This window comes from Asterias rubens, chromosome 16 (genome assembly GCF_902459465.1).
Source record: "Asterias rubens chromosome 16, eAstRub1.3, whole genome shotgun sequence".
Lineage (NCBI taxonomy): Eukaryota > Metazoa > Echinodermata > Asteroidea > Forcipulatida > Asteriidae > Asterias > Asterias rubens.
Window position 1 is genome coordinate 12477676 of NC_047077.1, and position 119460 is coordinate 12597135.

General features: G+C 39.4%; 8 protein-coding genes and 1 long non-coding RNA gene across 11 annotated transcripts; 7 read left to right on the plus strand and 2 right to left on the minus strand.

Moving 5' to 3' along the window:
* Positions 1-17900: 17900 nt before the first annotated feature.
* LOC117300948 lies at positions 17901-19471 on the plus strand. Its single transcript, XR_004520247.1, has 3 exons — positions 17901-17941; positions 18706-18805; positions 19445-19471. It is a non-coding gene; the product is annotated as an uncharacterized LOC117300948 (long non-coding RNA).
* Positions 19472-19617: 146 nt separating this feature from the next.
* LOC117301121 lies at positions 19618-23060 on the plus strand. The gene is made up of 4 exons (XM_033785010.1): positions 19618-19647; positions 21062-21279; positions 21845-22004; positions 22858-23060. Exons 2-4 carry the CDS (start codon positions 21103-21105, stop codon positions 23058-23060), a joined length of 540 nt encoding a protein of 179 aa, XP_033640901.1. The 5' UTR covers positions 19618-19647; positions 21062-21102.
* Positions 23061-25028: 1968 nt separating this feature from the next.
* On the plus strand, positions 25029-25840 carry LOC117301122 (tectonin beta-propeller repeat-containing protein 1-like). The gene is made up of 2 exons (XM_033785011.1): positions 25029-25398; positions 25575-25840. The coding sequence occupies exons 1-2, from the start codon at positions 25029-25031 to the stop codon at positions 25838-25840; spliced, it is 636 nt and encodes a 211-aa protein (XP_033640902.1).
* A 5071-nt stretch (positions 25841-30911) lies between these two features.
* LOC117300794 (proteoglycan 4-like) lies at positions 30912-46897 on the plus strand. Of its 2 annotated transcripts, XM_033784601.1 has the most exons (6): positions 30912-31263; positions 32512-32856; positions 33601-33630; positions 34585-34644; positions 37084-37996; positions 43691-46897. In XM_033784601.1, the coding sequence occupies exons 1-6, from the start codon at positions 31171-31173 to the stop codon at positions 44419-44421; spliced, it is 2172 nt and encodes a 723-aa protein (XP_033640492.1). In that variant the 5' UTR covers positions 30912-31170; the 3' UTR covers positions 44422-46897. The 2 variants fall into 2 exon arrangements, with proteins under 2 accessions (XP_033640492.1, XP_033640493.1); XM_033784602.1 differs by lacking the exon at positions 34585-34644.
* A 4510-nt stretch (positions 46898-51407) lies between these two features.
* On the plus strand, positions 51408-64582 carry LOC117301146 (tetratricopeptide repeat protein 39C-like). Of its 2 annotated transcripts, none has more exons than XM_033785041.1 (11): positions 51408-51733; positions 54121-54169; positions 56516-57189; positions 58393-58561; positions 59321-59469; positions 60178-60230; positions 61474-61589; positions 61820-61943; positions 63023-63120; positions 63415-63519; positions 63951-64582. In XM_033785041.1, exons 1-11 carry the CDS (start codon positions 51570-51572, stop codon positions 64071-64073), a joined length of 1824 nt encoding a protein of 607 aa, XP_033640932.1. In that variant the 5' UTR covers positions 51408-51569; the 3' UTR covers positions 64074-64582. The 2 variants fall into 2 exon arrangements, with proteins under 2 accessions (XP_033640932.1, XP_033640933.1); XM_033785042.1 differs by lacking the exon at positions 51408-51733 and adding an exon at positions 53184-53206.
* Positions 64583-70547: 5965 nt separating this feature from the next.
* Positions 70548-82186, plus strand: LOC117300881 (glycine amidinotransferase, mitochondrial-like). Its single transcript, XM_033784737.1, has 7 exons — positions 70548-70625; positions 73407-73616; positions 75304-75499; positions 77439-77629; positions 78445-78582; positions 79601-79829; positions 80940-82186. Exons 1-7 carry the CDS (start codon positions 70560-70562, stop codon positions 81164-81166), a joined length of 1257 nt encoding a protein of 418 aa, XP_033640628.1. The 5' UTR covers positions 70548-70559; the 3' UTR covers positions 81167-82186.
* A 966-nt stretch (positions 82187-83152) lies between these two features.
* Positions 83153-91481, minus strand: LOC117300993. Its single transcript, XM_033784866.1, has 4 exons — positions 91015-91481; positions 88681-88913; positions 85185-87575; positions 83153-84699 (listed from the first exon to the last, which is right to left on the minus strand). Exons 1-4 carry the CDS (start codon positions 91172-91174, stop codon positions 84409-84411), a joined length of 3075 nt encoding a protein of 1024 aa, XP_033640757.1. The 5' UTR covers positions 91175-91481; the 3' UTR covers positions 83153-84408.
* Positions 91482-94077: 2596 nt separating this feature from the next.
* Positions 94078-116002, plus strand: LOC117301123. The gene is made up of 8 exons (XM_033785012.1): positions 94078-95088; positions 101895-102094; positions 102544-104850; positions 105192-105469; positions 105690-105784; positions 109756-112244; positions 113800-113970; positions 115916-116002. The coding sequence occupies exons 1-8, from the start codon at positions 94887-94889 to the stop codon at positions 116000-116002; spliced, it is 5829 nt and encodes a 1942-aa protein (XP_033640903.1). The 5' UTR covers positions 94078-94886.
* Positions 114810-119241, minus strand: LOC117300982 (cytochrome b-c1 complex subunit 7-like). Its single transcript, XM_033784856.1, has 4 exons — positions 119184-119241; positions 118018-118074; positions 116747-116913; positions 114810-116086 (listed from the first exon to the last, which is right to left on the minus strand). Exons 1-4 carry the CDS (start codon positions 119200-119202, stop codon positions 116009-116011), a joined length of 321 nt encoding a protein of 106 aa, XP_033640747.1. The 5' UTR covers positions 119203-119241; the 3' UTR covers positions 114810-116008.
* Between the last annotated feature and the right edge of the window lie 219 nt (positions 119242-119460).

The window sequence follows — 119460 nt, forward strand, 5'->3', positions numbered from 1 at the left end:
ATATAAAACAGTTTAAGTTTTGTTCAGCGGCTCCGTCAATACAAAATCAATATTACGCGTGTGCGCCGTCTATTATTAAACAAACTATTTTTTTCAGAACCAAAAAGATCGATATTGTTTCTAATTTCTTCTCTAGAGGGACCCCCATTACGGAAACGCTAATTGATTTCATTAGTGATTTGAAGAAATTAAAGGCAGTGGACACTATTGGTAATTACTCAAAATAATTATTAGCATAAAACCTTTCTTGGTGACGAGTAATGGGGAGAGGTTTACGGTACAAAACATTGTGAGAAACGGCTCCCTCTGAAATACCATAGTTTTCGAGAAAGAAGTAATTTTCAACGAATTTGATTTCGAGACCTCAGATTTAGAACTTGAGGTCTCGAAATCAACCATCTAAACGCACACAACTTCGTGTGACAAGGGTGTTTTTCCTTTCATTATTATATCGCAAGTTCGATGACCGATTGAGCTCAAATCTTCACAGGTTTGTTATTTTATGCATATGTTGAGATACACCAACTGTGAAGGCTAGTCTTTGACAATTACCAATAGTGTCCACTGCCTTTAAGGCAGAGCTGTTCTCGTTTATCAAACAATGTGGATAACTTACAGAGTTCAAGTGCCTCATCATACTGTGTGTACTGATTGCTAAGGATAATCTTACAACTTTACAAGCCCTTCTCTAAACTCGTTCCAGTGCAGCGCTCTCCTTGGTATAGTAAGACCAGGATGCCATACTCAGGGGCAACATACAAGGGACGTACGAAACCAAGAGAAGATTATGATAAGATTATCCACAATTTGAAGCGCTTGAGAAGTTTCATGAGATACAATTTGCAAGCTGGTTTTGTAGCTGCAGTCCTTTTTGGCAATAAAAATGTAGAAAAACCTTTATTGCGCCAAAACTGGTTTTGTAGCTGCACACAATTTTGGGCAAAATGGTATAAACATGCTTTCTGGGCAATATTTCTTTTTAGCGGCACACCATTTTGACAAATAAATCCTTCCTGGGCCAGTACTGGATTATAGCAGCACACAATATTCGGCAAAGATGTAGAAAACCTCTATTGTGCCAATAATGGTTATGTACTGCACACCATTTTGGCAAACCTTTTCTGGCTGTACACTCTGGAAACTCCCGGGTCAAAATTTACCCAGATTGATCCGGATTTGGGTACAAGGGGGCAAGACCTATTTCTGGGTCTGTTTGACCCGGAATCCGTGTCAATGTGACCCGGAATACGTGTCGTTGTGACCAGAAATTTGGTTAAAGCCATTGGACACTTGTGGTAAACAGTATTGTCCAAGGCCCACACTTCGTGTATCACAACATATATAATATATAAATTGATTAGGCTCAATCGGTCAACGGAGTCGGGAGAAAATAACTTGTAATACCTTGTTTCCGCACTTTTCGCCGTGTCATAACATGTATTTAAAATAAATCCGTAATTCTCGTTGGGGAGAATTGATAATTGTTTTAATGTTTTCTCAAAAAGTAACGCATTTCATGGAATAATAATATTTCAAGAGAAGTGTTTCACCACTACCTTCTGTAAACCCTGTAAGTTATTTGTAAATCTGTGAAAAAAATTCGGTTCCGAAGGTGTCTAATGGCTTTAAAAGCGGGGATTTTGACTCGGATTCACATTGACACGGATTCCGGGTCAAACCTACCACGAAATGCGTCTGGCTCCCTGGGACCCAAATCAAATTCTGACCCGGGAGTATTTAGATAGTATAAGGCTGTTTGTAATGTGTGCATATGTAGTAGTATAATCACGTGTAATGTGTATAGTCACCTGGAAATAGAATTTGTTTTCTTTCAAACATAAGAGTATATGCTTACGAACAATAAAACAATTTTTTTAGTAAATTGTTCGTCACGATTTATATGTTTAAAAAATATATATAGTTGTTTGGGGGCTGACTCCGCCTACCCCTTTTGTGACGTCATTCAAGGCAGACTTTGCCTGCAATGCGTATAGTAAACACACGTGCAAAGTACATGTACGTCCAAGTCGTGAGTTGGTACATTTCAAAAAGTGTTTTTCTGCATTCAGCAGCAATACACCTGGTCGGCATTGCCGGAAAAAAACAAAAACATTTTTTTTTGAAACGTACAAACTCACGACTTGGTTCGTACATGTACTTTGCAATTGTGTTTACTCTACGCATTACAGACAAAGTCTGCCTCGATTGACGTCACGAACAGCGCCTTCTCGGGTCGGGGTCTACTCTTAAATTTGTAAATAACATAAGAACTGATTTTTTAAAATCTTAGTTAACTGTTTATTCACATTCAACTCATCAAAACACATATATTAGTGACAAAAGCTTTATTTTGAAAAAATACCACTTCCAGGTGAATTCAAGGGTCCAATTAGTTATAGATTTAATATTTTGGAGGATACAAACCAAAACGAATATTCCTTATCCCCGATGCATATTAATTTTACCATCTATCAGATATAATTATGTAATGTACTAATTACACATGTCACTGAACAATCTGGCCAGTAACGGGCCAATTCTGGGCCAATAGTGGCATAGGCCCTACTGTGTTGGCCGAATACAAAAGTGTCAGCACCATTGAACGTTACTGGGCCTGTAATGTGTGAGTTATGACAACTGTTGCCGATGTGCAAAAAGTATGTTGGCCAACCTTCTGCCAGCTGTAGGGCTTTTGGCCAGTAGCTGGCCAATTTATTCTGTGCCAAAAAGTGGCAAGCTATAGTGGTCCAATACAGAAGTGCCAGCATCGGCACGAGCAATATTCATGGGCCTGTACTGGGTGCTTAATGTAAACGTTACTGGGCCAATTAAATGCCAATGTGCAAAGAGTATTGCATGCTGGGCCAACCAATTCTGCCAGCAGTGGACCATATCTGGCCAATAACAGGCCAATTCTGGACCAATGGTGATGTAATGTTGGCTGTATACAGAAGTGCCAGCATCGGCATAAACGTTATTGGGACTGTACCTGGGTGAGTTATGGCAATGGACCCTTCCCATGAAATATGCTAATCACATTCACGCATGCGTACATACACTGTTGGTTGGCAAATGCCATAGAGTTGTGCACTAAGCAGACGCGCATTTTGCGTCTGCACGCACCCATTAGCCGTGTACAAAACAGCGCGATGTTACCTCATTTTAAATGAACCAACCTTCGATCAGTAACAGCCAATACAAAACACAGTACTATTACGGTACCCGCCATGTATCGGGCCAATACAGTATGTTTGCCGGGTGTCACTGCCTGCAACTATTTGTTAGCAAAGAAAACAAAAACAATTTTGTATAATTCTTTTAACTTGTTTGATGGGGAGTGTCGCCATCGTATCGGGATAAAACAAATAGGTTACTACAATAACAATTTAAAACACATATAAAATAAATTAAACTTATCTGAAATTACTCTGCAATAATAAAGTACATTACATTTAAGTGTAGTTGTCCATAATATAAAAACAGCAAATAGATGAAGAATACAGTGGTTAATTAAAACAACAATTTTAGAGTGCTATATGTAAAACCAATCAAATAATAAAGGAGGTATACATTTTAGCACCAAATAAAAGTAAATTAGTTCTATTCGGTTGCTCAAAATGCCGGTACCGTCAAAGTCAATACCTTGCATGTAATTCCTTTTTAAACATCAAGTCGGCTTAGTAATGTTCTTCGTTTCTCCTTATTTATTTAACCTCAAAAGCATTTTTTGTTTTTATATATTGTGCGAAACTGCAACTATCGTAAATCAGGTGTTATTTTAAGCATATTTTGAGTTACACCAACTGTGAAGACTAGTCTTTGACAATATTACCACTAGTGTCCAGATTTGTGGGTTTTTTTTTTGAGTAAATACCGACAGCCTGCCTTTAATGTCAACTATATTGGGACTATTAAATGCCAATGTGCAAAGAGTATTGAGCCAACCTGCCAGCAGTGGGCCATACCTGGCCAGATAACGGGCTAATTCTGGGCCAAAGTGACATACTGTAATGGCCCAAAACAGAAGTGCCAGCATCAGCATAAACGTTATTGGGCCTGTAGGCCTACTGGGTGAGTGGCAACTGTAATGGACTGACTAAATGCCAAAGTGCAAATGTAAGTGAGCCAACCTTCGATCAGTAACAGCCAATACAAAACACAGTACTATTACGGTACTCGCCATGTATCGGGCCAATACAGTATGTTTGATGGGTAATACTGCCAGCAACTGTTTGTTAGCCAAGAAAACAAAACAATTCTGTATAATTTTTTTAACTTGTGCGATAGGGAGTGTTGCCAACGTATCGGAATAAAAAACGAATACGTTAATACAATAAAAATGCAAAACATATATAAAATAAATTAAACTTATCTGAAATTACTTTGCAATAAAAAAACTACATTACAATTAAGTTTAGTTGTCCGTGATAACAAAAAACAAGAAATAAATGAGGAATACAGCAGTCATGAAAACATTAATTGAAACAAAATCATTAAAATGCTAAGTAAAACCAATCAAATAATAATGGAGGTATACATTCTCACTTGGTGTATCTCAATATTTGCATAACAAACCTGTCCAAATTTGACCTCAATTCGTCGTCGAAGTTTCGATATAATATTGAAAGAAAAACACCCTTGCCATACTTCAGATGCTTGATTTCGAGACCTTAAAATCTAATTCTTAGGTCCCGAAATCAAACTCGTGGAAAATACATTCTTTCTCGAAAACTATGTTACTTCAGAGGGAGTTGTTTCTCACAATGTTTTATGCTATCAACAGGTCTCCGATACTCTTTACCGCGTGAGGTTTTATGCTACTGAAGGCAGTGGACACTATCGGTAATTACTCAAAATAATTATGAGCATAAAACTTTTCTTGATTACGAGTAATGGGGAGAGGTTGATAGTATAACAAATTGTGAGAAACTGCTCCCTCTGAACGGACGTAAATTTCGAGAAAGAATTTTCCACGAATTTGATTTCGATACCTCAGATTTACAATTTGAGGTCTCGAAATCAAGCATCTTAAAGTGCACAACTTCGTTTTTTTTCTTTCTTTCCTTCGACGACCGATTGAGCTCAAATTTTCACAGGTTTGTTATTTAAAGCATATTTTGAGTTACACCAACTGAGAGACTAGTCTTACAATTACCATTAGTGTCCAGTGTTTTAAACAGAAGTGCCAGCATCAGCATTAACTTTATTGGGCCTGTAGGCCTACTGGGTGAGTGGCAGCTGTAATGGACTGACTAAAATGCCAAAGTGCAAATGTAAATGAGCCAACCTTCGATCAGTAACAGCCAATACAAAACACAGTACTATTACGGTATACTCGCCATGTATCGGGCCAATACAGTATGTTTGATGGGTAATACTGCCAGCAACTGTTTGTTAGCAAATAAAACAAAACAATTCTGTATCATTCTTTTAACTTGTGCGATAGGGAGTGTTGCCATCGTATCGGAAAGAAATGCAATAAAAATGCAAAACATAAATAATATATCAAATAAGTTAAACTTATCTGAAATTACTAAGTAAAAATAACAGTTGTCCATACAAAAAACAAGAAATAAATGAAGAATACAGCAGCAATGAAAATATTAATTGAAACAAAATCATTAAAAAGCTAAGTAAAACCAATCAAATAATTAATGGACGTATACATTTTAGCACCAAATAAAAATAAGTTAATACTATTCGGTTTCTCAAAATTGCCGGTACCGTCAAATTCAATAGTGTAATTCCTTTTTAAATATTTATTTATTTATTTCTTCTTTACCCTGGGGAAACCTCTCAGAAGACTTTTGAGGTGGCGAGGTCTAATGGCAGTGATCCTTTGTCTATATAATCACACCTTGGCAAATCCTGCGGGGATGGGTCCTGCCCTCCCTTGTTTGTCGCCCCTAAGCTTGACAAAGTTTGTTATTTCATCAGGAAAAATGAGTTGGTGGATGGGTTTTGTTGTTTTGTCCATTTACTTGCTTAATCGGACGATTTCCTACCGCAGGCCCTTGGCCAATAAACCCAAGCCGTTCTACGGGAGGCCGTTCTACGGATGTGAGATTTCAGCAGACGGTCAAAGGCCAGAGAGGACGTATGGGAAGCAGGGGTCTTCCTCGAGCTCGACATCAGATGTTACTGAGCGTAGAGCTCAAACCTCAGAACCAAAAGGCTTTTACAAAGTTGGCTATCTAGCTGCGTTGACGGTTGACGTAGCAGTTTGACCAAATTGCGTCGGGTGTTCCAACCCTTGGGCCGTTTGGGTGAGAAATGGGGAGTTTTGGTAAGAAATGGGGGGGGGGGCTTGAGGCGGAGTGGGGGTTTAGTGAGAAATGGGAGCTTTAGGGTCCCTTGCTTTGACGGCGTGAGAAAGCAGGCTACAGGATTAGAAGCGAACAATCGTTTACACCCATATCTAAACCTAAATGTAGAGTCTTGAGCCCGCGAGTGAGCAGTGGTGCAAATATGATACATTCCCCACATTGATTATGTAACAGTTTCAATTAAATTGATTCATCAAAAACAGTAAGAACACTGATTAATATTAGTCTTTCTAATTATTTTCGTGTATTGGCAAACGATGGTTTATCCATTATTTTATAACTAAACACATCAACAAAAGTAAGTCCCCCCCGTCAACAATTCGAAACATTTTTACCAATACAACCAATTAAGAAATAATTCTATGACTTGTTCCCTAAGTGTTGTTTGAAAATGAAAAATGTCCATGAGTTCATGGCTGAATGAGCTCAAATGGAAGACGAGAACTGCACGTCTTTCATTTTTAAACAACACTTAGGAAACATGTCATAGAATTTTTTCTTAATTAGTTGTAATGGTAAAATGTTTTACCTTACGATGTTATGGCGAATTGTTTAGGGGGGGACTTATTTTTGTTGATGTGTTTATTTTTGCAAAATATAGGCATTATGCTTTATAGTGATTGTAACGAATCGACTGCGTATAGGTGTATATTCATTCGTTACGAATCTACAGTTGAGTGTAGACATGACATGAGCTAATCGAATGCCAACCCCCCCCCCCCCCAGCTTTACATACAAAGCGGTGTGGGCGACAGAATCACCAGGGGACAGAATTTTCGCCCACAATTAATGCAAAAACACAATAATGGGTGCGTTCGTTTATAAAAGCCCCTGATAAAAACTAAACGAACGACCACTCACCGCTAGCTCTCGTAGTGACTTCGTTTACCTGGGGCCATCCCCCAAGTGACCCACTCCACAAGCAGGGCACTGGAGGCTGACCTGGGTGAGGCCTTGGAATGACGTCAAAAGCTATTCGGACACCCGGGGCAGACCGGGGATGACCCAGGGAAGCTAAACGAACGCACCCTATAATATGTTGATTGTAAGAGCACCCTCATAGTGGGCTTTCAAATGGCAAATAACGTTTGACGCTGAACTTCAATCTCTATAGACTGGTACCCTGTCTATATCCGTAAGGATACAGACAGGTATGCCTACTTGCTTTTCAGAACCAGTGAATTAATTGGATATAATGATTTCATTGGATAAACGTGCAGTGACATGAGCTTTCCATTTCTGTGTTTTGATTGGTCCGAGGTGATTTGTGTGCAGCTATGACAAACATCATCTCGCTCAGATCAATCGTTCAGGGCCAGAGGGCCAATCAAAGTGGTCCATGCAAGTATACGTATGCATAAAGTTGTCGACGTCATACCAAATATTGTGCGTGATTGGCTGAAATCGGTTGGTGTGGATTCATGCAAACATTATAAACGACTGAGAGAGATGTGTTTATATAAAGCTTTCTTGCACAGTGGATCGGCATTCTGACTTGAGCTACCATTCTAGCTAACACCATAGAGCTAGGCCTACGAGTAGTTAGAATCTGCTGATGTAAAAACGTCCGACCATTGTCAATATCGGTGAGTATAGTTTATTATCCAAATTAGTTTATGGTAACAACATCAATATTATGAAAAACTCTTTTTGAGCAGTGTTGGTTCTGGAAAGAACCGGTGGTTAACGACTCAGTCGAAGAGTCGTTTAATATCTTGACAAATGCATTATTTAAAAACTCTGTGAATATTTGGACTCAATTGGTCATCGAAACTGCAAACGAACAAAGAAAGAAATTAACAAAAACACCCTTATAATGGATGTTAAATTTGCATCGGGATAAAGAATATTAATTTTGTTTTTTTTGTTTTATACCCATACACCGATGTGTGTTAGCACTGTATACTCAGTACTTTCCCGAGTCCTGTGAAAAATCCTGTTTATATCGTTGCGGTACCCGCTGCCAAAACATAGGATTCGAACTGCCGGGCAACCTCGGTAGTCTATTTGGTAAGACATTGCTCTAGAATTGCAAGGGTCGTGGGTTCGAATCCCACCCGAGTAAAAACACCCTTGTTGCACAAAATAACTTTTTTGTGCTTTAGATGCATAATAAAAGGCTGCAGGCCTGAAGTACTTTATTATTTGAGTGAGAACCTACCTCTTTCTCAACTACGTTACTTAAGACACTGGAAACTGTTTGTAATTCTCAAAGACTACTCTTCACAGTAAGTGTAACTCAATGTATGCATAAAATAACAAACCTGTGAAAATTTTAGCTCAATTGGTCGTCGAAGTTGCGAGATAACAATGTAAGAAAATCACCCTTGTCGCACCCTTGTCACACAAGTTGTGTGCTTTCAGAGACTTGATTTCGAGACCTCTAAAAACTCTAAATCTGAGGTCTCTAAATCAAATTCGTGGAAAATTACTTCTTTCTCGAAAACTACGTCACTTCAGAGGGAGCCGTTTCTCACAATGCTTTATACTGTAATGGTTCTTATGAATTTTAACCAAGCCGCCACTTTGGAACCTGAAGCCAAAGGGGAAGGATGAAACATAATATTGGGGGATTGTCCTTAAACTCTACTGATGAGGCACATTGAAATAAATCAACTGTTTCAAACAGAGGGTTGACATTAACCGTTTAAGGAACTACACAGTGTGTATTTTATTCAATCATGTTCAATCACAAAATGTACATAACGCCCTCTCTTGATTTAAACGGTATTAACTTAAGGTATTCTGCAATCAATCAGTCCGCTGGTTCATCATTCGCACGCACCCCTACATGGTAGCGTGGCTGCTCGTGTTGTAGTAATTATCTAATGAGAATCGCCAATGAATAAAGTGAGTAGCATCATTTTGCGTGTGTGTGTGTTTCTTGAATGGTCTTGAGTTCTTGAGGTCTTGAATGGTCTTGAGTTCTTGAGGTCTTGAGGTCTTGAGGTCTTGAGGTCTTGAGGTCTTGAGTGGCGATCTCGCAGCGACTGAGCCTCGAGCTCTGGTTTTCGTCTCCTTTTATGGCCTAGCAGAAGTACGCGCTGCACTAAGCCAGATAACTGATTGGTTAATTATATGCGTTAAGAAAACAAATGTAAACACCTTTGGTAGCGTGCGCGCTAGCAGTTTGTAAGCGTGCGCGTAAAGCGCACGCGAACGCACAGCCCAATACGCACAACCAAAATGTGTGAACACTATACTAATAGCTGAAGTTAAACTTACAATAATGGTGAATTAGCAAGACAATATAAATAAAGAGATAGAATTAAATTGTCTCTTAAATTGTCTCTATATTTAATCGTACACGCAAGGCAGTTTTCGCCACAATACTATCAACCTCTCCCCATAACTCGTTACCAAGTAAGTTTTTTATGCTAATAATTGTTTCAAGTAATATTACCAATAGTGTCCACTGCCTTTAAAGATAACACTTTGCAGGGTAAATACAGCCGTTGCAGGGTAATGCAGAGAGACCATTTCAAGAACTGACTCCGCGGTAGTACAGTTAATTACGATCCTATAAGCTAAAGTAGTAGTCCAAGCCTATTTCTATACCATCCGCCCGGGTAAAAGTTAATAAGCAGGACAGTTCTTTTTAGAACTGAGAAGTCTCCCGAACACCCGAACAATCTACTCCGCGTTCGTAAAATAAAGCAAGAAAGTTCTCTAAAAACAAACTCTACCTGGCAAGTAGATACACACATGGTGTTACCGCAAACCAAATAATTATATTGAGAGCTTTCTTTCAATTAAATACATAAAATTGTGTGTTGTAAAATTGGTAATTTGTAAATAAAAGTAAAATTATAGTGGATAAATAATGAATTATGTTATGTAAAGGATTGTTTGTACATAATTGCGTTAAATACTAAGTTTACACTTGGCGCCTCATACGACATAACGTGCAGACAACATGCAGCTTTAGTTTTCGCATCCAAGACGTCGACTGGCATGGCACGCGACTACGTCTTGAAGAGGCTTTGCGCATGCGTCAAGTCGTCACCAATGTTGTCTGCACAAGTCGAAGACCCCAAACCCATGGTTCAGACGTTCGTTCGAAAAAATCACAACCGACTGGTCGACGTGAAAGTAGCCTTTACAAGGCGCACGCGGCCAACATGTCACTAAAGAAAAAAAGACAAGCGTTATAACCTGAGCGAAGTCCGCTGGTACAAAAATGACAAGCGTTATAACGTGAGCGAAGCCCGCGTTCATCCAAATCTAAAGGTCCCTAAATGCATGCAATGTGCACAGGGCAGATTGTCTGTCATTCAGTAAAGCCACTGAATTGAGTTTAGGGCCAGTTACTTTGCAAGGCAACTTCAGTGCAGCTCACGTTAACGTCATGTTCGCTTAGGTATCGTTTTATGCTAGATACCTTTCACATGGAGAAAATATTATTGACACGCGAAATGAATATAGGTGAAAGGTAGTTATGAATGGGGATGGATTGACGAAAGCTCAATCTCTGGGGTACTACATTCACGATCCCCGAAGTGTGACGTCAGATCATTCAGGCTATTTTAACTTCGCAAAACCTCGGAACACAATCATTGATGTACGATATTAAAGTACCTTTTAACGTATTCTACCAGTGCATTTCAACCCATACATTCATGTTAGGCTATAAAATAATGAAATATAATATATTATTTTTCCGGAACTCTTGTTTTTTATTTCACACAGGTGTACTCAGACTAAACAACAGGACCCCGTCACTTTGGTCATTAATTCCCTTTGAACCGTGCAGTCTACGTCGCTCAACTATGGCACGATTGCTAAGTTGGTAAGTTTTATTTTATTGGGAACCATAAAAAGAAAGCCAGCATTGGACGGTAATCACGTAGACTGGTCCCCTGTCTCTCAGACACTGGTCTACCACGTCAAAAGATGTCATTGGATAAACGTACAATGACGTAAGCTTTCCAGAAGTGTTGATTGGTCCAAAGTGATGTAGCGTCAGCTTGCACTTCCAACCGTCTGCAGTGAAGCACGTGTGTTGTGCACAATAATAATATGTAGCGTTTTATTTACATGTTAAGTGTGTACTACCGCACATAAGTCTGAAATGTATGGAACGCCAAAGAGGCATTTAATCATCGGTGATGGTCGTTTGAACCGGTGATCAAATTTGTCATCGGTGGTGGTCCTATGCGATCGGTGATCAGCAATCGGTCATGCATATTCACGACCGGTGATGGATTTTTGCAATCGGTCAACTTTAGGGCTCGGTGATGGCTTTTTGCAATCGGTCAACTTTAGTGATCGGTGATGGCTTTTTGCAATCGGTCAACTTTAGTGATCGGTGATGGCTTTTTGCAATCGGTCAACTTTAGGGATCGATGGTGGAATTTTGGGATATCCGAATTTTGCGTCCGGTCGGTGCAGGCCTACTTCAAAACCTATGATTGTGTAGATTGTGGATATTAATTGTTGTTATTTTCTAGTTCACACCACCATGGAGGAATAAATTACACTCACCAGCGGGTTGACTGACTTGCCAAACATTTTTAGAAGAGTACCATTTTCTAACTATGTAAGGGGGAACGCAACAACCATCAAATTAATTAGCTCTTTCTAAAAAAAAAAAAAATAATAATAACAAATCGGTAGGAGAGGGTGTGGGTTAGGGTATCTTTAGGCCTTTTCACACGAGGAAATTAAGGGGGAGGGGCTCTTTGATATGCTAGTATGCAGCTCATGAATATGTATATCTTTCGTCAGACATCAGACAACACAGGATGTGAAGTAAATGAATTATTCATTTTGACGTCCAATCACGCACTTCTCTTATCACAACCTTTGGACCCTATCATGCTCACTGAGCGTCCGTGGTGGTGGTGTGATGTAAACATGTCTCGTCTTTCGCGGGCAATATGGTAATGAGTTGACCGTGGGAACTCATCGCATATTATAGTAATGAGGTCAGTGACACATTTTACGCCAAGTATCACCGATGATTATTTGCCTCTTTGGCGTTGGCGCCACGCCAAAGAGGCAAATAATAATCGGTGATGGTATTTTGCGTCCGGTGCAAGCCTATTTCAAAACCTTTGTTTGCAGATACGCCACTCACCAGTTTCTTTGACTGACTTGCTATACATTCATAGAAGAGTCCCATTGTATAACTATGTCTGGGGGACGCAACAAACATCAAACTAGCTAGCTCTTTCTAAAATGTAAAATAACAACGGGGTAGGAGAAGGGGATCCATGTCCCAATTGGTTGTCGTCCTCCATAAATGGTGTGGGAATACAAATATTTTAAAATGTTTTTTTGAACGACTAACACGAGTCTGTACCGATAATTTTTCTGAATTTCATGATTGCTCTATGAAATTGTGACAAAATTCTCTCCTTTTGTTTGACAAGTGACCCTACTCGGATTTCTCACATAAAACATTCGCTTTTGTTTCGCCATGGTTGGTGTGTCTTTGTGTGCATATAGTTCAGGGAATGAAATGTTGCCCCTTTGTTCAAAGGAGAAGTTAGCTTTATTCATAGGAGAAGTTTAAACTTTAGATACGGTAGATTTACAGATTGAGTTTGGAAAAGGAAATCAAGGAATAGTTTTTGTATGAGTATTTGAACTGGAGATTTCCAAATTCTAGAAGATATAGATATACAGATGATCAATGAAGTGAGACCAGTCACTCAAGTTGTCCCCCCGCCTTTGGGTATTGTGAATTTATTGTTTCCCATAGCCACTGCACTAAAGCTTGGTTCTTATTAAAACGTGGTACGGTTTAACAATTTTATAATGATATGCAGCCAGGTGGTTAAAGATACCTATACTACAGTACAGTACATGGACACAGGAAGACTCCTGCTGGGGACGTCCAGAGATGGGTGTTGATCGGGACATTCCTCCATGATTGGGAGATAAACTATGAGATAAACTGGTCAAGTGAATGTTTTATTTTTATTTTTTTATATATGATTATGTCATCAATGACTCCAACAGTGAGAGACCACACCAATAACATGTTTTCCTTTTCCAAACACCTCCACCCTCCCTGACACTGGATTTGGTTGAGAATTTCTCGCTCCTGTATTATTTCCGCTTTAGTACTTTATAACACCTGTTTCGCCTTGCGCCCCCCCCCCCCCCTAAATTAAGAACTTTATACAGTACGTTTTTCGCTTTGGATTCAATTAATACATGCCTCTCCGTTTAAAAGGAAATATTTGTATAATACTTTACCTAGCCTTTTATAAAACGTGTTGAGTACGTCCCGGTTTTACTATATCTGTGCTTGTCCTAAAAAAAAACATTCATATGATGCCCATAAAAATTATATTTTTTCGATCAAAAACGGTTTTTGTGTGGTCATAATGTTCTCACCTCCGGCTCTGTTTACACGGGGCTACTTGTATAGGATTTCAGATTTCACCTAACACACAAAACTATCAGTTAAAAGACTCTTGTTCAAAAACATTTACCTTCACTGAATGTAACTATTTGTATTTCCCCGGCATACACCATTTCCGGAAGACGACAACCAATTGTCACACCCTCTCATATACCCCTTTGTTATTATTATTATTATTTTTTAGAAAGAGCTAATTAATTTGATGTTTGTTGCGTTCCCCCTTACATAGTTAGAAAATGGTACTCTTCTAAAAAATGTTTGGCACGTCAGTCAACCCGCTGGTGAGTGTAATTTATTCCTCCACGGTGGTGTGAACTAGAAAATAACAACAATTAATATCCACAATCTACACAATCATAGGTTTTGAAGTAGGCCTGCACCGACCGGACGCAAAATTCGGATATCCCAAAATCCCATCACCGGTTGCAAAAGTTGACCGATTGCAAAAAGCCACCACCGATCCCTAAAGTTGACTGATTGCAAAAAGCCACCTCCGATCACTAAAGTTGACCGATTGCAAAAAGCCATCACCGATCACTAAAGTTGACCGATTGCAAAAAGCCATCACCGATCCCTAAAGTTGACCGATTGCAAAAAGCCATCACCGGTCGTGAATATGCATGACCGGTCGCTAAAATGGACCACCGATCGTGTTTTATCACCGCTCGCTAAAGTTGATCACCGATCGCATAGGACCACCACCGATGAAAAATTTGATCACCGGTTGCAAACGACCATCACCGATGATTAAATGCCTCTTTGGCGTTCCATAGTGTACTGTGTGGCATATGGGATGGTCGTTTTTTGTACATACAATTACAACGCAGGCCTCAAGCTTACGCATTTTCCTGGTCGAGTCTACATTCACGTTAAAAGTCTGAAAAGGTACGTTCTGTGAACATTTAAAATAAGTGAATCTTGAAACCATGTTCATTTTCATAACCACTAAATAAAATTAAATTGGGGCTTTTCGAACTATTCCAAAACCGAAAACGAGTGGCCTACCACTTGGCAAGACTTGGTTTAGTACTCAAAAATGTACTCTGAACAGCGTAACATAAAAAAGGAAGGCTATTATTGGCCGTCACATAATCCATAAAATTCCTTCTAGGTTTTAAACTGTTTACATGCAAGTGTTTGTTTTGCTGTAGGCCTAAACAAAAATGTGTCCACAAATCTGATTTAGTAAGTTGCCGAATTTCCTTACCATTTTTTCAAACGTGACGGATTGTTTTATTGTTGCTTATTTCTGTCTACCATTAGACTTGTTGCGGCCCAGTTACAGTGCTTAAAATAATGTACAGCACATCTAATTAATACTGAGTTATTTTGTTAATTGAGTCCTTGGCAAGGCATCATCAGGAAACGTACCAAGCAACGTTACACTTAACCCTAGGCATTGGCCATGTTGGTTTAGTAAAGCCCTGAGAATTCTTGGGCATCAGTGAATTATAAATAAACTGGGCAAATTTTGGTATTGTACAGGGTGTAAAAACACTCAATGTTGATATTCATTCCCCCCCCCCCCACAATAATAATAATAATAAACTAATTAGCCTAATTAATTAATAAATTGATAAATAAACAAACAAACACAACCAAAAAACAAAAATAAATGAATACATTTATGTTAATTAACATTAACACAACAGGAAAAAAACTCACAATGATAAGGGCATCATATTGGACAAAAAGGCGAAAACTAAAGGGAAGAATTGCAGAACACATACAAGACATAATTGATGACACTGAGTTTATTTCTTGTCACTCAGAAGCTCAGTATGATTCAGATATTTTGGACTCTTCTACACTTACTCAAGTTACTGCATCAAGAAATGAATCAGAAATTTTGTCACAGGTCACTGATGATGCGAATTCAGTGGAGCCATCAACTCACTCTGAAGTCCACATTGAAAGTAACGTGATTGATTTTGATTTGCATTCATCAAGTGATAATAGTGCAGGAGAAAGTGACTATGAGCTTGACGATGTAGCAGGAAAACAGATAATCAGTGACATTGCTGAGTGGGCAAAGACATTTCAAATTCCAATGTCGGCTATGAGCTCATTGCAAAATGTCCTTATCCCTTACTTTCCTTCAATGCCGAAAGATCCAAGAACTCTTCTGCAAACCCAGCATTCATACACGGTAAAACATATGGCAGGTGGGCAGTATCATTACTTTGGTATTGAGGAGAATATCAAAAACAGATTCAGTTCGCATCCTGAATTCACTTCAGTCACAGAAACTCCTTTGAAGCTGCAAATCAATATTGACGGTCTCCCCCTTTTTAGAAGCAGTAGTACGCAGTTCTGGCCAATTTTAGGTTGCTTGCAGAGCTGTAGAGAGCCTTTTATCATTGCATTATTTGTTGGGCAAACCAAACCCTCCAACCTTGCCCAGTACCTACATGATTTCAAAGAAGAAGTTATTAAATTAAAGAATGATGGTTTTCATTTTGATGGAAGGCATTTCTTTGTTGAAGTTTCTTCATTCATTTGTGATGCTCCAGCAAGAGCATATGTGAAATGTGTTAAATTATGCACTGGTTACCATGGTTGCGATAAGTGTTGGATAGAGGGTGAATGGCTGAAAAAAGTCATATCCCAAGTTTGATGTCAGGCTGAGAACAGATGCAGAGTTTGTTGACATGGTAGATGAGGATCATCGCCATAGACGTTGTCCATTACAGGAGACTGGTTTATGATTGGTGTCTGCCTTTCCATTGGATTATATGCATTTGGTGTGTTTGGGGGTGACCAAACGATTACTTCGCCTGTTAATTAAAGGTCCCTTGAGATGCAGAATGCAGAGCTGTACAATAAATGGAATTTCAGATGCTTTGATTGCTGTCAGAAATAACATTCCTAAAGAATTTGCGAGACGTCCAAGGTCACTTAAGGAAATTGACCGATGGAAGGCAACCGAGTTTCGCCAATTCTTGCTTTATACTGGAATACTGGTCTTGAAAGAGCATGTTAAAACTGAAGTGTACAGGCATTTCCTTATTCTTTCTGTAGCCATGCACATTTTGTTGAATCCTGCTCTGTGTCAACTATACTGTGATTATGCACAACAGCTTCTTCTTACATTTGTCAAACAGGTTGAATGCATATATGGCAGAGATCAACTGGTATATAATGTGCATGGTCTACTCCATTTGGCACATGAGGCGAACAAATTTGGCTCACTTGATAACATTTCAAGTTTCCCATACGAGAATTTTCTTCATCGGTTAAAACGACTCATCAGAAAACCATCCTCACCCCTTCAACAGGTAATTCGACGTCTCTCAGAGGAAAAGTCGTCCCCAAGACAAACATGTTCATGTGGGCAGAAAACAACCAAAGCTGACTGCAAGAAAGAGCACATGAATGGTCCTTTGCCACCTAACACTAACCACTGTCGGCAGTATACCGAACTGCGTCTTGATTCATACAGTATTTCATCATCACCCAGTGATAGCTGCATAAAAGTGAAAGACAGTCTAGGTGTTGTTCGAAATATTTTGTTGAATGACAAAGTCACTGTTGTGTACGAGGTGTTCAAATCTGTAGACAATTTTTTTGACTATCCCCTACCCTCTGGATGCCTAGGAATACACAGAGTTGCTAAGCTTGATGGTGTGCTCCATACATGCTCAGTATCAGAAATTAAGTGTAAATTCACCATGTTGCCATGTAAAGGAGGGTACTTGGTTATAGCTCTGACTCATCAAGTTTGGTAAAAACAAAAGTCTTGATGGTTGACAGCTTGACACTCGGATCTTAGTTGCATGAAATTCATTTTGTCTACTAAGCAACGAAAGTTAACAAATGAAAAATTTTCTCTAAAATGATATTTGTGGCAACCTAGAGTATCTAAATATAGAAAAGTAAAACTAATAGCACAAGTCTATTGTATCAAAAGGGACTTAACCTTATTTTTTTGTTTTTCATTGTCTAAAAGAACATGGTTTCAAGAATTTCTGTTTCACTGAAAGCGACCCCCATTTTTCACAGAAAAAACACTTGCTTTTTTAACCAAAGTTGATTTCCAGGGAAATGTACGCAGTTATTGAGTTCAAGATTGGGGGCACTGTGGCCCTAGTTGCTGAGAGCTGGCTGACGGACGAAGACAACATTGTCAAGTGGCCTGCAAAATTCAAGACACAAGGCAGAATTGACAGAGCTGTACAGAGGTGCGAGCCACCAAGCAGTGATTATGAGCGGTTCCCCTGTCGTGTGCTGTATAAAACAGGTGTGTTGTTTGAAACTTAACAAAATTTGCCAAACCATATGTAGCTAACTTGAGTTGATGGCAATTAAAACTAGATTTCTGAAAACATACTCTTGTTCCTAATGTCTAAATATGATTTATGTCGTTTGTTGATGTTGACAATAACATGATAAAGGCTTGTGGTGTAAGTGCCCGCTGTCAACATTTTAGAGTCACCTGATAGCTACCGGGTTGGTAACTGGCCACTGTTAACGGACCGAGCTTGGGGCGCGGTCCATTAACCAAGGTTATAAACCATGTAGTGAAGACTTCCATTAATATATACCTTTTTGTGAAACAATTTGTTAAAACGGTCAACATTTGACAATTTTGCTTTGCCTTTTTGTTGTACTTATGTTCAAGGGATGCAATCAACTGTGAGCTCTGCTGATTGTAAACAACACCATATCTGGAAATGTAGGTTTATACGCGCACAAATTACATTTTCAGCACGTATGCGTGTGTGTGCAGTAAACATGGTAAACTACTAGTTGTACACAATGTACGCAGGTTTGGGGCCCATTTGTTCTCTAGTGTCCAGAGCCAGTCTTTATATCACCTGTTTACATACCCCCATGTGATCAGGTTTGACCAATCAGAATCTATAATTCTGTCCAAGATATTTATTAATATAATACATTTAGTTCACAGAAAAACTGCACAGAGACTTTACAAAGCTGGTTACTATACAATAACATTTTCACAAATTTTCAGGCTTAATTTTCCGAAATTTTTTCATTTTCCAGCCTCTTATGAGAAAGGCATGGCTAAAGTGCGCCAGGCACAAGACACATCAGACATTGGAACTGATATGGAAACGGAAGTGCCACCCAAGAGAATTATGAGGTTTGTAGTGATCGATATCATGTTCAACCGCCCATTGTAAAATCCATAGAATCAGTTCTGCATAGAATAAGGGAACTTAAAGGCATGTCCAGAATTTTTTTTTATTTTTATTTTTTTTTATTATTATTTTTAATCACAATTATATTATATATTTATTGACCAAACCAACAGCGGACGAGCCGCCAATTACAGGAAAGGATAACAAAAAAATAATAATAATTATTAAATAATTAACAAAGTCAGTTCTTTCCTTTAGAAAACTTAGGGGTTCCAGGTCTCGGCCTTAATATTTTAAAAAACTGCGATGCACGAACCCCTAATAATTTGCTGTATATACATGTATTTCATTAGCTGATATTGCACAAGGTAGTTCGCAGTGTAACTCATGAACCAAGGAAACATTGCAAAAGCAGAATCTTTAAAAAAAATAAAAAAATTGTCACTCTGAAATTTGCTTGCTAACAAGACTTGGTGTCTCAACTGACGGGGTTTCCCCTTCATCTTGGGAATCCCATAATGTTAGAAAGCCTTCACTCTTTATCTTGCTGAATATGACAAAGTTTTGTATTCTGAATTTCTGAGCTTGATGAAGTGCTTATTGTTTCCTTTTTTCACCACACAAAAAACAAACATCATCAGGCCAAACCCACGCTATCAGCAGGATGCACCATCAGATGAAGAAATTGTTACTGCAATTCAGCCACGTCGCAGTGTGAATTCCACATCTAACAACAGCCCATCAGAATTGCCATGTCCACCACAAAGCCTCATCCTTTCGGGATCACCCTCGGGGTCTTCGGGGTCTTCGGGGGGTTTGAGTCGGTCCTCATCAGCTTGCACAGGTATTTTGAATAAGTACTTCACTCTTTGTGACTGGCAGGGTGGTGTTATTTCTACTATTACTAAAAGGGGAAAAACATATTGTATTGTATGTGTACTCATACAGGATGGTTTTAAAAAGCTTGTAACCTGTGTTGTGTGTTAACCATGGTCTGCAGGTCCTGAACAAGTTATGGGTTTAGCTTAACCTGTGAATCTCAATATGGCCCATCATAATTAGCATGTACAACACTGGATGGCCAAGGGAGCTTCAAGATACATTGACACGAACCCACACAATGAATGCATGTGTAACCCTGAAAAATGGATCACTTGAATAAAGTAAATAAAACTAAACGTTGGGGAAACTCACTTCAGAAAAACTCAATTAATCTAAGGATAGAATAGGGTAAAGACACAAGGAAATGCAAAAAGTAGGACAGCGACTCAAATTGTAGGTTTCCTCATTAAAAAAATAATTAAAAAAACAACTGTATTGATTACAAAGCGTTGACCAAAAGCAAGACCAGTGATTCAATGTACAGCAATAAAAGGTGGAAAACTTCTGTCTTACAGAACATTCCTAGAAATTAACTTGTACAGGGTGCTGGAAGAGATTAAATTGGAAATAAACAGTGGAAGGGTAACTGAACAAAGTTTTTTCTACACCTGTCACACATGCAAACCTGTTGAAGGTGTTTTTCATCCACTTTCTGAAATTCCAGAGACTTTGTTTTTACTTAGCGGTTGAGCTCTACTTGTACTAAGCACTTGTTAAGAAAATACTGTCAAAAGTGAACAGCTTTGCATGCATTCATTGTGTTGGTTCGCGCCAATGTGTCTTGAAGCTCCCTTGGACAATCCAGTTTTGTACATGCTATTTATGATGGGCCATATTGATATCCACAGGTTAAGCTAAACCCATAACTTGTTCAGGACCATGGTTAACACACCAACACAGGGTAAAACAGATTACCGGGAATTTCAGAAAATGGGTGAATATTTAATAAACTTTGCTTCTCTCCACCCAGGGGTAAATGGGTACCTGTGAGGGCAGAGATGGTTCTTGTGATTGGTTTAGCCATGCGCATATAATTGTCGCACAGGCTGTATACTCCCCAGGGAGCTGAGATGGTTTAAGGAATGATTTAAGGCCCAGTGACCAGGGGTAATAATGTCGGAAGCGCTTTGAGACACCCCATGAAAAAGCGCTATATAAAAACCGTGTATTATTATTGGCATTTTTTTAACCAACCTGCACTCGATGGAAAGTCATGTGTGTACATACACTAATTTCCAATCCTATTATGAAGCCCATGTGCTCCCACTCATACCCATGGTAAAAGCACTTGTTCCCATGAAAATGTCTTTTAATACAATATAAAAATGTCTTATAATACAATAATGGTTAGGCACTCATTATACTATTTTCATCAGCAACTGAGAGGAAACTGCTGACCCTGATAGAAAAGGCAACCATGATAACTACAGAAAACCGAACCCTGCTCATTCAAATACTGAGAAAACTCAATACGTCACAACAGGAGTTAGATAATGGTGGTTTGCCAGAAGGATTGACTTTTCCCTTGAAATTGTTGAGGGATGTGAGAGACCTGGAGGCCCTCCTTCAAAATTTCGAGAAGGAGAAGCTTTTGGTAAGTTTTTGTGTTTTTCATGGCAAAATGCTGGAAACATTCAAAGAGTTAATTTCCATTAGAAAACAAATCACAAAAAATGTTCAGATTCAATATTTCAAAAACAGAAAGAAAGATAATTTTGTTTTCTTTTCCATAGATTAATTGGATGATAAAACACAATTTGTAAAATCGCCTGAGTTTCTAAATCATGTTTGTGGTTACTTTTTTTTATCTTCGAATAAAACAACCATCATCATTTTACCAAAAACAAAAATAACAGTTGTCTTTTATTGCGTTTTGGAAACAAACTCTTAATTCTTTTACACTACTAACTACTTCTTGCGGAACGTTTTTGTTTTGGAAAGCATATAATTATTTTACCAAGCATTTATCATTAGGATGCAAAAATGTTTCCACACACAACTCTTTACGTAGGAATAGAAAGTTGACAGTAAAACTGATGTCTCCTTGGATTAACGCTAATGTAGAAAGCATGCTGAATTGTTATTATCCACTATTATCCACTACGGCAGGATCATTACTATTGTCTATCTGCTGATTTTTGTTTTCAAATTTTTTAAAGGTCACTTACTTATCCAATATTGGTGGAGAGAATCTTGGCAGTACGGTCAGACGAATTCTTGTCTGCGTATTGACCAATGACCTTGCAAAGCAGTTTAATTGGATTGGAAAAGGCACAAAGGAGGCCTTCTGTAAACTTCGTCTGGTGAATGTTGTACATCGTAAGTATTAACAGCCACACAAAGCGCAAGTTGGGTCAGAAAATGAAAATATATAGAACAAACATACTTGAAAATATAACTCGAAAACTTAGTCTAAGAGATGATAACAGTTTAATTAGTTTACCAGACTACCCACATTGAAAGATCAAGTATGACTTATAATTGTGGACAATCTTGTAAACTAATACAATTTGTGTGTAATAAGCAATATAACCACAAGGGAAACTGACTGTGTAAATTTTAATTCGTTTTTGGGTAGCCAAGTTTTGTGAGACACAGACCTAAATTCTGTATCACTGTAGCCGTATGACAGTATGACCATCTATGTGAGATGAGACTTGGATACAGGGAGCCCTGGTTTGTTGAAGGGCTACATTCAGAGGTTATTGGTTGAATGCTTTGTCAGCAGAGTCTTATGGATTTGAATGTACTTTGATGGAATGATCCTTGGTTGGGGGTTCCAAAATTGCAGGTCAGAGAACTTTGAGGAATTATTTTAGCTCATTTAAAAGAAAATGCACAAAATTTTACATTTTCTAAGGGCACAAAACTTAATTGGGATTGACCACAATAAACGGGCAACACGATCTGGGCCCAATTTCATAGAGCTGCTTAAGCATAGAAACTAGCTAAGCAAAACAAAATTATGCTTACAAGGAAAAAGTTTACCAGCTGAAATATCATTTATAATGTAGCAAATGGGACTGGTATCCTGTTTGTTGTTGCTTAGCAGAAATTGTTTAAGCAATTTTTTCTGCTTAAGCAGCTCTATGAAATTGGGCCCTGCGTATCACTTGTTCGTATATATTTTATTTCAGTTAACTTGTTTTCAAATTTTCTCAAATTAATTCAGGAGCTGTTCGCAGAAATCCAGCCGTCAGATCTGCGACAAATGCTGAGATAGATTCCATCATAAAAGATTGGTTTCGCTATGCCAAAGACCGTGATGGTGGAAGGACGAGAAGAGCAAGTCAGGCCAGCGTTAGTCCTTCCGAAAATGTCAGCCAGGAATCTACTGAAGACTATGGTTCCAGTGATGAAGATGACCGTCCCTGATCGATTGTTTCGATGTTTGAAGTTGATTGAACTCATAATCATTAATGGTAATCAGGGACTCAATAGCAAGACTGCCTTGATCACGAGTGCATTCACGTTTTTTGTACTACTTTTCTAATGAGCCCAACTTGAGTTTCCAATGTAATGTTAGAAAAAAAGAAGCTTTTATTTTATTTTTATATTTACTTTTTTTGTCGTGAAAAAAATCCCATACAGATCGACACGTGTTTTCAAGTGGAACAAGCAAAGATTGTTTTGTGCCATGTGGTCTTGTGGTCGTCATTAACCCATATGCATGTTGGTTAAAAAAAGTTATTTGCTTGAGTTTGAAAATAAAAATTCATAGCTATTTGCATTCTCACAGTGTCAGATTAATGGTGTGACATGTCAGCGGCTGGCTTTTATGCACAAGGTACACTCTGAAGGATTTTAAAAATAATCTAAAGGATTGTTGTGAGGGACCAACTTAAAAGCAAGGTTGTTTTGATAACAAGTGTTTTCACTTTTTGTGTTAAAAGAGCGACTTTTTGAGCCCAACTTTTTAAGTATGTTGGTTAAAACAACAGAAATTATGTTGCTTGAGTTTGATAATGAAAGTTCATTATTACAGCATTTGCATGTCCATAATAAATTATGTCAAATTAATAGTGTTATGACATGTCAGTGGCTGGCTTTTATGCACATTAGAGATCCAAGTTTTTGTTGACAAAAGACCAATTAATTTACCTTTTGTTTACTCTGAAAAATGCCTTTCATCTGTAGCCTAACTTAATCAGATTTATGTTTGTCAATAGTACAAGAAGTTAATAATTAAAGTGTTGTAGCAAGAAGTTTATAAAACCATTAAGGTAAACAAATACATAAATGTTGCATTTTTCTCTTACATACTTGGGAGTACACTTTCTTGGTCTCCATTTATATTAAAGATTCTTTAAAAAGATCAAAGTGTTCTCAACTGTTATGTTTTCAGTGACCTACTTTATTCAGTTTGTTATATTTTTATTTTGGAAAATGAACTCTTGAGTACCTGGGCCTGCAGGTCAAACTTATGAGAAATGTTTGTCTTATTCACAGTGGTCGGGGGGGGGGGGTGCAAACTGTTAAACTAACGTTGGTCCAATGGCAACTTTAAGGTTGGCCCAACTTCGCTCTTCAGCATTGGTGTGGGGGGGGGGCAAAACATTAAAACTAACGTTGGTCCATCGACAACTTTAAGGTTGGCCCAACCTCCCACCAACATAACCAACATGCTAGGGGCTACTGTGGCCCAACGAATATCGAACACTGGGCCAACATTGAAAAACCGATGTTGGCCCAAACGCAAAGGTACCGTTAGGCCAATTGCAGAATTCAGGTTGGCCCGAGGTAGGGACTCGACAATGGCCCAACATTTTACCAACATAGTGGGCCAATGTTAACCCGATGAGCAGATCCAAGCTGGGCCAACGTGATCAACCAACATTGGGCCAACCCTAATACCATGTGTTGGCCCAACACGTCCTTGCTAGCTGGGTAATAGTCTCGTTTCCAGTTTGTGGACCACCATTATTTTACTGACAGACATTGTCTCATGGGGGTCTCATGAGGAATTTCATGGACAATGTGTGTGTGATTAGCGTGTTAGCCAAGTTTGTATTGCTCTCCTTACACCCGAATAACGATCACCATTCTAGTCTTGATTTGAGGATCCCCAGCGTTCGAATTATCACACGCCCAATCCCTCTAAATGCACGCACAAGGGTTTCTAGTTTGTTAAAACCTTGAGTTTGAGGCCTGGTTCTTTTAATCGATAAAATTACGAACATTTCAGAATTTTTACAATATTGATATCAAAGTATTACATTTAAATTTGAACACGTTATAAACAAGTTCAAATAGCGTTCACGTACATTGTTCGCTTTAACCAATTTTGTATCAATGATTCATTATTTCAGGTGTTTTAATGTTTTTATATTGACTAGCTTGGTGATGGTGCTGATGGTCATGCAGGGAGCCGTCCCCAACTCCGCTGAACGTCTCAACACCTGCAATGGGGGCGATTGGAGAAGCATTGATAGTAGGTCGCTGAAGCACGTTTCGGTCGGTCCGGCTGGCGTGTGGGGTGTCGATAATAACTACGACATCTACTATAGGGTGGGAACCTACGACAACGAGACAAATACAGGCGACTCATGGGTGACAATTGGTGGATCAGATCAATATCCATTAGCTGGGGGGTTGAGTCAAGTTGCTGTTGGGCGTGATGCAGTATGGGGTTTTAACCGGTACGGGGCTCTTTACTTCCGACTGGGCATAACTGCTTGCAAACCGGAGGGAACGGCTTGGACTGCAGTACCTGGTAATGACTTCAAGGACATCAGTGTCAGTCCGAAGGGGCATCTTTGGGGTGTCAAGACCGACGGTTTATATTACCATCGCATTGGGGCCAGCATCTGTAAGGACTGGGTCAGATCTCGTTGGGTAGTGGGGGTTTATGGGCCCTCTCAACCAATGGCTTCGTTTTTTACATGGTAGGAACTTTTGGTGATCCTGACTCGGATACCGATGGTGATGGCTGGACAAACGTAGATGGACTGCTGAAGTACATCAGTTCTTCGGATACGATCTACGGAGTTAGTACTGACGATGCCATCTTCTATCGTCAAGGAGTATCTGCCGGTACACCGACAGGTACGGAGTGGCAGATCATACCGGGGGCATTGAAGCAGGTCGAATCCCTGTCACTTGCTGTTTGGGGAGTCAACGCTGCAAACGAAGTTTTTGTGAAAGAGACCGATTAGAAATGAGTCTGGGGGAACCACGTGTTCTGTAAGATGTCTCAGCAAAACCACTGAAGTAACAATTAATTAATCAAGGTCCGTTCCATTGCAGTTCACATCAGATGGGATCATATTGAAAGTACACTCTCATATAAGTCAACAATAACACGTGGTAATAGCCAAACGCATACAAACTAGTAGTAGTCTTAAAAGATAATATATCAACTCTCATTGTGTACTCTTTTACACCAAGAGTATGGACTAAACGTATAAGAATTGTATTGAATTGAATAGTGTACATGGTCAATCACATTATTTGGAACACGTTGCCTTGGGTCGGTCGAGCTGGTCTTTGAAAAGCGTTTGTAACCGTTTGTTATAAAATGCATATGGGTAGGAAGATGTTGTAAAAGTAGAATACAATTATTATCCACACAAACACGCCTCGAAATTGCCCGGTTTTTCTTTTACCTCGTCGACTAACACGGTCGGTCATTTATGGGAGTCCGGTATGGCCGACCGTGTTAGTTCGCACAATTAAAAGGAAAACCACGCAATTTCGAGGCAAATTTTTGTGTATTATTAAATTCTACTTTTAAAACATCTTTCTAACCATACGCATTTTATAACAAACGGTTACAAACGCTTTTTAGAGACCAACTCGACCGATCCAAGGCGACGTGTCCCTTTAATAAAGGCAAACACGAACAGTTGCAAGCCAATTGGTTTAGACTTCACACGTGTGTTGGCATTTGCTAAGGTCACTCTTATACTAAATTCATCTTATACTCTACACGTGTTTCTTCACTAGATTTATGATTTGATCGTATGACCTATAAAGCTGTGTGGATTTTATTCAGTTTGGGATACTTTGGATCGCTAGGTGGCAGCAGACTTACCAGGTAAATATTCATCAAATACATACTTAAATCCGCTGCCAACTGTGTCTCCAAAATCCTTCCATTTAGATCACACACATTTAATTCTTGATTTGATTGGGTTTTGGGGTCAATTTGACTTTTCGCGCTTACTTACATATACGAAGTTACAACTTTAAGAAACTTCCAAGAATATTGTTCCCTCACTTGAGAATAGGCTTCGACTTTCATGCTTCGCTTTGTATTCTTATTACTTTGTTCTTATACCTAATGAATGGTTAGACTCTGGCACAAGTCGTTAAATGTTAATCGCGATGACAGCGGCGTTCCAACTCTCCCCGAGAATAATGCGACACTGGCGATGTTCTCTTGAGACTGCTGGCCCCAGCGAGACATACTGCTCTAGAGACTACGTGCTTTGATAAAACTGTTTTCGCAAGATTATTATTAACAAGTTAGTAGTAATGCCCGCTTCATTAAAAGTAATGAATTATTACTGTTACAGTTTGCTGAACTAATAAACCATCAAATAAAAGCAATACACAAAAAAGTGAAAGACTCTCTTTTATTTATAAATGCAAAGGTTGTGTGTTTGAATCCCACCCGAGTAATAATATGTCTGGGTTTATTTTCTTACAAAACTCGGGAAAGTGTCGAGTATACAATGCTAATAAACACCAGTGTATATGGGTAAAACCAAACCAAATGGTCTTTATTATTGTTTCCAACAGGACAAAATCAAGACAAGAAAAGACTCTCAGGCAGTTTTAGGTTATAGCAACTTTATTAAATGCGCCATTCTAAAATAATCCAACGATTTTTACATGTAGCATAGTGTACCCCCGCCGCCCCGCCAGTCTTGTTGTGTCTTAATAAATTGCGCTATGGGAATCTTAAGAACTCTTAAAGACCTGGACACCTTTGGTAATTGTCAAAGTGAGTCTTCTCACTTGGTGGCGAAGTTGCGAGTTAATAATGAAAAAATTAGAAAAAATGTCAAAAACACCCTTGTTGTGTGCTTTCAAATGCTTGAGGTCTCGAAATCCAATTCGTGGAAAATTACACACAATGTACTTCTTTCTTGAAAATTACGTTACTTCAGAGGGAGCCGTTTCTGACAATGTCTTATACTATCAACAGCTCACCGTCACTCGTTTCCAAGAAAGGTTTTATGCTAATAATATAAGTGTCCACTGACTTTGAGATAATTTTTTTTTTTTTTTTTTTTTTTTTTGGGGGGGGGGGGGAGGAAAATAGTCTGTAACCGAGTTGAAAGGTTACTGAGGCCCGTGACAAGTAATGACGAATGATGGTCCGCCGTCAGAGTTCAATTATTGGTCCCAGTTGAGTAAAGGCCGGTATATAGTCGGTCGCGCGATGGTCGCGCGACGGAAATCTTGCACGCAATCCTAAGACTGAAGCCTAAAAACCGTGTCTTTTTATGATCGCGCGTCTAGATTTCCAGTCATAATATTATTAGGTCATCTGAAAATTTACATAGTAGAATTGCCAAAAAGATATTGCAGTTCACACATTAAATATTTACACATAAAAATCTTTAAAAAGAAATACATTACTTTCAAAGCCAGGTTCGGCTCACGTCCGCCTCCATGCTTCCACAAAAATATCAGAATTATAGCTGGGAGTAGTCTTCACACATGCATCATTATTGAAATTACAGCAGGGAGTAGTCTTCCACTCATGCAATATTATTAAAATTAGGGAGCAGTCTTCCACTCATGCAATATTATTAAAATTAGGGACTAGTCTTCCAGTCACGCAATATTATTAAAATTAGGGAGTAGTCTTCCACTCATGCAATATTAATAAAATTAGGGGGTAGTCTTCCACTCATGCAATATTATTAAAATTAGGGAGTAGTCTTCCACTCATGCAATATTATTAAAATTAGGGAGTAGTCTTCCACTCATGCAATATTATTAAAATTAGGGAGTAGTCTTCCACTCATGCAATATTATTAAAATTAGGGAGTATTCTTTCACTCATGCAATATTATTAAAATTAGGGAGTAGTCTTCCACTCATGCAACATTATTAAAATTAGGGAGTAGTCTTCCACTCATGCAATATTATTAAAATTAGGGAGTAGTCTTCCACTCATGCAACATTATTAAAATTAGGGAGTAGTCTTCCACTCATGCAACATTATTAATATTACAGCAGGGTGGTGTTCCACTCAAGCAGTTTTATGGAAATCAGTTTTCATGTTTCCCAACAAAAGAAAAGTATGGAATAAAAGTTATATTGATACAAATATACACTTCGTTTTAAGCTGAAATGTGTCAAGACACGTACCCAGATGCCATAGCTTTACCCTTGTCGCGGCAAATAATCTCCATAATATGAAAAAATGATAAAGGAGCCTGAAGTACAAACATAAGGTTATTAGTGTGCTATCAATTGTATTTAAACTTAAAGGAACACGTTGCCTTGGATCGGTCGAGTTGTTCTTTAAAAAGCGTTCGTTTATAAAAATTTAAAGGCAGTGGACACTTTTGGTAATTACTCAAATAAGTTATTAGCATAAAACCTTACTTGGTGACGAGTAATGGGGAGAGGTTGATAGTATAGTATAGCTCCCTCTAAAGGGACATAGTTTTCGAGAAAGAAGTAATTTTCCATGAATTTGATTTCGAGACCTCAGATTAAGAATTTGGGGTCTCGAAATCAACCATCTAAAAGCACACAACTTTGTGTGACAATGGTGTTTTTGTTTTTCTTTCATAGTTATCTCGCAACTTAGACGACCTATTGAGTTCAAATTTTCACAGGTTTGTTATTTTATACATATGGTGAGATACACCAAGTGAGAAAACTGGTTTTTGACAATTACTAATAATGTCCACTGTCTTAAGAACATAAGAGACACCGGACCGTGACTCGAACCCACACTCTGCTTTTCAAACACTGGACCCTGAATCCGGTGCTCCTCCTAACCGCTAGGCAATGACAAGCCACGTATTGCATTAAAAATAAAAAAACAATACATTTTGGGATTAGATTAGATAAGGTTAGATTGCTACATTCTACGAGTCAGCCCAAAGAGTAGCCCATGACGTCACCCACTGTTGATCATACGAGTCGAGTCAGCCGATCCATCACTCTCTTAAAGAGCGAAAAACCACTCATTTTGTCTGCCATCGACCACTCTTACACAGAGCCATTTTGAGGACAACTCTCTTTGGAGTAAAAGAAGGGTACTTTCAACTTCATAGGGTAGGGGCCTATAGTAAGGACATAGGGGCCTATACCCCCCCCCCCCCTTCCCCATCATGTTCCCACTATCTTCCTCTTGTGCAGAAATACACCCTAAAATCCTCTGAAGAATTCCTTGAGATTTCTCAGCACTCAATGAAGGCACAGTTTATTTTTAAATTTGGGGTGGGGGGGGGGGTACAACCATTACCTATACCCATACCATCAGTGCCAAATCCGGTATGGCGGTTTCAACTTTCCGCTGTGTTCAGTTTTCCGAATGACCAAATACGGTAGCATTACGTCATGCGATGCCTGCGCACAGCAAGCGAAAGTAGTCCATTTTTAGTGCCGTATTGAGTTATCCATTACCCTCCGGTAGCTGTCATGGCGGCGTACACGAGTCGAGTACAACTAGCGGCAAACACGTGGATCGTATGAGTTGTTTTTTATGCAAGCAGAGTGTGACCTGCCTACAGTTGTACCAATGAATACATGTAAAGATTATGTGACTACACAGAAAAGAATCGTAATATAAACAATTTGGGGGTCACTGCTGAGAGAACTACAGTACTCGCCAGGGTACTCGCGGCGGTATCTGACAGGTCACCTGGAAAACTGAACACGCCGGAAAGCTAAAACCGTTCGAACAGCGTTTTGATATGTCCGACTACGTCACCCGGAAAACTGAACACGGCGGAAGACTGAAACCGCCACACCGGGCGGTTAAAACTGGGAATTCCCCGACCCTCACCAGATCATTCCATTATTGCATTCAGGGGTGGCCATACCGCAACCCGCTCGAAACAACCCCACTCGTGCTGTACACACACTCTGAACGTTACAGCGTATAAATTATAATACCCGGAAATACCCACAACAATAATCCAAAGTTCCCTGACGTCTCTAGGCTTAGTTGCTGTACTTCGGTAGTTGGAGGTCATCCCTGCGTTACTGCTACGTGCTATTTTAATGAGCCAGTAATACGAGTGAGTTTTGCAGCACGGGCGCGGCGGTGGACATGTATATTATTTTAAATGCGTCGTACTTCCTCGTTTCAGATCAGATACTTCACTGACTTTACGCCCTTATTAATTCTCCTCTCTGATGTGAATATAGGAGCTTTGCGACGAGCCAAAAGCTGTGTATACACTTGTCAGTATCAAATGGATTCCATAAAGATTTTTAAGGAGTGATTGAAGATACGTTGTAAAAGTTCGTTTTGAGTTTTACGGAGGCCGTGAGTGTAGCACAAAAAATGGCACAGTTCAGTGGGCTGTCTGGCGGTGGTGTAGCTCTACCTATCGGAGTGCTTATCATTGTGTTAACAATGGCGTATTCACCAGTTACGGTAGGTCCATTTACAATGTACAGTGAGTTCGTATGTTAACGAAACATTTGAAATACGTACAATCCCAAAGTTCTCTATCCAATCGCAGGGTTTGCCCTTTCCCGCAGTGACTACAGACTAGCCAGCAGTGTCATTTAACCTGTCACTTCAGTGGTCTGTCAGCTTTTTCACCAGCTCGTGCGTTTTTATTAAAAAGTTATGCCTTTCATGGCTGAATATTGGCCAGTCATTTATCTATAAAGTCATTTGACTGATCCTCGTGTGTTTTTACTGGCAGTGTTTTTAAAGGAGAACGCTGCAATTGTAAAATGAAAGAAAAGAAAGACCGAGGTGAAGCTTATCGAAACAATAATATTGTTTTGTATACCACTTTAGGACGGCTTCTAATCAAAACACGCACAGTCCAATCTTATTTCAGCTTGTGTGTGGGCTATAGTCAGCGAGTCTAAATTCAATTAAAACAATTGTGGAGGGACATAGAAGAGGGTGTGGGCATGTTTTTAGCCTGTATGGGTATTGATATTGTCATAAAAGTTATAGAACTTGTCAGTGAATCGCATACTAAATACTTAATAACTGAAAACTATACAAATATTTATGTACCACATCTCTTCTCTTGATGAGTTCTGTAACATATATTTTAATGTCTTCAATTTATTTTTGTAATACAAATTATTTATTAATATCTTCATCACTGTTAACATTTTCATCCAGTTTCAGTTCCTATACATACAACTTTCGTGTTAAATAGGAACGACGAATTGCAGTCATAGCTTTGCAATTTTTGTATTTGTTGACATGTCAGTGACCTATTGAAGCGTGAGTGTTCACGAAAACCTGATCAAATGCCTCTAATGCATTGGTTTCTGTTCGCTCTGCGGGCAAAAACCTTTTGGTGGTTTTCATTTTCACAAAGTGAAACATGTGTTAAGACTAGTTGTTAAAAAACTTATGCAAAAATGGAAAAGCAAACAACAAAAAATAGTTGATGGCCCGACCGTTTTGACCCTAGCAGAGTCTTTCTCGAAGGATATTATATGTAACAGATTTATTATATGGAAAAACAAGACAAACATTTCGACAAATGTATTTTGTCTAATACAAGATCTGGAAAGATCTTTATATATTTTAGTTACCCTTGGTGTATCTGTAGCAATAGGTCCACCCCATGATTGTGGCTGTGCACAATAATTGTAATTTCTTTGTAAAAAAAACATTATCTTCCAATTTTGCTCCCCAATAACTCAGGGTCAAGTAAGCACAACCTATGGTACATCTTGGCCTACTACGTTGGAAACCTACACCATTTCAACAACAGAAACGTACTCATGTGCCGAGGCGTGCGATGGATGCGTTGGACCGGGGGAAAACGAATGCATAAAGTGCCATGAGGATTACACATTTTCATGTCGGCAGTGCGATGATGATGATTTAGACCCGGGAGATACAAACTGCACGTGTGTTGGCGAATGTTTGAAGTTACCCCTAATAGCTATATTAATAGGTGGGATTGTCGGTGGGGTTGCACTTTTTGTTCTGGTGTTGGTGATCATCGTATGCTGTTGTCGAAGGAGAGGTCCTCCTAAGCCAGTGGTAAGTTTATAAACCTCTGTATTTGTTTAATATATATGGAGTTTTAGCTGCACGACGCAAGCAAAAACGTTAAAGTGACACGTTGTCTTGGATAGGACGAGTTGGTCTATAAAAATCGTTAGTTATAAAATGCATAGTGCTAGAAAAATGTTGTAAATTAAAGTAGAATACAATTGTCTACACAAATATGCCTCGAAATTGCGTGGTTTTCCTTTTACTTTGCGGACTTACACGGTCGGCCATTTATTGGAGTCAAAAATTTGACTCGCATAAATGGCCGACCGTGTTAGTCGACGATGTAAAATGAAAACCACGCAAATTCGAGGCATATTTGTCTGGATCATTATTCTACTTTTACATCATCTTTCTACGTGCAGAAGTCATACGTGAGCATGATATCATCCCAAAGTGGCGACGTCACTTAGATAAACACAATTTTCTGACGGTCGCGTTCGTTTTGCTTGCGTAACGTGCAGCTAAACCGCGCGATTAACTGTTTTTTTTATATTTTTGTATAAAGCGCCAAATTGTCAAAGAGTAAGGCGCGGAAGAAAAAAGTACAACCATTCAGTTGTTGTAGTTTCTGGAATGATGTTTCTTCCTCTTCATAGAACATGGATATCAAGTCAGATCAACTTACATCAGAGCAAAACAAATGAAATCAAATCAAAGGAAATCAAATAAAAAGCTAAGAAACCTTTGTTTCCAGTTAGTCGTCAGTTTCATTATTTTTTTTCTTTGCAGAAACGAGACTTCAGATTAAGTACAGTTACAGTAAGTAAATTCATATTCCTCCTCTTTGGAAGTTTATTTATTGTTAATACAGCCCTGATGGGTGGCAGTCACCAGACCAAAAATGCCAATTTCAATCTGCTTTTTGTTTGGTTTTAGTTTCTTGTTTTTGTTGATAGCAAATGTTTTTAAGATTTCTGCCGAAAGCAAACTTGCAGTATTTCGGTCAAATACTAGTCTCTATGTGTGCGTACATATAACGTTTTGCATTTAAACTTGTTTTCAGTTGAACATTTTTGTGTAAAAGTATATTGATATCACTATTTTCAAGCCAGTTTCGTTGCCAAAAAGTATTTTGCATGTTTTAAAAAGTCCCAACTTTGATTGTTGCATCATAAAAGAAAAAAATCCCCGTTTTTTTACGGCAAAAAATGTCAGGAAGGGTGAACCCGATGTCTGCATGTTTGTTTGGTCCGCATGCTTCCTTGTATTGCTAAACTTTATTATGCTTTATAATGTTTTCCTCTCGCAATAGTTTTTAAACGGTTCACTGATCTTAAGAAAAAATAATTGTTTGTCACCCTTCCAACACAAAAGGCTCATCAATGTGAAATCCAAATGGCACCAGTGCCCTATGAAATGTTTTAAATATGTTCATGAAGGTCATCAAATTATAAGGCTTGCATTTGAGTAGTATTTATTTTGAACAATTTGAGGGTTGTTATAATTTTCGAGCGGGTTTGACAAATTTCATAACAAGGGTTCCTATATATTAAAAAAATACAAATCAAGTTTGACGTCACAATAGACAACAGACATTTTTACTAAGTTAGGACTAGTTCTTTCTCTTTGCGAAATCAACCTAAGAACTACTATTGCGTGTTCTGACATTTCCATGTTGAAAAATCTGCGCATTATCATTTCACATGTAAATGCTCAAAAAAAAAAATTATTTTGTTGCTTTTTAATTTGCCAACTTTTATGTAACAATTTCAGGGTGATTCACAATATCCCCAAACTGGGGAATTCCCATCTGATGATGAAGCTGATATTGAGGTAAATTATTACTTGATTTGGTATTGTAATCTGTGATTAACTCAGACATGCGTGGATCCTTGTACATCAATCAGGAAGGGATTTAGCAAAGAACCGTACCAAGAGAGTAATTAATTACCAACAATATGACGTTGTTCATACAACAGGTTCACAATCACCATGATATTTGATTTGTTGCCTTTTTGGGTAATAAACCCAATTTTCTTGAAAATGTTTGCAAAATGTTGAAATTATGATGTTTTTCTGCATAAAATATTTTTGGGAGAACAAAGTCAATTGGCCTATCGGGTGCAAAAACTTAGCCAAAAAGAGGTTGTGATAGATTTATTTATTTTGTTGGTGCTCAAATCAAGCTGAAAAGTTGAAGGGGTAGACTTGTTTATCCCTAGCTGCTCATAACCAACCGAAAAGGAATGGGGTAGATTTGTTTATCCCTTAAAACTCAAACACGACAAAATGTGCGATAGACGTACAAATAAAGTGTAACTCATAGATGTTTGAAATGTTAGCATTTTGTCAAATCTACAGCATAAACAAAGCGATTTTATCACCACTTCTCATGTAATAAATAACAAGGGAAACTGATTGTCTTTACACTATATCGCCCTTTTTGTGTCTCAACATATGCATAGAATAACAAACCTGTGAACATTTGATAACAGTAAAGGAATATACACACTTTGTCACACGAACTCGTGTGCTTTTAGATGCTTGATTCCGAGACCTCAAAATCTAATTCTTAGGTCTCGTGGCAAATTACTTCTTTCTTGAAAACTCGTTATTTTGAGAGGGAGCCGTTTCTCACATTGTGTTATACTATCAACAGCTCCCCATTACTTGTTACCAAGTAAGGTTTTATGCTAATAATTATTTTGAGTAATTACCAATAGTGCCCACTGTCTTTAAGGGTTTTTAACAAATCAAATTAACGTGAGCGGGACATGAACCTGCAACTTACTCTAATAGGCTCAATGTTGATGATATCCGTAGGCTTTCAATACCCTTTTTTCAGGGTGCCTTTTGAAAACTGCCGATTGAATTTTAAAGCCATTATACACTTTCGGTAACCAGTATTGTCCAAGTCCCACAATTCGTGTATCACAACTTATAATATATAAAATAACACATCTGTGAAAATTTAGGCTCAATCGTTCATCGGAGTCGGGAGAAAATAACGGGAAACCCCACTCTTGTTTCAACGCGTTTCGCCGCGTCATGACATGTGTTTAAAATAAATCCGTAATTCTCGCTATCGAGAATTGATATTGTCTTAATGTTTTCTCAAAAAGTAAAGCATTTCATGGAACAATACTTCAAGAGAAGTCTTTTACCATAACCTTCTGTAAACCCTGTAAATTATTTGTAAATTTGTGAACTTTTTTTCTGTACCGAAAGTGTACAATGGCTTTAACAAAGAGGCAATTTTAGTGTGACATAAATATTTTAGGGCCTTGTCACATGAATCAACTTGTGCAGGCAACTTGGAGGCAGCCAACTGCAATGCATGCTACATGACCACTGTGGTATCACATGAGTCATTTTCCAACAATGTCTTACGATCCTCAAGTATAGACATTCACGTTCACATTATGTGAACATTCAAATGTTTATGCCTTTTCTTTTGTGATCACCAGGGCCCAATTTCATAGAGCTGCTTAAGCACAAAATTCTGCTGAAGCAAAATATTCCTTGCTTAGTAAAACCAGATTATCGGCCAAGACCCCACTCAGTTGTTATGCAAAGTAAACAACAGCTAAATACCAGTCTAAAGCAATGTACATGGCATGCAATTTTGGCCAGTAACATGTGTAAAATAAGCCAGCTATTTTCGTGCTTAAGCAAATTTTTTGCTTAAGCAGCTCTATGAAATTGGCCCCTGGAGCTGGCTGCCTGTAAAGTTGCCTCGTGTAACCTGGACATGGCCATATAGTTTCCACGAACAGACACTTGCTTGGTGCGACACTTGAACTGCTCGTACTTGTGAGTTGATTTTAAAGGGTCGGGTACTTTTTGTAGGAAACAAAAAACAACGTCCACAGATTTACATAATCTTACACGATTTGAAGATAATGATGGTAGAAACTTTCCTTAAATTATAACCTACTGAGGTGCTGTAGTTTTTGAGAAATGAGTAAAACAAGTCACGAAAATTTTTATTTAAGCACGTAAAACGTATTTTAGTGAAATTGTTTTACTCATTTCTCAAAAACTACAGCACAACAGCAAGTAATATTTTAAGGGAATCCTTCTAATATCATCTTCAAACTGTGTAAGTTTAAGGTAAATCTGTGGACAATGTGTTTCGTGTTACAAAAGGTACCCGATCCTTTAGGTTAAAAAGGATATTGAGGACATAGCAAATCTTTGCAAGTGATATAATATTCAATTGGTAAAGCAAAAACGCGGCAAATTTCAATATATTGTACTTTCAATCGACAGACGCAGCCAGCCACTGATAGTGATATATACGGTAATGTGGATAACCACGGCAACGTAATCAGATACAACATGCCGAATGAGATGGAAATGTCACCAGCGCCCAACAGTCCCACACCCACAGGAGGAGACTTTGGTGATATCTACGAGAATAACATTATACCATCCTTACCAATAAAACCGTTGCCAAAAGCCATCTCTCCGGCGAGGCAGGATCAAGATTTCGGTGATGTATATGAGAACACACAGATCGGAGAAGTTCCTCAACTTGGCAAGACCAGCCATTCTCAACCTCGAGCCATTCCTACGATCCCAGTACGTCCACCATCACCAGCAAGGAAAGAGCATGAGGATGAGGATTCTGGAGGAATGTACACAAATGAGCTGATCCATCACACTACGAACAAAGAATTGCTTCTTCAGAAACTTCAATGGGGTTTGAGGGATATCCACCCAGCCCCTGCCATCCCAAGAAAGCAAGCACCTCCAACAGCCAGCCAGCCCTCTGGCTCCATAACAAACTCACCAAAGAAAAAAGCGCTCAACCCACCCCTTACCCATCGGGTAAATATGGCCTTTGAAGGCGATAGCCCCAACACTGACAAGCCCTTGCCAACAATACCAGCCCCAGCTAAGATTTCCACGAGTCAAAGTTGTCGACTCCCTCTTCCGGCAGCGCCAACACCGGGGAGTAGATTCAACAGTCTCCCCATTAATGCCAGAGAAACACCCCCATCGCACCTCGTTGAGATGGATGACATCACCGAACAACCGTCGAGGTTGCCCCCTCTCCCACCCTCTCAGAAACCAAAGAAGCAGACTCCTACAAAGCCATTACAACCATCGGTGAAACCACCGAAAACAGTGCCAAAGAAGAAGAAAGAACCTCCGAAAACGTCTCCGAAAAGGCCTATTGGTAAGCCATTTAAAACTTCAGTTAAAAAAAGGTTTAAATTTGGTTTGGTAAGTTACTTTTAGACGGCTGGAAGTAAAACTAGCCCGGAAGGTCACGTGATTGTTTGTACCACTTTTTGGTTAGAACAATCACGCGACCTTCGTTTTTTGTTTTAAAATGCTCAAAAACGGCAAAATTTGCAGATTTTTTTTAGGGACTGTTCTTCTTCATTGCTGGAAGACCGTTGAATTAATTTCTTAGTCTATTTTGTAGCCCAAATAGCCCAATTCAGCCGGTGTGTCCCTTTAAAATACTTTTATTTATAGACATCTGAAAGCCCACACTTGTTTTTATCTTTCGTCGTTGCCTTGCAACTTCGATGACCGATAGGGTCAAATTCACAAAGATTTTATTTTTTACCAAATGCGAATACTGGCTTTTGACAATGACAACATAATTATGTCCAGCCGTCGATTTCACCAAACTCTTCCTAACTTAGGATTTATCTTAGGACCTAGGACGAGTTAAAGTTCCGTAGACGCTAGGCTGCATATTGAACCCATCCTAAGTTATAGGACGAGTTACTCATCCTAACGCCCGTCCTAGCGTTTCGTCAGTTCGGCTGCAGTGCCATGTATGAGAAGCAGTGGCATGGCTACGCTAAGTGCACAACGCATGTACATGACCCTCAAAGTAGAAGCTTGGTGTGGTTCAACCATCAAGACTATAAAGTTGTACAGGAGGAAAAGGAAGCTTGACAAAATGAAGTCGGGTCAGGTGCCAATGCCAAATTAACTGCTATATAAGCCAAGGTTTTTTGCTCAGTGGTTTCTGTCCCTGCCTTTCACGATCTCTGCAATAATGAAAGAAAAACACCACCCTTGTTGCATTACTTTGTGTACTTCCAGATGCCCAATAAAAGGCTTAATTGGGTGAAAATTACCTCTTTCTCTAAAAACTCCCGTACTTCAAAGAGAGCTATTTCTCACAATGTTTTATACTATCACCAGCTCATCATTGCTTGTAACCAAATAAATTTTTATGGAAACAATTATTTGGATTATAGCGTTCAGTGCCTTTAAACATATTAATCATGATTTTGCTTGTCATGCATAATAAACGGTAGACTTGATTCAAGTCCCATTCTCGTGTGAGAGGTCCCTAAAGCATAATATTATAACCCCAACTTACTACGAAACAACCCGTATAGCATACACAGTACAGTGCAGGAATCATGACAGCAAGGACTTTGGGCCTATTTCATAGAGCTGCTAAGCACAAACATTTGCTAAGCATGAAATTTTTGCCTTCATAAACAAAAAAGATTACCAAGCAAGTTTCCACGTGATTTTCAGGATAAGCAAACCAGGTAATACATACCCATAATTGACACCGGTTCACAAAAAAAACAGGTCCCAGTTTCACCAGAGCGGGTTTAGCAGAAAGTACTGCATAGCAATGTTTTGCTAATCAATAGCAATGTTTTACTAAGCGGAAATGAGCAGAATACCATTCACAAACTGTACAGTTTACATGGTATTTTGGATGGTAACCTGATTCTGGTAAGAATTATTTTGTTGTGCTAAGTTAGTTTTTTGTGCTTAAGCCGTTCTATGAAACTTGGCCCTTGATCATCGCACTGTGAACTTTGCGCCACTAAAGAGGAATGAACTAACTTAGTACGTGTTAATTGTTTCATTTTGATTGTCACCAATTATCTACAGAGAATATCATATGGCCAGTTGCTTAAGATTCTATGCGGCTCCAGGAAGTGAATAATATGCAGATAGTAAGATTTGCGGTAACACCATTTAATTATTGTCTCTAATTGGGTTGGGGTGGTTCTGTATATAGGTTTCAACTCGACGTTTCGATCAGTATAATCAGAGAATTAAGACTCGTCTTATCTCGAGTTAGGACGAGTAACGCGTCTTAACTTAGGATTAATCTTAAGGTCCGCATGCTACAGTGCAGGCTTGGGACTCGTCCTAGGTCCTAAGATTAGTCTTAAGTTAGGAAGAGTTTTATGAAATCGACGGCAGTGCTTTTAAACACAGATACCAAAACCAACCCTTAAAATAAGATACACTTGGTTGTTAATGACACATATACTGGCATGGCCTTCTACTTCCTCTTCATATCCTGGCTGTGTTGTTTCTGTTTCCAGACTTCCTTTATCAGTACAAAGTGCATGAATTCCGATGACTGCTTTCAGGACATGGAGAGTAATAATTGTGGTAAACCAAACACACGATACTTATGTCAGTGTCACATGAATCCATTATTGATAAGTTTACATAGAAAAGCACTCGAACTTGAAACCCTACGAACTAATGGTATCAAATGTCATACTCATTTAAAGGGAAACTGTAGTCGCAGTAGACTGTTTTAAAGGATTTGGGTACTTTTTGTAACACAAAACACATTGTTCACAGATTTACATTAAACTTACACTGTTTGAAGATAATGCTAGTAGAAAGCGTACCTTAAAATATTAATCACTGATGTGCTGTAGTTTTTGAGAAATGAGTAAAACAATGTAATGAAAATACGTTTTTACATGCTAATATAATTTTCGTCTCATGATCACTGAGACGAAAATTATTTTCATGACATTGTTTTACTAATTTTTCAAAAACTACAGCACCTCAGCAAGTGATATTTTCAGGGAAGCTTTCTACCATCATAATCTTCAAAACTGTGAAAGTTTAGTCTAAATCTGTAGACATTGTGTTAGAAGCAGTGGACACTATTGGTAGTTTATACTAAAAATAATTGTTAAAAATATATAACTTGGTAACGAGCAATGGAGGATGGTATTAGACATTTTTCATGACTCCTTCTGAAGTAACGTAGTTTTTTAAAAAGAGGTAAATTCTCACCTAAACATTTAAAGACTTCAGGACTCTTGGGCCTTTTTCGGCATCTGACTGAAAACACACGTGCAACAAGGGTTTTTTCTTTCTTTCATTATCTTTTACAAATTCGGTGACCAATATTCAGTCCAAATTTTCAAAGACTTAATAGTTTTGTGCATAATGTTGCGATTAACTGAGCACGTATTTACACAAAGAACGCGCAATAATTGTCAAATCAACCGGCGGGGCCAAGGTAGCCTGAGTCGGATCTGGAGCCGAAGCCGTGGTTTCGAAAAGGGCCATATACTGGGGCCAATTTCATAGAGCTGCTTAAGCAAAAAATTTGCTTAAGCACGAAAATAGCTCGCTTATTTTACACAGGTTACTGGCAAAAATTTCATGCCATTTTTATTACTTGTGACTGGTATTTAGCTGTTGTTTGCTTAGCATAACAATTCAGTTGAGTCTTGGCCGGTAGTCTGATTTTACTAAGCAAGGAATTTTTTGCTTAAGCAAAATTTTGTGCTTAAGCAGCTTTATGAAATTGGGCCCTGGTATCAGGCTTTAGTATGTAACCCTTGCCAACTGCATGAGTCCTTTATGCATTTATCTTTAGTCATTATACAGTGGGTGTTTAGTTCTAAACAACTTCCCTCCAAAGAAAACTGCAGCAACGCAGTTGCTCAACTATGGCTGCATTCATTGTAAATTATTACCCGCGCCTATTCGGGGTCAAGGCAATGTACCATTGAATGAATGAAAACAAGAGTGCAGTCTTATTTCCTGCTATTTTTGTATGGCAAATTAAACAAAATGTGTGTTGAAATACACATTTCCCCCAATTATTATTATGGTTTTATTGTTATTAGCGTTTTGTAATGTGTAATAGAGCCCCTTTTGTGTGAAATATTTCCCTCTGACAGAAAATCCAGCTGATTTCGAGGGTATACCACAAGAGTCGGGAAAGTATTCAGTATACAGTGTTAATATGTATATGTGTAAAACCATAATGAATATTCATTATCCCCGATGCAAATTTAGCATCTAAGAGCAATGTCTTTACGTGCTCAAAATGTTGTTTGTTTTTTCACTCCTGACTCGCACAACGGAATTATCGTGCAAAATGTGATCACTACGTCTAGTGACCAATTTGTCAGCTGCCCAAAACCCGTAAGATGACTTAAACTTTGTTGCTGTCTAAATCTTGCAACCGTAGGAAAAAGCTTGTGTGACCTTTCTATATTCTTGGGCTTCTCTACCAGGCAAGATACTGCACTGGTCACATTGGAAAGTTAACATTTTGCGTCATTATTGAAACATAAATCAAGTTTTGTATATGTTAATTTATCAAAAGTTCTCCATGAGAAACTATGTTTTCTTTCATTGAGCTGTGTTCAAATCGTGCCTGCAGAAAGTCCAGGCTTGGTGGCTCTCTTGTAAACATGTCATGTGACAGGTCACACCGTCTATACATGTAGTGCTGCTTACTAAAATAATCTCAACAACTGCGATAAATGTATCATTGTAATTGCAAGGTCAAAATGAGCAGGGATATGTGGTGGACTTATAAAGGAAGTCCATTGCATAAGGATTTGAGTGAGAATCACAACAAAGCACTATTTTGAGCTACTGCAATAGTAGAGAAAGAGGGAATTCCCCTTGTTTACCCCTCGTATAGTCCAGACATCAGACCCATTGTCATGTGGTTATCGCGAGACCACTTGTTTGTGTATTCAGTGTGTGTGACTGTGTGCATGGTATCGTGTACCTTATTTAGAATAGATTGTTAGATCAGATACAACTTTATTAGATCCAAAGCTTGGAATTAAATTGCGTCATCTCTCAATATTAACTATAAAATACAAAAAATACACATCAACACTTGCAAATTCTTTTGCTTATCTTTAACGAATTTTGTGACAATTATTTGCGATAACGCAAATAATTTGCAAATGTATATTAATGTGTATAGTAACTTTGGTTTAACCCATCCATACACACCGATGTGTGTTTAATAGCACTGTATACTCAGTACTTTCCCGAGTTCTGTAAAAACAAATTTAAACAGTCGTGACTGTTGCTTATCTTTGCGAATTTTGTGACAATTATTTGTGATTTTTTTTTTTCGCAAAAATTTGCGAAGTTATATTTATTTGTATATAAGTTTAGTTTAACCAATATACACAGAATGTGTTAGCACTGTTCACTCTGTACATTTCCGAGTTCTGTGCGAAAAAGCATTGCAACCATAATATGTACTCAGGTGGGATTCAACACCCTGACCTGACAATTCTAGAGCAATGTGTTAGATATGTTGGTACTTAATCGAGCATCAGTAGACCTGTTTTGTCGATCCCTCCTATAATATTAAGATCATTGTATTTGGGATTAACATTTTTTTTGTACTGGCTCAGAACGGTATTGGAACTATTATAAACTATCCACTGTGCTTTGCAGTAACCTATGGGGGCCCTGAGGGGACATTATAACACATCGCAAATACCTTTACAATTCTTTTCGGGGGGGGGGCAAGATCGTTTCAAATAACTTGGAAAGATATTTGGAAGAAATAGTTAATAATAAATAATAATGCATGGAACACCAGAAGGCCTGTGTTGTCACTTCATGTTGTTGGGGGAAATTATTTTCTTTTCATTGTACATGGTGTCAGTGTGAGAACTATTAACAATTAGCTTTCTCTTTATTTCTATTTCACAGACTCATTTCACAGGTTAATTGTTTTGTATACAACTATACATAAAGAATTTACAATCGAACGATTCCAAAAATCAACTGCCTCTAATATCAATTATCATATCCATCTCATTATTTACAATGTTTGTTGTCTCAATTTCAGATCGCTACATCGATGATGATGTAAGGGGTGCAGTTGAAATGGGTACCAGACTAGTACCGGATGCTCCCGACCATGGTGGTGTTTATGAAGCAGTTGAGTCTCCAACTCGGAAAGATTTTGGCGAGAACTATGAGGTTTGTGATATCCAATCCAAACCACCATCACCCACAAAGGACTATGCACTTTCATACGAGTACGTCGACCAGCCAAAACAAGACACAGGTAGTCCAGACTATGGTGGGTCGTATGAGATAGTAGAAGCACCAAGCACACAAGACTATGGCGAAGAATATGAAGCTATTGAAAGACCGAGCTTTGATATCAGAAATCGAGCTCCGATGCCAACGCCGGATACTGCGGCGTCTTACCCTCCTCCCAAACCGCAAACCCATGCAAAGCCGGTCACCAAGCGCAGCTTGCCCAGTCAGCACAACAACTCAGAGCAAGACAATGATGGTGACGACTGGGGAGACGAGTACACCAACGTCCCGAAATCAAGGGGCGGCAAAACTCATCCGCCACAGCATCACCGTCAACCTCCACTCCCTGGGAAGTTACACGTTCAGAGGAACGATTTCTATGACGATATACTGCAAGGTGGGGACGATGGACAGGAGGATGATGACGGTGAGGCGTTCACACCTGGTAAACACTATAAGAATGTCCCTGCAAGAAGGGAACAACATAAAAGGCTTGATAACTACATCCAATTAACGGGTAAAAGTAATTAGCCCTCAGTAGACGGATTCAAAAAGCGTCATCGGAACGCCATTATTTGATGGTAAATAATTGGAAAAGTGCTAACGTGTATATGCACAAACTTTCAGCCAATGATGGCCTCACTCCGGACGGATGCACGTTTCATCAGAGATGGTGGTCAGTGACATCACTGTGCAATCTATCTGCCCGGTAGTCTTAATATTGGAGAACTGGTGTTTTATTTTAGTAACCAGTAGAGTCACTGTTTAGGAGGAAGACTCGGAAGGACTTGGCAAGTCTAGAACCAGATGTTTGTGTGATGATATCGGCGATTACCTCATCAAAATGAACATCGCCAATCAATACTACAGTCATTGACCTCCAACATGGACCTAATGCATTGATGTCATCTTAGATGGCGTAACACTAATCGCAACGCACAGATTGTACGCGTGGTACGCGGGATTGGCCAATGATCAACTTTCCTTTGACCTCTCAGTGATGGCGGTCTACTCAAATGACATCATGTATAACATGCAATCAATAGCTCTAAAGGGAGGGGATAAACTAATGAATGTAAAATCTTTCTTGGTATAAGAAGCACAGCAGCTGTTGATAATGTATAACATTATTATAAAAGAAACAGTTCTCTCATAAGGAATGTGGTTTTAGAGACGGGGATTTTAAACGTGTTCAATCTGAGAAACGTTTATTTGATATACTCAAAGTCAGCTGATAATGTCAAATTGAACTTTTAAGTTCAGGGTTAGCATACAATTAAAATGTAACTATCAGCCAGGCCAATTGCATTCGCTCTAAAAACGGTGTGGGTGGAGATACCCCCCCCCCCCGTGAATCTGTCCCTATGACATCTTTACCTGGCTTGTTTACATACCACTAGAAGACATGTTTTTTTGTTTTAGGAAAAACTGTCTATCTAAAACAATTCAGGTAAGGTTTGACGAGATCCGGGTCCTTTGTTGCACCACTTCTAATAGATTATGAACAGGAAAAAAACAAATTTAATCGGATATAGGTCAGAATTACAGAGAGGATCCGACTTGAAATCCCAATTTTCAACACTTTTCCGGTCAGCCTGACTCAGCAATGGGTCATGTCCACTGGACCAGGCGGTGTGAATGAGATTCTGTCCCAACACGGCAAACTTTGTAAAAACTTCTTTCTCATATAAGTGCCCAATTTGGAATCAACCTCCTACAGCCCTTCAATTGCCAATGGGAAAGAACCTCCGGCGGAAAGAGTTTCTGCTTATTTACCTTATGCAATTTGGTCGTTGTACCTTTGTATTATAGAAACAAAATTTGTATATTATATTTTGTTTAAGATATTTTTGTTATACAGAAATCCTCACTCAATTTAACATAATTTTTGGTACGAACTATTATATAATTAATATTAAGCACATGGAATACTTATACAAAATATGCCAAATTATTTCTTGTATTAAATGCCGTCTTCCACTATTCTAGAAATATACGTAAATTTCTTTTTAATTGTTAACTGACAATCATAAATATTTATCTTTTTAAATGAAATAATACGCAGAGAATATCAAAATAATGTGTAAGTATCATAATCAACGAATCACTGAAATATGAACGTGTAAAATAACTTGTATTTTATTAATTTGACTACGCTATACTGATAACTTCTTCAGAGTTTTTATCTAGATCGTGTAATTTAAGTTTGATTTGTGGCAGAAGCAATACAGAGTGTTTCTGCCATTAATGGTGTAAGAAGTGTGATCATTTATACGCAGACGGTTCGCAGACATATACTGCAGCAAACAGACGATAAATTCATTCCCGCTAAATTTTCAGCCGCTTTATAGTTTCAAGATCACTCCTTGTTGGTGGTCAACCATGTGAACAACTCAAAACAAAACACTAAGCGCTCATTGATTGCCTCTGCTCCTTCATTTCCATACTATTAATAGCTTCACTGGAAACAGACGAATTCTGAACGCACCTTATACATCGATTTGGGCACAAATATTTCACTGGGAGAGGGTTTGTACAAACTCGTGAATTAATAAGCTTTCTGATTGAAACTTACATTATTTTGTATCCTCACTTTTAGGTACCAATGCGCAGTACTGTTTCGGTTAGGAAAATTAGGAATCGTAGTAGGCCTTCTCAGTATGAACCGTAATTGGCTGCACGCAATTTATTTTTTTAATTAAATTTAAATGACAACAATAAGATTGGCTGAAAGAGAAATTGCATTAATGTTATATGAACAATATTAAGTAGATTGTATGTATAGTGTATACAAAGACAAAATTGGAAACAAAATAATGTCCAACAAAGCGATTCCTCTTTCTTGTTTAAAACAAAAAAAGACTTGATTATCTGGTGATCTGAAAGCACTGCCAGACAAACAGACGATACAAACAGCAGACACAAATAGATAATAAAAAAAGTAAATAAAAGATGTTAAGTTTGCATCTTGGACAAATAATATTCATTTTTTTCTTACCCATTATACACCGATGTGTCACAGTCATTATTACTCGGGTGGGATTCGAACCCACGACCTTTGCAATTCTAGAGCAGTGTCATACACCAGCTGCAGTGGATGCTGCAAAATGCAGAACCCGCTGCTAAACATAGGATTCGAACTGCCTCTAGCCGCCGGGCAGCTTCGGTGAATGTAGTTGGTGAGACGCTGCACAGTTCCAAAGGTCATTGGTTCGAATCCCGCCCGAGTAATGTGCCTGCGACTATTTCCCACAACTCGGGTGAGTACCGGACATACAGTGCTACCACACATCGGTGTGTATATGGGTAAACACCAACATGACTAGTTATAATATTAAAAATATTAAAAAGACATTTTTAACACTGACCAAAATGTGGCAGCTGTGTTGGTATGCAACTGTTCAGGCAACTTTTGATTTCCGTGTGGTGTTTTGTTTTCTCGACAAATTAAACTTGTTCCAACAAGTTTTCAATTGTAAGCATGACTGCAGCTCTCTGTTGATTCTTTTATATCGATACCATTAAAGGATTTTTTTTTTTTTTTTTTTTCAAAATCCTACATATTTCCTAATATTAAGCAAAATAATGATGATAATTATGTAAACAAGCATTCTATAGGGCAACTTGCACCATTCAAAAACAATGTGGTTTGGAAAAGATTTATTTATTGTTAGTTATTTTCTGATTTTACTGTTTGTTTATATTATTTTAATTGATACTTTTGTACCTTTTCTTAAAGAAATTATTATTTAAATTCATTATTTTATACGTAATGATTTGACAGTGTTGTAGTCGAAAAGATTTATAAAAAAAAAAATTATTAGATGGGGATTTTAACATAATGTATGCATGTGAATATGTGTTTAATATAAAAACTAGTAGGGGAGGTGATGGCCTTATCGTTTGATCCAAACCGGACCTTCATCAGATGCATAAACAAAAACAAGCAAAGACATCATCTATAAGCAAAAAAGAGTAGCAAAGAATTATGAAATTAGGTATCCGGAAAAAGCGGAAAATTATAGCCAATCAAAGTTATTAATAATACAAACATTGGGGCGGCTACACACAGGGGTATACCCCCATACTACATTCACGTGGTGTATCCATCCACATGTACTATCCGGTGTATTATTGGTTCCATGCATGTCTCATTAAAGGCAGTGGACACTATTGGTAATTACTCAAAATATTTATTAGCATAAAAACTTTCTTGGTGACGAGTAATGGGGAGATGTTGATGGTATAAAACATTGTGAGAAACAGCTCCTTCTGAAGTGCCATAGTTTTCGAGAAAGAAGTAGTTTTCCAAGAATCTGATTTCGAGACCTCAAGTTCTAAACTTGAGGTCTCGAAATCAACCATCTAAACGCACACAACTTCGTGTGACAATGGTGTTTTTTCTTTCATTATTATCTCGCAAGTTCGATCATCGATTGAGCTCAAATTTTCACAGGTTTGTTATTTTATACATGTTGAGATACACCAACTGTGAAGGCTAGTCTTTGACAATTACCAATAGTGTCCACTGCCTTTATGCAAAGACTTGAATAAGTTAAAACCCAGAAAAGGTTTAAAATCCATTATTCTTTTCAAGTTTTCGGGTCAGCCTGACCTCAAGTGGGTCATGCTTCTTGGGATTTGGGATCTGGGTCAATTTTGAACCCAAAGTTATAAAACGTGTGTTAAAAAAGAAGATGTTTTGAATAAATTTGAAGATAAGAGCAATGTTAAAACTATAACTTTTTCAAGGAGATAACATTTTCAGGTTTTTCTTTTGCCAGCATTATTAAATGATTGTATCATCTCACTTTTTTTGCATTGTAAATTTGATGCATTTTTGTATTTTTGTAGATCGCTTTACAAAAATTGTTTACCATGTCGCTCCAGAACGTTAAATTGGCAGGCAAGATACATGTACTACTCTTTTGACGTCGTTTAGTTAAATCAAGGATTGTCAAAATAAAAATACAGCTGATAAAGTTTTTAGATGTGACCCTTTAATTCTCATATCAAAATAATTTGTTATTCTTCCGTTGAGTTGTGTGCAAATCGTACGTGCAGGTGTTACGGGTCCGTCCGGTCTCACCAAAAACTAAGGTTCAAACAACTGTGTTTCAATATTGAAAGTCGTGCATTAAAGGCACTGGACGCTATTGGTACCTACTCAAAATAATAATATTGTTAGCATACAAACTTACTTGACCCTTTCGGTACAGAAAAAAAATCACAGATTTACAAATAACTTACAGGGTTTACAGAAGGTAGTGGTGAAATACTTCTCTTGAAATATTATTCCATGAAATGCTTTACTTTTTGAGAAGACAGTAAAACAATTATCAATTCTCGATATCGAGAATTACAGATTTATTTAACAAACCTTAGTTTTTGGTGAGACCGGACGGACCCGCAACAAGGTTTGTTATTTTATATATAAGTTGTGATACACGAAGTGTGGGCCTTGGACAATACTGTTTACCGAAAGGGTCCAATGGCTTTAACAAGCAATGGAGAGCTGTTGATAGTAAACACATTGTGAGAAATAGCTCCCTCTTAATTATAACGTAGTTATCGAGCACAGAAGAAATTTTCCATTAAAATAATTATTTGAATTTGATTTCGAGACCTCAGAATTAGATTTTAAGGTCTCGAAATCGAGCATCGAAAGCACACAACGACGTGTGACAAGGGTGTTTTTTCTATTATTATCTCGCAACTTCGACGACCAACTATAGTTCAAATTTTCAGAGGTTTATTATTTTGTGCACCAAGTGAGAAGACTGGTCTTTGACATACCAAAGGTGTTCAGTGTCTGTAAAAGAGCAATAACCCAACTTGACAGTTAGTGGTACTATACGTATGTGCACATCGCAAGACCCGGTGTATGGGCGGCCAAAAGGGCCAAAACTAAGAAATTTATAAACTAAAAGACAAAACAATAATCAAAGAAAGAAGTTGTTCAACAAACACAAAGTCGAAACGTAGGTAACAAAACTCAACAACAATCAAAGGAAACTGTTTTTAAACAATGAACAATTCCAAAATCTAGCTTTATAGCCCAACAACAATCAAACACTTGTTTTTTAACAAGAGGAACTCTGAATCAAACTAATAAAACAAAACGCAATCAAATATAAACTAAAAACAAAACAAAAACAGCCAAACGCTAAAAGAATGAATCCTTATAAAAAACAAACACAGTCAATAAAACGTCAAATAGGGACGAATACTAACACAGTAAAAATAAAGAGAAATCATCAATCGCCTATCGTTGGGATAATAAATGTTGGTGCTGTCCCATCCAGTGACGTTGTGTCTGTTGACTTGTAGTAAATTGAAAATTGTATTGTATTAATACGATTCCAATTATAGTAACTGTGCTGTACTATTTCCACCGTTGTTTTTGTAAACATGGTGTTTATGGGAAATAGTTTAACCAGGAGGTGTGACCCTTTAAGACCAAGTTGGTCTGTATGTGAACGAAAATGTTCAGTTTTCCGGGACTAAGTAATGCATATAATATAACAATAAATTGACTACTTTCGCTTGCTGTGCGCAGGCGTCGCATGACGTAATTTTACCGTATTTGGTCATTCGGAAAACTGAACACGGCGGAATGTTGAAACCGCCACACCCGGTTGAATCCATGGCCGTATGTAAAGCATGTATAATGTAACTAGGCCTCTTTGTATAACATTATACCCGGTGAGGAAGGCTATCCCCGGATATAATATGTCACTGATATTAGATGGGAAACTAACCATGGACTGGAGGAGAAGGATTCAAACGAGGGCGCTATCAGAAGAAGTTTTTGCACAGTTTTCACCATGGGTCGGGGGGGGGGGGGGCACACAAAATCTCCGAGTAGGGAGACTGAGAATCTCCTGACCGACTTGGCTCAGATGCTTAGACGAGAAGAAGAAGCTTGGGGTCTCGATATTAGGTTTTAATACATCCCTGTGTTTAGTTTAGTTGTTGTTGTTTTGTTTTTTGTTTTTTTTTTTCTTTTTTTTTTTCGATTTTCCCACTAATTTTCTCACACATTCACCCAAACTATTATCCCGATTTTAAATTGGAGACAAGATTTAAATAAACTTCAACCATGTGTAAATCTCTTTTGAGGGAGTGGTGGCTCTGAGAAGAGCCGGTCGAACCATGGAGGAATAAATTATTTATTCCTCCATGGTCGAACTGTTACACTCTGCTCAGCGCTCGTCTTGTTGAAGATGCAACGCCCCCCCCCCCGTCCTATGCCCCTCCCCTTTGCATGTAACCCTTTTCATGCCCTTTTCCTACGACTTTGCTCTCTGCAACCTTTAGTTCGTTATGGTAATTTTGAATACGGGGAACGAAATAACACACAGCCAATACAAACGAGGTTGAAATGGGAAAGACTTATATTTCACTGGTACTTAAGTCAATCTGAGTTCGCAAAGTGTACTTGAGAAACGGACACCAACGAAATTTCTTTTGGGGTCACTGAACTGCCCCCTGCCCGGTACATCATGGGCCGGCCGGGTGTGTGTACACACACATACAGAGTGTCGTCAGTGAGTTGACAAGTTTGTGATTTTTATGTCCCCAAATTTCATGGTATGACGATGAATTAATGGCCACTAAAGTGCGTCCCTTCAGCCTTCAGCAAACAGCAAAGCTAAAAACACACAGAGTTTATCAAGATGGCGGCAAGCGCTTCCAGTTTCGACAGTGTCACGGGAGAATTTGGAAGTTTAGCCATGGATGACGGATTGCACACGGACGATGTGAAATTGTCTTTGGTTGCCATCAACTTGTTGTTAAATAATGGATTTAAAGAGTCGGAAGAAATATTCAACAAGTACAGGTTAGAAATACATGTGGTAACAAAAAAACTATCATTCCATCATTGTTTTAACATTGTAAATATTTGGTGTACTGATGTAATTTTTAGGGATAATATTATAATTACTAAATTTGTGCCAACCATCCCAACACAACAGCAACAGTCACACTCAACAGCCAATTGATTTTTCATTGTTTTTTATTTTATCAATCATGACAACATTAATTAAGCATGTTAAATAAGGGATGTAATTTGTAGGCCCTAATTGAATTACACATTCAATTAAAGAATCAGCATTGTTATTGTATTTCGTATTCAGTAACCGTATTGTAAACGACAGTAATTTTTAAATAAATACTAACAAATTACTCACCATCACCACAAACGAATACCCCCACAAACTGCTCCACAGTGTAAACCAAACACTTTTTAGAGAAATACCAGTGGTTTCGATTGATAAAGATTCATAATCATAGACTGACATGTTGGTGAAGAATTATATTTTTGAGTCACTGACTATAGGCCTAGGCCTAGCCCAGGTTGGACTCCTCCGTTGCATGCAACGCGACGGAGTCCAGGGTATAAAGGTTCCGTACCATTGCGAACAATTTTCAAAAATCTGTTAAAAATATTTCTTCCTAAGTTGGGAGTCTGAACTTTTACTCACATGTTCCTTGTAGTTGGAAATCCAAGCTCGCGTTAATTAAAATTGTTGAATGGTCTCCTTTGGTGTTAATATTTTGTGAAAAGAAAATTGAAATTTACGTTTTCCATTCCCACGTCATGCACTAACTTTCGTGTAAACACTTTCTTGCACTGATCACTGGCGGCGCCATCAACTTGCGTCAACCACTCACTAAGCAGATAGATAATAGTCAGCGAGCAATTTACACAAAGCGCAGTACATAGTATACCGAGCATAGACGTCTTGTGCCAAGACTCCATGTGCTGGAAGCGTATCTTTTTCCCAGGACAGATGAGGCCGGTAAATTGGCACATGCTAAGTGGCCTCATCTCTCCTAGGAAAAAAATATACGCTTGCAGGAAAGCGCCCTCTGTTGTCCGTCTATATGACAAGAAGAAGCCATGTGAAAAAGCAAGATGTCGGCAGACGGCTTTGCTGCTTATAAATAAACTCACTTTGTAACCGAAATTCAACTTGAAACTTTTAAAAATTCTATTTGAGGTGTAGTGCTTTCCAGTTTCATGCCTCCTGGATTTTAAATGTGTATTGGAGGAGTTGAAGGCGATTTGATGGCACCTACCCAGTTGACAGCGAATAGCGGCAAGACAATGCCTTGCACTCTAAAGCCATGCGCACTTGGGCTCACACTATCAATTGGTATGCGATGATCAACATCGCCAGTGCAGAACTTCAACATATTTTCGGAAATAATTTCTTCCATGGATATATATTTGTTAGCTGTAAACTCGTTGAAAATATAGTGAGGGACACTATGAATATATGAACGGAATTTCAACTTCTCAAATCAGGTAAAAAATAAAGAAAATTGTAGTCAAATTTGTGTTGGCATTGTAAAGAACCTTTATACCCAGGACGTCAGTGTAGTGGCACTGACTGACGTCCTACATGTACCAGGCCTAGGCCCTATAGCGCAGCTAGAAGGGTCACTCATAATCAAACTTCCGGGACCAAAGCCAAGTTTGTCCTAAACCATTTTAAAACCATTTATAGGTTAGGGCCTAATTGAGTTTAGCGTGATTGTACTCTGTTCCTTATATAATGTAATACTTTACGGTAGTTTCTGGCCGGCTATGAACATTTTATTTGTATGCATCAGTTACATATACAGTACATCATGAAGTGAACATTACCTGTTATTCTTTAAATGAGACTCTCATATGGCTATGAGAGTTGAATTTAACAAATCTAACGAAGAAAAATCAAGAATAAGATTTGACCTCTGTTTCCAGTGATAAAGTAAACATGGTAAACAGTTAGATCATGAAGGAAGAATGGTTCTAGATGATGTAATTGTCGCACAAGTTGGGTCGTGATTCACAAATGGGGTTTATTTATAAAAATAGGCTTAGCTTCCTTGTTTCAAGTTTTGATTTTATTTTATATTAAAGGGTTTAATTTCAAAGGAAAAATTAAATTTTTATCAGATTGTTTTCTAGCTTTCGAAACACCTGAGACTTGCACAGTTCCGGCCTGGAATTTCACGGAGGCCGTTACCTTGGTCTTGACCTTGGTACTTGGTACCCCTTCAAAAGATTCCATCGACTTTAGATTTTCCATTGGAAGTGCCTTTTTTAATATGGAAATGGCCTTGCCCTCTCAAAGATGATGTTCCAGGCCTGACAGTTTATTGGAATAAATTTATGGCGTCTACAAATGCCTGATGATTGAGTGACTAAAATGTTCCTGTATTTCACTTTTGCAGAAGTTACAGTCCCTTGATGAGTGCTGGTGCAAGCTTTGTGCAGTTTATGGTAAGTTTTTAATTGCACAGTTAACATTTCACGGGTGTGCGTGAACCCCCATACCTATACTTTTATGTAAAAGGTGTGAAAAAATCATAGGCCCTAAACCTTCCGCAAGGAGTCAAAACAAATATCTAAAAATATTTATAATTTTTATAGTATAAAAAGATCTTTACTTGTTGGGTGAAGACGGCACAAATTGTCATTACAGGTCTTTGGCCTAAAACAATGATTGCAAGCAGGAAGCTGCCAGAGGGCGCTAGCCATTTACAATTCAAAATTACTTTAAACAAAAATAAAATTAAAGGTAGGGCATAGTACATAGGAGGTACATGTACGCATCACCACACCCATAAGAATATGCCACTGATTGTAAATAAATTGCCAGTTGTTTTCAAATGATTTGGAGTTGAATAAAGAGAAACTAAAAAAAAAAAATGGGGGGGGGGGTAGGGTACTTCAGATCAAATTGACAAAAATCTTAAGAAACTACATGTATTAAAGGCAGTGGACACTTTTGGTAATTACTAAACATAATTATTAGCATAAAACCTTTCTTGGTGACAAGTAATGGGGAGAGGTTGATGGTATAAAACATTGTGAAAAAAAACGGCTCCCTCTGAAGTGCCTTAGTTTTCAGGAAAGAAGTAATTTTCCACAAATTTGATTTCGAGACCTCATGTTTAGAACTTGAGGTCTCGAAATCAACCATCTAAACGCACACAACTACGTGTGACAAGGGTGTTTTTTTCTTTTATTATTATCTCGCAAGTTCGATGACCTATTGAGCTGAAATTTTCAGGTGTGTTATTTTATGCATATGTTGAGATACACCAACTGTGAAGGCTAGTCTTTGACAATTACCAATAGTGTCCACTGCCTTTAAGAATGCCAAAACCAAAGACAAACACTGAGATAAAAGTATTCTAGGCACCTTCTAATTCAGCATGCTTTATAGGCCATGATACTATGCCGCCCGCCCCCTCGAAAACATTGAACACGACTAAATATTACAATCTTTTGGATTATAGATGCATCATAAAAAATATCTGAAAGAGGCTCTATTTCAACATCTGGCTGCCTAGAACTGGAACGCTAACCTCTGTTTTCTAATCACTGAATAAAAAATTTAAAAATCTAATTTTAAATGTGAATCCTATGAAAGGACAAACTTTACATACAATGCACACTCATAAATATTGTTAAAATAATGATAAAGGCAACAGATGTTGTACACAATAGTATGAGACACAAAATAAACAAAAGAAATCAATTATATTCCATTCCATTTACTGCATTTTTGTATGTCATGTGCATTTTGTAGACTGTGAGTCAGGCCCAATTTCATAACACTGCTTAACAGTCAGCAAATTTTCATGCTTTCTGTATAGCAGAAAAATTTGCTACGGTGTAAATGTATTTCACAAGTTAGCAGGAAAGTTACGCAAGATTAAAATAGCTTTGAAGCTGCAGGCTTTTAATAATGGAATTTACCCCTGGATGGCTGGCATGAGGCAATGTGAGTGCTGGCTCAAATCCTGCATTTAAAGTCAAATACTTTGTTAATTATGTTTCGTATTTGACAGACTTGGATTGATATTATACACTTTATTAATTCTGGCCAGCTTGAACTGGATTGTCTACATAGGCCTAATGGATGTTAAGTTTGCATTGGGGATAAGGAATCATTTTTTTTTTTTTTTTTACCCTTACCGATGTGAGTTAGCATTGTATACTCAGTACTTTCCTGAGTCCTGTGAAAAAAAACATCATGCATTGTAGGCATACTTGGGTGGGATTCGAACCCACGACCCTTGCAAGTCTAGAGCAGTGTCTTACCAGCTAGCCTACCAAGATAACCCGGCGGCTAGAGGTAGTTCGAATCCTATGTTCTACTTGGGTTGTCTTTGTTCCTACAATGTAATCCCCTGCAGCCGATTTCACGAAACTCTAGGATTAATCCTAACACGAGTTAGGACGAGTGACCCGTCCTAACTTAGGATTGGTTCAATGCTTCCTACGTATTTGGATACGGAACTCAACTCATCCTAAGTCCAAGATTAATCTTAAATTAGGAAGAGTTTGGCGAATTCAGTGGCTGCTGTTCCCTCTCCCACCCCCTTTCCTGTCCTTACCCAATCTACTCTAATCTCGATCTACATGTATTATTCTTCACATGTTCCTTATTGTATCCAAACCTTGCTGTCAGTCATCTTCATTCAGCCTGTAGGCCTGAAAACAAAATAAATTTGTTTTCCTGTAGCTAAACTTTTGTTTGCAAGTATTGTTACTGTTCTTTGTAAAATGACAGTGTTAGTGATAATAATAACAATATTTATTCAATTTCTAACCTAGAATGCTATGATGACATTTGAAGATGATAAGATGGACAGCGCTCTGGAATCACTCAAGGAGACGGAGAAGCTCTGCTCAACAAGCGAGGGCTTCATGAAGTCACTCAGGTCAAAGGTCATGAGACGAGACTCGGCAACCAAGAATCACATCCATCTGAGCGTGGAGGAAAGAATCACTAGGCAGATCATCACCGGAGATTGCCAGCTTTACACCGCTCTCTTGACCTTCTCGCGGAGCGAGGTGTCCGGATTCCTCAAAGGAGGTTGGCTTATACGGAAAGGTTATAAGATCTACGAGAAGGCGTACAAGGAGCTGGTGAATATCTACCAGTTGAGGGGTAAGGAGAGCCCGGTGTCAGGGACGCCGATAACGCTGGAGGAGAACTCGGACGCGGGCACGGAGAATGACGGTGACGGGAACGGCGGAACTGAACCCATGATGTCGGAGGTGGATTTTAAGACGGCAGATTACGGTAATCTGAGCGAGGAGACGTTAGCTCGGTTGTTTGGGGGCGTGACCTTTGGTTATGGACTACTCCAACTCTGCATATCGATGATGCCACCTAGCTTGCTCAAAGTTGTGAACTTACTGGGTTTCCGTGGTAACAGGGATTTTGGGCTTCGTTGTCTGCAATTATCAAGCCATAGCCAGGATATGAAGGCACCACTTGCAATGTGAGTATCAGAACTTACGTTTTAGTTTCAGTGTATAGCCTGCTTCATTTTCAATTCAGTGGACATTTACATACATGTACATATTGTTTATGCGAATGCAAAACAAATTTTGACCTCACAACCTCATACAATTGTGAAATTAAATCGCCTGAAATTAGAGCATACAAGTACTTAAATGTGTACATCCTTGTACTCTATAAAATATAACCATTTTATTGTTTTGAAAAAAGTCTCATGCCTGATTTATGGTGAAGAAATTCAAATGACACTTGAGGATCATGTGTGAATTTAAAGCAATTATTGAAAGCTTCTGTTTGTGCATTGCAGCAGAATATATTAACCAGAGGAAATCTTACTTTTCCATTTCACTTCACTCTGGTTCACCCTGTAGTTGTGGGATGGAATGGTCCAGATTTCACCTCTTGATCAATGATTATATTCCGCAACATTGCACATGCAACTTTACACTTAAGCTAACATTATCATGCAGTAAGATATGAATTGCGTGCCGATTGCAAATTGCAACCGATATAAAGCAAAAACAAAATGGTTGATATATGGGACCTCAGATCAAATTCACACTTAAATCAAAAACATAATAATGGGCACCTGCGAGGGTAGAGGTTGATGCTGTGTTTGAAAAAGCCTTCTGATCACATGGCAGCTCGGGCTGATTACTTGTAAGGAGCAGAGAAAGATGAAAGAGAAAGAATGTCATTGGCCCAATGACCAGGGTTCTATTTCCTTAGGAGTTATTTTTAAAAACTAGTCTAGTCCTAAGTTAGCACCAAGTAACTCATCCCATAGAGATCATCCTAAGTTGAGATAAGACTCTCAGAGTCTTAAAGGGAAGGTACATGTTTGGTAATTGTCAAAGACCAGTCTTCTCACTTGGTGTATCCCATCATAACCATAAAATAACAAGCCTGTGAAAATTCGGGCTCAATTGGTCGTCGAAGTTGTGAGAAAACTACGTTACTTCAGAGGGAGTCGTTTCCCACAATGTTTTATACTATCAACAGCTCTCCAATGCTCGTTACCAAGTTGGTTTTTAAGTTAATATTTGTTTTGAGTAATTACCAAACGCGTACATTCCCTTTAACTCTGTGTGAAATTCACCCTGGGCACTAAAGCACATTGATACGATTATTGTAAAAACTAGTTACTATTATTCTAATTTGTATGATATATTCCCTTTTGCAGGTTATCCTTGTTGTGGTACCATACAGTCGTCCGTCCATTCTTCGGTTTAGATGACCACAATATTCAGACTTGCATCAAGGAGGCGGAGTCTATACTCAAAGAAGGGGAGGCACAGTATTCCAAGTCGGCCCTCGTTATGTTCTACCAAGGCAGGGTTCAGAAACTACAGGTAAAGTTTTTTTTTTTTAATATTTTGTAACAAACAGTAAGATATATTCAGTGTGTTTATGCTGAAGGGGCTGACCTAGCGACATTAACGGGTTTAGGTACTTTTTGTATGTTCAGAAATGTCCCACAATGATCGTCTTCATTCCCCTGGAGACAATCAGAGTAAGCTTAGATCAGAATATAGGTCTACTAATCAAAACGTTGAGCTGTCAACCACCAGTTCTTATCAGACCCAAAACTAACTCAAAAAGAGATATTCACAAGGTTTATCACAAACCTCTCTTAAGTCAGGTTCAGGTACGTACTTCCTGCAAATGCGAATGCGATACAAATTTCGATGGCACAAAGTGCTCAACTCCTGCAAAAGATTCCTTGCGAAAACAGCCTTGTAGTGTGTCAAAATTTGTTCGCGCATTCGCATTCACAGGAAGTTTGGACCTGCATTTACAAGCTTTTACTGTAAAATAAATGTTAAATTTAACATCTATTATATCGTTGCGGTACCCGCTGCCAAAACATAGGATTCAAGCTGCCTCTAGCTACAGGGCAATCGCGGTAGTTTAATTGGTAAGACACTGCTCTAGAATTGCAAGAATCATGGGTTCGAATCCCACCCGAGTAACATGCCTGCGATATTTTTTTCACGGGACTCGTGGAAGTACTAAGTATACAGTACTAACACACATTGGTGTATGGGTAAAATCAAGAAAAATTACATTAATAAGCTTTTATTGATAAAACATTTTTGAAATATTTTTAGCGTAATATTGACAAGGCTTTGGAGACTTATAACACGGCTTTAGAAGCAGCGAGGGACCAGAGGGAGATTCAATTAATCTGTGTCTATGAGATAGGCTGGTGTAATCTCATGATGGTCAACTGGGAGGAGAGTATGCTGTCATTTGCAAGGTGGGTTGGTGTAGTGGTGTCTTGCCTCGCCTTCCACATCTGGGGACCCCGGTTAGAAATCCTACCGGGGGCACTATGTGGATTGGGTTTTTCAGTCCCTACTTGACTTCCTGGGTTTTCCCTGGGACAATTCCCTTGGGGTTTTCCGCCCACTTCCAAAACTGAAATGTCGTCATTGTCTTCTCGCCTTGTCTAGATGCTGAAAAGGCTTTGACAAGTATTATCATAGTTGTAGATGTAGACATGGTAGATGTAGATGTGGGGACCAATGATTGCTGTTGACTGGTCCGCCCATGACAATTAATTTGGAAGTACATTTTACAGGACCTCATAGTGCCCAATTTTATAGAGTTGCTTTCAAAAAGCACAACAGCAGTAAAGCAAAACAAAATTACGCTTACCAGAATTATAAGGTTACCAGCCAAACTACCATGTTACAAGTACAGTTGGTGATATTGGTGTCCTGTTTGATTCTGCTTAGCATTATTCTGTGCTCAAGCGACTTCATGAAATTAAGCCCTGGGCTTGCTATGCAGCTGGGCTGGTAAACAGAGTTTGTCTTGGCTGGTAAACAGTGGTGGTAAACAGAGCAATGAAATGTGGCCCGCTGTACATGTACATTACTTCTTACCAAGTGGGACATTACCGCTTGTGTTTATTTTGTACTTATCTTGATTCGACTGTGGCCTTATTTTTTTTTCTTCCTAGGATGAAGGAGGAATCCAAATGGTCCAAGTGTTACTATGCCTACCTAACAGCAGGTAAACTAATACTTCCTTTTGTTTGGGTTGGGGTTTTTTCTTGATGGTAAATTGTTTTGTCATGTTCTTGCTTTGCTGCATAGCGGCACCCCCAGAGGTCAAGCATGACCCCAAATATCACGCACGAAAAAAAGACAGCGCCGCGAAGGCGAGGCCGCGAAGCGACTTTAGCAACTCGTTTTGGGGTCTTATGTTTTTCTTTACTTTTTGCCACAGAACAGACACATTACCATAGATAACACGCCGCGAGCACGCCCCATTACCCACACATACATAATGGTGCACTAAAAAGTCACGTGCTGATGAGGGCAACACAGAGAAGATGCATATATACAGATAGACGTGTTGCTACAGGCGCTTTGTGGCTTCGCCGTTAGCGCTTGTCTTTTTTGGGGGGGTGCAGCCGCCGCGTGCGCTTTGATTAAAGGCTAGCTTTGCTGTGATGTACATGTAGAACAAAGAGCCATTCCAGCAGCTTTATTTCATGTACATGTACTCTTTGGAACTCTTTGCCTGGTGCATGTTGCCCTCCATCCTACAGTCAGGAATATCAATGCCTACATCTACCTTTAGCTCCCCTGAACATGTTTTTAAATTTAAGATAATTACACAGCGAGGTAGTCAGGCCTCGAAATAACTATCGGCACCCAAAGCAATTGCTGTGATGCCCTGTGATTTTTTCTGTGGTGCCCTCTGCAAGGTTCCAATACAAATTCACATTTACATCATAGAAGTGCCCCTTATCAAAGGAAAATGGCGGTGCCCCTTCAAGACTTAAGAGTGAAATTCCAGTAAACTATGTTGTCGTGAATAGTCGTGACAGTCACAATTGGCTCATAAGCAAAAAAAATTTAAATATTTTTGAAGTAGTCGCGGCGGCACGATTAATCAATTAGTTCTTAAACAGTAGTCGCCACTCGACTGAGCAATCAATCGTCGCAGCTTTGACACTAGTCGCACAAATCGCCCAGGCCTAATCAACAGGTCAGTTTGAAGGCCGTTGTCCAGTCTGTTCTGGGTTGGCCTGCTTTCTCCATATGACTCTCCTCCACTTGGCCCTTTCTGTTGCGTACCTTGCATTGACTCCCAAGTTCCATGACATTTGACACAGAGCTGTGCCACGTCTTGCGCAGTCGGTTAACAGGTGTGGGCCCAGTTAGCATCCTCATTCCTCTCCACATGACCAAACCACCTCAGCCTGTGCCTTATAATGATCCATTATTTGTACATTCCTTCTGTCCAGTGTGTCAAGGAGCGTTAGGTCAAGTTGAAACGGCTCAAGAGATCTTCAAAGAGGTTCCAGAGTTGGCCAAGAAGAAGAGCAGCAGTCAACAAATGGAAGCCTTCCTCATTAGAAAAGTAAGATTCTGATTAAGGGAATAAAAGAATGCTTTAAAGACAAGTTTTCATAAAGAACATAATCTATCTAGCAAGTAAATAATAATACACATGGTGTTATCGCAAACCAAATAGTTATATATTAATACCTCACCATGCAATGCCTCAAATCCCAGATAACAGGATGTTTCCAGTATCTTTGTGGTTCCTTTTTTGACAATCGTTGTGTTTCCTTTTTTGACAACCTACAGGCTCACAAGTTTAAGAAGACGATGCCGACCTCTAAACAATGCATTGTTATGGCAATAGAAGTATTGTATCTATGGAGAGCGTTGCCAAATTGCAGCCCAGACTGTCTTAATACCATGCTTAAAGGTTAGAGTACTCCTTCACAAAGGTGTTTTTTATTCAATTGTTTTTTTTTTAGCATAACCTATGAGGACTGTATCTATTGGTTAACAAGTGCATCACAAAACTGAATAGACCTTGTGCGTTATCTTAGAGTTAAAACGATGAGGAAGCATTTGAAATGCACAGATTTGTACGGGCGGCGCACATGTTTGGCCAATGAACGGCTGCTTTTTTAGGTGAGGGCATTCTACTGATATGACAATAAAAATAATAATAATAATAATAAAACAGTATTTATATAGCGCAATATGAATTGGCATTCCTCAAAGCGCTTAACAGCAAAATGAAAAGCATTACAAGAAAACAAAACTTATAGGCCTAAATTCCCCAATTAAATCCCAAAACAAATAATTATAAAAATTAGGCCAGACCAGCTGTTACCTACACGTATATTTAAATATGAAAACCATTAAAAATACTACAAACATCTAAAGGATCTGAAAAATTACTTGACAACTCGTTTTTTAGGGTAACGTCTTCTTTTTGTATCGACCCCCAAAAGAAATTCTGTCATTTCTAAAAGAAAATTATTTGGGTTTGAACAAAAGTTAATAGGGTGGGATTTGAACTGAAAACCTCCAGATTGACATGTTGTTGCTCTACCAACTGTGCTTTCTAGCACGGGTACCCCCCCCCCCAACCAGGGAGCTGAGATAATTTAAGGAATGAATTAAGACCCAGTGACCAGGGGTAATAATGTTGGAAACGCTTTGAGACGCCCTCCTGGGTGTGAAAAGCGCTTTATAAAAAATGGTTATTAATATTTTTATTATTGTTAGCACTTTGTTCACGGTCTCCCTATTTAATAATATCTTTGTTCGGGGGTGCCAGTCGCAAGCCAGTTAACAGTTAACTGCTGTGTAGCCAGGGATCACACCCAAGTGTTTGATACAACCTGGGAAGCAGCAGCCAGGGGATCACCTTAAGGAGATGCAACTTAAGTTTCCTTTGTTGTTTATCATTTGATATCGTTCAACTAACCAAACATTTGTGACCTTTAATTTCCTTCAATGTTCTACCCCCTTGCGAATTTTCTTTTCTAGAATGTGAAAGCAACCAAGACCAGAACCTTAAAGCAGTAACCTGTCTTCTTAAAGGAGCACTCAATAAACACTTGGGAAACAAAGATATTGCAATACAGGTAAGCAATTATTTCAAACAAATAAGTTTTTAACAGAGACTTAAAGCAGTGCAAAGAACTAGCTTGGCGAATATGCACAGGAATTCCAAGAAATGGAGCAGCGTAAGAAAATGATCTTTAACCATAAAAAATGGAAGAAGCTTCTGTAGTTGAAAGCAATGACCGTTGAGATGAATGTACAGGCCGAGAAGGGGAATAATGGTGAACAAGTTCAGATAAATAAGCAGGAGATTGACAAGTTTGAGCTTTGAAAGTTAGCTTTTGAAGTTACTGGAATATTTGTTTTTGTTCTAGTGTTTTGAGGATGCAATAGTGTATGGTGCTGGGAAACATCAAGAATCGTTTGCAGCACCCCACGCTTGCGTTGAGGTTGGCTCGCTACTTGTTTCTAAACCAATGGTGAGTAAATAATAGTAATAACAGGATTTCTATAGCATGTAAAAGAACCCAGTGCACTTATCGAAAAGAGAAGGGGTTCGCCCCGGTGTTCCTGGCTGTGGCTGCTGTATGCGCTGTAAACACCTTGTAAACCCTTATCAGTTGCTACATAATTGTGTCTCAGATGTCATCCTATATACTCAGCGCCTTGAGTACCTTGTTTGGAAGATACGTGCGCTAAATAAGACTTTGATATTATTATTCAGTGTTGTAGAGGCGGTGCCGGGCGGGCATGCTCAGAACTAACAAATTATGCCCAGCACTTTGAGCAAAATAAACAGTGCTGTAGGGGTGTCGGAACACGGTGTCGGAAACTGACCTTAGCTAACCTCCCACCTCCATTCCCCAGCATTAGTTCTCACTTCTTGAAATTGCTTATTTGTTTTTGTCAGACGATTGGTCGAGGGAAAGCGCTCTTGAATCGAGCAAAGGATCAGTACAAGGACTATGACTTTGAGAATAGACTTCATATGCGTATACATGCAGCACTGCAGCGTCTTAAAGACATCGAGTAAGACGCCTCAATTCGTCATAGTGTCGCTCAGAAAGACGCCCATTGATGATCAGATCACCTTGTTAAGTATTAAGGACTTTCAGTTATCTTAACCCCTATCTTAGGCCTGATACTTCACAGAGGCTACAAAGGTGATTGCCTCCATGACCCCTGGTCATTGCCTTGGTGCACTTGAAATGCTCTACAGTAGAAATTTAAAGTTTCCTCATAGGGTGTCCTTTACCAAGGAGAAAATTCCTTAGCCCTTAACCTTTCAAAAACGAGTATTTGTTTTGAGTAATTACCAAACGTGTACCTTCCCTTTAAGAAGGTTAACGAGCAAAGGAAGAAGTGAAACGTTAATGGTTGATCTATGGACCAAATAGAAAGGAAGACGAGTCTATAGCCCTTTTCACACTATCTACATGCATGACCTTTGATCCGCGTAAAGCCTAGTTCATACTTCCTGCGAATGCCAAGCAAATTTTGACGTCACAGGGCTGTTTTGGCAGAAAATGTTTTGCAGGAGTTGAATATACATGTAGTTCAAATGATGTGAACTATTCGTTGCGAATTTGTGACGCCAAAATTCGTATCGCAGTCATATTCGCAGGAAAGTACTTGGATTAAAACTGACCCAGAGATATCTTTCACACTCACTACGTCATTTACCCAGAGAACAGTTAACCTGGCGTTCCGTGCTAACACCGTGACTGGCGGGTTAATCCTGGTCATGGGCAGGGTTTAATTTTACCCGGATTAAAGGATTTGGGTACTTTACAAAATGTCCATAGATTTACATTAAACTTTCGGGGTTTGAAGATAATGATAGTGGAAAGCTTCCCTTCAAATCTTACTTACTGAGGTGCTGTAGTTTTTGAGAAATGAGTCACATGAAAATACGTTTGTAAATGATTACAATAATTTTCGTCTCATGAAACGAAAATTATTTTCATGACATTGTTTTACTCATTTCCCCAAAACTACAATACCTCAGCACGTAGTATTTTCAGGGAAGCTTTCTACTATCATTATCTTCAAACTGTGTAAGTCTAGTGTAAATCTGTGGACATTGTGTTTTTTGTCCTACAAAAGTTACATAGACACTTTAAGCGAGTTTGGGATTTTTTTATTCTGGAGAGTTTTAAGCCCTGAAAGGTGTAGCGAGCTGCCAACTCGCAAAAGTTCCCTGAAAATATGACCAATCTTTCCATGTTCTGATGACAAAACTTGAAAGTCTCCCTGATTATGGAAACTTTGTCCCGGTTATCTTGAGTGTTATTCTAAATAATATGTCCCTGATTGGTGTACAAAATCTCCCTGGTTGAAAGATGCAAATTGCCAGCTCTGGTGTAGAGAGAACGCTCCAAAAAATCGCCATGTTAAAATTTGTCCCTAACCTGGAGATTCATTTGGATTAGTGTGAAAGGGGCTTATAAGTATCATTTCCGACAGCATTGTGTGTTATTTATCATGTGTGATCATTATTGGTTATTTAATGAAGAGTTTAGAGACACTGGACACTATTGGTAATACCAAAATTTCAAAGACCAGTCTTCTCACTTGGTGTATCGCAACAAAACCATAAAATAACAAACCTGTGAAAATTGGAGCTCAATTGGTCGTCGAAGTTGCCTGATAATAATGAAAGAAAAAAAAAACCTTGTCACACAAAGTGTTCAGATGCTTGATTTCGAGACCTCAAAATCTAATTCAGAGGTCTCGAAATCAAATTAGTGGAAAATTGCTTCTTTCTCGAAAACTATGTTACTTCAGAGGGAGCCGTTTCTCACATTGTTTTATACTATCAACAGCTCCCCATTACTCGGTACCAAGTACGGTTTTATGCTAATAATTATTTTGAGTAATTACCAATAGTGTCCACTGCCTGTAATAACTGGTTTGCAGAAATTAGGATATATACTTGCATGTATTATACCCACCTTTGGATATTATAATATATATATTGTACAAAAGAGTGGGATAAAAATCTCAGATCTTTAAAAAAAAGTATCATGGAAAAGAAAGTTTACCAATAGCAATATTATACATTAAATTAATAATATTGTCAATTATGAATAATATACAGTAATAATGTTGATGTACATTTTTAAAAGCCAAAGTTAACCTTTGGTTTCTTGAACCATTTGACAGTTTAAAACGATATTTATATGTAGATACATGAAATAAAACTAAGGTGTGAAAATTTATTTCCAAAGGGTGAAAGCATTTTTTAAATTCGCTGAAAATCTGAATTGGTTATGTCCATGCGGGAAGAGCAATAGACCGATCCAGTAGGCTCCGCCCACAACACACGTGTGAGCAAGAACACGTGAGGCTCTCCAATGCCTTTCTGCACAACTCTGTCGCGCGCGCCAAGATCCGCGCATGCATGTCGGACCTTTTAGTGTCGGACCTTCGTTGCGTTGTGATTGGTTAATACGCAATGGGGCGGAGCTTAATGGATCGATCTATTGGTATTAATGTGGCTGCACAATCTGAAAAATGTTTCAGGCATGAAACGTTTCTCAGATTGTATTTTTTTAAAATCCTTGCTCTAAAAACACATTCCTTAGAAGGGAATCTTAGAAGGGAATCCTTTTCTCAAAATGTTATACATTAATCAATAGCACAGCGCTTTCTTATCAAGTAAGTTTTTATGGTCTTTAATTATTGGAGTTTTACCCGCAAGTAAATTAGTTAATTACAAAGTTAAATCTGACAAAAAAGTTGTTTCGGACCGGTTTCAATCTGATAGAGTGCGTAGGCTTGAAGGGCAATACGCCTCTCATGACGTCATAATTCTTACCCAAAATTAGGCTATGGGCGCACGTTCCCCGTCACTTGCAATGTCTGTGCCCATCGCCTCATTTTGAGTTAGCATCGTGACGTACCTCATGCATAGATAATTAAGAGAGGCGTATATACAGTTGTAACTGGGTATAATAAATTAAAGAGTTCATAATTGTGTCCATGTTCAGCCACAGGCCTTCTCGTGTGGTGCTGCCCCTTTAATTGACCTCTGCTGACAAGCTATATTTTATTCTTACAATAGATCTTTAAGTCTACCATCCCAAAATTGCTATTTTGAAAAATGTAAATTTCCATCCGTCTTACCCTTCTCAGAAGTGCTTCCTTTAGATTAACGAGAGTCAATATCTTTAGCAGTTCAAATATGTCACAACAAAATAATTTCACAACAAAATAATTATATTAATTAAAAAATAATTTTAAAAAGGGAGAAAGTGACTTTAAAGTAAGGATGGTAGTTCTAAATATGTTAAGACTTACACGTTTGCTGCCACCTAGTGTCATCAAAGGTCCCCAACGACTGTTTAAAGACATGGACACTATTGGTAATTGCAAAGACCAGTCTTCTCACTTGGTGTATCTCAACATTTGCACAAAATAACAAACATGTGAAAATTTGACCTCAACTGGTCGTCGAAGTTGAATAATGGAAGAAAAAACGGCCTTGTCACACGGAGTTGTGTGCCTTCAAATGCTTGATTTAGGGACTTCAAAATGTAATTCTGTGGACAATTAATTACTTCTTTCTCGAAATTAAGTTACTCCAGAGGGAGCCGTTTTTCACCATGGTTAATGCTAACAATTATTGTGAGTAATTACCAATAGTGTCCATCAGTGCCTTTAAAAGGGTTTCTTCAATGTACGTCATCTTTCACAAGTTTTCTAATCATCAATGAATTATGCTCAATGTTTTTTAGTCACAATAATGTTAAAAGATAATTATGTGGAAGAGGTAATTTGTATAATTTGTAATAAACTAGAGGTATTATATATCCTTTTAGCTGTGTTTGAATGATAACAAGAGTAGCCCCCTCCCCCCCCCCCCCCCCTAAGACTTGTAGAGCGCCGGTGTGGCAGGAGAGAGCCACTGCCCCCCAGTGAGATGATCGGTTCTCCCATACGGCAAGCTATGTACAAATTACCTCTGATCTTTTGAATGATCCTCCTACAGCCCACGTTAAATTCCCATGCATGAGGGGGACCGAATATCCGCGCACAGAATTCACTGGGACACCGGCACGTCCTGAGGTCGTTGGTTCGAATCCCACGCTAGTCAATTTTTCTGAGCTCAACCCCAAATTATTTAGAATTCACCCAGTCAGTTTCTCTTGTGGTTTGTATGCATGATTATTACGATTTACAGTTGGAACTGCATTTATAGGCAGTGGACACTATTGGTAATCGCTCAAAACAATTATTAGCATAAAACCTTTCTTGGTAACGATTGGTTGATGGTATAAAACATTGTGAGAAACGGCTCCCTCTGAAGTGACATAGTTTTCTAGAAAGAAGTAATTTTCCTCGAATTTGATTTCGAGACCTCACATTAATTTTAGAATTTGGAGGTCTCGAAATCAACCATCTAAACGCACACAACTTCATGTACTGACAAGGGTGTTTTTTCTTTTATTATTATCTCGCAACTTCGACGACCAATTGAGTTCAAATTTTCACAGGTTTGTTATTTTATGCATATGTTGCGATACACCAAGTGAGAAGAACGGTCTTAGACAATTATTAATAGTGTCCACTGCCTTTAAAAGTATGCAGTGTTTTTACGGCTTCATAAAAGAGGTTCAACTGAAATTTAATTGTGCCAAAAGGAACTGTCAGACAATGGGAGACTTTGGGACGAACTACGTGAGTAAATAAAACGTGGAGGTCAACTCGACCTTCTAATGTTGTTTGCTCGTGTGGTTTTGCGAATTCTCAGCAAGGGTAAAGCCCGGTTCATACTTCATGCGAATGCGAATGCGATACGAATGTTGACGTCACAAATTAGCTTAGCTCGCTTTTGATTCGAACCCACAACCTGTTGCAAGCCCAACAGTCTAACCAACGGACCACTGGACCACAGTTAGCATGTTATATATATATATATTTTTTTTTCTTTTTCTTTAGACATACACAATGATTACAAGTTGGACATGGGGCTGTCAAGGTTAAAACAAAAGGATAAAACTGTCACCAAGACATGTGTAAAACCAGACACCCCTGCCAACGATGAAAACATATAAAAGGCAGTTTGTCTTACATCCTGCATGTGCTAAGGAGTTCAGTCCAAACCGTGACCTGGGGCCAATTTCATGAAACTAGCTCGCTTGTTTTACACATGTTACTGGCCAAAGTTTCATGCCATAATTACATTGCTTGTAACTGGTATTTAGCTGTTGTTTACTTAGCATAACAATTGAGTGGAGTCTTGGCCGGTAATCTGATTTTACTAAGCAATGATTTTTTTGCTTAAGCAAAATTTTGTGCTTAAGCAAAATTTTGTGCTTAAGCAGCTCTATGAAATTGGGCCCTGGATTGTGTACATTCTTTTATCAGATGTTTTTAATGAATAAAGAATAATCAAATAATTTTAATAAATAACATTATCGCGGTTCAGTGATGGGTATACAGATAGTGGTAAAGGAATCTAGACTTTTGAACAGGATCAGCCCCTCCCCGCGTGACAACCCTGGGTTGAGTCTATTTGCACAGCTTCGGTTTTTAAGTTGATAAGCATCAAACCCTGATGCAAACTTTGACCAGGCCTTGATTTGCACAATCCCTTGATCTGAATTTATTCGAAACTGAGTAGACAAACTACCCGGACGTCTTTCGACACCTCACACAATCTGAAACCTCATGTTATAACATTTAAAGGTAAGTTTTAAAATCGCTCCATTGTTGCGCAACTTGGCGCAATATTGTTTGTGTTTGAATGTAAACGTGTTCACTACAGTAAACCCCACCAGCAATTTGAATTAATTTATAAAAAGTATACTGGTTAAAATGAACTTGATTTATCTGACTTGATGACTTGTGCTTAAAGGGACTGTTGCAGTTAACTTAAACAAAAATAATGTGTCTTAATACTCTTATAACTAAATAATGAAATTGTAAGTTCTCGTGTGGAAAGTAACACATTTGTAGCCTGCTCTAACTGTTTCAAACAATGGTCTATTACTATTTCGTCGTTCACTTTATTCCTAATAGGCTTTATTATTTTGTATGACTGGCGCGATGCGACAGTTTGATTTGCACAATGGTTGAATTAAACGACCTTTTGCGCAATTCGTGCGAAATAATGGAGCGATTTAACAATAGTGTTGTGGTGCATTGTGTGAAGCGTTTTATATTCCTTATACTGCGCCTCATCAGGTTTGCTTGGCTGACAGTTTGAACGACCATTACGTAAGCAATGACTGTTCTCAACTTAAGAGATCAGCTTGCCATTATTCGGGACAGTCGGATCTTGGGCGTGGTGCCGTCAACATCTCGTGGTTTAATTTATTTCAGTAGCAATGTACCTCTGTTATTTTATAATAAAGTATTCAGACCATTATATTTATGGTGTCGCTCTCCAGTTTTTTGTGTCTGTTGAAAATCACTAAAAATCAAAACATAATAATAGCATGACGTCACAGGTGTGGGTTAAAGGGTTGAACTTTTTTTTTTTTTGCAGGTCCGACGGAGTTCTGCAAACAAAATGAATGTACTTCAATCAGTTAGAGGAGCACTGCGCGCAATGAGGACAGTGGATAGAGCAAGAAAGGTAAACCAATCTTACCTTTGTTGTTTGGAATCTTCAAATATTTTAATTATAGCTATGCCTACAATAAAAACTAACCTGTGAAAATTGCTTTGATTGGGTTTTCAGCCCCTACCTAATTTCGTGGGTTTTCATTTTGGGGGTTTTCCTCCCTTATCTAACCAACTGAACCTTTTTTCTAAATTCAGATCAAGGGATTGTGCAAATCGAGGCCTGGTCAAAGTTTGCATCAGGGTTTGATGCTTATCAACTTAAAAACCGAAGCTGTGCAAATAGCTTTTGTATAAAACGTTATCAAAAGTAGACTCAACCCAGGGTTGTCACGCGGGGAGGGGCTGATCCCGTTCAAAAGTCTAGATTCCTTTACCACTATCTGTATACCCATCACTGAATCGCAATAATGTTATAATTATTTGATTATTCTTTATTCATTAAAAACATCTGATAAAAGAATGTACACAACCCAGGGCCCAATTTCATAGAGCTGCTTAAGCACAAAATTTTGCTTAAGCAAAAAATTCATTGCTTAGTAAAATCAGATTACCGGCCAAGACTCCACTCAATTGTTATGCTAAGTAAACAACAGCTAAATACCAGTTACAAGCAATGTATATGGCATGAAACTTTGGCCAGTAACATGTGTAAAACAAGCGAGCTAGTTCCGTGCTTAAGCAAATTCTTTGCTTAAGCAGCTCTATGAAATTGGCCCCAGGTCACGGTTTGGACTGAACTCCTTAGCACATGCAGGATGTAAGACAAACTGCCTTTTATATGTTTTCATCGTTGGCAGGGGTGTCTGGTTTTACACATGTCTTGGTGACAGTTTTATCCTTTTGTTTTAACCTTGACAGCCCCTGTCCAACTTGTAATCATTGTGTATGTCTAAAGAAAAAGGAAAAAAAATATATATATAACATGCTAACTGTGGTCCAGTGGTCCGTTGGTTAGACTGCAGGGCTTGCAACAGGTTGTGGGTTCGAATCAAAAGCGAGCTAAGCTAATTTGTGACGTCAACATTCGTATCGCATTCGCATTCGCATGAAGTATAGTTTTCGGAAGTCATGTAAGCTTCCTCGTCAGTTGCATGTAAGGTTGATTCAATGAATCGGGTAATCTCTTGTTTACATCTTGAAAAAGATGTGGGGAGCAACCAATATGGTGGGGTTTATGACATAGCCGTATGGGTATATTTGTATGTTTGAATAGATAACCAAGGCATGTACCGTTTGTTGGATAGTATTCAAAGTAAAGCAATCAAGACCTCAAGTGTTTCTTGTAATTCTAGAGAATTATTTGCGGGGGAGGGACCGTCGATGTCGCTTTCGGACTCAGTTGTGTCCGGTGGCAACTTGGCTCTGATGATCTTTTCCCGTATGTTTTTGTCTTTTTTGAAAGCAATGAAGGGTGTGTTCGGAAAAATTTCCGTGAGTGTTTCATCGCTATGAATTAGAGGCCAATGTTTAGTGATTGCCCGTGATATATCCTTGTGGAAAAGTGCCGGGTTGTATATTGTCGTGAAGACGAGAGGTGATTTATTGTTTTGCTGGTGTACTTCCAGTGGTTTGTGAATCATGTTAGCACGTTCATGATGTGATACTTTTTTGTATCTGTGTGTTTATTTCATCATGTGTGTAACCTCTTGCTGTTAGTTTGTTTGTGAAGGTCTCGACTTTCTCTTGAAAATCCTCAATGTTGTTGGTGTTTCTTGCAAAGCGGAGGGTTTCCCCGTATATGAATGCGTTAAAAACATGTGGTGGGTGGGATGAGGATTTATGAAGGTATTGATATGTTTCTGTGGGTTTGGTGTAGACCTTGGTGTCTAGTATACCGGTTTCACGGAATCTGTTACCTTTGAATATAGTTAAGTCAAGATAGTTCACTGAACAGTTTGAGGCCTCAAAAGTGAATTTGAGGGTGGGGTGCATTTGATTCATGGTATTTACCAGGTTTTTGAATTCTTCAATGTTACCGCCATAGATTATGAGAATGTCATCTCTATAGCACCACCAAGTGAGTATATTGTCAGCTTGTTGGAGGATTTGATTTTCGAGATCATGGAGGGTTATGTCACATAATATTTCGGGGCTGGCTGTAGAGCCCATGGCACAACCGACTTTCTGTAGGAAATATTTATTTCCGAATTGGAAACAAATTCTCCCAATGATGAGTTCCAGAAGAGTACGGATGTATGAGGAATGTGGTTTGTTAATGGCATATTGATGGTTTGTTCGTTCGAGCGCACTGCATATACAATTAATTGCCTCTGTTTGGCGGACATTTGTGTACATTGAGACAACATCAATGCTAGTAATAAGTACATCTTGTGGAATTGATGTTTCTTCAAGTTTACGCAATATGTCTGTTGTGTCACGGACATTATGTAGGTTGCGAGGTAACTATCGGAAGGAGAAAATAGTCCACGAATTCAGAAATCTTTGCTGTGGGGCTTGTGCATCCGCTGATAATGGGTCTACCAATGAAATGTTCTCCTGGTGGTGGAGTTTTGTGTATTTTTTGTTTGTATGTTATCAATTGAATTTCTTTGTCTTACCTCCCGTAGCTCATTGTGTATGATATATAATAGCAGTATGTATTGGAGCTTGTTTTATTAATGTATGTTGTCGCTGATATTTGTTGTTGAAATAACGGAGTAGTATAACTCCACATCAAGAGGGAAAAAATAAAACTAATAATATAAATAACAAATATTAATAATAATTTATAGAAGAACAAAAATAAGAAGAACAAATCATAATAAATAAATACATTTCTGATTTCTTTTAGCCTTATCTTTATCTGGCAAAAAACAAATCCACCTTCTCACTAGGTGGCAGTCGTTCCGAGTCATCCATGGCGAGTGCCTTTAAGATCAAGGAGGCTCCAGGCCCTAAGACTAGCCCTGTCTGCTCTTATAACGAGTGGGACCGATTGGAAGAAGTCATTGTAGGACGTATTGACAACAGCGTTGTACCTCCGTTCAGTTCTGAAGTGAAGGTATGCTAAATTCGTTACATGATCTGTGAACCCCCCTTTTTCATAATGTTAACCTTAATCCTAGCCCTAGGTCTAATCAGCTGACACTAAACCCTAGCGCAACTTAGTACTAACCCTAACTCTTCTGTCACCCTAATCCTAACCCTGACACTAAACCCATACCACTAAACCCTAACTCTACCGTCACCCTAACCCTATAACCCTGACACTAAACCCATACCACTAAACCCTTACTCTACGTCACCCTAACCCTATAACCCTGACACTAAACCCATACCACTAAACCCTTACTCTACGTCACCCTAACCCTATAACCCTGACACTAAACCCATACCACTAAACCCTAACTCTACCGTCACCCTAACCCTATAACCCTGACACTAAACCCATACCACTAAACCTTACTCTACGTCACCCTAACCCTATAACCCTGACACTAAACCCATACCACTAAACCCTTACTCTACGTCACCCTAACCCTATAACCCTGACACTAAACCCATACCACTAAACCCTAACTCTACCGTCACCCTAACCCTATAACCCTGACACTAAACCCATACCACTAAACCCTTACTCTACGTCACCCTAACCCTATAACCCTGACACTAAACCCATACCACTAAACCCTTACTCTACGTCACCCTAACCCTATAACCCTGACACTAAACCCATACCACTAAACCCTAACTCTACCGTCACCCTAACCCTATAACCCTGACACTAAACCCATACCACTAAACCCTAACTCTACCGTCACCCTAACCCTATAACCCTGACACTAAACCCATACCACTAAACCCTTACTCTACGTCACCCTAACCCTATAACCCTGACACTAAACCCATACCACTAAACCCTTACTCTACGTCACCCTAACCCTATAACCCTGACACTAAACCCATACCACTAAACCCTTACTCTACGTCACCCTAACCCTATAACCCTGACACTAAACCCATACCAATTAAAAAAAAACCTTACTCTACCGTCACCCTAACCCTATAACCCTGACACTAAACCCATACCACTAAACCCTTACTCTACGTCACCCTAACCCTTTAACCCTGACACTAAACCCATACCACTAAACCCTTACTCTACGTCACCCTAACCCTAGCCCAAACACTATAACTCTATCCCCCTAACCCTATAACACTACCTCACCACCAACCCTATTATGCCCTAACCCTAACCCTATAACGTGTAAATCGTCAGGTTTTTGGGGGCCAGAACATTAGAACTCATGGGTGTCGGAATAGATTCAAATTATGTTTTGGTGTCAACAATATTCAAACTGTTATTACCAAAGGTTTCCAGGTGTGGATCTTACATAGAGTTAATAAAGCTTGTCTTATCTCGAGCTAGGACGAGTTACTCGTCCGAACCTAGGAGTAGCATGCTAGCCCAAAGTTGTTAATAACCTCCTATAGGACTCGAGTCCTGACTCTTTTTGTAAAACCAACCCCAGTTTCTTTAAAGGTATGGTTAAATGGGTAAACTCTATTAATTTCCAATCCGATTCGGCACTGGGGGTGGATTTCACAAAGAGTTAGGACTAGTCTTATCTCGAGTTAGGACCAGTTACTCGTCCTAACTTAGGACTATCCATGCAATTTGTATATTATCTCCTAGGACTAGTCCTAAGTTATGACTTGTCCTAACTCTTTGTGAAATCGACCCCCAGGTCTGCTCGCCCGAGAAACACTGGGATTTCTTTGAGTCAAACAGTGGTAAGCCCTGGCCACGTGAGCATCTTCTAAAGGCAATCGCTGAGGTCGAGGAGGTATGCAACATCCTGACTCAAGAAGGGATCACGGTTAGGCGACCTGACCCCATTGACTTCGATGTGGAGTACAACACGCCAGACTTTAAGTCTACTGGTGAGTGGGTGATGTCATTAAGCTTTACATGGTGTGATGAATAATAAACCATAGTTAAGTAAACTTGCGGGTACAACCATGTTTGAATTTTCTTTTGAGGGAGTGTTGACTCTAAAAAGAGCCGGTTTTGTCTCGACGTTTCGATATCAAACTCTTTTCAGAGCCAACACACCCGCTGACTTCAAGTCATGTTTGAAGATTTTCTTTATTATTTCTGGTATATATTTAGTACAATTGATGTACATGTAGGTGGCCCAAAAGCAAAAATCGAATCAATGGTTTGAAGGATAAGAATAAACTATCAATGTTAGTAAACTTGAACCTGTATGGTTCTCTTTTGAGGGAGTGTTGGCTCTGAAAAGACCCGGTTTACAGTATACTCTTGAGCTTTGAAAAGAGCCGGTGTCAGATGCAATTGTGTCCGCCATGCAATACTGTCCGCTCCGGACACTTTTGCATATGCAATCGTGTCCGGGCTATGCAAAAACCGTCAGGTGGAAATGTACATGACTGTACATGTAAGTGCGCGCGTATTAAGCGAGCGTGCATGCACTAACCTACGTAATGCAGTATGAATATTCACGTATTCTATTATTGCAGCAAATACCCAACGACCGAACATTTCCCATGTCATTCATGGGACTTAGCTTGTAAAAAAAAAATGGCGAACGTGTTCCGTCGACCAAGGGCGTTTAATTTACTGCAAGGACGGTTTTGCACGGGAGCGGACACAACTGCATATGCAAATATGTCCGGGCGGACACAATTGCATTATGCAGCAGCGTCCGGGTGGACACGATTGCTTATGCAAAACCGTCCGGCAGACATTATTACATATGCAATAATGTCCTCCGGATAGTATAGCATAGAGGACATTATTGCATGCGACACCGGTTTTGGTCTCGGCATTTTGAACAGTACGCTCGAAGACAAGCAGCGTATATACTGTTCGAAACGTCGAGACCAAAAACAAACTGGCTGTTAAAAAAAAAGTGTTGAATTTGTTAGACAAAAAGCAACCAGATCTAGATGTTGAACCCACGTAATCACCTTAGTTTCACATGGCTTTCGTGGTTCTGGAGATTCGAATCAGTGGTTTTATTGTGTTTGCCGAAGTGATGAATTACAAAACTCTGCGGTTTCTAACCCCCTGACAATGTCAGACTTTTAATAATGTAGCCTCTGAGCATGGAGGTAGCTAGCCAGGCCTCTGTGGCGACTGTTGGCGGTTTCTAAACACCCCCGTTCTAATCCACCCACACCACCAAATAAGGGTGTTCCATAATGAGAAAATTGTGTCGACATAATAATATATGAAAGTAAGAAAGTTAATATTAAACGTACGAAAGGGGCAAGCCGAATTTTTGAGCGACCCCTGAGCAGATTACATATAGCACAATCGGTCACCACCATTGTCAACCAACTGACTTTGATTCCTGCGTGGTTTTTGAGGCCAATTGTCTTCTGCTTATCAGGGGACTATGTTTTCCTGAATCTAATCGTGTTTCCATTGTTATGGGAAACTTTGGTCGCATTTTCAGATCGCATTGTCTACGTTTCAAGTAGGTTGAGGTCTGTGTTCATAAGTTCAAAAGTGCATGTACCTTTAGGTTCTATTTCATCATTTTGTGGTGAAAATAGACCTTTCCGCTAATTGTTTTTTTTTCTCCAGGCATGCACGGTGCAAGCGCAGACCAATCAAAATATATGAAAAGCTTACGTCACTGCATTTGTATACAATGAAATCGCTGGTTCTGTAAAACCAGTGTCTGGACGGCCCAGTCTACACTCATGCTATTTTAAGATCATTGAGTGCCCAATGTCATGGCGTTCTCGATTCTTTTAGTAACAAAAAACCGTCATCCAATGAAATCACTGTTTCTGTAAACCCAATACCCAGTACCAGTCTACAATGCTATTTTGTATGTGTTCTCTCTAGGCATGTACTGCGCCATGCCTCGTGATATCCTGTTGATTATTGGTGACGAGATCATTGAGTGCCCAATGGCATGGCGTTCTCGCTTCTTTGAGTATCGTTGCTATCGTGAACTGATCAAGGAGTATTTCAAAGCTGGAGCTAAGTGGACCACTCCGCCAAAACCTCTCATGTCGGATGAGCTGTACAACGAGGTGAGTCCCAGACAAAGGCCCTTTTCGAAACGCCGGCTTCGGCTTTGGATTTGGCTTCAAGCTAGCTTGGTCCCTCGAGTGTTTTGACAATTATTGCGCGTGCTGTGTGTGTGTAGGCAATCATGGCTTCATATGAGAGGACGGATCTGGTTAATTTGGTTATGAAGGCCTAATATTAATAGTTTTCTTTTTGCGCATATCCGTACCCAGTGACGCTCCTGGCGCTGTATCGTACAGTATTTCCTGCAAAGTATATGGACTACCCCGTTTGAATTACAATACCTAATCCTTAAGTACCATGTAATGGTTTACAATAGACCTTATCGCAAATACCAATGCGCAAGCGCAGACTGTTGAATGAGGTGCATTGTGGGATAGATATGGATCAAATTTGGATACCAGCAAGACCACAATGCACCTAATTCCAAGCTTTACGCGCGCGCCCTGGTATTTGCGAAAAGGTCTATGTGCTGTGGCGCATATCATGCTGCCATTCCAGCCATGAGGAACACCGCGCAAACCCCTTTTCTTATCGATAAGTGTACTGGGTTATATTATGTGCGTTACACAACGCACGGAACCAACGGCTTTACGTCCCATCCGAAGGACGAAGCTGTGGTTAATAAGTGTCTTGCCTAAAGACACAAGACGTGTCATGACTCAGACGCGAACCCTGATCATTAACACTAAAATTCGGTGCTCGTAACCGCCCAGCCACGACGCTTCCACTCCCAATTTGGCTAGTTATTAGTTATAATCAAGATACGGTAACTTTATATGTTGTTTAATACGTTTTGTATCTTTCTTATGTTAAGGATGTTGTTATGTTGTCAGCAGCCGAGCGGACGGAGCAGCACCGTGCAGGGCGCCATTTCACTACCGAGTTTGAGCCGTGTTTTGACGCGGCAGACTTCATGAGAGCTGGCAGGGATATCTTTGTACAGAGGAGCCAGGTTTGTATTGTTCATACCCCTCAATTGAAAGGGTTTTGATACCTTTTGTCGATCAAGTCTTTGGCCATAAGCCTTTTTGAGGTATGGCGGACGTGATAGGATTGTCTTGTTTGGTTCGGGTGTATGCATGGTATATGCAGACAAATTTACCCAAACCTTATAGTGTTGTAGCATTGTGTCTGCCATATCTCAAAAAGGCTTAATTATGACGCGAATCGCTTCTCATGGTGAAAGAAAATGGTAGTAATGCAATTTACCTGTAAACGTTTCAGCTTCATTAGTCGTGAAGTTTTCGAAAAAAAAAACTTTGAACCGGGGGAAATTGAATGTAAATCTGTGGACATTTAGTTGTTTGTTCTAGAAAGAGTACCCACAAATAAACCCTTTTTAAAATGACGTCACATTCTCAAACAGCGCGCTCACTGTGGCAAAAGGAGGCAAATCAGTGGACGGTTATTGTTCAATTATAACACAATTCCACTCAAAGTATTTATAATAATGCACATGATATTTAAGGGATTCAAGTAAACCCTCTAGTTTATTCTACTTTCAAAACAAAGTTGTGTGTAGCTTATAGCCCCCTCCCCCCTTCTTAAAGACAGTGGACACTATTGGTAAATGTCAAAGACCAGTCTTCTCACTTGGTGAATCTCAACATGTGCATAAAACAAACCTGTGAAAATTTGAGCTCAATCGGTCGTAGAAGTTGCGAGATAATAATGAAAGAAAAAACGCCCTTGTCACACAAAGTTGTGTCCTTTCTGATGTTTGATTTCAATCAAATTCGTGGAAAATTACTTCTTTCTCGAAAACTACGTCACTTCAGAGGGAGCTGTTTCTCACAATGTTTTAGACTATCAACCTCTCCCCATTATTCGTAATCAAGAAAGGTTTTATGATGATAATTATTTTGAATAATTACCAATAGTGTCCACTGCCTTTAAGGCAAATTGCCCCTTTGAGACTTCAATCAGACTTATAATTATACCCAACTTGTTTCCTAATGTAACCTCTGCAGGTGACCAATAGATTTGGTATTGAGTGGATGAGAAGCCATCTTGGAGACGAGTACACCATTCATGAACTTACCTTCGAAGACCCTCGCCCCATGCACATCGATGCTACCTTCTCCATCCTTCGCCCTGGCCTCATCCTAGTCAACCCAGAGCGTGGATGCCATCAGATTGAAATCTTCAAGAAGGCTGGATGGGATGTGGTTGACGCTGCCCAACCACTCATGCCTAAGGGTATGGATGAGATTCAGAGTATCTCGACCCCTGAAAATCTCTCAACTTTATTAGAATCACTACAGCCCAAACAAACTTTTAAAGGAACACGTTACCTTGGATCGGGCGAGTTGGTCTATTAAAAGCGTTTGAAACCGTTTGTTATGAAATGCATAATGTTAGAAAGATGTTTCAAAAGTAGAATATAATGATCCACACATGTATCACTCAAAATTTCACGGTTTTTATTTTACGTCGCGAACTAACACGGTCGGCCATTAAATGGGAGTCAAAATGGCCGACCGTGTTAGTCGACGAGGTAAAAAGAAAACCACGCAATTTCGAGGCATATTTGTGTAGATCATTGTATTCTACTTATACAAACATTTTCTAAGGCAACGTGTTCTTTTAACTAAAATCCTCAAGTTAGGACATGATAATAAAACTCTTCTTACCCTGGTGGGGTAAGGTTTGTCAAACAACATATATTACACGACAGACTCAAATGCTCGTCTGTGTACAATTTAATGGGGAACTCCCTTGAGACAGTGGACCAGTCTTTGTTGTAAAAAAAAATCTAGCGAGTAAAAGACCTTGCCCTGGCCCCTCAAACAGTATAATTGTATTTCTCAATCGTATTATCTTAGAAGAAATTGGAAACAAATAAATTCATAACCAAAATGTTTATAAGGTACGCACCAGTAGGCCTATGCACCAAAAATATTGCTTAACAGAAACAGGTTACAAGCCAAAATTCCATTGTTTACATTGTTGTGACTTGTGCTCCACTCAATGTTTGCTTAGCAAAGAAATTCGTCAAGCGGTATTTTCTGTTAAACAGCTTTAGGCAATTGGGCCCTGTTAAATAACATAAAATATATGTCACCTTTTCATGTATTCCTCTCCCTACAGAACATCCATTGTGGCTTGGATCCCAATGGCTCTCAATGAACGTCCTAATGTTAGACGAAGACCGAAATAACATAAAATATATGTCACCTTTTCATGTATTCCTCTCCCTACAGAACATCCATTGTGGCTTGGATCCCAATGGCTCTCAATGAAATGTTAGACGAAGACCGAAATAACATAAAATATATGTCACCTTTTCATGTATTCCTCTCCCTACAGAACATCCATTGTGGCTTGGATCCCAATGGCTCTCAATGAACGTCCTAATGTTAGACGAAGACCGCGTCATGGTAGACTCCAACGAGATACCAACCATCAAGATGTTCGAGAAGCTTGGGATCAAGACCGTCAAAGCATCCATGAGACATGCTAACTCCTTCGGTGGAGGCTTTCACTGCTGGACCAGTGATATAAGACGTCAGGGAACTCTGCAGTCTTATTTTTAAATGAGGGTGGTACCATGTTTGTGTGCATGGTGCGATATCGTGCAACTGTTTCGTAAAGTTTATTAAGATTAGAGATTAGAAAATAGGTGCGTGTTAATAATGTTCCTTAGTTTTTCAAACTGTTAAATTTTTCCACTTTAAAAGGAAGTCTGCTGGCCAGGAAAAAAGAAAGGAAGATTGCTAAAGGTGTGAAATTTTGTAAACCTTTGTACTTGGCTCGGTAAATTCTCTGCAATGAGGTCCCCTAGCGGAGGTGGACCTGAACTTTAAAGACAATGTGTTCATTTGGTTTTAGAACCGTTCGAATGTTTTAAACCCTATAACAGGTGTCTCAAAATAAACTATATACTTTTGAAATGGCTGCCTAATTTTCAACCCTTCACAAAAGTGAGCAGTGCTCACCCAATCATGAATTACTTTCAGACTTGTTGGTGCCATATGAAAGTTCAGACCATAAGCTATTCGTACACCTAAACCTTTTCCTCCAGAATCATATACTTTTTATTCGGCAGCCATTTCAAAAGTGTATAGTTTTTTTTAGACATCCGGTACAAACGTACATACAACTATGCCCCTAACCCATGAAAATTTTACTTCAAAAGGTGGTTGCGATTTGTAGATATCGCTGAAAATCCGGAGCGAATGTCCACACAGGAAAAAATAAAACATAATAGGAATACAGAATCTGAGAAGTGTTGAGACAGTAACGCTTCGCAAATTAAAATTTTATGGCACATAAAAATGATATCGTTTTACATAACCAAATTACTTTGCAGTGAAATGTTTCATAACAATGCTTTTGCTATCGAAAGCTGCGTATTGGCTTCTAAACCACTAGTTAGTATTGCCACGAATTTTAAGAGTGATTACCAAACGTTCCTTTCCAAATAAACTTCAAAGAATTTAAATTTTATTTCACGAAGCATTGTTGCATCTTCTGTGCACACTGTGGATTTTGTTTTCCTTGTCCTAAAAACAGTAACTGTTCTGGGGTGGATTTCACAAAGGTAGTCCTAACTTATGACTAGTCCTAGGCAATGCTAAGAGATAGGACTAGTCCTAAGTTAGGACCAGTAACTCATCCTAACTTAGGACTGGTCCTATCTCTTAGCATTGCCTAGGATTAATCCTAAGTTAGGACTACCTTTGTGAAATCCACCCCTGGGTACCCAATGATTGTATGGTAAAAGTATCTTATTAGCGGTTTGTTCTAAGCTTTGGTTAGTTGATTCTTGCCCTCTTTGGTTTTGGTTGTAGTCGGTTTGTTCCTATTTTAGTGAGGTGTGCTTATCTATTTTTAACGGTTATAAGAAGATGTTAGACTCATTATTTTTTATTTCATCAAATTAACGTTTGTTTTATTGATTGAGTACTTTATTTAACGAACAATTTATATAATATCGTAAGAAAGCTTTAAAATACATTTTTTATGGTAATCTCTGTGCTTTATAAGCATACAATTTCTATATAAGCATACAATTTCCAGTCTTTATAAGACTCTTATATCACAAAATAAATAAATAGATGTCATGACAGAGCCTGCATTTTTGGTAGAAAGATTCTTTGCATAGTCTGAAATTTCTGTAGACGACGTAAAACTTCCACAAACAACACATTGTTCATGTCCGTGTGTTACCTTTAAAAATCACAAAAAGGTGTTTGTTTTTAACTGTACTGTCACCGACTCGTATCCATGCCCAATTTCATTAAAGGCAGTGGACACTATTGGTAATTACTCAAAATAATTATCAGCATAAAACCTCACTTGGTAACGAGTAATGGGGAGAGGTTGATAGTATAAAACATTGTGAGAAACGGCTCCCTCTGAAGTGACGTAGTTTTTGAGAAAGAAGTAATTTTCCACGAATTTGATTGAAATCAAACATCAGAAAGGACACAACTTTGTGTGACAAGGGCGTTTTTTCTTTCATTATTATCTCGCAACTTCTACGACCGATTGAGCTCAAATTTTCACAGTTTTTGTTATGCATATGTTGAGATACACCAAGTGAGAAGACAGGTCTTTGACAATTACAAATAGTGTCCACTGTCTTTAAGCTGTTAATCACAAAAAGTGGCTGAGCACAGAACAATCTTGCTTAGCAGAAACTATTGCTGAACAAATTTCTGCAAGACTTATCTGCAAAAATGTGCCAGATACAAGCCACAATTGGTACATGTGTGAAACGGTAGTTTGGCTGGTAACCTAATCTGGTAAGCATGTTGTGCTTAGCATCTTTGTCTGCTTATAAGCAGCTCTATGAAATTTGGCCCCGGTCACCTGCCAAAATACCATTATGTACATTGTTTACTCTAGGATTTCCAGTTAATTTTACTTCGCAGAAACAAAAAATGCTAGCAAAGTTTTCTGCTTACCAGCTTTATGAATTTGGGCTCGGGTGCGACTACGAAATTGTATAGATATTACACTTAATTCTAATGCAGCACGTGATTTTGCCTTCTGGTTGGCGCATTGGGCTACAACAAAGCTTTAAGTTGGTATGGAATAAATATGGTTGGAAAAGAAACTTCAAAAGTAGAAAATGACGTTATGTTTTTAACAGTTATACTGATTATAGACCACTTGCATTGTATGCCACCACTGAGATCAAACACGCACAAAATGTTGATTTGTGCAATTCTTAATCATGTTTAAATGAGAGAAGGATTGGCTATTGCCAGCTTTGGAGTTTGCCGAGTTCCCTCGACGAGAAGATCATCAAAAAACAAACGACGTAAGATTGTACACGCTCCAACAACTCTCAGCAGATGAAAGGTTTTATTTGACCTCAGTGGTGGGCGCTGTTTGGGCCTATGACGTCGTATGCAAGGGAATCATAACGTACTCTCTAAACGCAAAGGAGTGAAAAGGCACTCTTTGAAGAGCAATATGAGGGACAACTCTTTTTTGAGTGGTCTTCCAATCTTTAAGATTGAAGTCAGCATCGTTTTTGAGTGATTTTTCACTCTGTCCTGGGGTGACACCCCTCTAAAAGAGTGAAATGACCACCACTCTTTTTAAAGAGCTATTATGAGGGACAACTAGCAATTTAAAGAGTGGTGTTTTTCACTCTGTTACATTTAGAGAGTAGGCCGAATCCGAATCGGCGGCTCAGCTACGGCTTCGACCGTTGCCTAGGGTGTTGCTAAGGACGTCCTATACCTCAACGCATGATGACACGGAAATCTAGCCGTAGCCGTAGCTCTAGCCGCAAATTCGCACACGGCCTTATAGAACACTGCTACAGAGTCGTGTCCCTTGACGATGACATTGTGTTAGTATTACTCACGGGCGTGGTTCTAGAGGGTACCGTACTCATATTGGAGCGGTCCTTTGACGGTCTCTTCACCTTAGTACCGCACCGGAGGTAGTTCCTCCAGAGAGACCAGACTTTCTTATTACAGATGAAGGAAAGGAAGATGAGGAGACCTTGACAGGAGTTGAGAATGATGAAGATGTACCAAAGAGCGGCTAGGTCACTGAATGCTGCTGCAAACCCGAAGATCCACGTAAAACCCATCAGGCTGGAGATCTACACAATCAAAAAAAGAGTGATCAAACATTTTTAAAACCAAGACTACATCCTCCAATAATGTGCATTAGTACACCTGTAGTGGGACGAAAAACCAGCTACAAGTACTTTCGTACAATCGCTCATTGGTGTCCTAAAGAAGTCTGTCCCCGGAAATTCCACCACCCACATGGGAAGAATACAGGGCTGTGGGGGATTATTCAAAAGAGGGCGCTATCAGAAGAAGTTTGTACAAAATTCGCGTATAGGGAATTCAGCATGTTTTTGTTTTGTTTTATATAATGTTTAAGTTTTTGTTTAGGGCGGGGATCTCCTGCCACACCGGAAATTATTGTGTTCTTAGAATAAGGTTACCAGCCAAAATACAATGTACATGTATAAATAATATCATACATTGATATTTTCTTCTAAAAGCAGTTTTATGAAATTGGTCCTTGTTTTTGCAGTGAATCGAGTACCAAAAGTGAAAATGTATAGCAGTTTACCTTGACATAAATGACGAGCTCATTCCGCATTCTTCGCTCCTTCGATTCGTCAGAGCGAAGCATCCCTTCTGTCTGTCTCTTCGCAGAGCGGATCCCACGCACGGTGAAGCTAAACAAGACAATGTTCACGAGTACAATGATGCCAATTGGAAGCCCGAAGGCTATCAGGTTGGTGAATCCATCGCCAATCCAACACACATTCTCATCTCCATACCATAGAGGAATATCAGTGCAGTCACACAGATGGATCACCAGGCATGGCATCACGATTACCATGGCAACACAAACAGTAAACAGGACCTCCAGGAGGAAGGTCCGCATCTCAAGATCCAGGCGACGGATTTTTGACCCGTATGCAAAAGTTCGGTGCAGGTCAAATGCCAAGACGCTGGTCCAGAGGACTGCTGATAACCAAAAGAAGTGACCTAAGAATGCCACAGCGGTGCAAGCAGCCGGATTGCTGGTTGCTGTGCCACTTAGAAGGAGCAATAACTGCGCCATGAAGAGACTGGATACCAGTCCCATGATGGCTACACTGATGCGTTTACGGAGCTCCTTGAAGAGACAATACGTAGCAAATGTCGCCGCTGCAGCAACCATCGAAATGATGTTCCCAACAAGGCTGAGTATTTGCTGGGCTGTAACTTGCCATTGAGGGAGCTTTCCTGGATTTTGTTGTGGAGGCTGGGATGGAGGATTCGTATTGAATGAACACACTCCGATCATCTCACCGTGACGTACATACTCACTCTTATTAAACACATCTCCAGTCGGTGTGTAAACCACTGCTCCAGGATTGTCTACATCGTCTTGGAAAAGCGAAGAGTTGAAAACCTCCAGAGGGCAAGAGAGCGTCTTCTCAGCGCAGATCTGTAAGTCGGTAAATTGGTCAAACAAATTCTCCCGCCTTTTGAAGTTGGCTCGAACTATTGTCTGATTCAACGGGAACCAAGACTTGGATGCGTTGACGTAAACGAAAGTGGTATCATTTTGAACAGAGATGGAAAACTCAGTTTCATTGATCCAGCGGTCATTGCAACTTTCTTCAAGCAGACGTTCACATTGCTGATGCACTTCGACAGACCACGTGTCACTGACGTTAAACATCCAACACAATGGAGACTCCGAAATAGCCAGAGATATTTTAAGCTCATGACGTAATGCGCCGAATGTGGTGTTTCTTCCAGCGGCCATGAAAGAGAATTTGGCAATTCCTGCGCAAGCTGGTGAGGGTAGTGATGAAGAGACTATGTCAAGTCTTTCACCAAGTTCAGGGATTTCTCTAGCGATACATTCCCGTACCTCTTCGTCTCGAAGGGAATCCAGCTCAGAAGGAAGACCTGCCTCACATTGGTCCCCAAAAGTGACAGTCACTCCAATCTCAATATCATCATCGCCACCTTCTCTGTCGCCACACGCCTGCCCCATAGACCCAAAGTCCGGAACACACTGGTTCCCGTCCAGCAGGTAACCGGCAGAACATGACAGCTTACGGCACATGGAGAGGAATGGATTGTACACTTCATTCACTGAGCATTCGATTGTTTCAGTTGTAGCCAGAATCTCGCTGTCTCTGCTGACTTGCACTCTTCCCCTGGACCGGAAGTTAAAGATGATGGAAATTGGTGGTGGGGCTACGTCTGGTGGTCCGGGTATTCCTGGCCTTTTATCAGAACCACCTCCTAATGGCCCTTCAGAACCACCTCCTGGTGGCCCTTTAGAACCGTCAGGCCCAGGAAAAGGCCTAGGTACGGGACGTACCACAGTAGGTCTCTTGGGTACTATTCCTCTTAAATAGAAAACAGGAATATCTTTGGAGCAATCCGTGGCGAGGTCCACTCGATCCGGCCCGTTGGGAAGATTACAAAGAGCGCAGTGTGGATTCCGGAAGAGCTGTTCACCAAGATTCGTCACGGTGGTGAGTGCTGTGTACGACTCACACGCGTCGCTGAGGGCGTCCTCTGCTGTTGGACAGTGACGTATAACATCCGGGTAACAACCTCGTGGAGGAACCAGTATGCCCTCTGTTTTGGAAACTTTGAAGATGACGTCACAGCCGAGCTCGTTTTCGACCTGGTTGAGGTTCGAGATGGAGTTTTGCAGAAGCTCAGCGGCACTGTTGGATTTTGATTGCTGATCCCCACAGTCTACAAGAATTTCCCATGGGATTAAATCGGTCTGTTCTTCCCCGTGACAAAGACCGCAATATATATTGCGGTAGTGGACGCCATTGTTCGTTCCATAGCATGGGATTGTAGCAAAAACGTCATCTTGGTCTGGGTTCTCACATTGAACAGTCGTCTGGGTGTCAGTAGTGTCTTTTGGACAGTTGGTTACTAGAAGATACTCCTTTGAGTTTTCGGTCGGTGCAATGCAAGAGAAACTCTGCGGCTGTTTTAAATGAAAAGATATCTGATTTAAAAACAAGTTTGAGTTTTTTTTACCAAAGTTTTTGTTACATTTTTGTTGTATACTGTTTGTTTTTTCAAGTGTTTTGACTGCTTTACTCTTAAAAAAAATTGGGATGTTGAACTTTAACTGGTGGTTAATTGGACTCCATCAAGGGACATTCGTTTGGAGCTAATGACTTTCAGTTAAAAGGGTTTCATTACACTGCAATCGTTTAGTCACACAACGGCTACACCATCCGCTTGGTGGCAAACCATCTTAAAACCCATTTCTTGCTCGTTCGGAGCCTCGTTTTTCCCTAAGAAAACTTGCAAAACAGTTACAGCGACGTGATTCCACGGTAGGTTGTTTTGCAGATAACAATTATAATCAAATGGTTCCAAGCTGTTAACTTTAGCTCGGTGAAAGCTCTGTAGTTCAGCCACGAATGAAGCAAAAATAACAAACAAGCAGTAAAATAAACACTTAAGTTGTTCAAACTAACTTGCGGGTACAACCATGTCTTCCCCCACGGTACAACCATGTATACAACTTTACTTCAAATAAACACTGCACTCAAAACATGCTTGGTTAAGATGATTGATGGTTCCAGCATGTTTACTAGTTACTAAAGCTTTTTTAATTATCCATCATCATTAAAACAAACAGTGTGCATAAAATCAGGCCTTCAAAGGCACTGAACACGTTTGGTAAATTGTCAACGACCAGTATTCTCACTTGGTGTATCCCAAGATATGCATTTAATAACAAGCCTGTGAAAATGTGGACTCAATTGGTCATTGAAGTTGCAAGAAAATGATGAAAGAAAAAGCAACCTTGTTGTAAAAAAAAGTGTGCTTTAGATATTATTAAAGGGCTTCTGGTCACGCAATTCTTTGTGACAAATTAAATATTTTTTTTTTTTTAAATTACGTTTCTTCAGAGGGAGCGTTTCTCACAATGTGTTGTACTATCAACAGCTCTCCGTTGCACATTACGAAGTGAGGTTTATGCTAATTTATATTTTGTGTAATTACCAAAATCAAAGTTTAAAAAAAAGGGGGGCACATGAAAAGATCCTTGTGAGAGAGTCTACGACCAAACTCACCTCAAATCCTTCCAAGTTTATTCCAGAGGAATTGTAACTCTGTTGCGCACTCCCATCACACGTCCCGGTGTAGTCTTGGCAGCAGTCGTCGAAGAAGACACAGTCTGTGTCACAATTGCACAGGTTTGGCGGTTCGCCATAGAAATCTAGCATTGGCTGACAGCCAAGGCTACTACAAAGGTGTTTGTCGCTGCACACGCCAACGGTTATGTTGCTTTTGGTTACAGGAAATACTGTGTGTAAATAAGCAAATAAATCAAGAAATTAAAGGCACGTGGACACTATTGGTAATTGCCAAAAACCAGTCTTCTCACTTGGTGTATCCCAACATATGCATAAAATAGCAAACCTGTGTGAAATTTGAGCTCAATTGGTCGTCGAAGTTGTGAGATAAGATGAAAGAAAAAACACCCTTGTCACACGAAGTTGTGTACTTTTAGATGGTTGATTTCGTGACCTCAAATTCTAAATCTGAGGTCTTGAAAACAAATTCGTGGAAGTTACTTCTTTCTCGAAAACTACAACACTTCAGAGGGAGCTGTTTCTCACAATGTTTTATGCTATCAGCCTCTCCCAATTACTCGTTACCAAGTACGGTTTTATGCTAATCATCATTTTGAGTAATTACATATAGTGTCCACTGCCTCTATATAACATAGATCGCTTTATAGAAATATCATATACAAACTTATTTAGCTTATACAATTATTTTAAAATTATTTGTTGCACACTTATTTAGCACCGATCTAGAGCTCTGGTGTTTCTGATGAGCAGAGTGTGGGTTCATGTCCCGGTCGTAGCATTTGTGTCCTTGTGCAACAACTGCTTTGTCCTTAGGATGTGACATTATAATCCGTAGGTCCCGTCCCGTGTACTGATTGGACACGTGCAAAAAAACACATTACACTTATCGAGGACGAGGTTTCTACTTAGGCCTGTGATCCAGTACACATTGATTAAGTTTACTTCTGAGGCATCATTTGTGTCATTTCGCGAAGTTTCTTACACCATACTGGCGGCCCAAACCACCACGTGATTTGATGGCGGACCCCACCCCTTACCCCGTTTGCACACATACACTGTGGGGTCAAAGACCAGTATTCTCACTTGGTGTATCAACAAAAAAATTATTATGCATAAAATAACAACTCTCTGACAATTTGGATTCAATTTGTCATCAAAGTTGCAAGGGAATGATAAAAGAAAAACACCCTTCTTGCACAAATTTTGTGACTAAAAAAGGTTCCAGCCCTGAAGTATTTTAATAATTGAGTGAGAAATTACCTCTTTCTAAACTACGTTACTTCAGGCGAGCCGTTTCTCACTCTCATCTTGTTGTACTCTCCAGTAAGGTTATTCTATAACAATTATTTTGAGTAACTACTGTCCAATGCCTTTAATTAACATCGTTAAAAGAAAAGGAGCCGAAAATAAAAAATAAAATACACCCAACAAGTTACCACAATAAACCATGCGTGGTTCAGTTTAGAGATGTCTGTGCCGACAACCAGAAAGCTGCGGGAGTGTTGTCAAGAAGCTTTGCTATAATAATATAGAGGGGAAACATCTGTCAAGGACACCACGCAATCCGGTTTGGTTGGTCTCTAAGTAAAATCACTCTACAATCATTTCAGACCACAGTGGTAACTATTCCTCAATTTGTTTCCTTCACGCTAACTGGAAAGGAATTTTTGCTTCCTGTTCGAGGTGTTTACCTTGGTAAAGGAGCGTTGCAACGTGGGTGGCTAGCTGGCCATGGCCGCCCCACGTTTTACTTGTGTTTGTCATTGCTCCATGGTCAGATTAGGAATTCAGAATAAAAAGTTAAAGGAACGGACGATTTGGTCTGTAAAAAGAGTTTATAACCGTTTGTTATAAAATGTGTATGGTTGGAAAGATGTTTTAAAAGTAGAATACAATTATCCACACAATTTTGCCTCGAAATTACGTGGTTTTCACTTTACTTTGCGAACTAAGACGGTCGGCCATTTATGGGAGTCAAAAATTTGACTTCAACTCAGTATTTTCATATTTGAGTGGGAATTACCTCTTGCTAAAAAACTATAGTTACTTCAGCCATTTCTCACAATGTTTGAACTATCAACAGCAGTCTCCATTACTCGTTACCAAGTAGGTTTTTATAAACTACTCAACTATTTTGAGTAATCACCAAAAGTATCCAGTGCATTTAAAACGTGTTACGCCCCAGTTACCTTGACGTACAAAGTCATGAAGTGTCGTAGTAAGCATGTAAGGCTGAACAATCACAAAAAGGTCACAATAATTTATATGCTTTGATGTAAAAGGAAGTGGACTATAGATAGAAACACTCACCACCATTTCGAGTACCAGTAGCTCCTCGTGCCTGTCGCCGTAAAGGAGCGTTTTTGGGCGGCATGGGTATCCCCAAATCACCCTTAGCATGGTCACTGGCCATCGTAAGGATAACCTGCGTGAAGATCAGGAGTAAATATACAAGTTGTTTCCATGCCATTGTATTGAACACAGGGTACGATTTCCCTTGTATAGCAGAGCAAAATAATGCTGCACAAAATGTATCGGTTGCTACTGAAAAATTACGATTTGCTACTCAATTCAGTTCAGTCGAAGTTTGTTGCTACAAAAACTGCTGGACGATAGCGTTCCCTGAAACACTACAATTTAGTAGTTTTTCTTATCATCGTGGTGTTTCACCATGAATGAAGGAATTCACATTGGAAGATATTGGATATTAGTGTTTTGCGTGCAGTGAGTAGAAACTTTTATACTACAGTGATTCCCTTCCGAGACCACGTGTGTGATCTTGGTCCGTATCCTGTTTCGTCATTGACTTTCGTGGTAGGCTGGATTTTCCAACGCTGACAAAACGTGTTCAGACAATAAGAAAGCCAAGGTCAGGGATTGGGCTAAAAATATGTTTTTTTGGGGGAAACAGAGCTCCGTGTTATCGAGGCGAACAAAAACAGACCATGTAAACTTTATTTACACTAAGTGTGGTCGACCTTGTACATTCTTTCAGTGTTCTGGCAGGCAAGATACTACACAGGTCCTATGGGAAAGTTGACATTTTGAGTCATAATTTCCACACAAATCAAAGAATTATAAAGTAAAGGCTGGATAAGTTTTGAGACGTGCCCCCTCTCATCGTGTCAAAAGTTGAAAAGAATTAGACAGTGCAATCTCCATAAAAAAATAAGATTGTATGTTTTCTTCCGTTAGGCTGTGTACAAATCCTGCCTGCAGGAAGTCCAGGCTCTGTGGCTCTTTTGTAAACATGTGATGTCACAGGTCACATCGTCTATACAAACCAACAATATACAATACATTGCACAATAATATAATACAACACGACACAATACAATACAGTACCAAACAATACAATAAAAAAAAAACAATACAATACAATACAAAACATGGAAGTTTCGTGGCCGAGCCGATAAGAACACCGAACTCAAGCGCTGGTGTTTCTGATCAGCAGAGTGATGGTTCAAGTCCCAGTCGTGACACTCGAGTGTCATTAGGCAAGACACTTAACAAACCATTGATTCGTCCTTCGGATGGAACGGTAAGCCGTTGTTCCCTAGTGTTGTGAAACGCACGTAAAATACCCAAATGCACTTTAGTTATTGTAAAAGGAAGGAGGGGTTCACCCCGATGTTCCTCGTTTGATTGGCAGTATATTGCGCCACATAACATTGTAAACCATTGCTATCAAGAAGGATTAGGGCCCAACTTCATAGAGCTGCTAAGCACACAAATTTGCTTAGCTTGAAATTGTTGTCTGATAAAAACAAGATTAACAAACAAATTTTCACATGATTTTCAGGATAAGCAAACAATAGCTGAACACCAGTAATAAGTGATATGCAAGAAATTGAAATTTGGTTGGTAATCCTGTTTTTTTCAAGGAAGAAATTTTATGCTTCGCAAATTTTCGTGCTTAGCAGCTCTATGAAATTGGGCCTAGATCTCATAATTCAATCGTAGTCCCACATACCTTGCAGGGAATACGGTATGTTAAAGCGCCAGGAGCGTCACTGAGTGACGGATATGCGCGCTATAAGACGTCACGAAAGTGTTATTAAAACAATACAATACAATAACAATTTTCTGTCCATGCATGGGAAAGTTAATTGGCCCTTCGTTTACGTAAAAACACACTAATATAAAATACCAACTTAGATAAAGAGTGAGCCTAAAGTAAATAGAAAGTGAACCATAAACAGATAAAGGCAGCAACTGAACAAACCGCATCCTTTGTCCCACACCCTCCATGGTCACGTCACCACGTTACTCAATAGTTTCGCAATATGCATGTGTTTTACTTATAGGCACGTTTTGAACATTGTTTGTTTAGGATATCAAGGTCAAATAAAAAAGTGTAAAACCCATAAGCAAATGACTGACGTCACTAGCAACACATCAGATGTGCCGTGTCAACTTGCACATTAAAGGAACACGTTGCCTTGGATCGGACGAGTTGGTCTATAAAAAGCGTTTTGTAACCGTTTTCTATAAAATGCATATGATTGAAACAATGTTTTAAAAGTAGAATACAATGATCCACACAAAGTTGCCTCGAAATTGCGTGGTTTTCCTTTTACTGTACGAACTGACTCCCATAATTAATGGCCGACCGTGTTAGTCGACGAGGTTAAAGGAAAACCGTGCAATTTCGAGGCATGTTTGTGTGGATCATTGTATTCTACTTTTACAACATCTTTCCACCCATATGCAATTCATAACAATGCGATCCAAGGCAACGTGTTCCTTCAATTGTACCATGGAGGATTGTACGTGACACCATATAGAGCAAGTAACAATCCATGGTAACTCCATGCTTTATGGAGACACTACACAATGACGCTTGGGGCACGATGACGTCACTCATCGGATACACTGACGTCACTCATTGGTGATAACGAGTATCAGCATGGACAATTTTGGTTTATAACAAAGACATTTTGACTAGAAGCGTGATTTTGAACATGCAACTTCCGGATTAACGTGTTATTTTATTCCTCCATGCTCTACTTGAGCTACATTATCTAGCCCCTTGCTTTGACCTGTATCCCACTCAGAAGTGATTTGTTTTTCTTTCTTTTTTGAGTGAAATGTGCTGGTTGTTTACACAACTCCCATAAGGGCCCTCGATAATTATTACGTAAGCGGTTCTCTCCTCCCGGCAAAGCCTCCCCCCAGTGACATTACGTAAGCAGTTCTCCCTTTTACTTGCACTGTGGAGTACATGCACTCTGCTTGTATGCATTGGGTGGTGCATGGAGGTCTATTTCTACCTCCATGGAAGGTGTATGAAGAGCAGATGCCTCAAGTTTCATGTAGTTAACCTTCATTGTCTTCATAAAGCAATAAACTAGAATCACTTGCTCCCTACGATCAGACCATTCTTTAGACCACAGCGAGACTCTGCTGCTGGAGATACTAGACTAGACTGTACAGCAATAAACTCTGGAGAAAAAGACTATACACACACTCTTCCATGACGGATAGACTGTTCATGCATAGATTAGAGGGAAACCATTCTCTATACGGCAGAATGGAACTGTGATGATCATTTAACTTGATTACTTCAAATGAAAATATAAATTCACTGCTGTGTGGTGAATCTGACTTCCTCCTTATACGCCGTGCCTTAGTCTTGAAAGGATCGTAAATGCTTGTCATTTCGTCTTTCGGGCTTTCTTCCTCCATATGGGCGTGTGAACTGTGTGTGGTGGTGCATGCTGAAAGGCCAAGAAACTATACAGGTTGCATGCGTCACACTCGTAAAGTCACAATGCTTCTTGCAGGGAGCCACTTAATTGTAGTTTGATTGAACCGTCACACCGTCAGTGTTGGAGCATGGTTGGAGTAGGTTGTTGTGATCATAGAGTAAGGTGTGATTTTGTACCTCGAGCTTTCAAGTCCCCGATATCATCTACCACATGCCAGACCCTTTATTCTCTTCGTGCTTGGGTATACAATAAAACTACGAAAACTAAGTGTTTATTTGCTGTCAATGCATAATAACAAGTCAACTACGCTAAACAGAAGAATACAATGCATATACCTTCTGTGTACGTGCCATACGTGGTGGGACGTGTAGATTGAAAACAGTCACTGCACCACACGTGTGCACACACATCATTCGGTTGCCAGAACCAGTTGTTATTTTCCACCTCGTAGCTACTCAGTGGTGTGTGTTTATGATGTCGGGCCACAGGATCTTAAGCGCACCAGAGATATGTCTTTTTCTTCATATCTTACTTGGTGGGTTGTCATCTAGCCTTGGTCCGGCTGGTATATCAGCAGCCTTCAACTCCTACTTCAACCCAACTACCGATGACTACGACATGAGCTATAACTACGACTACGACTCCCAGTACTACTTTTCCCCTCCTAATAACGGTGAGTACTGAGTACACATGTATATTAATCAATTTCTGGATTCTCTTTTTCTATTCAAATTTATATAGATGTATATATATTTCATTTCTCGGGAATAAAAAGTACAATAATGCACACTAATTAGGTTTAAAACATTGAACAATACAGCAGAGAGGAATTTAAATATACTAAAGAAAAAGAAACAGTTGGAGCCCGAAGGATTGCCTAAAAGAAACATAGTTCCTGTCGAGAGGCTCTCCTGTCCAGCTGGTCATAAAAAGAATACCAATTAAAAGTAGAATTATAAAAATAAAAAAAATGTATAAAAAGTGTACTTATGTACTTTGTTTGTACTTTATGTCTCTCTGAAGAAGCTCCGTTTTGGATCGAAAAGGCCATCTACCCTACTCATAGTGGGTGCGTTCGTTTAGCTTCCCTGGGTCGACCCATTCTACCTCCATGGTCGACCCCAGTGTGTGACGGGTTTTTTTTCCAGGACGAACGTCTGCAGATAATTACCCACATTCGTCCTGAAAAAAAAACGCCACACACCGGGGTCGACCCAGGGAAGCTAAACGAACGCACCCTATAGACGCAGGAAGAATACTCCGCACAGGAATACACAATCTGAGAAGCGTTACCACGGTAACGCTCATTGTAAGGTATATTCATTAAAAAAAATGGGGATAAAAAGTGATATATTCTTCATTAACGCAGTAGCTAGCTTCTGTACTTTGTAAGTTTGTTTGCCATATTACCCACAAACCATAAAACGTACAGACTCTTTAGTTTACTTAAATAAATTTTGTTCCAATGTTGACTTAAAGTCTTACTAATTTCAATTCTATAAGCTATTACCCACACAGACAAATGAGATAACCCTTCTCTTACATGCCACCGAGCTTGTTCAAATAAATACAGTCAATTTATGTATGTTGAACCATGGTTGAACTGTATCCGGAACTTTTGTTTAGTCTTGTGAAATTTGTAGTCTCGTAAAAAATATCATGGTCCAGTTAACATTTAGTCTTGGTTCAAGACTCTCCTGGATTTGTCACAAGAGAGCGCGCTATCACCCCCAACGCGCTATCAACCACGAACCGCTATCACCCGAGAACCGCTATCACAGGAGAGTCTTGGCACATTCGTTAAATCGCCCCCCAAAATCGGGGGGAAACATAATGCATAGGTTTCCCGCAGAGCCCGCCCCTTTTTGGGGGGAGATTTAACGAATGTGCCAAAACTCTCCTGTGATAGCGGTTCTCGGGTGACAGCGGTTTGTGGTTGATAGCGCGTTGGGGGTGATAGCGCGCCCTGTTGTGACAAATCCAGGAGAGTCTTATTTGAGACACACGTCGTATGTTCTGGAAGATTCCCTCGTTATTGTTGTTTGGGGTGCTTTCTGGCTCCCCGCCCCCCCCCCTCCTCTCCACTTCACTGCTTACGTTGTGGGGTGTCGTGGCCGAGCGGTTAAGAGCACCGAATTCAAGCTCTGCTGATTCTGTTCAGCAGTGTGTGGGTTCGAATCCCGGTCGTGACACTTGTGTCCCTGAGCAAGACACTTAACCATTATTGCTTCTCTCGACCCATTATTGCTTCTCTCGAAATGGGGACCTGTGAGGGCAGAGATGGTTCTTGTGATTGATTTAGCCGAGTAGCGCATTTGTTGCACGAGGCTGTATACTCCCCAGGGAGCTGAGATGGTTTAAGGAGTGAATTAAGGCCCAGTGACGTACCAGGGGTAATAATTTGAAGCGCTTTGAGACACCCATTCGGGAGTGAAAAAGCGCTATATAAACTCAAATATTATTATTATTATTACTCTTACCTGTTCAATATTGGTGTGATAAAGTGAACTTGCGGGTACAAAAAGCATCTGTTAAATCTTTTGGGATAGTGTTGAGTTGAAAAGAGCCGGTTTTGGTCTCGAAGTTTCGAACAGATACTCTGCTCGTCTTTAGGATATTATGTTCTGTTGTCATTTAGCCTTTGAGAAATACTCAGCTTTTTTTGCATTTTAACCATAGGTCCATTTGGTTGGTAAAGCAGTTTGCAACTAATAATTTATATTTTCTCATGTGCAGAATTTTGTGTGTTTTGGGGTTCACATTAAAATGTGATATGTTGATGTTTTTCAAAGTATATTTCCATTTCCACACACGTATTTGTTTTTACACTGATGTCAGTTAAAATATAGTAAAAATGCACTGAAAGGGGGGCTTCCTTGCAACACCTCCATAACTCCTTGCACAAAAGCAAACATAAACTTGGGCAAAAGCTTTGCTCAACTCACTTGCGAATATCGCTGCGAGTGCGAAAGGAGGATTGTGACATCAAAATTCACGTCAAATTTGCCTCACGTTCGCATTCGCAGTAAGGGTGAACCGGGCTTAGTACGTGTGTCGAGTTCGTGTGATGATGGAGGTGTAGAATTCTACCCCCATGGTGTGACGTGTGACCATGTATATCACAATTTAACGCTAATCAGTCCATGTATAGGCACGCACATTACACTGTGAGTTTGACCTTGCACACATTCCAGGGCAATTATCAGCTGGTAGGGAATTTACTATGGTGACCCTGAAGGGACATCGCACATCGCAAATATCTTTGTCCCTTCAGGGCCGCCATAATTTACACACTGATCATTGTTGTAATATTTTCCACATTTATTTAGGAGTGTTATTGCCTCCATGTCCCTAGCTACTGGCTTGGTATGTGCCTTTGAAATGCTCCTCATTACAGAGTGCCCTTTATCAATGAGAAAATGCATTGGTGCCCTTGCCCTTTCTGAAAAGAACTGCATACATTTTGAAATGCCTGACACTCTGCTGTTTAGAAACACAAGACCTTTAAATTAACATTAGAATCGGTGTATATGCCAAAACAAAAAAGTTGCTGGCAGTGTAAAAAGTACTTAATGTAATCCACCATAATACATATACTGGCAACCCTGTAGAAGTTTGAGATCGATCGGCCATCTGAGTCACGAGAAAGTAGTGAAAACCGATTACACGTTAATTGCACGACATAAATTTAAAATTAAAATAATAAAACGCTCACTGAGCGATGAACTCCAAACAGGAAGATAGTTTTCTTTATTTCAGACACAAATATTTCAAGGGATGTCGTCTACTATCATCATCATTAGACCATGATTAGACTGTGTAAGTTTTATGTAAATCTGTGATCTAAGACGAGTTTTTTCTTCTTTCCTATCAATTCTGTATTGTTCATTTAAAGGCACTGGACACTATTGGTAATCACTCAAAATAATTATTAGCATAAAACCTTTCTTGGTAACGAGTAATGGGGAGAGGTTGATGGTATAAAACATTGTGAGAAACGGCTCCCTCTGAAGTGCCATAGTTTTCGAGAAAGAAGTAATTTTCCACGAATTTGATTTCGAGACCTCAGATTTAGAATTTGAGGTCTCGAAATCAAAACGCACACAACTTCCTGTGACAAGGGTGTTTTTCTTTCATTATTATCTCGCAAGTTCGACGACCGATTTAGCTCAAATTTTTACAGGTTTGTTATTTTATGCATATGTTGAGATACACCAACTGTGAAGGCTAGTCTTTGACAATATGTATTACCAATAGTGTCCACTGCCTTTAATCTATCTAGGCTGATTGACTCTTTGAATACACATCTCAGGGCGAACCGTCAGCGTCGCTTATCACTGACAGTACACTGGTGTCTCTCTAAATGTAAAAGAGTGAAAAGGCACTCTTTGAATAGCCATATGAGGGACAACTCTTTTTTTAGGGGTGGTCTTCCACTCTTTTTGATTGATTGTTTTTACTCTGTCCTTGAGTAAAACCCCTCTGAAAGAGTGAAATAACCACCACTCTTTTTAAAGAGCTTTTTAGGGACAACTCGAAATGTCAAAGAGTGGTGTTTTTCACTCCTTTACGTTTAGAGTGGGTTCAAAACTCTTCTCGAGGTGATGGCGGTCTATGGTGAGAGCGCACCCTCTTGGGTCATAAAGATATTAACAACAGGAGAGTCTTGATGCTTGAACCAAGACTATGGTTATCTTGAAGCATGAGTGGAGGTATAATGCTTACCCCCACCCCCCTCTCCCCACCCACCTGCCTCTAATTATGGTGAAGGCCAGCATTTTCATTGTGATCTCGTCTTCACAAGGTTGTTAAGTACTCTCGACGACAGATGACGGCAGCTATATAAATGTTTTGTAATTGATTGATTGATTTATGATTTTCACTTTACCATCGTCTCTCGCTAAATCTCACATTCACTTGTGGTTCTACACGATAAAGGCCAATTTGCATATTGTATTATGAGTTAATATTGAACTTTGTTTGCAATAAGTGTGACCTTGTATATTCTTTCAGTATTCTGGCAGGCACAATACTACACAAGTCCTATGGGAAAGTTGACATTTTGTGTCATAATTTTCACACAAAACCAAGAGTTATGAAAGTAAAAGCTAGACAAGTTTTGAGATGTGCCCCCTTTCATCATATCAAAAGTTGATAGGAATTAGACAGTGCAATCTACATAAAATGCAAGAGTTATGATTTCTTCCATTAGCTGTGTACAAATCCTGCCTGCAGGAAGTCCAGGCTCTGTGGCTCTTTTGTAAACATGTGATGTCACAGGTCACATCGTCTATAGAAAGAATTCACCAGCCATTACCCACTGACTGAAGGACGACTGATCAGTTGAGTGGAATGTATCACCTGGTATTTGTTGACAGCTGAAGTACGTTGACTAATTCCATTTGGTCATACGACGCACAGTGAATAATGCCCTAAGGTTAAATACGTTCCTTTGGTAAATTACCTACTCCAAAAAGTAATGACCACACTTAAGAGACGTTCTACATCTGTTGATTAAAGACACTGGACACTTCTGGTAACTGTCAAAGACCAGTCTTCTCACTTGGTGTATCTCAACATGCATACAAAAATAACAAACCTGTGAAAATTTGAAATCAATTGTTCGTCAAAGTCGCGAGATAATAATGAAAGAAATAACACGAATTTGTGTACTTTCAGATGCTTGATTTCGAGACCTCAAAATTCTAAATCTGAGGTCTCAAATTCAAATTCGTGAAAAACTGCCTCTTTCCCAAAATCTACATTACTTCAGTAGGAGCCATTTCTCACAATGTTTTATACAATCAACCTCTCCCCATTACTCGTTACCAAGTAAGGTTTTATGCATAAAAATATATTGAGTAATTACCAATGGTGTCCACTGCCTTCAATGCGTTTACTTCTGAGGGGGACATAGGAATGTGGTTTTTAGAGAGAGGGATTCAAAAACATTTTTATCTGAGACGTATGAACATTTTAACGTTATGATGATGCAATGTTGCAGCCTTCGCCAACCCTCTTATGTTATACCATCAAAATTTGTCACATGAGGGTACATGTACTATCAAAACACTTGGTAATTAATTAGTATGGACATTTGATACCACTGTCAGGTAAAACGTTTTCCAAAGATTAATGTTCATTTTTAACTTTGGGGAAAATAATCTCCATTATAAAAATGTTGAGGGACATATCACATGTGTTGGAAATTAAAGTGTTACACATTCTCGAATGATAAGTCAGAACAAAGTTACGTCATTCGGTTATAAATTATGAGACATGGCGAGACTGTTGTTAGCCCGTCCCTAGAGACGAGTCTAGCCTACGCATGGGGAAGTGTGACCGAGATGAATGTACAACTTGATAGAGATAAACAAACAAACAAAAACAGTTAGGAAACTCGTTTACGACCACCGTAAACAGCCGTTTCGTTCTCTCCCACATCCAGTGACGTCACTTTGGGAGCCTTTCTCAAAATGCCATCGACGGCTTTTGTTTGAGGTTTGCTGCGGGCAGGCAGACGCTAAGCATTTTTTCATAATTTTGTTTTCGGGAAAATAAAAATTATTATATACAATGTACAATATTTAAAATGGTGAACATTTTTGTTTGCTATTTTGTTTGGTCTTTAAAGGCTGGGGTGGATTTCACAAAGAGTTCGAAGTTTTATCTCGAGTTAGGACAAGTTACTCGTCCTAACTATTGGCTAGCCATTAAATTTTGAAATCGACCCCTGGACACCTTTGGTTATAGTCTAAGACCAGTATCCGCACTTGCAGTGTCCCGTGCAAAAAATAACAATTCTGTACAAATTTTGACTCAATATTGGCATCATCGGAGTTGCAAGAACGTAATGAGAAAAACACCCTTGTTGCACAAACTTTGTGTGCTTACAGATGCTTAAAAAGACTTTAGGCCTGAAGTCTGCTAATAATTATTTGAGTGAGAAATTACCTCTTTCTCAAAACTGCTTTACTTCTATATAAAGTAACAAACCTGTGAATATTAAGGCTCAATCGGTCATCGGAGTTGGGAGAAAATAACGGGGAAAACCCACCCTTGTTTCCGCACAAACAAACAAACAAACAAACAAACAAACAAACAAACAAACAAACAAACAAACAAACAAACAAACAAACAAACAAACAAACAAACAAACAAACAAACAAACAAACAAACAAACAAACAAACAAACAAACAAACAAACAAACAAACAAACAAACAAACAAACAAACAAACAAACAAACAAACAAACAAACAAACAAACATCAAACAAACAAACAAACAAACAAACGAACCAACAGTGAGGAAACTCGTTTAAAACAAAACCAATGAAACAAAATGTCTACACGTAGCTTCAAAACAAGTACGTCACCTTGTTTTGGCTTTGTGATGTAGGACACCGTTACAGCTGTTACAAGTTGCATGTTATTCGATTGTGTATGTTTGACACTTTTCTCTGTTTATTTTGTCATGCAGTTCGCGTTGTCACTGTTAGTAATACATCCGTGGGGCTTTGTGATCCACACTTCTGTGATAGCTCTTACTGTGGAGAAAAACAACTTTGCAGTTGCGATCCAGAGTGTTCACTCTATGGAGACTGCTGTTTCGAATACTCCACTGGGGAGTGTGCTGAGAAGGCGCCACCTCGCGACGATACTTGGAGATCCACTCTAACGGTTCGTTGACTGCACGTGTTTGCAATAGACTTGTCCCTTGTCCTTTATCTGCAAGGATAATGTACATACGTGTTATTCAGTAGGATATGACTGCAAATTTCCATGTTAAATGAATGCGAGAGGTCATTTTTATGTGCTTTGACGTACGTATATAGATTGACGTTTATGCTCAAGACTGAATATCAGATATCTGGTGTAATTCACAAGCCTGAAAGTGTGACGCTTGGGCTAGTTTTGCTTTGCCTTTGATCAAGATATTGACATCTTTCCACGATAGCTGTTCTTGGGGTGATAGCGCCCTCTCTCGGCGAGGTTAATAAATAACATTATTGAAGCATTATGAATCAAGACTTAAATTGCTTTATGAACTTTTGAAAACTGACGAAGTGTTTATTATGTGTTTTATTTCGTGCCATTTTATTCTGTTTTTTCCCTTTCTTTTCAAACAGCCGCAGAGTTTCTCTTGCATTTTACCGACCAACAAATCAACCAGCTATCTCTATGTGAGTTCATGTCCAAAAGACACAGCTGACACACAGACGGCTGTTCAATGTGAGAACCCAGACCAAGACGACGTTTTTGCTACAATCCCATGCTATGGAACGAACAATGGCCTCCACTACCGCAATATATATTGCGGTCTGTGTCATGGGGAAGATCAGAGCGACTTAATACCGTGGGAAATTTATGTGGAGTGTTCAGACCAACCCTTGTATGCTGAACTTGCGTCTGAACTTCTGCAAAGCTCCATCGCAAACCTTAAGCGGGTCGAAACCGAACTCGGCTGTGATGTTCTTTACCTCAAACCATATGACATCAATAACACGATGGCTTATCCACGTGGTTGTTACCCGAATGTCATACGTCATTGTCCAACAGAAGAGGACGTCCTCACCGACGCGTGTGAGTCGTACACAGCACTCACCGAGACTAATCTTGGTGGACAACTGTTTCGGAATCCGCACTGCGCTCTGTGTAATCTCCCGAACGGACCGGACCGGAACGAATCTGCAACATACTGCCTTGGTGTTTTTCCCGTGTTCTATCTGAGTGGTTTAATTGACGTATTAATTGATGATGGTGGATTGGGAACGGGAGTAACATACCCCCCGATAACAGGTGGTCGAGGTCCACCTCCTCTCTCGATCATCTTTAATTTCCGATCCGACAGCAAGGTGACAATCCTCAGAGAGAATGAGATCTTGAAGGCAGAAACAGTGGAATGTTCTGTTAATGAAGTTTACGACCCTTTTGTCTCAAAGTGTCGCAAACTGTCATGCGCAGCAGGTTATATCATCAAAGGTGGCCAATGTGTGCTTGATTATGCGTCCATGACATCGGGACCAGCATGTGGAGGCGGTGACGATGACATTGATGTCGCGGTGACTGTCACTTTCGGTGACAAGTGCCAAGGTGAACTACCGGATGTACTCGCAGCTGGTGTTCAGCCTGAGGATGTTCGACAATGTCTTGAAGATTTTACAAAACTTGGCCAGGGTCTTACACTCGTCACACCATCATCCCAGTCTACAGATTGCCCAGGGCTATCACGTTTATATTTTCAAGCCAAGGAAAGTAGTCAAACATTGAGTGGCCACAGGAGAATCCTAGAGCTGTCACTGCCAGTAGATAAATCTCCATTGTGTTCGATGTTTAACGTTAGCAAGGCATGGACTATAGAGCTTGAGCAGCAATGTGAGAACATGCTGACTGAGAACTGCTCCGCTGATTGGAGGATAGTCGGTGACGAGTACGCCCTCTCTATTCAGAACAGTACAACCTTTGTGTACGTAAACGCATCTGAGACGTGGTACACCTTGAATCAGACGATAATACGAGCCAGCTTCAAAAGGCGGGAAAATTCTTTTGAACATTTTACCGTGTTGGAGATCTGCGCTGACACGACGCTATCTTGCCCTCTGGAAACTTTCAACTCTTCTCTTTTCCAGGACGACGAAAACAAAACGGGGGTATTAACTTACACTCCAACAGGAGATAGATTCATGAAAGACGAGTACATAAGGTTAGAAAACGGATATATACAAGTGTGTTCCTTTAACGAGAAAAATGGTACACAGAACAAAACTTCTGTGGTAAATTTTTTCGCTTTCTCCACACTGCAGCAAGGCTTGAGCCTCGTTGGCAATATCATATCGATGGTTGCTGCAGCGGTGACATTTGCTACGTATTGTCTCTTCAAGGAGCTCCGTAAACGCATCAGTGTAGCCATCATGGGACTGGTAGCCAGTCTCTTCATGGCGCAGTTATTGTTTCTTCTAAGTGGCTCAGCAACCATCAATCCGGCTGCTTGCACCGCTGTGGCTTTCTTAGGCCACTTCTTCTGGTTATCAGCAGTCCTCTGGACCAGCGTCTTGGCATTTGACCTTCACCAAACATTCGCCTACCGATCCAGACTACAAAGGGTTGAAGGTGGCGTGCGAGTTATAGTTCTTCAACTTCTGTTTACTGTTTGTGTTGCCATGGGAATCGTGTTGCCATGCCTGGTGATCCATCTGTGTGACTGCACTGATATACCTCTATGGTATGGCGATGAGAATGTGTGTTGGATTGGCAATGGATATACCAACCTGATAGCCTTCGGGCTTCCAATTGGTGTAATTGTATTCGTGAACATTGTCTTGTTTAGCTTCACCGTGCGTGGAATTCGCTTGACGAAGAAGCAAACTAAAATGGCTCTATCAACTGATCTGTCTGATGCCCAGAGAACAAGAGAGGAGCTTCTTATATATGCGAAGGTAAGCCACCGAAATGGAACTCAATTTATAGATGTATCATTAAACTTGTAAACCACCGTTGGTAGAATATAATAACAGAACTGATACCTCACTGAGGCAGCGAAGCGATTGCCTCCTTGCCCCCGGTCACCATGACCTTGGTTCCCTTGAAATGCTTGTGTGGCAATTTTCTCACAGATGCCATCTACCAAGGAGAAATGCCTGGTGCCCCTTCCCTCTCGGAAACGGAGCATACACATCAGGTCTGCTATAGACTAACCTTCACATTCATATTAAGTTCTGGTGTTCGGTAATAATTTGCAATTAGTAATTTGTGATAACTCTTTTTTTGTATTGTGTAGATCTCCAGTTTGATGGGTTTTACGTGGATCTTCGGGTTTGCAGCAGCATTCAGTGACCTAGCCGCTCTTTGGTACATCTTCATCATTCTCAACTCCTGTCAAGGTCTCCTCATCTTCCTCTCCTTCATCTGTAATAAGAAAGTCTGGTCTCTCTGGAGAAACCTCATGCGGCGTGGCGAATCGCGTAGTGGGTATGGGTCCCAGACGCCATCATCTCGCGCAATGCTCAAGTCCAAAAATGACAGCAATAAGACATCGGGGACTCGAACAACAAATATGTAGCGTTATTCCACTATACAGGATCCTAATGCAACACGAAGCTGGTCTTGATTTAGGACGCTCATTGTATTAATGTGTGGACAGCTTGGACAGCTTCGTAAGTTCGTAGAGCTGCTACCCAAAGCGACTAGAAGTGGAGACCACGAACCGAGTGTGGGGCAGCCATTAGGACCTTCTACAACTTGATTGCGGTTTCTTATGTTTTCTTTAAATCTCAAGCAAAAGTCCAAACCAATCAGAAGCGACGGACGGGTGTCAGCGGATCAGTCTACAATGGGACAACATTACTAGACTCTCATCCACCTTGGATTTGTGTATAAAATGCTTTGTGGCATGATGCATTCTCGTTTGTTTTGTTCACGCAAGTTTTTCCAGATTATGTCCAAGTAACTGATCATCCATTCTCGTATTTTCCAAACTTATATCACCATGAACTCACCTTCTCAACACTAACTCAACCTTTTCTAAACAAATCGAGAAAACTGGGGAAAGTCAACATTTTGATTTGTTCGTAGTAGCACTTTGCATACAAGTTATGAATGGATGCACGTTCCTTACTCTATGAATAATTTATCCCCCCAAAAACGCAACTTTCGCCACTTTTGCGTGAGTGGTCTCTCCTTCCAGTCGCTTGAGATTGCGGCTAACGCTAACCCAACACGCATTACTGCCCACAGCACGAAGTACTGGTGGTGAGATTTCTGTGTCACACAAAGAAACATTTGGAGACTTGCCCGGCTGCTTATTTAGGAATTTGCAGTTCACAGTACAAAACCCTTCACTGCGGTGTAAAAACAAAAACAAAAACCGCTGCCCGGCCAATTCTAGTCCGGGCCCGTGTCTTTCACGAGCCTCGAAGTTAGTGTGACGTCAGATGTTCAGGCTATATAGGCCAATTCATGATTGTAAAAGGTCATTCAATGCAAAAACAGCCCATGATAGCGCCTTCTACCGGTGACTAATATACAACAAGCAGGGTGATATCAAGACTAACATGGAACAATTTTCTGTAAAGAACGTCCATGTCCATATCAATAGCATAATATTGGTTGGTGTCCATTAAAAGCCTTTTTACTCATTAATTACAGATTAAACAAACCTTGATAATAGCCGCCTTTATATATGGCAGTAATTTGTTGATTCTGAAAGCTGTAACTGTAGTAACAACTAGTCTTATCGCCTTAAAGGCACTGGGCACCTTTGGTAATTGTCAAAGACCAGTCTTCTCACTATTTGTATCTCAATTATGCACAAAATAACAAACCTGTGAAAAATTTGAGCTCAAATTGGTCGTCGAAGCTGCGAGATAAAAATGGAAGGAAAAACACCCTTGTCACACGAAGTTATGCGCTTTCAGATGCTTGATTTTTCAAATTCTAAATGTGAGGTCTCGAAATCAAATTTGTGGAAAATTACTTCTTTCTTGAAAAAACTACTCCACTTCAGAGGGAGCCGTTTCTCACAATGTTTTATACTATCAACCTCTCTCCATTACTCGTTACCAAGTAAGGTTTTATGCTAATGATTATTGTGAGTAAAATACCAAAAGTGTCCACTGCCTTTAAGTTGTCTGTTTACGTTTGGTAGTGACTCTGAAATTAAACGTCAATCAAACTTACATGGTAAGATGTTCAGGAGCTTTAGGCAATAGTCATTTATAAAGGCTTTTTGAGATACGTTTCACTTCTAAGTGCTGCGGTTTGCAAAATGTACGCTTTCTGGTTGATGAGCGTGTTTCTTGCTATCGGTGGGTGTTCAGCCTGGAAAAGTAAGTATTATTTTATAGAACGGAGAAAAATTGTATCATAAAATTGTAAGCATTGGGGTTTTTTCAGAGTAATGATTGTTTAAGGGCACTGGACACGTTTGGTAATTTTGTCAAAGATCGGTATTCTCATTTGGTGTATCCTAACACATGTATAACACAACAAACCTGTGAAAATTTGGGCTCAATTGGTCATCAAATTTGCAAGAGAATTATGAAAGAAAAAAAACACTCTTGTCACACAATTAATTCGTGTGCTTTCTCAGATGCCTAAAAGGGTATTTAATTTCAGTGAGAATTTACCTCTTTCTCAAAAACTACATTACTTCAGAGGGAACCGTTTCTCACAATGTTATATGCTATCAACAGCTCTCCATTGCTCGTTACCAAGTAAGTTTGTATGCTTCTAATATTTTGAGTAATTACCGAATTAATGTCTAGTGCCTTAAAGATGTCATACTGTGTCTGTTGAACTTAGAGAAGCAAACGAGTTTTCAAAAAAAAAAAAATGGACTTCCAGACATCTAATGGCAGCTGTAGATACATACCATGTATATTGTGGTATCTGCTATTTGTTTACTTGTATGTATTGTGCAGCTGCTTTAATAAATTTGGTTTAAATAACAAAATGTATGGATTCAGAAACTATTATCAATTTTTACAAATATTTGTCTTTCATCACGGGGAAAATATATACTTTTCTCCTTGTCGAATTGCTGGGATCACCAAACACGCTTTGCAGAACGTAAAATGGTGGCTTAAAAAACATCTACAATATAAAATGGCGTTGACCTCACAGTCTGTTATTGAACCATCTAAATTTGCCCATAACCTCGTTGTAATTATGGATTCTTTATTGTGCATGAGTAGACATGTTGATAATGATTGCAAAGGATTTTGTGCTTACTGTGCATTTTCTATTTCATAGCGCTGCTAACCGTAAGCACACGAAAAGGTAACCTTCCGTTACCGCACGAAAATAAATGACGTCACAATGCAAACCCACGGTGAACACGCAATATGACCGCCCATTTTTTCTGCTGACCTGTGAAATACGCTATTTCAGGCATAAGCAAATTAGTCTGCTACAGCAAGCACGCTAACTTGCTTACCGTTAAGCAGTGCTATGAAATTGGGCCCTGGATGAAGCTACCATATTATAATGCGACATTTACTTGTATTAGCGTAGGGCCGATTTCACAGCAGAGAGTAGGCATATTAAATAAGATTGAGCTGAACTGTGATCAATCTTAATTACTCATTGTGATGTCGAACGCAAATCACCGTATAATATTGACATCTCTTTTTAAAGATGCTTTGTAAAATCGACCCACTCAGCTCATTATTAAAGGAACACGTTAATAAATAATAATAATAAGACTTGTAATGCGCACATATCCACCCTGCTGGGTGTTCAAGGCCTTGAATCGGACGAGTTGGTCTATGAAAAGCGTTTGAAACCGTTTGTAATATGAAATGCATATGGTTAGAAAGATGTTTTAAAAGTAAAATATAATGATCCACACAAGTATCACTCAAAATTGCACGGTTTTATTTTACATCGCAAACTAACACGGTCGGCCATTTATGGGAGTCAAATTTTTTGACTCCCATAAATGTACGACCGTGTTTGTCGACGAGGTCAAACGAAAACCATGCAATCTCGAGGCATTTTGTGTAGATCATTGTATTCTACTTTTACAACATCTTCCTAACCATACCGATTTTACAACAAACAGTTACAGAACGCTTTTCAAAGACCAACTCGACCGATCCAAGGCAACGTGTTCCTTTAAGGAGCTACAATGATCATAATTATAACTGCAATATTTCTTATGATTCCGGATGTATGCTGGCTATTCTTCGTGCATGAATTGTGCACGTGTGGTATGAGATTTTGTCCCCCGGAGATTCGTCCCCCATACGGCAACTTTGTACTTCTTCTGGTAACAATAATAATAATTTACATTTATTTAGCGCATTATATGTATTAACATCTCTGCGCTTTACAATACAACAAATTACAATTTATTACAACAGAAATATAAACATAAATAACAGAACTTAAATACACATATACACAATTTGGAAATGAATCATTACCCCTATGTAAGGGGAAAACAAGACAAATTTAATTCTTAAATAGTTGGGTTTTTAGTAGTTTCGACATCCTTATTTGAATCCTCCTTCCTCCAGTCAATTAAATTCCCATTTATATATTATTAGGGACAGAATCTAGATACCGGCCCTAGACTTGTGGACAAGTCGTTAAATGTTTGTCGCGATGATAGCGTTCCGACTCTATTTTGAATCTCCCTGCGATTCCCGCGGTATTATCGCTAGACTCTTGGCCCCGTGAGACTACCCCTCTCACGACTACGGTCCCCTGCAGTTCGCGCGAGAGCAGTGATCTCGCGAGAGCACCGCCACAACTCGATTATCTCACCGCGGCAACGACTTGTCCACAAGACACCGGCCCTATATAAGACGTATAAATGTAATTCTTTTTTCTGCCAACAGCACAAATGATCCGACCATCCAAAAGTGCAGACGTGGTTCCAGTCTGCAATCCTAGTCATGTATGCAGCCTTGATAAACCAGACCCTGACGCCTCCCCAGACTCTATCCCCGGATGTTACTGCGACGATGCTTGTGAATACTTTGACGACTGTTGTTACGACTACGAAAAGGGGTCAAGAGTCAATCATTCCCATTGGTTGTTAGAGAACCCTAACCCGAAGGTTGCTAGTATATCAAGGAGCAGTTTTATCTGCAGGTTCTTAGGTTCGCCTAGAAAAAAAGCTTTCAGTTTCGGGTATTGGTTGGTCAGCTTCTGTCCGGGGCAGGCTCCTGAATTTCTTCGGCACCTCTGTGAACACCCTTCTGATTCTGACCTATACTTGCAGACTCCTGTCACAAGTTCAGTAAGCAACATCTCATACAAGAATATCTTCTGCGGACTCTGCCATGGTGAAGATGACGCACTACTGGGTTTATGGAAGATTGATATAAAGTGCTCCACTCAATTCCATGAATTGTTGAAAATTAAATTTCAAGAGGACGGAGTTATTGACTACAAGAATTTGTCCACATCTTGCAATGTTAAATTCCTTCCTTTAAACACCACTCTGACCAGGATATGCTTTCCCTTTGCTATCACCAACTGCACGACAGAAAGTGATATGGGTGAGGCATGCGCCTCATACACGGCGATTACAATAACGGCATCGGACCCCTGGCAAATCTATAAGAACCCACACTGCGCTTTGGAATGTGGCGTCAATATCACAGTTGATGAATATACTTGCAAAATATTATTAAACCTTTCACCACCTGAATTGGAGGAATCCGGTAGTATGTTGCCCTCATTCTCGATGCTGGTTGACTTTAACAGTTTCAAGTTGGTTACTTCTGAAAATGTTGTGACTACAACGTACTGTCCCAGCCACTTTGTCTTTGACCCAACTGCGAATCGGTGCCGATATGTATCGTGCCCATCGGGTGGTTTGATGGAAAACGGGCAATGTGTTCAATCATTTGGTTTAAATGACACGGTGCCCATGTTAGAATTCCGGATTGTGGTTAAACTACAAGGGGAGGTCACCTGCAATGCGAGTACAACGTTGAAATCGTGTCTGATTGATCCGCTTCTACAGGCCATGGGTGAACCCTTACACAAAGATAGTATTGAAGGCGATATTGAAGACAAGACAACTTGTTGGCAAAATGGCGGTTCAGAAGTGTCTCATGAGTTTACCATTCCATCAGAAATTACTTTGCAAACGAGAACAGCGAGCATTTTTCAAGAGGCAATTGATGTTCTCAAAGAATCAAGGCAAGGTTTTCTGAGGTGTATCAATCTGGCGGCTGGGGTTGTTTTACATTCTGTTGCCATTGTAAAGTGTTACTCTCCAACGTGTGATGTCAGACACACCGATCCAGATTTGTGTTCTACGAGTTGGTTGTATTTCACCCAAGACGCCCCCTACATGAATGATACCTACTATGGTTTTTTGTATGCCAATGACACGTGGTTTTCACACAGGCAGACGATATTTGACACAAGGTACTTTTGGCGCCAAACTACCGCCACTTTTGAGAGAGGGGGCACGCACGTGCAGATATGTGACGGTCAGAAACTGACTTGCGCATTCGCCACTCTGAGTGCGTCACTGTTTAGACCAATCACCACTGAGCATGCTAATGACTCATTAGAATACCTCCCATCTGGAGAAAAGATCGATCCCAATAGTTATTCAATTCTTCGAAATGGCAGTGTTCAGATGTGTTTGGATTACGACAGGAATGGAACTTTGAACAAAACTATTGAGAAAGCACACTTTTCCCTTGTCCAGCAGATCATGTCTGTGGTTGGTTGCTCCTTGTCGATGACCCTAGCCACAGCGACCTTCGTGACATACTTGATTTTCCCAAGTCTAAAGAATAACATTCACTGCCCCTTGATGAACCTCACTGCATCGTTAGTTCTCGCTTACCTGATGTTCATGTTGAGTTCTGTGGCCACCAGATGGAACGACATTCTGTGTATACTAGTGGCATTCTTCGGACATGTTTTCTGGTTGATGACGTCCACGTGGTCTAACATCATAGCCTTCACTCTGAATCATGCCTTCGCTTCGAAGGGTGTTCAACTCCCAGGTGAGAAGATCACAGCGAAACAACTGCTGTTCTACTATCTGTACGCTTGGGGTGTCCCGTGTTTAGTTGCCGTTCCATGCCTGTTCATCGATACCATGTATCAGTCCACATCAGAAGTCAACACCGAAGGGCTGTTTAGGTATCGTGGTGATACTTTCTGCTGGGTGGAAGACCCGTACCAACTGCTATACTCCTTCACACTCCCACTAGCTGCACCCCTTTTGCTCAATGTTGTTCTGTTTGCTCACACTGTGTACGGGATCCGTAAGGCTAAGATGCAATCGAAGATGGCGAGGGGAGATGCATCCAGGATGAAGCAAGCTATGGAAGAACTACCCATCTATCTTAAGGTAAAGTACATCATCTTAAAGGCACACACTATTGTTTTACCGACAATAATTGTAAGCAAGAAAAATAAGCAAATAATCAGAAAGGGGATTTGGGACTTCAGAATGTATACATTAAGCAGCTGAATCTATTTATACCAGAAGGTCACAATTTCAAAAAGTCTATTAGCAAACAAACTTGCTAAGCACAGAACAATCTTGCTTAACAGAAACTGGTTACCAGACAAATTTCCATAAAGTTCACATTGTTGCAACTGAATGGTACCCCGCTTAGTTTTTGGCTTGGCAGAGAACTTTGCTGAGCAGTATTTTCCGCTTAACAGCTTCATGAACTTGGGCCCAGTGCTCTTTTTAACGAGGGCTGTCAACGACGGTTCACTCTTTATAATCAGGACCTCTGTATAACATGCTCTTTTGAACGAGGGTTGACTCTTTATAAGCAGAACCTCTTTATGTGCTCTTTATAACGACGGTCGGCTATTAATTATAAGAAGAACCTCTTTATAACATACTCTTTATAACGACGGTTGACTATTTATAAACAGGACCTCCCCACAGCGTGCTCTTTATAACGACGGTCGACTATTAATTATAAGAAGAACCTCTTTATAACATACTCTTTATAACGACGGTTGACTATTTATAAAGCAGGAGCTCCCCACACCGTGCTCTTTATAACGAGGGTTCACTCTTTATAAGAAGAACCTCTTTATAACATACTCTTTATAACGACGGTTGACTATTTATAAAGCAGGACCTCCCCACACCGTGCTCTTTATAACGAGGGTTCACTCTTTATAAGTAGGACCTCTATTTAACGTGCTCTTTATAACGACGGTTGACTATTTATAAAGCAGGAGCTCCCCACACCGTGCTCTTTATAACGAGGGTTCACTCTTTATAAGTAGGACCTCTACTTAACGTGCTCTTTATAACGACGGTTGACTATTTATAAAGCAGGAGCTCCCCACACCGTACTCTTTATAACGAGGGTTCACTCTTTATAAATAGGACCTCTATTTAACGTGCTCTTTATAACGACGGTTGACTATTTATAAGCAGAACCTCTTTATAACATGCTCTTTATAACGAGGGTGGACTATTTATAAGCAGAACCTCTTTATAACATGCTCTTTATAACGAGGGTGGACTATTTATAAGCAGAACCTCTTTATAATGTGCTCTTTATAACGAGGGTGGACTATTTATAAGCAGAACCTCTTTATAACATGCTCTTTATAACGAGGGTGGACTATTTATAAGCAGAACCTCTTTATAACATGCTCTTTATAACGAGGGTGGACTATTTATAAGCAGAACCTCTTTATAATGTGCTCTTTATAACGACAGTTGACGATTAATGGGTGCGTTCATTTAGCTTCCCTGGGTCGACCCCGGTGTGTGGTAGTTTTTTTTCCCAGGACGAACGTCACTGGGTAATTATCTGCACACGTTCGTCCTGGGAAAAAAAGGGCCACACACCGCGGTCGACCCAGGGAAGCTAAACGAACGCACCCAATATTATAAGCAAAACCTCGGTTGACTGTTTCGTCTCCAGATCTCCAGCCTGATGGGATTCGCCTGGCTTTTTGCATTCCTAGCAAAGCTCACCTCCTCACTGGTCATACTGTACATCTTCATCATCCTCATCTCCTCGCAGGGAGTGGTAGTCTTCATCTCATTCTGCTGTAACTCAAGAGTCTATTCTTTGTGGAAGGGGGCCCTCAGAGTGAGATGCAGCCGCTTTGGCAGACCCGCTAGGTATCCTACTGTTACACGCTGCAACAGCAATATCACCACGGATTCCGCGGATACCACTCGTGGCTTGGGTGTACACGTATATTCTAAGAATGTGGATACATGTTTGTAGCTGCATTTGAACCCTGAACATGAAGCTATACACTTTTTAGACTTATGGACAAGTCGTTAAATGTCCGGTGAGACTGCTTCTCTGCGCGAGCCTTAATGTTCTCATGTCACGCGCAGAGAAGAAGCAGTCTCGCAAGATAGGCACTTTTCGAATCCACGGCTCTCGGCTTTGGCTTCAGGAAAATGGAGCCCGAGCATGTAAGCAAAGCAAAACCAACTGCGGGCCAAGCCGAATCTGAAGCAGAAGCAGTGGTTTTGAAATGGGCCCAAGTTGTAGTACTGAGAGCAGTAGTCTCGCACAGAAAGATAGTTGCTGGAGAGCAGTTTTACTACCATGGCAACAGACATTTAACGACTTGTCCACAAGGCTATACAATCGTCAGTTGAGTGGACGGTTCAGGCTGAGAAGGTGAAGACTTGATTTCAAGTCTGAAATTGCGTGTTATTTCTGTGCACGTGCAAAATGCCTCCACAGATTAACTATCGCAGATGGTCAAACTCGCAATCTGACAAGAGAACGCTATTTCAGGCTTTAATGTAATGGCTATCAGGTATACTAAAAAACACTATCACAGACTTGGAACCAGGTCTAGATCCAAGTCTAGAAGGCGTTATGATGAAATACGACTTGTATCAATAACAAAGATGGGTCTATATGCTTCTGTCACAATGAAAAAAATACAAAGCATTCACAAAGTGTTCAACTTCTTTTCAACTTAAAATACTTTATTATTCATCACAAACTAAACATTTGGTGTTAAAGATCACACAAAGTGGACATAAACTGTCATAATCACTCATAAAATCAATGCTTATTGATAACAAGTCGTTCAAAAGATTCATCCCAAAATGTAAAATATTTGATTATCTCGAGGGGGAAAACTAAAATGCACAGCAGACAATTGCTTGCTAACAAGTACAATGTATTTGTATTTGCTCAGCAAAACTTTGCAAGGAACCAACCACAATAAAAAAAAAAAGTTGATGATAAATGTATTGGCTTGTATAAAACCCATTCAAGTGTATCTTGATGGAGAAAAAAGAAATCATGTGTGCACAAAAACGAATTTGATGCATGAATGCATGAATACCTAAAAAGAAACCTGTGTTTGAGTGGATTAGGGTGAAATATGTAAATTTGAATTAACTTTAATCGATTTCTACTAATTGGCTGGGAAAACCTATATTAAACTCAATGCCTTTAGAGGAATCATTTGGGTGAACATTTTATCATCTTCACTTTTTTTGAAAATCCATTTTAGAACAGAATTGTTGTGTGTTATTGTAAACATTTTATCATCAAATTTAAAGCAGATGTGCAAGTTTAGTAGATTAAGGCTCAAACAAACTTATCACTAGATAGGCTCTGTATCGTTAGTTGTTTAAATAAGATTTTTAGTTTGTTCAATGAATGTACATGTACATAAGCTACTGTTTTAAGCTGTAGAGAAACCCAAACTTAACTTGCTGAGGTTTGGGAGCTTAGAACTTATGCTGTATTTAAATGCACCATAACTGATTCTTTCTACGAACCTTTCTCCAGGATTTAGAAATATTTTGTAAGAGAGAGACGTTGTCTATCTTTTAAACTTCAAATTCTTTGTAAGTTCACACAAAATCATGCAATCTCTAAAATAAACCTTGTTTGAAGATTTACTCTGCTTCTCACATCCCTGATCGTAATTTCTCTTAAGTTTATAACAACATTAAGGTCAATCTTCTAAAATGACGCCCATGGACAAAATTTCTCAGTCCCCCAAACTTCTAAAAATCCTGTTTAATTTCAATTCCATTCATTTCCACAGAGTAAAATACAAACTATATTACACTTTCAAACAGGGAGAACAAAGGAAGGAGGAGCCAAGTTTCTTGCAGACAATAAGACGCCGTAGAAGACGCTAGCGAAGATTCCACTCTCTCTTCTCCTTTACTTCCCTTTCAACTTCATCCATGTAAGGTTTCAGATAACGGAAATCCTGTTGTAAATGAAAGAGGGTCCATTACAGTAGGTTTCATTACAGTAACAATTTACACCTTCGAGGCACTGGACACATTTGGAAATTGCCAAAGACCAGTATTCTCACTTGGTGTATCCCCAACATAAGCACAGGCCTGATACTTCACAGAGCCATCAAAGGCGATTGCCTCCATGCCTTGATGCTCCAGTACAAGTTTACAATTTCCTCATAGGGTGCCCTTTATCAAGGATATAATGCCTTGGTGGCCTTGCCCTTTCAAAAATGAAGCATACAGGCCGGTAAAGCATTAAATAACAAATCTGTGAACAGTTTGACTCATTTGGTCATCAAAGTTGCACAAGAATAATGAAAGAAATAACACCATTGTTGCACAAAATTGTGTGCTTTCAGATGCATAATAAAAGGCTTCAGGCTTCAAGTCTTTTATCGCCCGAGTGAGAAATTACCTCTTTCTCAAAAACTTAGTTACTTCAGAGGGAGCCGTTTCTCACAATATTTTATACTACCAACAGCTCTCCATTGCTCATTACCAAGAAAGTTTTGATGCTAACATTTATTTTGAGTAATTACCATTGGTGTCCAGTGCCGTTTTGATGTTGAGCTCTGGATGTTTGTGTATCAAGGTTTATAGAGTTTAGATACAAATATTGGACTAACCTCTTCATATTTCGTCCACTCCTCCTTGGGCAGAACATTATGCCTGATTGTGAGATTAAAAGCTCTCTTGATGCGGAACACCCTCATGTTATAATCATCTTCTGGTAGGCGTCGGATAGCTTCCTTCACCACCGGTGTCATACGCAATGTATCATCACGCAGCAGTCCTGTGAAGAAAACACGCAAGACAAGTTTTACAAAGCATCAATGTATTTTGCGAAGGGAGAGTCTCAAAATTCAGGCTTGTTCCAGGGGAAAAGAAGGTTCTCTAGTCTTGGTGCAAGGCGTTCTTGTTGAATTGGTAAAACATCAAGGGTAATACCATAGGCTCTACATAATGTGCATGTACACCCAATGCTACACACGTTGCGCAACAACGTTTCTATAAGCCGCGATCTCGTCAGCAAGATAGTGTTTTGATAGTGGTTGTGTGATCTAGAGGTTTTTCAAACATTTTTGCCAACTTTCAATAGTATGGCGAGGAGAAGTGGAGCAGGGGATTGCGATAGTTAAGTAATGGTTAATACTTTTAATAACATCTTACACCAAGACTACACATTTCCATGGGCACAAGCCCTCAATCTAGATTCACCTGGACCACATCATTGTGCCCAAGTAATAGTATGGGAGTAGTCCTATGATTGAGAAGGTGCATTAGAATTTTGAAAAAGGTCAAAACCTATTATTTGTTTCCTCCCCTTAGAATTCCCCTTTAACCAGCGTACAAATTTGCTACATCCCTTCAAGAGGGAAGCTCAACTTATGGTCTTAATTATAACAATAATAATAGTGACTTCTTTTGTAGCGCTCGAATCCGTCACTCAGTGTCGCTCAATAGTACTAATAGCTTCAGTGTTCAGTCTTTTTCTTGCAAGGAGTGAGGATGTTTTAAAGTATGAGACCTATTCCTTTTACAATGCAGTTTTTAGCACCATTTAATGGTTTACAAGGTGCTGAGGCGTATTATGCTGCCAATCAAACCAGGAACACTGGGGTAAATCCCCTATTTTTTGTAACATGCCCTGGGTTCTTTTACGTGCATTACACAACCCACAGGACCTACGGCTCAAGGACGCATCCCAAGGACGCAGCGATAAAATAATGGTTTACCACAGTAATAATGGGGCTGTGATGATCAGAAATACAAGCCCTTGAGTCCAGTGCTCTTTAACCGCTCGGCCACAACACGCCACTTGTTGGTGTGTTTGCACATTACAGCCAACTCAAAGCTGTGTCATACATGTAGGTTATTTCAAGACAAATTTTCTTACCTAATTGATTGAACCCAGCTCTGGCATAATACCACTTGCGAAGGCCTTCCCAAAGTCCTGAAAATGAATTTAAAAAGACGATTACATCAGTTCTAACTTTTATGGAACTAACGAATGAATCTGACGTCAGTCTGACAAAAATTTAAATGTGCCTTATTAATAATAACTTTATTTAAAAGGTGGTTCTGCTGGCTTTTAAATTTCGTTAAGTTTTTGTTTCTGCCGCAAGGAAAACTTTCCGTATCCTGCCAACACTTTTGTATTCTTCAATGTGCGAGTATACTCCAGAGGAGGTTTCTGCACAGTATAGGAAGATGAATTATGTTTACAAAGTCAAAAAGGAACCTATTTCATCATTTGATTTTGACTTAAAATAAATTATAAATTTCATAAAATATTAAAATAAATACTATTTTTATTTCAAAACAAATACAAGTATAGCAGAGCAAAATGCTATGCAAAATGTATCAGTTGCTACTAAAATTAACAACGATCATTTGCTACTCATCCTTTTCTTCTTAGCATTCATTTTATTTCAGAGTACACAAAACATTTTCAGTCGAAATATTTTGCTATGCAAAATTGCCGTATGAAATCATTCCCTGCTGGGCAGGATTCGTTATCAAAAAATATTAATATTATCATACAAATTATCAGGGCTAATTTACTCAACTGAGGTATTCCTTTTTGAAAAAAAATTATTGAAAAAGTGGTGGCAGGCAGAAATTTGGGAAAAGTTTCCGCATGGCGCCACCACTTTTTCATTCGATATGAAATAATATAGTATCTAATTCACCTCATTGATATATCCCTTTTTGTAAAAATGAGTGAAAAAGTGGTGGCGCCATACGGAAAGTTACCCGAAATTTGTACCCCAACACTGTCCAAAATGTACTGCTAACAGGTTAAATACCTACTAAAATGCAAAGTTATATTCACTTGATGAGAATCTCGACCTACGTGCATATACGACGACGGATGGGTGATGGACGTCGTCGAGACGACTATTTTTACTAAAAATATACTGCCGTTTCCCAGCAAAATTACACAATGACAGATACACATACACTTCCCTATTATTTCAAAAACATTAACCTGTGAAAAGTACACAGTTACTTGCACAATAAGTAAATAAAACAGCGTTTTATTGGATGGAAAATCCTTACCTCTACTTTGCGACGCCATGTTGGTTTCGATAAAGAACTGATAAAGTTGGTACTTCGTCACAGCTAGCTAGCTATCACCATGTATGCGCCATCGGTGCTGGCAACCAGCGTAAAACGCCGGTTACTCTTAAAGGCGCACTCTCTTCTATTTTATTTAGAGTAGGTGAACTGAAACTTTCACAGATGACTTTAATTATATCTTTCTTGACCTATTGATCAGTATTACATACATTGACACGAAAGAAATGAGGACAGAAACTAAATTTGACGACCCTGT

What these genes read in the sequence shown, in the direction of transcription:
- LOC117301121 (XM_033785010.1), top strand. Translation starts at nt 21,103, where the DNA reads ATGATAACTACAGAAAACCGAACCCTGCTCATTCAAATACTGAGAAAA. An exon ending in TCGAGAAGGAGAAGCTTTTG is followed by an intron (nt 21,280 to 21,844) that starts GTAAGTTTTTGT and finishes AATTTTTTAAAG; the next exon opens with GTCACTTACTTATCCAATAT. An exon ending in TCTGGTGAATGTTGTACATC is followed by an intron (nt 22,005 to 22,857) that starts GTAAGTATTAAC and finishes AAATTAATTCAG; the next exon opens with GAGCTGTTCGCAGAAATCCA.
- LOC117301122 (XM_033785011.1), top strand. Translation starts at nt 25,029, where the DNA reads ATGGTGCTGATGGTCATGCAGGGAGCCGTCCCCAACTCCGCTGAACGT. An exon ending in GGCTTGGACTGCAGTACCTG is followed by an intron (nt 25,399 to 25,574) that starts GTAATGACTTCA and finishes TTTACATGGTAG; the next exon opens with GAACTTTTGGTGATCCTGAC.
- LOC117300794 (XM_033784601.1), top strand. Translation starts at nt 31,171, where the DNA reads ATGGCACAGTTCAGTGGGCTGTCTGGCGGTGGTGTAGCTCTACCTATC. An exon ending in TGGCGTATTCACCAGTTACG is followed by an intron (nt 31,264 to 32,511) that starts GTAGGTCCATTT and finishes CCAATAACTCAG; the next exon opens with GGTCAAGTAAGCACAACCTA. An exon ending in TCAGATTAAGTACAGTTACA is followed by an intron (nt 33,631 to 34,584) that starts GTAAGTAAATTC and finishes TAACAATTTCAG; the next exon opens with GGTGATTCACAATATCCCCA.
- LOC117301146 (XM_033785041.1), top strand. Translation starts at nt 51,570, where the DNA reads ATGGCGGCAAGCGCTTCCAGTTTCGACAGTGTCACGGGAGAATTTGGA. An exon ending in GCAGGGTTCAGAAACTACAG is followed by an intron (nt 58,562 to 59,320) that starts GTAAAGTTTTTT and finishes AAATATTTTTAG; the next exon opens with CGTAATATTGACAAGGCTTT. An exon ending in ACAAAGATATTGCAATACAG is followed by an intron (nt 63,121 to 63,414) that starts GTAAGCAATTAT and finishes TTTTTGTTCTAG; the next exon opens with TGTTTTGAGGATGCAATAGT.
- LOC117300881 (XM_033784737.1), top strand. Translation starts at nt 70,560, where the DNA reads ATGAATGTACTTCAATCAGTTAGAGGAGCACTGCGCGCAATGAGGACA. An exon ending in GCCAGACTTTAAGTCTACTG is followed by an intron (nt 75,500 to 77,438) that starts GTGAGTGGGTGA and finishes TGTTCTCTCTAG; the next exon opens with GCATGTACTGCGCCATGCCT. An exon ending in TCTTTGTACAGAGGAGCCAG is followed by an intron (nt 78,583 to 79,600) that starts GTTTGTATTGTT and finishes TAACCTCTGCAG; the next exon opens with GTGACCAATAGATTTGGTAT.
- LOC117300993 (XM_033784866.1), bottom strand. Translation starts at nt 91,174, where the DNA reads ATGGCATGGAAACAACTTGTATATTTACTCCTGATCTTCACGCAGGTT. An exon ending in TACTGGTACTCGAAATGGTG is followed by an intron (nt 88,914 to 91,014) that starts GTGAGTGTTTCT and finishes ATTTACACACAG; the next exon opens with TATTTCCTGTAACCAAAAGC. An exon ending in TAAACTTGGAAGGATTTGAG is followed by an intron (nt 87,576 to 88,680) that starts GTGAGTTTGGTC and finishes CATTTAAAACAG; the next exon opens with CCGCAGAGTTTCTCTTGCAT.
- LOC117301123 (XM_033785012.1), top strand. Translation starts at nt 94,887, where the DNA reads ATGATGTCGGGCCACAGGATCTTAAGCGCACCAGAGATATGTCTTTTT. An exon ending in CTCATCCACCTTGGATTTGT is followed by an intron (nt 105,785 to 109,755) that starts GTATAAAATGCT and finishes TTCTGCCAACAG; the next exon opens with CACAAATGATCCGACCATCC. An exon ending in TGTGGAAGGGGGCCCTCAGA is followed by an intron (nt 113,971 to 115,915) that starts GTGAGATGCAGC and finishes TCATTTCCACAG; the next exon opens with AGTAAAATACAAACTATATT.
- LOC117300982 (XM_033784856.1), bottom strand. An exon ending in AGCTGGGTTCAATCAATTAG is followed by an intron (nt 116,914 to 118,017) that starts GTAAGAAAATTT and finishes TTTTCTTCACAG; the next exon opens with GACTGCTGCGTGATGATACA. An exon ending in AGTGGACGAAATATGAAGAG is followed by an intron (nt 116,087 to 116,746) that starts GTTAGTCCAATA and finishes CATTTACAACAG; the next exon opens with GATTTCCGTTATCTGAAACC.